This window comes from Oncorhynchus nerka, linkage group LG9a, assembly GCF_034236695.1.
Source record: "Oncorhynchus nerka isolate Pitt River linkage group LG9a, Oner_Uvic_2.0, whole genome shotgun sequence".
NCBI classification, from domain to species: domain Eukaryota; kingdom Metazoa; phylum Chordata; class Actinopteri; order Salmoniformes; family Salmonidae; genus Oncorhynchus; species Oncorhynchus nerka.
Window position 1 is genome coordinate 35379964 of NC_088404.1, and position 144179 is coordinate 35524142.

Consider the following 144179-nt stretch of genomic DNA (forward strand, 5'->3'; position numbering starts at 1 on the left):
GTTTTGTCCGAGTTTAATAGTAGAAAGTTTGCAGCCATCCACTTCCTTATGTCTGAAACACATGCTTCTAGCGAGGGCTATGTTTCATTGAAATGTACAGCTGTGTGTCATCCGCATAGCAGTGAAAGTTTACATTATGTTTTCGAATAACATCCCCAAGAGGTAAAATATATAGTGAAAACAATAGTGGTCCTAAAACAGAACCTTGAGGAACACCGAAATTTACAGTTGATTTGTCAGAGGACAAACCATTCACAGAGACAAACTGATATCTTTCCGACAGATAAGATCTAAACCAGGCCAGAACATGTCCGTGTAGACCAATTTGGGTTTCCAATCTCTCCAAAAGAATGTGGTGATCGATGGTATCAAAAGCAGCACTAAGGTCTAGGAGCACGAGGACAGATGCAGAGCCTCGGTCCGTTGCCATTAAAATGTCATTTACCACCTTCACAAGTGCCGTCTCAGTGCTATGATGGGGTCTAAAACCAGACTGAAGCATTTCGTATACATTGTTTGTCTTCAGGAAGGCAGTGAGTTGCTGCGCAACAGCCTTCTCTAAAATTTTTGAGAGGAATGGAAGATTCGATATAGGCCGATAGTTTTTATATTTTCTGGGTCAAGGTTTGGCTTTTTCAAGAGAGGCTTTATTACTGCCACTTTTAGTGAGTTTGGTACACATCCAGTGGATAGAGAGCCGTTTATTATGTTCAACATAGGAGGGCCAAGCACAGGAAGCAGCTCTTTCAGTAGTTTAGTTGGAATAGGGTCCAGTATGCAGCTTGAAGGTTTAGAGGCCATGATTATTTTCATCATTGTGTCAAGAGATATAGTACTAAAAGACTTGAGCGTCTCTCTTGATCCTAGGTCCTGGCAGAGTTGTGCAGACTCAGGACAACTGAGGTTTGGAGGAATACGCAGGTTTAAAGAGGAGTCCGTAATTTGCTTTCTAATAATCATAATCTTTTCCTCAAAGAAGTTCATGAATTTATCACTGCTAAAGTGAAAGTCATCCTCTCTTGGGGAATGCTGCTTTTTAGTTAACTTTGCGACAGTATCAAAAAGGAATTTCGGATTGTTCTTATTTTCCTCAATTAAGTTAGAAAAATAGGATGATCGAGCAGCAGTAAGGGCTCTTCGGTACTGCACGGTACCGTCCTTCCAAGCTAGTCGGAAGACTTCCAGTTTGGTGTGGCGCCATTTCCGTTCCAATTTTCTGGAAGCTTGCTTCAGAGCTCGGGTATTTTCTGTGTACCAGGGAGCTAGTTTCTTATGAGACATTGTTTTAGTTTTTAGGGGTGCAACTGCATTTAGGGTATTGCGCAAGGTTAAATTGAGATACTCAGTTAGGTGGTTAACGGATTTTTGTCCTCTGGCGTCCTTGGGTAGGCAGAGGGAGTCTGGAAGGGCATCAAGGAATCTTTGTGTTGTCTGTGAATTTATAGCACGACTTTTGATGTTCCTTGGTTGGGGTCTGAGCAGATTATTTGTTGCAATTGCAAACGTAATAAAATGGTGGTCCGATAGTCCAGGATTATGAGGAAAAACATTAAGATCCACAACATTTATTCCATGGGACAAAACTAGGTCCAGCGTATGACTGTGACAGTGAGTGGGTCCAGAGACATGTTGGACAAAACCCACTCAGTCGATGATGGCTCCGAAAGCCTTTTGGAGTGGGTCTGTGGACTTTTCCATGTGAATATTAAAGTCACCAAAGATTAGAATATTATCTGCAATGACTACAAGGTCCGATAGGAATTCAGGGAACTCAGTGAGAAACGCTGTATATGGCCCAGGAGGCCTGTAAACAGTAGCTATAAAAAGTGATTGAGTAGGCTGCATAGATTTCATGACTAGAAGCTCAAAAGACGAAAACGTCATTTTTTTTTTTTGTAAATTGAAATTTGCTATCGTAAATGTTAGCAACACCTCCGCCTTTGCGGGATGCACGGGGATATGGTCACTAGTGTAGCCAGGAGGTGAGGCCTCATTTAACACAGTAAATTCATCAGGCTTAAGCCATGTTTCAGTCAGGCCAATCACATCAAGATTATGATCAGTGATTAGTTCATTGACTATAATTGCCTTTGAAGTAAGGGATCTAACATTAAGTAGCCCTATTTTGAGAAGTGAGGTATCATGATCTCTTTCAGTAATGACAGGAATGGAGGTGGTCTTTATCCTAGTGAGATTGCTAAGGCGAACACCGCCATGTTTAGTTTTGCCCAACCTAGGTCGAGGCACAGACACGGTCTCAATGGTGATAGCTGAGCTGACTACACTGACTATGCTAGTGGCAGACTCCACTATGCTGGCAGGCTGGCTAATAGCCTGCTGCCTGGCCTGCACCCTATTTCATTGTGGAGCTAGAGGAGTTAGAGCCCTGTCTATGTTGGTAGATAAGATGAGAGCACCCCTCCAGCTAGGATGGAGTCCGTCACTCCTCATCAGGTCAGGCTTGGTCCTGTTTGTGGGTGAGTCCCAGAAAGAGGGCCAATTATCTACAAATTCTATCTTTTGGGAGGGGCAGAAAACAGTTTTCAAGTCAAGGGGTCTGAATACTTTCCGAATGCACAGTATGTTTGTATTAAAAGGGCTGTAAAATGAGGTGATGTCTGTTTCCAGGTAGATACAATGTAGTTACTTGTAAAATACTACCACATTGGATGACTCCATCTGATAAAGACGACAGAAAATCTGTCCGTGATCTTACCCTGTTGTCTCATGGTACACCTTCACACTTACAGGGTAGGTTAAAAGTAGACAGGCTGTAAAATGAAGCTGTTGCTAATACATGTAAATACCAGATACTTGTAAGTCAACTAACGCTCTATGGTTTAGTCTAATTATTGTGTAGACATAATGTACCAAGTAATTTTCCTTACATGATACTACTTTACCACTTACAGGGAAGGTACATTTTACATTGACAATTTAGTCACTTAGCAGACAATCTTATCCAGAGTGACTTACAATTAGTGCATTCATCTTAAGATAGCTAAGTGAGACAACACATCACAATCTTATCAAGTACAGTTTCCCTCAATGTATTTATCAGCTAAGTCAGTGCTCATGGGAAAAGAGAAGCGCTGTGAGAGTAATATAAGATACTCTTTAAAGAGGTAGGGTTTCAGATGTTTTTAAATATGGGCAGGGACTCCGCTGTCCTGACTAGAGTGAAGCTTGTTTCACCATTGGGGTGCCAGGACAGAGAACAGCTTATTTTTTCACTGCAACTCCTCAACTGGCTCGGGAGATTCTAAGGTCGAGTCATGCGTCCTCCGAAACATGACCTGCCAAACCAAGCTCCTTAACACCCACCCGCTTAAGCCAGCTGCACCAATGTGCCAGAGGAAACACGGTTCAACTGACAACCATATTCAGCATGCAGGCGCCCAGCCCGCCAGAAGGAGTCGCTAGAGCGCGATGAGTCAAGTAAAGCCCCCCCGGCCAAACCCTCCCCTTACCCAGACAACGCTGGGTCAATTGTATGCCGCCTTATGGGACTACCGATCACAGCCGGTTGAAACACAGCTTGGGATCAAACCTGGGTCTGTATTGACATTTCAAGCACTGCGATGCAGTGCCTTAGACCGCTGCGTCACTCAGGAGGCCAGACAGAGAACAGATTTGACTGGGCTGAGCGGGATCTGAACTCCTGTAGGGGTGGGAAGGCCAAGAGACCAGAGGTGGCGGAAAGGAGTGCTCAGTTTGGGCTGTATGGTTTGAGCATAGCCTGAAGTTATAGAGGGGCAGTTCCCCTTGCTGCTCCACAGGCAAGCACCAGAGTATTGAAGATGATGCGAGCTTCAACTGGAAGCTAGTGGAGTATACAGAGACGTGAGGTTGGTATGGGAGAATGTAGGAAAGTTGAACGTCAGGCGGGCTGCGGCATTCTGTATAAGTTCATTGGGTTTGATGGCACAAGCGGGGAGCCCAGCCAACAGAGACTTGCAGTAGTCTAGACGGGTGATGACACGTGCATGGATTAGGACCTGCACTGCTTCCTGTTTGAGAAAAGGTTGTACTCTACGGATGTTGAAGAGCATGAACCTACAGGAGCGAGTCACTGCTTTGATGTTTGCAGAGAATGACAGGATGTTGTCCAGGGACATACAAAAGTTCTTTGCACTTTCTTTTCAAAACACTTGAGCGTGCTCTCTCTGACCAACTCTATCGTTATCTCTTTCAGATCAGCCAAACTATTCAGGGTTCAAACCAGTCAGGGTTCAAGGCGGCTTACTCAACTGACACCACTCTTCTCTGTGTCACAGAAGCTCCAGAAGGAGGTCCAGATGGAACTGGCATGTCGGGGCGACATGTCCAGTGTCCAAGGAGAGGTTGTCGTCTCGACATGTTAGTTCCGTCTGGACCTCCTCGCGCAGTCCTCTTCTGAATAGCGTACGGAGCGCCGGCTCATTCCATCCACTGGAGGCTGCTACTGTCCGTAAGGTGAGCGTGTACTTGGCAGCCGTAGTTGGAGTAGGCGCTCACCCCCCTCTCTGCCCTCCGGTGGATGATTGAAGATACCTCTGAACAAAGCCATGAACCCCTCATACAAAGCCAGCTTCTCCTCTCTTCTCTCCCAGACGGCCATAGCCCACTCCAACACCCGCCCAGTCAGCAGAGAAATAACCATGGCAACCTTGGACTTCTTGGTGGTGGGGCTCCCATCTGGTGAGCAAAATAGAGGGAGCACTGGAGTAGGAAGCCACGGCATTTAGATGAGGTTCCGTCATATTTGTCCGGGAGGGACAAACGGGCATCGCTGATCTGGGCGGACTGCTGAATGGACTGGTGTGCTGGCTCGCTGAGTCGACTGGTTGTAGAGTATCCTCTGCTAGTTGAAGGCAATGCCGCTCGGGTATGTTTGAGATGTTGAAGAACCAAGGACCTCATCCACAGCCATCCCCAGTTGCGCCAGCTGGTTGTGGTGTTGATGAAGTAGGTTAACCTGTTCGTGGACCGTCTGGGAGATGTCCTGATTCCCTGCTTCTTCCATTTGTTGAGGCAGTACTCTATAACGGAGATGCTGGGACTTGAGAACAGGTGCAGGTGGTGAGTTTAATAAAGCAATAAACATGGAACAATACAAAACAGGAAACAAATAACCCATACTGCCTGAACGAAGGGAGTGACAGATATAGGGGAGGTAAGAGCGGGAGCAGACGTGACACTGCCCTTCTTTATGAGGCTTCGAAAAGCTCTCTGGTCTTTGTAGTTGAATCTGTACTTGAAATGCAATACTTGACTTAGGGACCTTACATATATTGGCATGGGGGACAGAGGAAGAGGGTATTTGTCACATCTCCATCTCCGGCCTCTAGGTCACCAGGCTGCTCGTTTATGGCGCACACCTGTCACCAGCGTTACGCGCATTTGCGCATAATGACACTCACATGGACTCCATCACGTCCTTGATTACCTGCCCTTTATATGTCACTCCCTTTGGTTTCTTCCCGTCGTCATTGTTTCTCTTCCTGTTTCATGTCGGTGAGCTGTTTGTGTTTCTTGTTTTGTTAATTGATTAATTAAATGTATTCACTCCCTGAACTTGCTTCCCAACTCTCTGCGTACATCGTTACAGTAGTCCTTAAAAATCATGTCTATCCCTATTATTTTACACAGTGAGTCCATGTAACTTATTATGTGAAAAAAAATGAAATTCAACATTTTGTCTTTCCTTAACAAAGGGGGTGCATACTTACAGTACCAGTCAAACGTTTGGACAAACCTACTCATTCCAGGGTTTTTCTTTATTTTTACTATTTTCTACATTGTAGAAAATTATGAAATAACACATATCGAATCATGCAGTAACCAAAAAGGTGTTAAACAGATACAAAAAAAGGTATATTTGAGATTCTTCAAAGTAGCCACCCTTTGCCTTGATGACAGCTTTGCACGCTCTTGGCATTCTCTCAACCAGCTTCATGAGGTAGTCACCTGGAATGCAAATTTCAGCCCAAATAAATGCTTCACAGATTTCAAGTAACATTAATTGATCAGAAGAGACTGCGTGAATCAGGCTTTCATGGTCGAATTGCTACAAAGAAACCACTACTAAAGGACACCAGCAAGAAAATATGTTTTGGGCCAAGAAACACGAGCAATGGACATTAGACCAGTGGAAATCTGTCTTTCGGTCTGATGAGTCCAAATTTTTGATCTTTGGTTCCAACCGCTGTGTCTTTGTGAGACGCAGAGTAGGTGAACGGATAATCTCTACATGTGTGGTTCCCACCATGAATCATGGAGGAGGAGGTGTGATGGTGTGGGGGTGCTTTGCTGGTGACACTGTCTGTGATTTATTTAGAATTCAAGGCACACTTAACCAGCATGGCTACCACAGCATTCTGCAGCGATACACCATCCCATCTGGTTTGCGCTTTAGTGGGACTGTCATTTGTTTTTCAACAGGACAATGACCCAACATACCTCCAGGCTGTGTAAGGAATATTTAAGTGATGGATCAGATGACCTGGCCTCCACAATCACCCAACCTCAACCCAATTGAGATGGCTTGGGATGAGATGGACAGCAGAGTGATGGAAAAGCAGCCAACAAGTGCTCAGCATATGTAGGAACTCCTTCAAGACTGTTGGAAAAGCATTCCAGGTGAAGCTGGTTGAGAGAATGCCAAGAGTGTGCAAAGCTGTCATCAAAGCAAAGGGTGGCTACTTTGAAGAATCTCAAATATAAAATGTATTTTGATTTGTTTAACACTTTTTTGGTTACTACATGATTCCATGTGTTATTTCATAGTTTTGATGTCTTCGCTATTATTCTACCATGTAGAAAATAGTAAAAATTAAGAAAAACCTGTGAATGAGTAGCTGTGTCCAAACTTCTACCTGGTACTGTATGCAATATTTTATTTCTAAAAATTATATTCATTTGTAAAAATGTGTAGTATTTTCTTTTCACTTTGACATTATGGATTATTTTGTCTAGATAAATGACACAAAATCACAATAAAATGTATTTTATTCCACTTTGTAAGACAAGAAAATGTGAAGAAATACTTATGATACCCACTGTATGTGGAGTGGATGATAAAGGGGTGGAGGGTATATTGACATAATGGAAGGTAGGGGGGTTAAGAATGAGTGGGCTAGGGTTAGGAATGAGGGGGCTGCTACAGGTGAGTGTGAGGGGGACTGAGTGATTAGGGGGTGGTATGGAGGGGAGGGGGAGGAGGCGGTCAGAGGTGAGGACAGAATATACCCTAGAGTAGAAACACCTGCCACTACAAGTCTGTGACCTCAACCTTTTAAACTTTCATCACACACTTTAACGTTTATAGTCACAAGTGACTGGGCATGACACAGCAGAAAACACATCACTCGTCACTGTCACCAGTTGACTCAGCACTCCCAGCCAGTGACACACATAATGACTGAGTACAAGTTTATATTTTATCTGAACTATGCATTACAACAGGTGACCATCATGAAACAAGTCTGAAGTCATTATGATACAAGGTCACCATAGGATTAAACCATTTTGTTCTGAGCTTACAATAAATGAGAGTAGGAGAATGTCAGTTAAAATGGGACTGGGTAAGAGGCCATTTATTGCACAAATCAAACATCATAACATAAATATACAAGGGAAATGTTATCCTGTGATTTTAATGCCTACCAAAGAACATCTACATGCTAAAGTACAGTACATTTAGTCCTTGAGTGCTTTTTCGTCTTTAGTCTATACACATGTCAAATGACTGAATAAAAATGATACTTCTGATTTTAATTAATTTTGTTCAAAGGGTGATACTATATAACCTGATAAAAAAACAAACACTGAATGTGTACAAATGATAGCTTGCTATGGTTACTAGCTATATTGCTTGCTATATTGTACACAATCACTGACAGTTGCTCTAGCTATCTACTGGAAAGAGTGAAATCCCCAACACCATAAGGAAGCGCTTCATAAACCATATTCCATTAATCAAATCAATCAATCAAACGATGGTCATTGTCATGTCATGTTGTTCTCTGGCCCATCTGGCTCTACAACTCATCAAAATAATCACCTCATTCTCTCTTCTTACTGAAATAGCATTGTACTAAAAAATGAATATATCATTGAAGATTCTTCTAAATAACACTAACAAAAATGGTGCTACAGAAATCACATTCAAACGCACGTTTTGAGGTCCAGGAAAATTCTGAATTGCAAATGGTGTCTTCTGACATACCACTTAACGTAGCATTTTATGTAGAATACCAGGTGAACTCTGTGATTAAAGGTGTTGTTCCAGTCTCTTCAGTGGTGAGGTGGGAACAGTATCTTCCAGTAGTGGATCAATAGGCTAACGTTGCGCAATAATTTGGGGCATGTAGCCTATTTGAATCATTATGGAAGTCAGACCACACATAGCAGGTTAACCCTGGAGCCTGGCGCACAGTTCACAATGACTGGACCGTTGTCATTACAGTTCAATTATTAGTAAGGATTATGGTTGATTTATCGGACTAGCCTATTGTTCAACCCCTATTGCACACTTTTTTCACCTTCCAATATTTTATGGATTGAATTTGAATATGGCAACTTTCAGGATGAATCAAAGCACTGTATTTTTGATTCATTTCTGTTGTGTTATAGACTGCATGTTTGTTTATTCCATGTGTAACTCTGGGTTGTTGTTTGTGTCGCACTGCTTTGCTTTATCTTGTCCAGGTCGGAGTTGTTAATGAGAACTTGTTCTCAACTGGCCTATCTGGTTAAATAAAGGTTAAATAAAAAAATCTATATTATATTTTGTGCGGAAAGGCTCACCAAACCAGTTCATGTCATACATACCTTCCTAACCCTAATATTTGCCTAAATAATCTACCAGAATATTTTTTAACCAGTTGGTGCTGAAACTGTAACAAATATGCATATATTTAGATGGCTTCCTTCAATTGATCTCTAATACTCTGAAGCGTTTCTCTCTATGTATTCTAGTGAGTCTGTCGACCAAATTCGAATTAAAGGTACACCGTATTTAAAGGGATGGTTTAAGATGAATGTACAGAAAACTTTATTGAATGAAAATTCGATGAGAAAGTCTGTTGGCCAGCAAGCGGGAGGATTTTCAGCTGTTACTATGAAATGTATTTATCAATTTACAAGGAAACCACGCCTGCAAAGCCCGTTACACACCTGCATAAGGAAAGTCTGAATACCAACTACTGAGAAGTGCATAGGAAAGACGTGTGTAGGAAAGGCATATATTTCCTGAGTCTGAATCGACCCCTACGTCCATAGTACACCATTGTCTTGCTTCCGGACAACCATCCCAGTGGGAGTAGTAGAATGAAGTTATCCCAAGATGCTGATCTGAGGTCAGTGTTAAATTGCTTCCCTCTGTGGTAAAGGTTAGTATTTGAGGAGAGTAAACTGTTTCTGTGCCAGAGGTAGAATTCCACCATAGCAGCTTCTCTAGAGTCTAGAGGCATAGCAGCTTCTCTAGAGTCAGGAGTTAGAGGTTATAAGGGTCCAAGCGGCCCCCTCAGTGATTCGTCAAAGAAGGGCAGAGGGGCGTCTTGGCTGAGAAGGGGCATCCTCTCTCCGAGCACAGCGTCTCTGAAGTTCGGTCGTCTCCAGGCATAGACCACACTGTTCAGACAGCCCTGCAGAGACAACGTCATCGCCTGCAGAGACACCGGGATGGAAATGGAAGGGGGCACCTAGTCAGTTGCACAACTGAATGCATTCAACTGAAATGTGCCTTCCGCATTTAACCCAACCCCTCTGAATCAGGATGGTGTATAGTGGGTAAGGATAAAGCATTATGGGTGCTTACAGTGCCTTGCGAAAGTATTCGGCCACCTTGAACTTTGCGACCTTTTGCCACATTTCAGGCTTCAAACATAAAGATATAAAACTGTATTTTTTTGTGAAGAATCAACAACAAATGGGACACAATCATGAAGTGGAACGACATTTATTGGATATTTCAAACTTTTTTAACAAATCAAAAACTGAAAAATTGGGCGTGCAAAATTATTCAGCCCCCTTAAGTTAATACTTTGTAGCGCCACATTTTGCTGTGATTACAGCTGTAAGTCGCTTGGGGTATGTCTCTATCAGTTTTGCACATCGAGAGACTGAAATTTTTTCCCATTCCTCCTTGCAAAACAGCTCGAGCTCAGTGAGGTTGGATGGAGAGCATTTGTGAACAGCAGTTTTCAGTTCTTTCCACAGATTCTCGATTGGATTCAGGTCTGGACTTTGACTTGGCCATTCTAACACCTGGATATGTTTATTTTTTAACCATTCCATTGTAGATTTTGCTTTATGTTTTGGATCATTGTCTTGTTGGAAGACAAATCTCCGTCCCAGTCTCAGGTCTTTTGCAGACTCCATCAGGTTTTCTTCCAGAATGGTCCTGTATTTGGCTCCATCCATCTTCCCATCAATTTTAACCATCTTCCCTGTCCCTGCTGAAGAAAAGCAGGCCCAAACCATGATGCTGCCACCACCATGTTTGACAGTGGGGATGGTGTGTTCAGGGTGATGTGCTGTGTTGCTTTTACGCCAAACATAACGTTTTGCATTGTTGCCAAAAAGTTTAATTTTGGTTTCATCTGACCAGAGCACCTTCTTCCACATGTTTGGTGTGTCTTCCAGGTGGCTTGTGGCAAACTTTAAACAACACTTTTTATGGATATCTTTAAGAAATGGCTTTCTTCTTGCCACTCTTCCATAAAGGCCAGATTTGTGCAATATACGACTGATTGTTGTCCTATGGACAGAGTCTCCCACCTCAGCTGTAGATCTCTGCAGTTCATCCAGAGTGATCATGGGCCTCTTGGCTGCAGCTCTGATCAGTCTTCTCCTTGTATGAGCTGAACGTTTAGAGGGACGGCCAGGTCTTGGTAGATTTGCAGTGGTCTGATACTCCTTCCATTTCAATATTATCGCTTGCACAGTGCTCCTTGGGATGTTTAAAGCTTGGGAAATATTTTTGTATCCAAATCCGGCTTTAAACTTCTTCACAACAGTATCTCGGACCTGCCTGGTGTGTTCCTTGTTCTTCATGATGCTCTCTGCGCTTTTAACGGACCTCTGAGACTATCACAGTGCAGGTGCATTTATACGGAGACGTGATTACACACAGGGGGATTGTATTTATCATCATTAGTCATTTAGGTCAACATTGGATCATTCAGAGATCCTCACTGAACTTCTGGAGAGAGTTTGCTGCACTGAAAGTAAAGGGGCTGAATAATTTTGCACGCCCAATTTTTCAGTTTTTGATTTGTTAAAAAAGTTTGAAATATCCAATAAATGTCGTTCTACTTCATGATTGTGTCCCACTTGTTGTTGATTCTTCACAAAAAAATACAGTTTTATATCTTTATGTTTGAAGCCTGAAATGTGGCAAAAGGTCGCAAAGTTCAAGGGGGCCGAATACTTTCGCAAGGCACTGTATCTTAGTGTCATTATTAATTTTACATAGCTAAAGAAGGCTCTCTTCTTGACAGAATAGATGATATTAGTCCTAAGGTTGGAGTTACAGAGTTACACACATACAGGGTGTGTGTGTCTGTGTGTGTGTGTGTGTGTGTGTGCGTGCATGTGTGCGTGGGGAGATGAACACAGTGTAGAACAGTTCAGCCAACACAAATTCTGTCTGATTTACACACAAAAAATGCTATTACAATTGGATCACGCTGAAGCAGTCAAAGACAGATTGTATGTATATCTATACCTTATGTATTCCTTAGTCTAGAGGTGCGCACACAAGCTTTTTTATAGCGGAAAATGGCAATTCATTCTGGGTGATGGTATCTTGGAAGAGGAATGTCTGCAATCATCAGTGAGATAGTTGAAATACTGACCTGTATAATATACAGGGGGAAGAGATTTACTTGAGGTATGTCTGGTATCACAGACAGGACAACCAGAACAAGAGCTGGGGGCGGGACAAAATAGATGATATTAGTCCTAAGGTTGGAGTTACAGAGTTACACACATACAGGGTGTGTGTGTCTGTGTCTGTGCGTGCATGTGTGCGTGGGGAGATGAATTTGTGTACCTGGGGTCCAGCAGAAGATGATGACCACCATCATGTAGCGAGCAGTGGAGAACATACCCCTCAGCCGTTTCCTGGAACGTGCATCTCCCTCCACAGGAAATAGTCCCTCCTCCTCATACCTGCGATACCAGCTGCCCACCTTGTAGTAAACCACCTGTACAGGTACATCATCATCATCATCATCATCACCTTAGCTCCTAATTTTCATGATCACCATTCTTCATTCTATCGGCTGTAAACTACTGTAAACTAACCCATGTTTATGAGATAACTATGGTGATTATTGTACTGTATGCTAGACTAGTGAAGATTTATGGTACTTACTGTGCAGCACACCAAAACTGGTATCACACTGACAAAGAGGAAACATTGTATGAAGATATCATGGATATGTTCCTGGAAAACGAAACAAACAAGGTCTCATTCATTATGCTGTCCAATCCCTTTATGAACAGACAACATGCGTGGAAGCAGGTATTTACTCACTATATCTGAGCAGTTGTCCCTCCAGATATGCAGGAAGAGGATACAGCTAAGAGGAACACACAATCACAGAGAGATGTGAGACACTCATAAGAAATGTTTTGCTAGAGTATGTACATTTTCTCTCATTAAAGTGTCATAAGCGTTATGCAAATGCACTAGGACGAACCCTGGCCTGTGCAGCACACAAAGAGACATACACACCTGTTGCAGTATGTGCTAGCTTCAGCGTTGTTTGCCGTCATGTGGCTGGGTGGTACCAGGACTAAAGTCATCACGTACACAAAGTACATCACCAACGGTATAAACCTGTAGGGGCATCACACTCACTCAGTCAGGGACATACTGTATGTTGCTTTTAAGCCACTACACAGAACAGTTTGGTTAAAAGCAGGGATGTTTCTATTTGAAAATGAAATAATTTGACTCACCACACACAAGCATATACAGGCACAACCCCCATCCTTTGTCGACACTGGGACTGGGGGGAGAGAGGGATACTTGATTTTATAATAAATCAAACAAAGTTGAGGTGTGTGCGCATGCGTGTGTGCATGCGCGTGTAGGAGCCCTTGGTGGATGCTTGGGTCCTCACCTCTTCCTCTCTTGGTCTCTCCCTCCATCCCTCGACTGCGTGCTTTGACTCCCAGGCATACACTACCATCAGGAGGAACGACACAAAGTAAAACATCTGGAACAGAGCACGCACACACACACACACACACACACACACACACACACACACACACACACACACACACACACAGAGATAAATTATTATAATAGCAAATGGCACACAGTAGTGTCAAGAGCACTTCAGTTAAAGGTCTATAATAGAAAGGACAAGCAGTAAAACTTTGCATCGTCACACTATCTCTAAAAATGACATCGCATAATGTCATGCTCCATGACATAACACAGTGTAGAACAGTTCAGCCAACACAAATTCTGTCTGATTTACACACAAAAAATGCTATTACAATTGGATCACGCTGAAGCAGTCAAAGACAGATTGTATGTATATCTATACCTTATGTATTCCTTAGTCTAGAGGTGCGCACACAAGCTTTTTTATAAATTTGTCATCAAAGCTATAGAGTGTATTTGAGGGAATAAGGACAAAATTCAACTGTTTAACATACTCTTTTGCATTTACAGAATGTTCATTCTAAGATTAGGATCATTATAGTGCATTATCCCTACATATAGTATAATAGCCACAGAAGACTGGCTCACCAGTGACAGAGGCAGTAGTTTTTCACAGATTAACACACTGGGGGTGAAGGTGTGTGTTTCATTCATTGTGCTGGTGAACATCAGGGTGACTGCTGCCAACAGATCAGCTAGAGCCAGCTGGACCAGGGGATTCACCTAAAGAGACAAAGGCATTTGTGTGTTTGCAAAACTATGAGAACGTGACAATAACATTGTACATCTCTAGCCATAGAATATCTATCTGTCTAATGTGCTTGACGCAGGTGGGAATAAACCTGATATAATTCATAGCCTTGGTGTTACAGCTTCAATACACGACAGGATGTTTTTGTGCTGGTCAACGGCAGTCAAGTCAGGAGTGAACCACAGGCTATATCTGTTCTTAGTTCTACATTTTTTGAACGAGGCATGCTTATCTAAGATGGTGAGGAAAGCACTTTTGAAGAGCAACCATGCATCCTCTTCTGACGGGATGAGGTCAATATACTTCCAGGTTACCCGGGCCAGGTCGATTTAGAAAGGCCTGCTCGCTAAAGTGGGGCGGCAGGGTAGCCTAGTGGTTAGAGTGTTGGACTAGTAACCGGAAGGTTGCAAGTTCAAACCCCTGAGCTGACAAGTTACAAATCTGTCGTTCTGCCCCTAAACAGGCAGTTAACCCACTGTTCCTAGGCCATCATTGAAAATAAGAACTTATTCTTAACTGACTTGCCTAGTTAAATAAAGGTTAAAAAAAATCAATTTGAAAAGTGTTTTAGGTAGCATATGACAGTGATGAGGGGTGATTGTTTGACTACGCACGCATGCAATGAGGCAGTGATCGCTGAAATCCTGGTTGAAGACAGCAGAGGTGTATTTAGAGGGCAGGTTGGTCAGGATGATATCTAAGAGGGTGCCAATGGTTACAGATTTGGGGTTGTACATGGTAGGTTCCTTGATAATTTGTGTGAGATTGAGGGCATCTAGCTTAGATTGTAGGATGGCCGGGGTGTTGAGCATGTCCCAGTATAGGTCACCTAACAGTACGAACTCTGAAGATAGATGGGGGCGATCAATTCACATATGGTGTCCAGGGCACAGCTGTGGGCTGAAGGGGGTCTATAGCAAGCGGAAACGGTGAGACTTGTTTCTGGAAAGGTGGATTTTTTTAAATAGAAGCTTGAATTTTTGGGGCACAGACCTGGATAGTATGACAGAACGCTGCAGGCTATCTCTGCAGTAGATTGCAACTCCGCCCCCTTTGGCAGTTCTATCCTGTCAGAAAATGTTGTAGATAGGGATGGAAATTTCAGGATTTTTGGTGGCCTCCCTAAGCCAGGATTCAGACACGGCTAGGACATCTGGGTTGGCGGAGTGTGCTTAAGCAGTGAATTAAACAAACTTAGGGAAGAGGCTTCTAATGTTAATATGCATGAAACTAAGGCTTTTGCAGTTACAGAAGTCCACAAATGAGAGCGCCTGGGGAATAGGAGTGGAGCTAGGCACTGCAGGGCCTGGATTCACATCTACATCACCAGAGGAGGAGTAGGAAAAGGGTACGGCTAAAAGCTATGAGAGTTGGTCGTCTTGAACGTCTGGAACAATACCTAAAGTTGTATTACAAAAGTAGTTTGAAATATTTTGGCAAAGTTTATAGGTACATTTTGAAACATTTTGTAGTGATGTTGCGCATTTTGGAAGCTGTTTTTTTTCTGGATCAAACGCGCCAAATAAATGGACATTTTGGATATATATGGACGGAATTAATCGAACAAAAGGACCAATTGTGATGTTTATAGGACATATTGGAGTGCCAACAAAAGAAGCTTGTCAAAGGTAAGGCATGTTTTACATTTTATTTCTGCGTTTTGTGTAGCGCCTGCAGGGTTGAAATATGCTACTCTATTTGTTTACTGTTGTGCTATCATCAGATAATAGCTTCTTATGCTTTCGCTGAAAAGCTTTTTTAAAATCTGACATGTTGGCTGGATTCACAACGAGTGTAGCTTTAATTGAGTATCTTACATGTGTGATTTAATGAAAGTTTGATGTTTATATCAATTTATTTGAATTTGCCGCACTGCATTTTCCCTGGTTTTTGGCCTATACCATAAGAAGTTAGTGAAGCTGCCAGTTGAGGACTTGTGAAGCATCTGTTTCTCAATCTAGACATTCTAATGTACTTGTCTTCTTGCTCAGATGTGCACCGGGGCCTCCCACTCCTCTTTCTATTCTGGTTAGGGCCACTTTGCGCTGTTCTGTGAAGGGAGTAATACACAGCATTGTACGAGATCTTCAGTTTCTTGGCAATTTCTCGCATGGAATAGCCTTCATTTCCCAGAAGAAGAATAGACTGACGAGTTTCAGAATAAAGGTCTTTGTTTCTGCCCATTTTGAGCCTGTAGTCGAACCCACACATGTTGATGCTCCAGATACTCAACTAGTCTAAAGAAGGACAGTTTTATTGCTTCTTTAACAGTTTTCAGCTGTGCTAAAATAATTGCAAAAGGGTTTTCTAATGATCAATTAACCTATCCCTCACCCTCCGATCCAACAGGTCCCAGACATGCTTAATGGGATTGAGATCCGGGCTCGTCGCTGGCCATGGCAGAACACTGACATTCCTGTCTTGCAGGAAATCACGCACAGAACAAGCAGTATGGCTGGTGGCATTGTCATAATGGTAGGTCATGTCAGGAGGGAGGAGGATGTTTTCCCTGTAATGCACAGCATTGAGATTGCCTGCAATGACAACAAGCTCAGTCCGATGATGCTGTGACACACCGCCCCAGACCATGACGGACCCACAACCTCCAAATCGATCCCGCTCCAGAGTAGAGGCCTCGGTGTAATGCTCATTCCTTCGACGATAAACGCGAATCCGACCATCACCCCTGGTGAGTCAAAACCACAACTCGTCAGTGAAGAGCACTTTTTGCCAGTCCTGTCTGGTTCAGCAACGGCGGGTTTGTGCCCATAGGCGACATTGCTGCCGGTGATGTCTGGAGAGGACCTGCCTTACAACAGGCCTACAAGCCCTCAGCCCAGCCTCTCTCAGCCTATTGCAGACAGTCTGAGTACTGATGGAGGGATTGTGCATTCCTGGTGTAACTCGGGCAGTTGTTGTTGCCATCCTGTACCTGTCCCGCAGGTGTGATGTTCGGATGTACCGATCCTGTGCAGCTATTGTTATACGTGGTCTGTCACTGTGAGGACGATCAGCTGTCCGTCCTGTCTCCCTGTAGTGCTGTTTTAGGCGTCTCACAGTACAGACATTGCGATTTATTGCCCATGCCACATCTGCAGTCCTCATGCCTCCTTGCAGCATGCCTAAGGCACATTCACACAGATGAGCAGGGACACTGGGCATCTTTCTTTTGGTGTTTTTCAGAGTCAGTAGAAAGGCCTATTTAGTGTCCTAAGTTTTCATAACTGACCATAACTTAATTGCCTACCGTCTGTAAGCTGTTAGTGTCTTATCGACCGTTCCACAGGTCCATGTTTATTAATTGATTATGGTGCATTGAACAAGCATGGAAAACAGTGTTTAAACCCTTTACAATGAAGATCTGTGAAGTTATTTGGATTTTTACAAATTATCTTTGAAAGACAGGGTCCTGAAAAGGGATGTTTCTTTTTTTCTGAGTTTATATACTGCACTCTATACTATACCACTGTATCTTAGTCCAATGCCGCTCTGGCATATATGTATACAGTGGGCTCCAAAATGACTGGCACCCCTGACTGGCAATGCACAAACAATACTTAAACAAATATAAACAATATAATTATAGAGACAAACTCAAAATACCAACATGTGAAAAATACTGTACTTTATTAATGTTTCAATGGAACCCAACATAATAATTGATTGATTTAATTAAAAATCAATGTCTTCCAAATCAAGGTTTCACAATTAATGGCACCCCTAAATATTACTGTAAATAACATCTACCAAAATTAAACCAGGAATTAAATTCCACTTATTTAAGTTATCTAAGTGTTAAGGAACTATTTTGAGCCATTATATCACTTCCTTTTTCACTAGTGTATAAAAATGAGGTAACACACATGCAATATCCTTTTGTCATCCAACACCATGAAGAAAACAAAAGAACTGGCAGTTCAAAAGAGACAGATGGTCATAGACCTTCATAAATCTGGTAATGGCTACAAGAAGATCCACAAATGATTGAATATACCACTGAGTACTGTCAGGGCAATTATAAAAAAATTCAAAAGATATGGAACAGTTGAAAACCACACGGGTAGAGGACGCAAATGCATTTTGCCCCCCAGGATAGGGAGGAGGATCGTGAGAGAAGCAACAAAAACCCAGAATCACTGTGAAAGAATTGCAGGCCTTGGTGGCATCTTGAGGTCACCAAGTTTATAAAAGCACCATCAGACGCCACCTCCACAACCACAGGCTCTTTAGAAGGGTTGCCAGATGAAAGCCCTTAATGACCCAAAGACACAGACGCAAACACTTGGAGTTTGCCAAATGTCATTTAAATTATGATTGGAAAAAGGTGCTCTGGTCAGATGAGACCAAAATGTTACGTTTAGGTCAGATACAGCATCGGCATGTTTGGCGTCAAAACAGAGATGCATACAAGGAGAGGCACCTCATACCCACGGTGAAATATGGTAGTGGGTCAGTGATGTTTTGGGGCTGTTTTAATTCCAGAGGTCCAGAGGCACTGGTTACGATTGATGGCATAATGAATTCCACCAAGTACCAGGTAATTTTGGCTGACAATCTGGTTGCCTCTGCCAGAAGGCTGGGACTTGGCCGTATGTGGACTTTCCAACAATACAATGACCCAAAACATACCTCAAGATCCACACAGAAATGGTTCTGTAACAACAAAATCAATGTTCTGCCATGGCCATCTCAGTCGCTGGACCTCAATCCAATGGAAAACCTGTGGGCTGAGTTGAAGAGGGCAGTTGATAAGCGCAAACCCAAGAATGTGAAGGATATTGAAAGGATCTGCATAGAGGAATGGTCCAAAATCCCTCCAAATGTGTTCCTTAACCTTGTCAAACATTACAGGAAAAGACTCCATGCTGTTTTCCTTGCTACTTAATATAATGTTTACATACCCTACATTACTCATCTCATATGTATATGTATATACTGTACTCTATATCATCTACTGCATCTTTATGTAATACATGTATCACTAGCCACTTTAAACTATGCCATTTTGTTTACATACCCTACATTACTCATCTCATATGTATATACTGTACTCGATACCATCTACTGCATCTTGCCTATGCCGTTCTGTACCATCACTCATTCATATAACTTTATCTACATACTCTTCATCCCTTTACACTTGTGTGTGTATAAGGTAGTAGTTTTGGAATTGTTAGGTTAGATTACTCGTTGGTTATTACTGCATTGTCGGAACTAGAAGCACAAGTGTTACGGATACAGTTATCCTGTGTGTGTGTATCCTGTGTGTGTTTCTTTTCTCTCCTTCTCCCCTCACAGGTGAAAACCATCACTCCCCAATCAGTCAACAATCAATCATCAATCAGAAGACACACCTCCTCCTATTTCCTACCCTATCACAATTCCTTCCCCATGGTTTAAAAACCCCATCATTTGTTTGCTCTGGAGCAATCTCTAGCTCAATCTCTAGCTCAATCTCTAGCTCAATCTCAATCTCAATCTCTAGCTCAATCTCTCTGTAAATGCCATGTCTGTAGGTCTCTGTGTTTCACTCTCGCTTTTTGTCTTAACCTCTCTTTTGTTTAAGCACCTCCATAGCACTTTGTCATCACCTGTGAGTATTGTTTTTGGTTATGGTGTTTGTGTTTGTTTGCTGGTGGGAAAAGGGGAAACCAAGACAAGTCGCCCATGGGCATACACTACCCGTAGGTGAACTTTGTTAAATACACTAGTTAGAACTGGGCGGACCACCAACTGTATTTTTGGTTAGTTAGTTAGCTGTTGTTAAAGTAGGCTAGTCTAGCTTAGGGGTGTTTTTGAATACTTATTGTTTCTTTTCTTGGGTCCAGCTCAGCCCCTTTTCCTGCTCCCCCCATTACCGTGTGTTTATAAATAAACCTAGAGTTTGACGGTAGATTTCTGTTGTCGTGGTTATTTCGTGCACACTTTTACTTTGTCACAATAATAATTTGCATGAGTTATGTTACGGGTCTCATTACCATCCCCCCTAGACTGTCGGGCCAAAAGGGATTCGTAACAACAAGCATTTCGCTACACTGGCATTAACATCTGCTAACCATGTGTATGTGACAAATACATTTGATTTGATTTGAGATGGTTGCACTAAGTACTAAATGAGGAGTGCCAATAATTATGAAACCTTGATTTTGGTGAAATGTATTTTGTATTAAATAATTGTATGATTTGGTGGGTTCCATTGACACATTAATAAAGTACAGTATTTCTTTCATGTTGGTATTTTGAGTTTATCTCTATAATTAATATTTTTAATATTTTCTTAAGTATTGTTTGTGCATTGCCAATCAGGGGTGCCAGTAATTTTGGAGCCAACTGTATATATTCTTAATCCATTTCTTACTTAGATTTATGTGTATTTTGGGAATATGTTGTGAAAATGTTAGATATCACTTGTTAGATATTACTGCACTTTCGGGGCTAGAAGCACAGTCATTTCATTTCTCGCAATAATATCTGCCTAACACATGTATGTGACCAATAAAATTTGTTTTGAATCTTTCTCCATCCCCTGTGAACTCACTAGAACGGCCTCTACAAATTTTTCTAGAGTAGATAGAGCAGTCCTATAGCTCTGACTCAATGAAGAAGTATAGGCACAGGCAGACAGCAAGGGAGTAGCCTGGGCCATGTTCAGTAGGCCACAACGATTCGGAAGATAATGATTATGTTATGTAGAACAGACATGCCTCTATCTGACAAGGAGAGTAAGGAATAATGTCAGCTCTCAATTCATGACTATTCTACAGATGTATGATCTTAATTTGAGCCTGTTTGCTACAGCAGAATATTAATCCTGCAGCAACAGAAAATTAAAATTATTATGTGCCTTATAATTCATGGAGATTTTTGTCAAGGTTGATCAATTTTTTGTAAGTGAACATCAAGTCTGAAATGTCAAAGTGGAAATTACAAACTTCAGAAGCCTTTTTAAACCTCAAATACACTACAAAGTTCTCCTGCAACTGGGTGATCAAATTAAGATCATACATCTGTATCTGTAATGTTTATGTAGTTACATCCTAATGAGAGTGACCCTGGTAAACACATACTGTATTTTGCTAAGAGACAGCCTTGGAAATAATTATATCAAACTCACAATCACAGAAAGGTACAGGCACGCACACACACACACACACATAGTCAAAGATACTCTTCCTCTCATCCACCCACCTGTTCTTGTAGGTGGCTCCTCTTTACAATGGAAACCACCAGCACTGAAAAACTCCCAATCAAACTGGAAATAGAAAGTAAAATACCTAAATACTGATAGTACACAATTATAGCACCATTAAATAACAGTCAATCATGTCATTCTGAATGTTCACAAAGATTGTGTTGGAAAATAAATACAATCAAATTACAACAGAAAGACATTGTATGCTAGTCTGGGTACAAGTATTTTTTAGCTAACATTCCACTCCTTGCCACTCCTGGTAAGGAGTGGAACATAATAGCTGAATAGAGATGGCAACCAGGCTAATATAATTAAATTAAGGAATATCAAATAATAAAATGTAATGTAGGCCTACACCATGTCCTATAAACCATCAGAATAACTAGCAGGTAATATATGCCTGACCTAGACACACACACTGAGGAGGCTGCTTGGTTGAGGGTATGTAGTAAAAGGGGGGAGCTGTCCAAGTGGACTGGGTGCTGAAATGGGAGGCAGGGGCTTGGGTGGGTGTGGGGCCGTGTCCTGATCAACTGGAAGCTTACAACTCAAGAATCACTCACTGATCAAGACCTCTGCATTCAGATGTAGGCTACATGCATTCAAATTAAGATTTTATTTCTAAAGCGCTATATCCACCTCTATATATGGGGAGACAGGTAGCCTAGCGGTTAATATTGGTGGGCTAGTAACTGAAAGGTTGCTAGTTCAAATCCCAGAGGCGACAAGGTGGAAAAAACTGCAGTTCTGCCCTTGAGCAAGGCAGTTAACCCTGAACAACAGCTGGTCCCCGGGCGCCGTGTATGTCAATTAAAGCAGCCCCCGCACCTCTCTGATTCAGAGGGGTTGGGTTAAATGAGGAAAACGCATTTTGTTGTGCAACTGACTTGGTATCACCCTTCCCTATATCCCCAAATGTGTTTTTTCACTAGAATTGATTGCTTTTGGGCACCTTCATGTGTGTGTAAAATATTACTGTTCATCGATTTTAGATGTGTGCAAAATTTTAATATATATATTTTTTTCAAACCTATATATCAATTTTTAGCTGGAATGGAATGTTAATTTGCTGTAAATTTGACTGTGATATGTGGTTGTCTCACCTTGCTATCTTAAGATGAATACACTAACTGTAAGTCACTCTGGATGAGGGAATCTGCTAAATGACTCAAATGTAAACGATTCATAAAAAATAATAATATTGATGTCACTAATGTATCATAAAAAAATACATTTGACTGTGTAAAACCTCCCACTGGGCACAGACATCAATTCAATGTCTTTTCCACGTTGGTTCAAAGTAATTTCATTGAAATTATGTGGAAACAACGTTGATTCAACCAGTGTGTGCCCAGTGGGCTAGCAGTACAACTTGTTTCTCTGAGTGAGGCAGATAGCATTTAGCAAAAACATGATTATCTGTCTCTCTAAAATGAAACCATCAAGTGACAGATTTAACAACCCCATGCCATGATTTGATAGTGAAAACACACACCAATCTATTTCATAAGTTCTTTAAACAATAAAAGCTAATTGGCCAACATTTCTGAAAATGTATATATAGCATTTTGGAATGAAACCCTTGAAATATAATACGTCGAGAAAAATAACATTTTGGAATGAAACCCTTGAAATATAATACGTCGAGAAAAATAACATTTTGGAATGAAACCCTTGAAATATAATACGTCGAGAAAAATAACATTTTGGAATGAAACCCTTGAAATATAATACGTCGAGAAAAATAACATTTTGGAATGAAACTCTTGAAATATAATACGTCGAGAAAAATAACATTTTGGAATGAAACCCTTGAAATATAATACGTCGAGAAAAATAACATTTTGGAATGAAACCCTTGAAATATAATACGTCGAGAAAAATAACAAAGTTGTCTCCAAAATGACACATATCAAACTTGACCCTAAATAAACAAAACACATCAAGCGGTTCTTTGCAGCCAAACAACAAACTCCTCATCTACTATGCAGGATTAAAAGACAGCGTAGTAGTGCTGTAAAGAGCTAGAGTTGGGCATGGAAAACACAGCGCTTTATATATTAAGTTATGATAAGTTATGATAAATTACTTTCGTCACATGCATGTCAAGTTGCTCAATTGGTCTGACTGGCAACACTGCAGAAATAAAATATCAAATGACTGGATGCCAACCATGTTATTATGAGATGACACGTGTGTGACGTCAACTTCTCGGCTGTGTAATTTACTAGTCTACATTTTCATCAACAAACAAAACAAACTCAAATATTTTATGGACTAGCCTGCTATAAATGGGTTTGATTTGAAAACGCATAGCGTAGGTAAGACTATTTGCACAACACAGAACAGTTACATTTAGAAACACTAACACTTAGACCTAAACGTTCTCAAATCTTAGCTGACATGCAACACTTCACATCCATGTGTCACAGATAGCCTATGAGTGTGGGAAGTCAGTTTTGCTTACCTTATAGATAGAGATACCAGGTACACAGTCGAGAGACCAGTGATCTACATAAAAAAAACAATGCAGAATCAATTCAACAGTGTGCTGAAATAGCCCTAAAACAGAATGAGCCTGGGCTTATTATAGCTAACTCCATTGTAGCTCTGTGAGATTTTTCAATGGGGCTTTTATAGCTATACCTACAATGTACATAGGGTTAGACTACACATCAATGTACTTGCACTAATGATTGAAAAAAATAGTTATTACCTGGTCATTGCTTAAAAATCGATTCAAACTCATTGTGAATGAGCCGCACAATTGCCACCTAGGCAAAGTTATCCAAAGCGCACCCGTCCTTTGTCTGAAATAAATAAATCGTTATCCATGTAGTCCACAGCACAAAAAATATGATTCTTTCTATACACCTGACTGGGTTATTAACAGGCGGCCCGCCCACGGCACCAAGACGCCTGCGCCTTGGACCTGTCTGTCACATGTCGATTTACCTTTGCAGCAAAAAATCCCCACACGGGACAGGTGTAGGAATTTCCCTTCGGAAATGCCGTGCATGGCGGACAGTCGATGAGCCAGGTCTCATACTGGTTTGGAGAAGACCAGAGCGAGTTGGCTATAGATAACCCTATACATCCTATAATAATAACTGTGTAGCCTATAAGTTATTTATTTGTTTGGCATAGGCTACATTATGCATGTACCAGCTTTTAATGGGACACGCAAGTTGCAAAGGAGAAACTAACATGCAGTCAAAACATTGTTTACTCTAAACACCGGGTTAACACGTTTCTCAGTGATAGTAGTTGCCCTATTTAGCCAAGCAGCACACTCCTGATAACACACAAGTCTCACGTTTTGCTCAACTGTTGCACAGAACGTGTGTGTGCTTGCGTGTTTATGTTTAATTAGAATCTCTATAAAGTGTGTCATTGGTCACTGCCCATTGCAGAAACAAACACATGACATCCCTCACACTTCACCAGAATGTAATGGCATGCATGATGAGGAGGATTAACAAATTAATTATACCCTGTGAAGTTCAATATGGCAGTCAGAAGATATGGTGCGCTGAGAAATACTGACCAAAGAGGGTCTTATCTATCTAATGTGACATCATTAGTTCGCGTTGCAATAACAGCGAACCCGTGTTGTAATCTGACATCTGCTGGCACACAATGTGACTGCAAATAATCAGTGTGAACAACAAGTGACATTTTTACCTCAAAACATTATGTGACACAAATGGGTAGTGATGGATCGGTCGAACCTGTATATGCAGAGTCGTTTTACTTACGATCATGTCTGCTCAAGACAATTGTCTCTGCATTAGTTTAATATTGCTGTTGTCCATCACCACGTTGGCCCAAATGCTAATAAAGTTGAGTCAAATCGATGACGTCTGGAGTTCCACGTTGGCCCGGACGTGGCAGCATCAGAGGACAGAAACGGTTCTTGCTTGGGAGTCACAAACAGAAAGATTCAGACCAATTGTCTCAAGAACGACAAGAATTTAGAAAAGCTTTCTGTAATAATTTGAGACATTCACGCACAACATGGGGCTCCTAATCTCGTCAGTTTTTACCAGACTGTTCGGCAAGAAACAGATGAGAATACTTATGGGTAAGTGTCGGATGTTCGCTGGCTAACTGTGGCTTTCAAATGAACGCTAACGTTACAGGAGAACATCACGGGAGTCTTTAGTGAGTATGGAACATATAACGTTGTGTATATAAAACAAAGATGATTTGTTGGACCCAAATGGTGTAGGTAGAATAGTAACCGTGACCAGTTAGCTAACAGTAGCCAACGTTAGTTCATAGTTATCCAAAAAGTGTTGCTAGCTGCTACGTAGCTAACTTTTTGGTGGTTGATTTGTGTCAACAAACTCGGCAGAAAGTTCAAAAATGTTAACTAGCTAGGTAGCCCGCGGGTATAGAAAAATGGAAAGCTAACCGGCTAACCCTAGTTACAAAAAAATGTGTTTCTTGGTCTGTCGTCGTGAGTGACGAGCTAGTTCTAGCTCACGTTTAGTAAGCCATCTGTTTAGCTAATGATAGCTATCCGTCATTTGCTGGTGGGTTTTGTATTTTCATGCAGCTGTCGACACCGATAAGATACAACGTTAATAACTACAATAAAAGTGTCCATAAAAAAAAAATATATGAACGTTCTTGCTTGCAGTTGTATGTGAGAATGAGAGATAATGTTCAAAATAAATGTTTGTTTTCTCAGTGGGTTTGGATGCGGCAGGGAAAACTACTATCTTGTACAAACTGAAGCTGGGAGAAATAGTGACCACCATTCCAACTATCGGTAAAACAAACACACACACAGTTTCACCCTCCAGTCTCAAATCACTGTATTGGTCACATAAACATGTTTAGCAGATGTTATTGCTGGTGTAGTGAAATGCTTGTCTTTCTAGCTCCAACAGTGCAGATCTATCTAACAAGTAATATCTAACAATTTCACAACAATACAGACATCTAAGTAAAGGAATTAAGAATATATAAATATATGGATGAGCAATGTCAGTGGCATAGATGAATATACAGTAGAAGAGAATAAAGTATATACAGATGAGTAATGCAACATATGTAAACATTATTCGTGACTAGTGTTCCATTTATTAGTGGCCAGTGATTTGAAGTCTATGTATATAGGCAGCAGCCTCTGTGCTAGTGATGGCTATTTAACAGTCTGATGGCCTTCAGATAGAAGCTGTTTTTCAGTCTCAACTGAAACTTAGCTTTAAATTGAGGTATAATTGACTTGGGTAGGATATTGGACTGTCACTAACCACATTCATGCACTTGTCTATAGATATAATAATATATTTCCGTCCATATATAATACATGGGATTGACATTTAGACCTAATGCATCTCTTTGGTGTGTGTGACAGGCTTTAACGTGGAGACGGTGGAGTATAAGAACATCTGCTTCACGGTATGGGATGTGGGTGGTCAGGACAAGATCAGACCCCTCTGGAGACACTACTTCCAGAACACACAGGTAAATGCACACCAAAAGGGAACCAGGGAGGCTACAGCCTACTCCTTTACTTCTCTCATGTAATGCCTCAGGGCATCCTCCTCCTCTCTGATTGTTCTGCTCTGACTGTGTTCATCCCTCACTCAGGGTCTGATCTTTGTAGTAGACAGCAACGACAGAGAGAGAGTGGCCGAGTCTGCAGAGGAGCTCTCTAAAATGGTAGGTATATTTACTCTGTATGATATGTAGTCGATGATGGGTATATTTAATGATGGGTCTATTTACTGTTGGTATGTAGTTAATGATGGGTATATTTACTGTTATGGTACGTAAAGGCCTATAGACTTGCCAAGTGTCTTGGCTGGGTCTATTTATAATTGACTGGACATTGAACCTGAAACTTATTGTGAAACAAATTATTTAATCACAGAGCACAGTGTTGACTTTCTGAGCAAGAGCTCATTATCTCAACTAGTGATCTAATCCCCCCCCCCCAGCTCCAGGAGGATGAGTTGAGAGAAGCAGTGTTGCTGGTGTTTGCTAACAAGCAGGACCTTCCCAATGCTATGGCCGTCAGCGACCTTACAGACAAACTGGGACTGCAAAGCCTCCGCAGCAGAGTGGTGAGTATGTGAGACATAGGCATGCAGGCACGCTTTTTCTCAATGTTGACCTTTTCTCTCTTGCTCTCTTACTTCTCAGTGGCACGTGCAGGCGACCTGTGCGACCCAGGGCACTGGACTGTATGAAGGACTGGACTGGCTTTCCAACGAGCTGTCCAAGCAATAACACCGGACATCACACGAGAAAAGGAGAGGGAGAACCACAGATAGGCTGACACCTTCAATCAAGACAAGTTTGGTCTTGAATAACTTGTGCACCTAGAATGGACAGGACTTGTGGACAATGCAATCAATACATATAGGAACATCTTATTTTACTACTATTTTTACTTTGCTTTCTTTGACCATTATCCCTTTATATACTCTAATCTTCACTTTTCCCCCCACCTCATATCTTGCAGTAGATAAACTGATGCTTTCAGTTGCATGTTTAACAAATGGCTGCTCTGAGACACCATGGAGACGCCCCTTCTCTAAAGTGGGTTGACGTTACCCCCAACCACTGATCCTGGGTCAGACCTTTAAATCTGCCTATGGTTAAGCATCAGGATTGAGGGTGTTGTAATCTGATCCTAGATCTGTGGTTAAGGGAAACTTCTACTGCAACCTGTTCAGCTACACTCGACCTCATGGACATTTTCACTGAAACAACCCTGGTCCTATACCTCTCACCCCTGTGACTTCACTCCCATGCGTATTCACTTATGTAAGGGACCGAAGCTTCTAGAATGAGATGAAGAATAAAATGACAATGAAGTCATAAATATCCAGATGTTTGAGGAAGTCTTTCTGCACTGGGAGCCAAATGGAACTCCTACCAGTGAATGGAACACAATGGAACCACTGGAAACAGTTTGCTCCTGGTACTACTGGTTTTCGCCATCTCTTTGTAGGGTTGCTTTGCTCTGGGCTCGCCACATAGAAAAGAGATGCTTGACTAATGTCTTTTTTAAATGGGCCACAATTATGTAATAACCCATTTCCTTATGTGCTACGATGTAAGCTGTGGGAAGCTGAAATTAGTAGGTAGAAGTTGCCACTAAACATTGAAACAGGCGTTTGATACTTTTCCATCCCCCTAATGATTCAGGTTAGGATGGTTAATCTGATCCAGGATCTGTGTATAGTATAACTTCTACCACTAATGAGCTGAAACCACATTTTTTTTTGTCTAGTCTAGTGAGAATGTGCACCTCCTAACCAAGACTGTGGCCCTGTTCTAATACTTAGGTGCGTTCTTCCCTCTCGGCCATCTTTGAAGTTATTACATATCTGAAGTATTGGCTTTAAATAATGGTGTCAATGAAGGAAGGATGGAAAGGGAAGAAGGCTGAAGGATGTGTTTTCTAAGCATTGGAACCGGGACAATATTAGTGTTGTATTGTTCAGTGGCATGCTTTGGCTCAGCAGTGCTTGCTTGTGGCTGGGCACACTCTTCTGATATTTGATGGCTGTTGTGTGCTTAATCTGACCCTCCCCCACACCCTGCTGTATCTCCCGGAGCTGTGCATACATTCCAACTGCCGGATGCTTCTTGAAACTGCATAAAGCTGCCACAACTTTTGAATGATGTGATAACTAATTGTTTTACAAAACATGTATAAATAAATTCACCTGTTAAATTATCTTTTTCTGAGGATTTAACTTTAAATTGACAGAGCTTGTCTTTTTTCATGTGTTTTGAATGTGATGACATGGCTATTTCAGTTTGTATGTAATTATCTTTGAAGATTGTGTTTAGGAATGTGTAATGTACACATACATGCTCCATGTTCAGCAGCACAAAGCTTTAGGTCTCTCCGGCTGAAGTGAATCCGCTCCTCCCTTCTGGCATAGTTCCAAAGCCAACACTAGAGAAACTTGAAGGGTGACTGCATGTTCACCTACACCCTGGCTGAGTGGAAACCTGGAATTAGATGAAATGGACTTGTCTAATGTGCTTGACCTCCCACAGAGTGCCTGACTTAGATTTTACCTGAAGTATAGAGGGGGTGTGACACTATAATACATCCTGCCACGTCTTGGTATAGGTTGAAGTTGCCCCTAGTTGTAATATTGGGTGAGGTTTGTATCTACCCCACTAATGGTTAGGATTTGGGAGGGAAAGCTGATCCTAGATCTGTATCTAGGGGAAACCTCCTCAGAGCCCAGATCTCTTAGGCCTTAGTTCTTTTAGTTGTGGTACTGTACATAAACAAATCTTTTTTTGTATTTGTGATATGTACTTTCAGTGACAATGATAACACAACAGCTGTCTTCGTTTCTAGTGGAAAACTTGATCAGGGAAATGTGCTCAGAGTATTTTTCAGACAGATCATGACATTGAAGTTGAAGTCCAAGGGGGGGGTAATTATCTTGGTTACACATTTAGTATTTTGTGGTATGTGCAGTGTCATCTCAGATTATTTCTGTTGGGAGGAATTGGGTACATTGTGTGTTTGTGTGGGAGCAGGCAGTATCAATATGAAATGTGAGAATGCTGTGTCTTTCAGTACATTATTTGTTAAAGTGGATTAGTCAAATGCTACAGTAATCCTCACAGTATTCAGTTTCCTTTTATTTGTGTAACTGCAAATACATACTTTTTGAATAGGCCATGTTACTCATTACGTCAATAAGCATCAGCAAAAGAATACATTCAATTTAGGGTAAGGCCATAGGAACTGACTTACGTCCTGGGCACACACTGGTTGAATCAACGTTGTTTTCACGTAATTTCAATGAAATTACATTGAATTGAGGTCTGTGCCCAGTAGGTCTACTTAATTTTAGGACGTTTGTTAGTGTTTTCCACAGATAAAGCTTGGAACGAAATGTCCATTTGAATTGGAAGGTTGCTGATGTGAAAGTTAAAGTATGAAAAGAAAGAGCTTGATGTAATGATTTTCCTCCTCCTCCGAAGAGGAGAGGCGAAACGGATCTGAGGACCAATATGCGTCGTGGTAAGTGTCCATGGTTCTTTTTAATGCGTTAAGGTACACATGAACAACTGACTACAAAAAAACAAGAAATGTGCAAACTCAAAACAGTCCTATCTGGTGCAAACACGGAGACAGGAACAATCACCCACAAACACACAGTGAAACCCAGGCTACCTAAGTATGATTCTCAATCAGAGACAACTAATGACACCTGCCTCTGATTGAGAACCATACTAGGCCGAAACATAGAAATACTCAAATCATAGAAAAACAAACAGACTGCCCACCCAACTCACGCCCTGACCATACTAACTAATTACAAAACACAGGAAATAAAGGTCAGAACTTGACACTTGATGTCAGGAGCTTTGTATTGTATTGCCTTCTAGAAAGAACAGGTGTACTTGTTCTGAGAACCATATGTTTCTTAGAGCTTGGTGATAGCGTGGTTGTCCTATGGTTTGCATACCTTCCCACAACTTTCTGGTTATGGTGCAGAATAGTTGTTTTGGAACATTCTCAGCACATTTAAGGAACTTGACAAAAATACGTTACATTTTGGTAATGATCTCCAACTGATTTGACATTGGGAATGTTCTCAAATAGTTCATATAACGTTAAGAAACAGTTTCCTGTGGGAATTTCAGTTCTTCAGCATAACGTTTCCTACAGGTTTCGTAATGATTTTATTTAAAAGAAACAGTTGATGTCCGTGCCCACGCGTACATCTAATTAGCATAATATAAAAATCTGTTTAATCTAGAGATATCTTTTTGCATGGGCTGCGTATTCCTCAGCTGCGGTGGAAGCTGGCAGAGCTACATCCTGAAAATAGGTCTTCTCACGAAAACGTCTGTAGCGTCCGAACCATTTGGGGATTGCTCTATGACCCTCACAAGACTCCCTGCAACCTAAAAAATAAATGTTCCCAGAACAGGCAAAGTTTTCACTTCCGTTCTCAGAACGTAACTTATGGCTATGTTCCCAGAACCAATGGGAAATCCAAAACGTATGTTCCCACAACTACCAAGGAACCAAATGTGCTAGCTGGGTAGAAGCCTAGAAACCAAATAAACATTATCTGGGAAGAGGAGTGGCAGCAGAGAAACGAAACTTGGACAGACTGCTGAAAACAAAACTGAAGGGAAAGAAGAAACGTTGTGTGGCACAGAGCCACTGTGCTCAGCCCGATCACGCCCACACACACAATGCAGGCTGAGGGTGTTAAGCTGCTTTCCTGTGGCTCTCAGCATTGCAATGACAGATGAGGAGGGGAGGGTTTTTTCAAGGTATAAAAGGAGGTTACAGTGTTTGATCTGTCCTTTTTATCCTGCGGAGCCCTCCGCTTAAGGATTTGGGTGAGTTTCCTTTCCATCGAGATTTAAGAGCTTGTATAGAGACTGATTTGTTTTATGTGCTTTGTCATTCCGTTTGTATACATTTCAATATCATCAAACCCAAATATTGTGTTTGTTTTGTTGTAAATTTACAGTTACAGGAATAGGTTACTGTTTTTTCAAATGTCTATAGTACAAGATAACTTTGACAAGACTATAATACATGGTAAGAGCATTTGTTAAACATCAATGCTGTACCAGGGGGATATATCACTGTCGCCTGCATCACTCACATCAATTTGTGCATCCTTCCTTGTGTTGCAGGACTGGTGACCCTCTGTCAGGTCACTATGGAGTTCCCACTCTGTTTGCTTGCTGTGTATTTTCTTGTAAGTATCTCACAACGACAGCATGCATGTGTTGGTGATGAATAACCCTTTATGGACAATTAAGATGTATAGAATTTAAATGAAACTCTAAACATACTACATTGTAGCGTCAGAGTTGTCTTGTGGACCGACTGTGACTAAAACAAAGTCTTGTCCCACAGTGAAGAGGAGGGGAGGAGGAGGAGGAAAGGAGATGAAAAGCCTGCTCCCAAGGGCAGGTCACTGGGTCCCTGGCCATATCCTGGTAGGGGGTGTTGGGAGTCTGTCCCCTAGCAGGTTCTGACCCTCAGCATGACCTCGCAGGACCAGGTCAGTCGGGCCTGGTGAGCAGAGCCAGGAGCTGCAGATCAGCTGATCCGCAGCGACCTTGACGCACCGACGAACCCAAGCACCAGACACCTGAAGACACCTGAGACGACTAGATGAAGCTCATCCAAAGCACAAAGCTTATATTACTTACCTGAATACTTAAACGAAATGTACCCTAGAATGCCGCCAGATGAAGAACCATTCTTTTCTTTTTTTGGTTGGCTTCTGGTTGTCTGCGTTGCTTGGTTTCGGCGGCTCATGGGGGGCCTGCTGAAGAAAACGCATTCCCAAATACACTGCAATGCTGAACGCATAATTTCCATGAAAATGTAAAATTTTAAATAAAAATTGAAAAAAACATTGCAACATGAACAAACTTATCTGTGCCGTTTGTTCTGTAGTTGTCATTTTGGGTATTTATACACTCTGATATTGATGCCACATTGCAGAGAACAGCTGCAAAGTTTTAACATCGCAAATAATACTTACAGTTAGTAGTGTAGTGCAAGTAAATAATATCCAAGCCACTTGAAACATCTTTAAACTCATACATACTGTCAATTTAATATCCGTCTCAGAGCATTATTTTATTTGACTTTTTTCTACTTCGCTTTATGTAGGCCTAGATTAGCATGTCGTTTAGCTTCCCCTGTTTGTTAGGTAAATACAGTACTTCCTTGAACAGGACGGCCCTCGCTCCAGACGCATGCACACACACACACATGCCCAAGCGCACACACGTCATAGTTTGGTTTTGTCTTCGTTCAGTACATAGTAACCAAAGAACATACACTCTGTCTGAGAAAAGCAGAGGCAATGCAGAATTTAAACTAAACAATGGACTTTGATGGAAACGAAAGTAAAGCTTGCAGACTGTTAGGGTTGCGTAAATTCGAATCTGGTATCAGGATAAATATAACAATGAGTCACCGATTGTATACTATGTATTTTATTTATTAAAACTATATTTTACAAAAAAGGTCTATAATAGCCTCAACAGCACTCTGTAGGGTAGCACCATGGTGTAGCCGGAGTACAGCTAGCTTCCATCCTCCTCTGGGTATATTGACTTCATTACAAAACCTAGGAGGCTCATGGTTCTCACCCACTACCAGTAATTATGACAACTTCCGGATGCCGTCCTCCAACCTATCAGAGCTCTTGCAGCATGAACTGACATGTTACCCACCCAATCAAAGGATCAGAGAATGAATATAGTACTGAAAGCATAAGCTACAGCTAGCTAGCACTGCATAAAATGTGGTGAGTAGTTGACTCAAAGAGAAAGGCAATAGTTGAACAGTTTACTTTTTTTTATTTTTTTATAATCCAAAATGAAGGAGAAGCAAGAGAGAAATAGACAGACATTTCATTTTTGGGGGTTTAGTTTCAGTTTCATTTACTTAGCTAGCAAATGTAGCTAGCTAGTTTAGCCTAATGAAACAGCCTGCTCAAACAGAGGGATGCTATCTTAGCTAGCTGGCTATGACTATCCGAAGCAACACCGGAACTCTTCAAAGGTCGAGGTAAGCTTTTAGTTTGACTAATTTATTGCCTCCGGGGCCACCGGTGTAACTGCTTACTGACTGTACACTGTAAAGTTACTGCATTATTGTAGCGAGTTCACTAACACGCTTGTTCTATTAGCTATTACATTTACATTACATTTAAGTCATTTAGCAGACACTCTTATCCAGAGCGACTTACAAATTGGTGCATTCACCTTATGACATCCAGTGGAACAGCCACTTTACAATAGTGCATCTAAATCTTTTAAGGGGGGGGGGGGGGTGAGAAGGATTGCTTTATCCTATCCTAGGTATTCCTTAAAGAGGTGGGGTTTCAGGTGTCTCCGGAAGGTGGTGATTGACTCCGCTGTCCTGGCGTCGTGAGGGAGTTTGTTCCACCATTGGGGGGCCAGAGCAGCGAACAGTTTTGACTGGGCTGAGCGGGAACTGTACTTCCTCAGTGGTAGGGAGGCGAGCAGGCCAGAGGTGGATGAACGCAGTGCCCTATTCTGACTATGATGTTACTTTAGCTAATATGGTGGCAGCTACGTAGGCTGTGTGAAGCGATTTGGCTTGGAAAGGTTTTTTCGCCTGGTCACATACAACACATGCTGATATGTTGTGCACTGAAGTCCACAAGCGAAGGTGAGAGGAGGAGAGCACATAGATGAGAGATGGAATACAACGTGGCTGCTATGAAAGTAATCTATGTTTTTATGCGTGATCAGGTGAGTATTCATTCCACCGATTCTGTTGAAAAACCTTTCTTAAACGGCAGCAAATGGAACAAGACGGAGATAAACATACCTGAATTTGTCCAATAGAAACTCTCATTTGCAACTGTTGGACTAAAGTTTACACCCTGTATCAGCTAGATACAGGCATGTGTGTGTAAGGAGGTTTTGAATGTCATTGTCTGTCCATGTGTCACTGTCTGTCACATCAAATTTGTCTCTTGACCTGTGTGCACCTATGCTGTAAACTTGTAATTCATAGACTAGGTTGTAGCAACCTCATGATGTGTATAGGGAACATTTGAGTATCATGTAGTAGCCTAAACCTATCGCTGTTACACTGAGCTGGGTGAATGGAATATGAATGACAGTCATCCAATATGATGTAATAGAAATAAGGCCATGCTCATGACAAACAAATAATCATCCTCCCTCATCTTAAATGGCACCAACCGCCACTGGAAGAGGATGGGTTGAACTGTATTGTATTTAATACGAGCAGTACAAGCAGAAGTCTAAGGTGATGTATAATGTCATTATCGTATGAAAACTTCTTGTTATTTTGTTTAGTCAGAGAATATCAGATCAATTGAGAAAATATTAACAATAATTCAATGAATAGCTTTTGAATTATTGATCAAATTAATCATATATTCAATTCAGAATCAGAATAAGAGACTGTGTAATTATTGACTGTGTCACATCTAAGTCTGTCCTGCACTGTGTTTCAGGACTGGTGACCTAAACACTTTCACAGGTCACACATGGAGTCCCATTCTGTCTGCTTGCTAGGAATCATGTCTGTAAAACACTACACTACTATTCCGAGATTGGCAGAAAAATAACTTGACAAAATGAGGGGGGGAGGAGAGGAGGAACAATCCCGCTACCAAGGGCAGGGTCGCGCAGCCCCCTTGACCATCCCGTCATGAAGACACGACACATCGGGTGCTGCCTGCACTAGGGAGTAACGCAACGTCCACCCACATATATACATATGACAGTGAGTAGGATGATAGGACCACCTGTCATGTGGTGACCCCCCCCCCCCCCCCTGCTCCCAAGAGTGGGGGTCACCCAGTGCACGTGTGTTCTGTCAATCTCTCCAAACGTATGTGTGTGTGAGTGGTGACCCAGCCTGCGGACCCAAATACGGTGTGCTGATGCATTTTGGGGGTTTGTGCAGAGCCAGTGCTGCTGAAATGCAGTGACTTCAAAACAATGACCCAAAGCACCAGACTGCAGTAGTAATCGAAACCACAAAAGCCAATCAAACATCCACATCCCTTTTTCACTTTGGTCGGCTTCTGGTGGTCTGTGTTACTTGGTTTGGCGGCGCGAGGTAAAAACGCATTCCCCATTTAATTCCACAACCAAGGCTGTACGCATAATTTCCTGAAAAAACCCATAAAACTGTAAAACTAAAAACTGTAAAGACATGCAACTTCAAGTGTTCTACTTTGCTAGCCTGCACCTTTCCTAGACAGGTGTGCGTTTCTTTCGCCTCAAGACATGCAACTTTAACATGTCTTGTCCCAGTTGTCTGATGATTTTATGTGTTGTTTATTTCGTTTTCTGATTGGTGGAGTGCTACAGAGATGGTTGTCCTTCTGGAAGGTTCTCCCATCTCCACAGAGGACCTCTGGAGCTCTGTCAGAGTGAACATCACCTCCGTGACCAAGGCCCTTCTCCCCCGATTGCTCAGTTTGGCTCAGCAGCCAGCTCAAGGAAGAGTCCTGGTGGTTCCAAACTTCTTTCATTCAAGAATGAGGGAGGCCACTGTGTTCTTGAAGACCTACAATGCTGCAGAATGTCATTGGTACAGTTCCCCAGATCTGTGCTTCAACACAATCCTTTCTTGGAGCTCTTACGACAATTCCTTCGACCTCATGGCTTGGTTTTTGCTCTGACATGCACTGCCAACTGTGGGACCTTATATAGACAGGTGTGTGTCTTTCCAAATCATGTCCATTCAATTGAATTTACCACAGGTGGACTCCAATCAAGTTGTAGAAACATCTCAAGGAGGATCAATGGAAACAGGATGCACCTGAGCTCAATTCAAGTCTCATAGGAAAGGGTCTGAATACTTATGTAAATAAGGTATTTATGTTGTTTATATTTAATACATTTGCAAAAAAACTGTTTTCACTTTGTCATTATGTCATTATTGTGTGTAGATTGATGAAGATTTTTATTTGTTTAATCCATTTTAGAATAAGGCTGTAACGTCGCAAAATGTGGAAAAAGGGAAGGGGTTTGAACACTTTTCGAATGCACTGTATGTGCAGATATGTGCATCACGTCACGACACCTGGAGGGGGGTGGAGACAATCATAAGGACAGGTGAAACAGATCAGAGTGTGACACAAGTAAAAGTAGAAGTCACCCAGTAAAATACTACTTGAGTAGAAGTCTAAAAGTATTTGGTTTTAAAAATACTTAAGTATCAAATGTAAATGGAACTGCTAACCAGACGGCACAATTTTCTAATTTTTTATTGACTGATAGCAGGGGCACACTCCAACACTCAGACATAATTAACAAACGAAGCATTTGTGTTTAGTGAGTCTGCCAGATCAGAGGCGATAGGGATCACCATGTTTTCTTGATAAGTGTGTGAATTGGACTATTTTCCTGTCCAAATGTAACGAGTACTTTTGGGCGTCAGGGAATATGGCGTAATGGCGTAAAGTATGGCGTAAAAATGACATTATTTTCTCTAGGAATGTAGTGAAGAAAAAGTAATATAAATAGTAAAGCAAAGTACAGATACCCCCAAAAACGACTTAAGTAGTACTTTAAAGTGTTTTTTCTTAAGTACTTTACACCACTGTTGGTTACATATGTGTAAGATTGGTGATTACTGCAAAGAAAGGAAAGGATTTTTGTTGACACTATTGGTTGAAACCGGTAGTATTCGAAATGGCCACTTGCCAAACTCACCTGTCCATCTGCAAAACCCTCTGTACTGATGTAACGGTTGTCGTAGGTGGAAGAAGGTGAAGAGGACCAAGGTGCAGCGTGGTACTTGTTCATGGTCAATTTAATAAAGAAACTGAACACTAGAACAAAAAAACAACAACGCAGAACAAACGAAACAGTTCTGTTTGGGGCAGACACACAAAGACAGAAAACAACTACCCACAAACACCAGGTGGGAACAGGCTACCTAAGTATGGTTCTCCATCAGAGACAACGATTGACAGCTGCCTCTGATTGAGAACCATACCAGGCCAAACACATAGAAATACAAACCTAGAACAAAACATAGAATACCCACCCACATCACACCCTGACCAAACAAAAATATAGAAACATAAAAAGCAATCTACGGTCAGGGCGTGACAGTACCCCAGTACCCAAAGGTGCGGACTCCGACCGCAAAACCTAAACCCATAGGGGAGGGTCTGGGTGGGCATCTGTCCGCGGTGGACCCCACTCCACCATAGTCTTGGCCCACTTAAGTGGCGCCATTGGAGCGGCGACCCTCGCCGCCGACCTCGGACTGGGGACCCTTGCAGCGGGCCCCAAATAGACGGGAGACTCCTGCGGCGCGGGGGTGAAGGGCGGCTCCAGGAGCTCCTAACTGACGGGCGGCTCCGGCAGCTCCTGACTGATCGGCGGCTCCGGCAGCTCCTGACTGACGGGCGGGGCACCAGCAAGCAAGCAGCATAGAGCTCCCCGAAAAGGTCAGGGACAAAGTTGTGGATAAGTACAGATCAGGGTTGGGTTATAAAAAAGTATCTGAAACTTTTGAACACCATTAAATCCATTATTAAAACATGGAAAGAATATGGCACCACAACAAACATGCCAAGAGAGGGCCACCCACCAAAAATCACAGATCAGTATAGGAGGGCATTAATCAGAGAGGCAACAAAGAGACCAAAGATAACCCTGAAGGAGCTGCAAAGCTCCACAGCGGATATTGGAGTATCTGTCCATAGGACCACTTTAAGCTGTACACTTTAGGCTTTACGGAAGAGTGGCCAGGAAAAAGCCACTGCTTAAAGAATAAAATAGGAAAACGTTTGGTGTTTGCCAAAAGGCATGTGGGAGACTCCCCAAACATATGGAAGAAGGTACTCTGGTCAGATGAGACTAAAATTGAGCATTTTGGCCATCAAGGAAAATGCTATTTCTGGCGCAAACCCAACACCTCTCATCACCCCGAGAATTCCATCAGTATCATGCTGTGGGGAAGTTTTTCATCAGCAGGGACTGGAAAACTGGTCAGAATTGAAGGAACGATGGCACTAAATACAGCAAATTTCTTGAGGGGAACCTGTTTCAGTCTTCCAGAGATTTGAGACTAGGACGGAGGTTCACCTTCCAGCAGAACAATGACCCTAAGCATACTGCTAAAGCAACACTCGAATGGTTTAAGGGGAAACATTTAAATGTCTTGGAATGGCCTAGTCAAAGCCCAGACCTCAATCCAATTGAGAATCTGTGGTAAGACAAAGATTGCTGTACACCAGCAGAACCCATCCAACTTGAAGGAGCAGGAGCAGTTTTGCCTTGTAGAATGTGCAAAAATCCCAGTGGCTAGATGTGCCAAGCTTATAGAGACATACCCCAAGAGACCTGCAGCTGTAATTGCTGCAAAAGGTGGCTCTACAAAGTATTGACTTTGGGGGGGAATTGTTTGCAACAATTCTGCAATTAAAGAGTTTGTTGTCAAACTGCAGAGTCTGGTGTCCAACATGAGTTCTGGAAGGAAATGTGAGTTTGTACAGCCTTCCCCACCAACAACTACTGCACTCTCCAGGGACATACTGTAACTAACTAACCGGTTGAACAAGCGTTTTTGAAACAAGAAGTAGGCTAATTATTATTGGAAAGAGGCTCTCTAGTCTACCAATAATGTTTAGTTCAACAATATGTCAAATGTAGCCTAATTGATAACTGTCTTCATTCATGAGCATGTGCTGAATTCTGTCTTTGCTCTTTGTTTCAGTGTTCAGATTGGGGAACACTGTGAACTCCATTGACGAAGCCAGGCAGACCTTGTAGCTCTCTGACCCTGTGCTGCGTTTCTGCCTTACTGTGGCCAACCTCCAACGGCCCTTTGCTTTATCTGCAACAATTTGCTCTGGGACAGAAATGTTGGCATTGTCTATGATATCAACAAGGAGCAGTGGAGCTTGAATGCCTCTCGTTGTTACTTCTTGCCAAGAAGTTAAGAGTCTAACCAAAGATGTTTACGTTATTACCCAGATTATGGTTCAGAGAACCAAAAATAGGCTGTTTCAACAGAAAATGGATCAGCACCTCAAAGACAGACCCGATCATGCTTTTCTGCTCCTGCTTATTGAGAGTCTTAAAAGACATCCCTCGGTTGCCCTCAACACACTGAAAAACATTTGATATTTCCATTTCACTGGACAGGTTGGGCGTTTACCGGTCAAACCCAGGGGTGGTGGGCTTTTGTGGGATAATGTCACCCCAGTTTGAAAATTATACCATAACCTAGAGTTAACGGTAAATGAATGGAGCTAGAGTTAGTAAATGAAGAGAAGCTATATACAGTATGATGAGCAGATGCCGGTACTAAGGTTTGTAGTCAAACACTGGTCAGAGAGAATTTAGCACGGGTTCCTTACTTTGAATATCACTACAGGTGAAGCTTCGTCTTGGCAGAAGTTCACTGTTGACCCCTTCAGATAGTTAAACTGTTTGGAGCTTAAAGGGCAAATACTTTTATGTGTATTTTATGAGTAGCTTTCATTTTTTAAATCACCTCATTTTTGTATGATTACTGTTGGGACCAGAAACAGTTCATTGATTGACACATCGGTATCATTAGACATCTTTAAATTAGTAGATTATAAAGGGAACTTTGCAGTAGTTTAGGAATCACAAAGACAGAGACTGGACAGGGATCTTAGTAAACGTTATTGTTTACTAGTGTATGATTGAACTTAGTGCACTGTAGTTGGGTGCCATAATGCTTTATTTTACAGAAATTTGACGGATCAAGGGTTGCATGGAGAGTTGCACCTGTATGGCCTTATCATTAGTTATAGATCATTTCTGTTCATTGTGAGGAAAATATAGTTAAGTTCAAATGTCTATGCAAATCATGTATTCCATAATAGAAAAGCATTATTAATACAGTAGATTTCTATGCATAATGCAATGTATGCAACAAAATGGGTTGAATTTTTTTTTTAACTGTTCAATAAGAAAATAAAGAGATCCGATGGACTTTTATGCAATTATTCACAATGCTGATGTAAAGGTACACTTATTTGAAGTCCTGAGTTGAACAAAGTAAAAAAAAAAATAACATGGTTAATTACCAAGCAGTTTGATAAATGTGGCCCCTTGGGACTGAAACATATTGAGAAACACTCAAATGTAGATGACTAATTTGGGGTTGAAATCTTTCATTTGGAGAAAATATTTGTCCTTCTTTGCTTAATTGATTTTTATCTAAAGTATTGTAGGGAATTGTGTGATGCACATTCGCTATTCAATATGATGATCAGTTTGTGGTGCAAGGATTCCCCGAAAAGTGCTGAAACACTGCCACCTTAAGGAAATATATAGCAATTTATAAAACAGACAATTATTGATGAAAAGAGCTTTATTTATTTTTTCAGAGACATTAATACATTTTGTAGTATTTTTCTAGAGGAAAAGTTGGTGATAAAGCATCCCCCACAGACAATTGCAAATATATATATATATTACATTTACCTTTCGCCAAGTAGAGGCTTCTTGTCTGTCTTGAATAGACTGAGGAAATTGGGCAAAGAAGGAAGCAAAAAAAGGAATAGTTACAAATTTGTTCTCAAAAGTCGACAATCTGTAGTGATTTATACTAGACAAGAGATTTTATTTCACATTTCTATTGAGACATTTAATTTACCAATATCAACAAAGTAAATGCACCAGCAACAGCGAGACAATAAACAAAAACATATTCTAGTTGTTTGATTTGTAAGCAATATGCACATTAAACGGCATTTTGCATTTCAAGAGCACATTGTGGATGTCTTAACAGTTTTCAAGGACCTTTAGCCACAAAGCTGTAGTCCTACACATGAAAAATAAAATTTAGGGACCAATAATTTGAGTACATATATTTTGTTTCACCTGCGTGTCATGCAATCAAATCAATTATGAAAGATAACATTATGTTAAAGCCAATGTGACTCAGATTTTCCTATTAGAAGGCACCTCGCTAACTCCTGTGTATATCACAATTGGCACTTATTCAGATGAATATGGCTCAGTCCAATACTGCACACAGAGACAGTGGTCTGTACTAGTCTCACATCTGGTCATGTGCTTTCCAGAATACCACAGTCAGTAGCATATATTTAATTTATTACATTTAGAATTCAACAATAAAAAAAGAACCCAAACTGTGACAGAAGAACTTCCACTATGTGTACATGTCAGGGATGAATCTAACCCAGTCAAGCACTTCTGAGAGACCTTTCGGACATGTTTCTATACGGAGCTCTGAAACCATGTGGTTTGTGACAGTGGTGAAGAATGGTAATGGATGGGGAAAAAAGGCCCTTAACATAGTCACAATTCATTTTCTATACTCCATTCATCATTATCAAACAGATATCCACAGAGCACTCGAGGGAAACGAACAGAAATGAATCTATCACAAACACAAAATAATTAAGGCCTAGATTCAATCGGATCAAGCGTTAAGCGGTGACAGCAGACACCCGCATAGCGGATGTTGTGGCCCTCAGAGGTGGAACTGCATAGGAACCTTCAAATCGGTGAGCAGCTGCTCTTGCAACCATTGTCACAAAGCCACAAACGTCCCACTCGCGTTAGATGTTCAGAAGGAGAAAGTGTAGGTTATACAGGAATAATGACGCTCAACTTGAAAAATCGTTAAACTAAATAATGAGGGTTTCTATCATCATAATCGAGGTGCACATTACATCACACGTTACACTGTTCCATAGTGTAAACAAGACGGCATGAGATTTCTGTTAATGCGACTCCGTGTAGTCAATTGCAATGTTGGCTTTATCTATAATGCAGGGAGCCACTTGTGGATTTGACAGCTCTAACAGCTCCACCTCATAGACTGTCAAAACAAACGCTATGCGGATGTTCGCTAAAGCAGATCTGATTGAATCGAGCCCCAACTCACATGGTAGAGGAATAGATCAACAATGTAAAAAGACGTGCAGACATATAAGACACAGTATTGAAAGCATTACACATTAACATAAATTATGCATTTCCTTCAACCCCAAAAAATGTGAACTAAAATACATGATCCTAAAACATTATATTAAATTGAGCAGATTAAAAAAAGAGAGATTACATTACATTTCAGAAAGTCCATATCAGAGACATGAAAATGTGTTCATGGTGTGTTAAGGCAAAATGAACTATCTTCCCTTTACATTTAAGACAGCAATTAAGTAGCAAGATAGTGTACACAGACACTCACATTGATTTCATTACTGCTTACGAGTAGTCGCTGTATTTGAAAAAATATATATCTTCAAGCCACAGATAATCAAAGTGAACTGTATGAAATCCCAGGTGATGACGACAGGTACACCCAGAGAGGTTCAGTTAATGTGGTCCAGTTTGTGTAAATGCATCTACTGTAGACAAACACATCCAGTAGCCAAATGTTATAATGGAACATTAACTGATTCAAACTGAAAATAAACTGTCCCATCTTGCTGAGGTGAAATCTAGTAGACTGCTACAGCAGCATTAAGAAATAAAATGTTACCAATGGTTACCACAGCATTTTCCTACAAAGCAGTTTCAACAGCAAGAGTGAAGAAGTTCACACAAGTCAGAAAATAGGTTTCTGAAATCTCATCTTTGAACTATGATTCATCTCTGATCTATCTAACCTAAACCAGGTTGAAATCCAAAGACACCAAAAGCTTCAAAATATTGCATTTCATCACTGCATGGGAGCAATCCTGTTTCTTGCTGGGCTGATAGAATACATCACACAGGCACAAGCTTTGTACTTTAAAAATGGCTTTTGGAAGTACTGTTAAATGCTCCGGCATTGGACTATTGATCAAGGTAATAAAATATTCATTAATATTGTATGAACTGTATTACTATCATCAAAAGGTCAGAGAATACTGGCTCAAACAATGAGAATAATTTATCCAGAAGGATAAGAAGGTAATAGAATGCCATAACAATCCAAAAATATTACTTTGGCGTTTGATTGCAGTTCTTATTCAGATTAGTGTTCTTTCAGTAATGATGTAGTGGTTTAAACAGAAACATGGGAGTATACTGTATGACTAAGATGGCATTTGACTATATCATACAAATATCAAGATTCATACACATTTTCTTCAGCATAGAGGGGGCGGTTGTTTCCAATCCCATGGCCCATATTTGATGAAGCAGAATGGCTCAATTACTGCAAACGGGAACTACAGACTGAACGTGAAATGTGGGTCAGAGGCGAATGTATAGGAGTGGCATGTCTGATTTTGACTGGCATGTCTGATTAATGACATGTACTGTATCATCAACTTTAACAAATAGAGAAATGATCAACTCAAACAGTTCACTTCTTGTTCATAGAGGTCTGAGATATTTCCACATAACATTGCATATCTTCCAGCGTCCCCTAATCTTAATCCAGTGATTACAACCCTCTCTATAGAAATCAAGATCTTATATCACTATTTTACATCTATACATTCAGTGAAACAACAAACCGCAAATTGTACTGGGTACTTAAATATAGCATGGATAGAAGACTGGGTGTGAAGAGCATTTATTCTCATCTGTCCTTATGATTGTACCATCAAACTAAGTCTTTCTGTGTAGTCATGGCAATAGACCAAACGTTAAAAGCATTGGGCAGGAGAGTTCATGTACATTAACATTATGGGTAGAAAAAGGAATTTGGCTTAAATTGCCAGCCATTACAACAACACTCGTCCTCAAAAATGATTCATTTGATCACGTGTCGCTGGTCTTGGCCCACTTCATATAAGAGAACCTCTCTCCTCTCTTCCATCAACACTTGGAGGAATAAAGTGAATGTGTGATTCATATGTGATTAAAGTCCTTAACACTCCAGACCCAGGCTCGGCTGGTCAGTCTTTTGGTCCTGGGGAGTCTTTTGGTCCGTTGATAAAATAGCACCCTGTGGCAGCAGGGTGCAGGCCAGTCACTATGAAAGGGCCTGGATACAGTCATAGTCCAGGATCAGACCTTTGATGTGAGACAGTTTCTGATGCAGATACTCACATCGCTTCTTCTCTTCCCGGTAACCAGGAAACTTCTGCAAAGACAAGGCAGAGGGCCGTCAGAGAGCTGGCATTATGGTGACATTGACAAAGTAGAGGGGCGTGTAGCGTATGGGAAAATATTATCCTCAGAGGTGTAAGGAATTAAGTAAAAATACTTTAAAGTACTACTTCAGTAGTTTTTGGGGTGGTATCTATACTTTACTATTCATATTTTGGACTATTTTTACTTCAATACATTCCTAAAGACAGTAGTGTACTGTACTTTTTACTCTATACATTTTCCCTGACACCCAAAAGTACTCATTACATTTTGCTTAGCAGGACAGGAAAATGGTTCAATTGCCACACTTATCAAGATAACATCCCTGGTCACCCCTACTGCCTCTGATCTGGCAGACTCACTAAACACACATCTTCATTTGTAAATTATGTCTGAGTGTTGGAGTGTGCCCCTGGCTATCCGTAAAATAAAATAAGATGAAGAAAATAGTGCCATCTGGTTTGCTTAATATAAGGAATTTGAAATGATTTATACTTTCACATTTGATACATCAGTATATTTTAGCAATTATATTTATATTAGAATAATTAAGCATATTTAAAACCAAATACTTTTAGCCTTTTACTCAAGTAGTATTTTATTGGATGACTTACAATTTTACTTGAGTCATTTTCTATTAAGGTATCTTTAGTTTTACTCAAGTATGACAGTTGGGTACTTTTTCCTACACTGTTGATCCTAATAACAACATTAATATCACTGGTATGAGTCAAAGTTCTTTGTGACAACCATACAGGCTATAGTAGATAAGACAGGCTAGGCTATAAAATAATTCAACAATACTCCCTGCTCATGCATTACTTACCTTCTTATATTTTCTGTATTTCTGCAGTATTTGGTCCTCCATGAGCTGTAACGGAAGAAAAATACAAGACATTTAGTAAGCCCTTGAAAGTTCATCAAGCCAGGTCTTTAAATGTTTAAACAGAAGTGTTTTGTTTTGTGTATGGAAGTGACGTCAGTTCCTTGCTCATACCTTGTATTCCTGTGTACCGGGGGAGAGAGTGTTGATCTTTGAGCCCAGCTGAACAAACATCTCTGTGATTGTACCGATCCGGTGATGCAGGGCCCTGTACTCATCATACTCCGCACAGAAATCCTCCTTGTACTGTTTCCGTTGCTCTGAGGCTGTGATGATGTTGTACTTTCTGGAAAGAGAGACATTAACATCTTGTGAGCTGTCATTTCAACAACCACAGGCCCATGGCATCCATCCACTATGGTCTGGTCTAGTCTGGCCAGCTGTGACAGGCAACGTGGAATGGCCACATCAGGAGGTAGAAATAGACAGGTTAGCTGACAACGTCACGAAAACGATGCGCACACTTCGACGGGGCAGAAGGCTGTGTATTGTTGTGATTCTGGATGGCCAGATACAGTAGTTAGCAATAATGACAAAAAGCTGCCATGTGGGAAGCGTAGGTGGCTTGTTTCAGGTCATTGTATCTTGTTACCATGTCTTGTTTTGAGGTGTTTTGACTGATACCATGTCTATGCTAATATAGCAAAAATGTGCTAGCTAGCTAACCAACAACTGTAATGATGTATTTTCATTTAATTTAATTTCACCTTTATTAAACCAGGTAGGCCAGTTGAGAACAAGTTCTCAATTACAACTGCGACCTGGCCAAGATAGAGCAAAGCAGTGTGACACAGACATCACAGAGTTACACGTGGGATAAACAAATGTACAGTCAATAACACAATAAAAAAAGTATATATACATTGTGTGCAAATGTAGTAAGATTAGGGAGGTAAGGCAATAAATAGGCCATAGTGGCAAAATAATGACAATTTAGCAATTAAACACTGGAGTGAAAGACGTGCAGAAGATGAATGTGCAAGTAGAGATACTGGGGTGCAAAGGAGCAAATAACAACATGGGGATGAGGTAGTTGGGTGGGCTATTTACAGATGGGCTGTGTACAGGTGCAATGATCTGTAAGATGCTCTGACAGCTGATGCTTAAAGTTAGAGAGGGAGATATGAGTCTCCAGCTTCAGCGATTTTTGCAATTCGTTCCAGTAATTGACAGCAGAGAACTGGAAGGAAAGGTGGCCAAAGAGGAATTGGCTTTGGGGGTGACCAGTGAAATATACGTGCTACGGGTGGGTGCTGCTTTGGTGACCAGTGAGCTGAGATAAGGCGGGGCTTTACCTAGCAGAGACTTGTAGATGACCTTTAGCCAGTGGGTTTGACGACAAATATGAAGTGAGGGCCAGCCAACGAGAGCATACAGGTCGCAGTGGTGGGTAGTATATGGGGCTTTGGTGACAAAATGGATGGCACTGTGATAGACTACATCCAATTTGCTGAGTAGAGTGTTGGAAGCTATTTTGTAAATGACATCGCCGAAGTCAAGGATCGGTAGGATACTCAGTTTTACGAGGGTATGTTTGGTAGCATGACTGAAGGCAGCTTTGTTGCGAAATAGGAAGCTGATTCTAGATTTAATTTTGGAGCTGCTTAATGTGAGTCTGGAAGGAGAGTTTACAGTCTAACCAGACACCTAGGTATTTTTAGTTGTCCACATATTCTAAGTCAGAACCGTCCCGAGTAGGGATACTAGACGGGCAGGCGGGTGCGGGCAGCGATCGGTTGAAGAGCATGCATTTAGTTTTGCTTGCATTTAAGAGCAGTTGGAGGCCACGGAAGGAGTGTTGTATGGCATTGGTGCTCGTCTGGAGGTTTGTTAACACAGTGTCCAAAGAAGGGCCAGAAATATACAGAATATACAGTATTTGAGAGAAAACAAGTGCTCATTGTGGACACATTTATATTATGTTTTCAATAAACATTGGAGATTAAATATAGTTTCCATATAATAATCTAAACCATCCCTGCATGTTTTATACCACGTAGCAGGCGTAAAATAAACACCTTAAACTAGATCCCCCTACATAATGATCTTGATTAGAAGATCAGGGGAGGTTCAACCAAATCAGTAAATGTGGAGGAGTTAAGATGGCGTGTCGCCTTGTTAACGTCCAAAGTGGAAGTTGTGCCACAGGCTCTCTTTCCATTTCCCCTGAAAACCAGAACATCCAGGACTCAGAGGCTACTAATCAACCAACCCATCTATAGAAACATGCATTCATCTCTCCAGCAGGTGGCACTGCAGATTAGCAGAATGATTGGCCTTTGACTCAGCAATGATTTCACAGAGATGTGTTCTCAAGATGTGGAAATGTAAGACATTAGATCATTTGTTTTCTAAGTCATTCTCTGTGAAGCTCTGTTATTACTGAACATGTGACAGACCATTTAAACGTTCACATTTTCCACTATTTATGTGAATATTTTCAACCTGAATCCAGACCTTTTTGAACAAATCACATTCCTTTCACAACAAAAGTGGTTAAAGTAGTCATACCATTAAAGAAAACATTGAAGCAACAGATGGTAGTAACAGAACCTGAGACTTTGAAAGCACATACTGGCTTCACTTCTGCCATGTTTACAGTTTGAATGGGCTTCAAATAACAGATTAACCTAGCAGCACCACTCAGCAACCCAGGGCGATTCTGGAGGACTTATGAATGAAGCAGTGTGTTTGAACTTACATGAAATAGTCGGGCAGCTCTTCCGGTGACGTACGAGTGACAGGTGTTTTAGCCCCCTCATGGTCTGGAGATAAACACAAGCAGAGGAAAAAAAGGTTAATGTAATCTGCCAATGCAAACGTGACAAAGCTCATATCATACTAAGGCTGATGGAGTCGTTTATCAGTGCTACTGATAAGAGACCTGCTCCAAGGCAGGCGGTGACGCCAGCAGCGCCCCAGATTGGGAGGCAGAGCAGCCTGCTGACTCGATGGACCGTGGGTCACCCAGCTGTTCCACAGTCAATCATGTACACACTAGCCAGGGAACGGAATGGGGGTTGCTCGTGGAAAGGGAAAGGGGATACCTAGCCAGTTGTACAACTCAATGCCTTCAACTGAAATGTGTCTTCCTCATTTAACCCAACCCGTCTGAATCAGAGAGGGGGGGGGGCTGCCTTAATCGACATCCACGTCTTCGGTGCTGAAGCTACATACACAGCACCCTTTCCACTGGAAATGTGTCTTCCTCATTTAACCCAACCCGTCTGAATCAGAGAGGTGTGTGTGTGGGGGGCTGCCTTAATCGACATCCACGTCTTCGGTGCTGAAGCTACATTCACAGCACCCTTTCCACTGGAAATGTGTCTTCCTCATTTAACCCAACCCGTCTGAATCAGAGAGGTGTGGGGGGGGGGGCTGCCTTAATCGACATCCACGTCTTCGGTGCTGAAGCTACATACACAGCACCCTTTCCACTGGAAATGTGTCTTCAGCTCACTGATTTAGTGTCACTCTGTTGAAAACCTACAGCATTTCACCATGAGCCTTCTAGATAAGTCACTTAACCTATTTGGGATAGGTTCCTTTGAAGTTTCATAATACTTTTCCAAATGAGGTAGTAGTTTTACTACTGCAATAAATATGGGTAATAAAAACATACATTTTGACTGTGATCTTTGCTATTTTGTATATGCAGAGAGTGTTTGACAATATTTATGTATATATGGAAAGTGTTTATTCGTATGTATACAAATACCGGGCAGTCTATGCTGTAATCTTGTTGGCTCAAATAATCGGAGTAGGTGCTTCTTCTAATGATTAAACTGCTCTGATTTCCATGTGTGCATAGGCCAGAAGTAGTGTACATCAGGGATCCCGTTAGGAGAACAGATATTTGACCGGCAGCGTTTTAATTTACCGGACATTTGAGAGATTTACCGGACCCATGTGCATTGGTATACGTAACCTGATTAGGGCGTCCACCCACAATGCTTAGAATGACAGAAATCACATTTAGATTATAGTCATTCCTATTAACAAAACATGCAAGTCAAGGATGCAACGTAGTCGAAGTCTGATGTGCACTTTGTAGATGTTAGAATAACTGTCCACATTTACTTTCCTCGGACAACAAGACGAGTAACGAGAAGCAAAATCACTAGTCTATGTCAATCTACTATCCCCCATAGTAGAAATGTTTACCTATTCTATTGGTCAGCTTGTATAGAAAAAAATGCCTATTCCAAACAAACTCTGGGACAGCTGTGGGACGATAGGTCCCAAATTCATACGGCCTAGGTTATATATGTATATATATTTAAAAGCAATGATTATTTTGCAAAAGATCAGAACGTTTAGCTATAAATGTTGATGAATGATTATTACTTCACATTATAAGCGCAGCAATGTGCACAAGGTAGTAGGCTACGCACGAATGTTCGCTCCATAATACAATTAGCTGTTGCCAAAATGACATCTCACATGCAAGCGGTTTCATGTGACAGTGATGAAAATATCAAATCAAATGAACCAGCAATGCAGTTTTAAGAAAGAATAATTAAGAAAATAATTAAGAAAATAATAAAATAAATAAAACTAACACAATAAAGTAACAATAACAAGGCTATATACAGGGGGTACCGGTACCGAGTCAATGTACAGTTTAGTCTAGATAATTGAGGTAATATGTACATGTAGGTTGGGGTAGAAATTTATAAAGAGGGGAGATGCAACAACTAGCATGGGTTGCTAATATGACTAAGATTGTGCCTTTGTCTACTGGACAATGAAAAAAAGTTTCTATAAAATAATTGCCTCCACAGATAGGGTCTGATTGTGGCTAGGCTACTTTGAAGCAAGGTAAGACATCCCTCATAATATGTTTTACATTTTCAGGTTTCAAACAATTAAGTATGTTTTCAAAATGCATACTGCCTCCAGCTCATTGCAAGGTGGTTTGTGATGCTGTACGTGTGTGATGAATAAGATACATAACAAATATGCTGTACACAAGTGCCAATTTAATTCCGTTCAATTATGCAAATTTACCTATAGACCGATAAGCATGACCAGTTAAATGTATTTACATTGACTGGTATTTACATCAATGAATAGGCTAAAAGCATTATTTGCAATAGGATTTATTTTTCTCCCGGACAATTGACCAGCGGCAATTTTATTTATTGGCTTTTAAAAAGAAATTATCAGCTACTACCGGCTATCAGAAATTCTGCTGTAAATATACCCTTGGATATGATTACTGTATCATTATCAACATGTTTGTTTCTGTTATCATTCTAGTCAACAAGGTCTCAAAATTATATGATTTAGTTGAAAATTACATTGGGAATGAGAGGGTGCTTTTCTTACCATTGAAATGTTCCTGGTTCTGCTTCAGGTCGGGACTGTTCTCTATCCAGTCTTGTTTTAAGTGCTCCCGTTCCTTGTCTTTGTGCTTCTTGGACTTCTTCTTTTTGTGCTGGCCGTTGGCTAGCTGCTGGTCAGTGCAGATGGAGGGCTCAGTTTGTGGGGCCTTGGGGCTTGGTACGGCTGGGACCGGCTCGGTCCTCTCCAGCTTGGGAATGCTGGAGGAACCATCCAGTTTGTGCCGTGTGTAGAGACCATTAGGGCTTCCCTGGCTGTGATTGTTGGTTCTCTCAAACTCTGTTTTGGTCTGTACACTGGTGTTTCCTGGACCAGATGAGCTACAGGCTCCAATGGGACCAAGGTGTCCATTGGAAAGGGACTGCAGGGGTAAACTGTGGTCTAATAGTCTTTGCTTCTTGGGGGTCTGACAATCAGATAGCTCAGAGGGAAATGGGCGTTTCTATGTGAAGGGGTAGAGAAGAGGTTTTACCTGTAAGACTTTTTGGCAAAGACTAACCATTAAAACATCCCAACTGGCTCCTGAAAACGGCAGTGACTGAACTGCCTCCAGCACTCCCATAAATAAAAAGCAGATGCTGCCACACCAAGAAACGTTCCTCTCATTTCTTCCGTACTCAATCTTATTCTGCAGTATGTCTTGTCAAAAGGCACTAATCAAACAGAAATAATTTAAGCCTTGAAATTAATCTCTGCATTCTCTGTAATTTCTAATGAATATCAAGAAAATAAACCGTGAGAAAGGGCAGGACATAGAAATGATTTTAGAGTTATAGGAAGGTGGGTATTTACCACAGAGGGAGTTTTGACCGGGCTGAGTTGTGACGGAGAATCCCCAGGGGTTTTGTGGAATGAATGGTTTGACTGGAAACTCTTCAACTGGCTACTGCTGCTCAGTGGCTGCAGTTTCCTGCAACATTAGAAGGGGAAGGCATTTTTACTTTGCTATTCCGTCTATATTAGGGAAGATAATTTAAGCTTTAAACTTGACTTTGGACAGACGTATTAGTTTGTAAATAATGGTTCAAACTCCAACTGCAATTGTATGGTCTCCAGTGAAGTGAAAGAGTTGGGGCATGTTAACAGATGAAAACATAACACAACAAAACAGAAAGAACCATTTGGTTACTGTAACTTCAGGATCAAGATACATAAATTACAAGCAAAGTATGCCTTAGATGTGGCTGTTTATATTAATATTTGCAAAAGAACAAATAGAACCACGCTGTCAGACAGAAATTACACTCCAAAATATTTTACAACACACCAGTTTTCTACACTTGACCTCAAAGTGAAACTGACAAGTTTGCCAGCATGTTTCAAAGTGTTAGGCTATCTGTAGATTACATCTGTAAGAGACAGGCACTAAGGCGGAGCAGTGTCCAGTCATCTCAGTGAGGAGAACAATGGTGCCAGATGCAGGCTATGTTAGGCTAAACACTCCTCTCTCCACTGGCAATCTGCTTCCTCCAGCTCCTTCCTCACAGAAATCTCACTGGAATCAGAGTTCCATCATACCTCCCACAGCAGCCACATTACCTTTTTAACTAGATGATCAATGGAATCTGCTGGAAGCACCACTGGCTTTCAGGACATTCCAGACATGAGATCCTCTGACAGACTAGGCTGCCAGCCTGGTTGGATTCTGATACTAATCACATCCAAATTAAGTTTCTCTCTGAGATAAACTATAGAAAAAGGCTCTTCATTATGATTCAAGAACGGTCATATAGTTCTGAGCCAAGCCAACAGCACCCGTATCCTGTACATTCAAAAGGCTCTCTCTAACATGTGAGTCAGTATTGTAAACAGAAGGGCAACAGCCAGTTGCACAATAAGCAGGCAGGACGTGGACATCCATCCAAAATGATGTCCACTCTCTCATTCTGAAAAGCTCAGCCAGGCTACTGTGCTCCACATTAATGCTATTTGGCAACACCATGCAGAGAATATTCCCCCCCCCCCACCCCCACCCCATTAAGACATTATCTGTGCCGAGATATAGTCATTTAGAGTCTCTCCTTTCAACATGATCACAGCAGCCTGCCACAGTAATCCAGTGGGCCTGCAGTCTTAGTGCCAGCACGTTGTCAAAAAGCATCAGAACACCACCCGCTACTGAGGAGAGGTAATCATCCAAGTACTGAAGCTTACAATGTTACATTAAAATGAACTACAGACAAGGGTGGCTCTCCACCACGACACCAACATCATGTTGATATAGAGGGAAATATTAAAATATTCACTGGTGAGAATGAGAAGGAGAGTATGATGGTAGAGAAGACAGGTGAGTAGAAGTACAAGCCACACTCACCTGGCCAGGAGCCTATGGATGAGCTGCTTCTCTTCCTCTAGGTAACCGGGCCAATCCTTCTGGACATGACTGTAGAACTCATCCTTCAGTGTAAAGCTGTGGTCTTTGGGATTCAGTTTAGCAACCTGTAAATCAATGACAAACACATTTTAACCGTCTGTCTCTAAAGCATTAGTTGCAGTTTTGACACTGGTTAAAAAAAGGATCCAGTGGCAGGCTGTCAAAGTTCAATAACACATTGTTCACTATTAACAAGTAATTAATAGTAAACACAGCACTTACACCAGCACTGTGTTCAGTTAGAGTCACAAATAGAATGGCTCCATGACAAAGAGAGCGAGAAAGAGGCGAGAGAGAGAGGCTCCTTTGCAGTGTCTACATTTGGAACCCCTAGAGAGGTTTAGAATTGCTTATAAATGCACCTGAATCCCAAAGGCACATTTAAAGTTGCTGTGATGTTTTACATGTGTTTCATTTACCTAAATAGATGAGGTTTATTGATTTCAAATGTATTACAATTGGACCACAATATGCAAAAGTTGTGCGTTATTGAGTTTGATCTCTACTCAGTGAAACCAGCGCCTACCATGCACCTGCAGCCTAGTGCCAGAGTACAGTTTTAGTGTCGTGTTGTGTTCTAGAGGTCTCACATCGTCCAGTACTGCTCCCAGGTCAGCCTTGTCCTTAGGACTGGCCCTCTCCCTCTCCAGCCACAGCAGCAGCTCAGGCTTCCTGTAGGCCTTCAAGGCCAAGACGTGGATGATGCGGTCTCTTAGGGGCCGGAGGGCCACTGGGCTGGGGGCCCCGCTCCTCTTGTTGCTGGGGGAGTGCTTGTTGCTGCTGCTGTCCATGCTTGACGACAGGCCCTGCTTCCTCTGGATCTTCACACATTTACCTGACAGAGAAAAGTAGATACACAGAGAGGTGCCATTGGTCACTCATAGTGGTCACTCAACCCCTATAGACATAAAATCTACCTTCTTACACATCTAAGCTACTGTTACCAAGTAAAGAGTAGTGGTTTTGTGCTCTTGTCAGTCGGTGAAAGTTTCAGCAATTACCACAATTATCACTTGGATGATCTAAAGCGCTCATAGAAAGCCAAGCAGTACACTGGACAAGCGGGATGGGAGGATTATGTTCTAACTGCCTCTGGACAGGTTTCAAATAGACTGACACTTCTCTGAGCCCAGCAACTCAACATCCGGCCAATCCTCAGGCCAGTTATGCAAAAAAAGGCCTGGTATAATGTGTGAGACAAGGGCCAGAAGCAAAACCTGATGTGCTTTGTCTTGACAGATGTCTGTCATAAATACAGTATGCAAACACTGCACACAGGAATAGCACCTTGCATCCATAGCAGGAAATAGCATCTGAACAAACATGTTTAGCCAGAACTCAAACAGCCTCATGTACACATACAGTGTTGGTGCACAGCGCCAGGCTTGGAGTTCAGTGAAAGAGTTGCCAGTGAAGTTAACCGGCTCCTGTGCAAGCAGAGGAGCATGGAAAGTTAAACACCTCACTGCTCACTCATACACAAAGGCCTTTTCTTCCTGTTGCAGCACTAATTCTCCTGGCTCCAAGCCAGCAGGACGTGGCGGTGCTTATAGATATATCTCCCAACCCTGATCTCATTAAAAAAGTTTAAGCTCTGCTTTGAAGGTTGCTATAGGACGGAAAGCACAGCATCTTCATGGAAGCAGAGTGGTTCTGGTACAACTGGTATCTACTATATTAAGTCAAGCTGGGGCCCAGCTGCACTGTACAGTGCGTGAAAGAGTTGATTTACTCTATGACATATGGACCTAGATGATTTACATACTCTGTTAAATAATGTCTGGCACCATGCACTCAATTTGACATTTCTAAAAGTCTACAGTTGTTTGTACAACTGGAATGTAATAATGTTAAAGCTAGAATCTGCAGTTGCTACATCAATTTTTGGACTTCTAAATTAATAATATGTACCCATTGATTCTTGAAGAATATAACTTATAAATGACTTATGAGCTTAGTTCAACTGTTATAGAACTCAAAATAAAAACTTGTTTCACTCCAATGTTTGGAAACAATGTACAGCTGAAGTCGGAAGTTTACATACACTTAGGTTGGAGTCATCGTTTATCAACCACTCCACACATTTCTTGTTTACAAACTATAGTTTGGCAAGTCGGTTAGGACATTTACTTTGTGCATGACACAAGTAATTTTTCCAACAATTGTTTACAGACAGATTACTTCACTTATAATTCACTGTATCACAATTCCAGTGGGTCAGAAATGTACATACACTCAGTTGGCTGTGCTTTTAAACTGCTTGGAAAATTCCAGAAAATCATGTCATGGCTTTAGAAGCTTCTGATAGGCTAATTGACATAATTTGAGTCAATTGGAGGTGTACCTGTGGATGTATTTCAAGGCCTACCTTCAAACTCAGCGCCTCTTTTCTTGACATCATGGGAAAATCAAAAGAAATCAGCCAAATCCTCCTAAAAATAATTGTAGACCACCACAAGTCTGGTTCATCCTTGGGAGCAATTCCAAACACCTGATGGTACCATGTTCATCTATACAAACAATAGTATGCAAGTATAAACACCATGGGACCACGCAGCCGTCATACCGCTCAGGAAGGAGACGCGTTCTGTCTCCTAGAGATGAACGTACCTTGGTGTGAAAAGTGCAAATCAATCCCAGAACAACAGCAAAGGACCTTTTGAAGATGCTGGAGGAAACCGGTACAAAAGTATCTATAGCCACAGTAAAACGAGTCCTATATCTTCCTGAGTAAGGAATGGCTTAAGGACAACAAAGTCAAGGTATTGGAGTGGCCATCACAAAGCCCTGACCTCAATCCTATAGAAAATTTGTGGGCAGAACTGAAAATGCTTGTGCGAGCAAGGAGGCCTACAAAGCGGACTCAGTTACACCAGCTCTGTCATGAGGAATGGGCCAAAATTCCCCCAACTTACAGTGGGAAGCTTGTGGAAGGCTACCCGAAACGTTTGACCCAAGTTAAACAATTTAAAGGCAATGATACCAAATACTAATTGAGTGTATGTAAACTTCTGACCCACTGGGAATGTGATGAAAGAAATAAAAGCTTAAATAAATAATTCTCTCTACTATTATTCTGACATTTCACATTCTTAAAATAAAGTGGTGATCATAACTGACCTAAGACAGGGAATTTGTACTAGGATTAAATGTCAGGAATTGTGAAAAACTGAGTTTAACTTCAGTTAGTCAGTGTGCAACAGATGGAAAATACATTCATGGGTAACAAAACATACCAGAATTCTCAGCAACACAAGTAAACTGTATTTGTGTCATACTTCCACTATGAAAGTACTCCTGTGCAAGACAAATACTACTTATAGACTTCAACTGTAATTGTAAACAAACACCGTATAGCCTTTAAAGCATGGTTAAAATGATCATTTTGATATCATAGATGGTCAGTCCTTGCATCCATAGCTCTGTTTATGAGAGTGGTTTCATTTCTCAAGGCCAATCACTCAGTATTTTACCTAAACAGAGGTGGGGGAAATGCTTTGTTATTGTTTCAGCTAAGGATTCTAGCTTGAAAACCATATTGGTTAACAAGTCTTCAAAATGTCTATTCTTCAAGGCGCCTATATGAAATGCTTTGCATAACAGTTACACAAAACTTCCTGACATTTTCATAATGTGAGAAATGAGGATATCATCAACATATACTATGCACCCCAGTAAGATTAAAGGGTGTAATTTTAATCAACTCTGGGCCTGAGGGTAAATCTCTGCTTTTGCCAAATGCAATGCAGTTTCCAGAGCTTGTCGTAACAGCTACTGTGGTTCAAGACACGTACAATTTACAGTCCAATATCTTCCTGTAGTGTAGTGAAATAGCCTGTGTTGCCACATTTTAAACATGCAGCGACTAGACGCTAACAACAATAAATTCAATATGCTTGTCATGTAGTTGGTTATGGGAAGATTTGCAAAGCGCCATTCTGTCTACTGTATAGCTTTTACACGAAACCAGCAGAACACTGAACATGCTTGACTAAAACATACTTAACTTATTAGAAATAGGATATGGGTTGGTTCCTTTGTTGCTGAAAAATATTGTGTGAAAAATGCTCAAAAAAAAATCTAAAGCAGTAACTAGATACAGTAGTTGTACGGTTCTGTATATATTTTCTTTGTCAAACTTGTTCTGTGTTCTGTTTGGTTGTGTTCTTGAACGTAGCCCTGTTTCTTTGTGTTCTTGAACACATTTAATTTTTGTTCATTGTTTTCACCTGTGTTAGTTACTCACCTGGTCTCATCAGCTCCTGATTTAGTTCAGTTCATTCTGTTTGTGCCTTTGTGAGGTATTGTTTGTTTTGACTCTATTAAGCCTTTTCCTAGCTTGTTTGTGAGAACCAGTTATAGCCATCAGTCTTAGTTTTGATTCACCTGCTTGTTTGCCTACCTGTGTATGACCATTGCCTGTCTGTGACCACGATTCCTAACTTCTGTGAAAGGTGTAATAAACACCTGTCGTGCTCTGCGTGTGAATCTACACCTTTTTCTTCCTGAGTATTCATTACAGTAGTCACATGTTTGGACACAACCATGTTGATAACATTGAAACCAAAACAGTAGCATTCACCCAAAATGTACGGTTACACCAAAGACTATATAATGGCTCAGCTTGATATTGTATGGGTGTTCCTCATCCCATCTGTCACCAAGGTGTAGTGTATCACAACCATGAGTAATGTACGTCAGACTGACACCAGACCCAGCAGAGAAGTGATGATGATTGACTGAGCCTATAACAGGCTAAGGAGAAGTTCTTCATGGTTCCATGTTGGGAGTCTATCCAGGACGGTGGGGTTAAGTCCTACTCTAGCAATAAGTGCCATGGGATCTTCAGTGATCACAGAGTTAGGATCTTGGCTTATCATCTTAACTGAAAGAGCGTACACAGTGTGTGGTATTCCTCACTCCTATAGACTCCTATAGAGGGAGGAGCGCTGTAGCATGTTTTACTGGTACCTGGTGTTCTCAGGCCGTCTCCTAACAAGATTACATTATTTTAACGAGACCCAACACTAACTGGACTAACCAGACCCAACACTAACTGGACTAACCAGACCCAAGACTAACTGGACTAACCAGACCCAAGACTAACTGGACTAACCAGACCCAAGACTAACTGGACTAACCAGACCCAACACTAACTGGACTAACCAGACCCAACACTAACTGGACTAACCAGACCCAACACTAACTGGACTAACCAGACCCAACACTAACTGGACTAACCAGGCCCAACACTAACTGGACTAACCAGACCCAACACTAACTGGACTAACCAGACCCAACACTAACTGGACTAACCAGACCTAACACTAACTGGACTAACCAGACCCAACACTAACTGGACTAACCAGGCCCAACACTAACTGGACTAACCAGACCCAACACTAACTGGACTAACCAGACCCAACACTAACTGGACTAACCAGACCTAACACTAACTGGGCTAACCAGACCCAACACTAACTGGATTAACCAGACCTAACACTAACTGGACTAACCAGGCCCAACACTAACTGGACTAACCAGGCCCAACACTAACTGGACTAACCAGGCCCAACACTAACTGGACTAACCAGGCCCAACACTAACTGGACTAACCAGGCCCAACACTAACTGGACTAACCAGGCCCAACACTAACTGGACTAACCAGGCCCAACACTAACTGGACTAACCAGGCCCAACACTAACTGGACTAACCAGGCCTAACCCTTCTGACCCTCAATACTAGCAAACATGTGGTGGGGGATTCACTATACATCCATCTCCACTGAATATGTTCAACTAAAACACATTCCCTTTATAAGACTGTTTTGTACAGTTACAGTAATGGTCAGAGATGACCTTAACATGCCTTTTACAGAATTTCTTCAATCTTTTCACTGGGAAAGTATTCAAACCATACATTAAAACTAAATGATATGCATTTTCCTGCAAACTATCATTTGTATGTAGAAACATGAGGAGATAGCCATAGAATTACTGTACCACAAAAATACTGCTGGCTGCCACAGGAGGTTTGTGTGCACAGTAGCGCAAATGACATATAGTTTATGACCCTTTAATTTCAGTTGCCTTTGAATGGGTGCCTTACTGTCCTGTCCATGCTGTGGGAAAGTGAGTCCAGTTGTGTGCCTTAAACCTTATGAAACCAATGTCAATGTTCCCAGGCTGAGGTTGCAAGTGGACGTCCTCCTTTTCACTTGACTAACTTTAATTTAAAATGCATTATTTGGATTAGAATTCAGTCGTTGCTTTGAACCCATTCAGCAAAGACATTACACTGCAATCTCAACATGACAGCTACCTTTAACAGGATTGTGCAACAGCCCTCAAGGAGCCTATTTCAACAGTATGGCATGTCATGTGTTCTGCCACCTCTGGTCTCTTGGCCCTCCCACCCCTACGGGAAGGCAGCTCAGCCCAGTCCAGTCCAAGCTCTTCTCTCTTCTGGCACCCCAATGGTAAAGCCAGCTTCCCCTGAAGCCAGGACAGCAGAGTCCCTGCCCATCTACCAAAAACATCTGAAACCCTACCTCTTTAAAGAGTATCTGAAATAGTCCCACAGCACCCCCCCCCCCTACTTTATTGAGGAAAAATGTCATTACTATGACTGAGATATGTGGTTGTCTCACCTAGCCATCTTAATATGAATGCACTAACTGTAAGTCGCTCTGGATAAGAGTGTCTGCTAAATGACTACAATTTAAAATGTTAAAATGTGTTGCGTGCTTCATCAGTGGTAGAACATGGATTGTGCAGTATGTTCTATTTATGTTTTAGACAATATGTGTAAAACTGTCAGTGTCTGCAAAGAAGAGCTCTATGTGCCTTAAATCCACAAATGCATATTATGTCATAAAGACAGCATAGTTCTACACGTCTGTTCAGGTTATAATACACAGCATCGGTAACATGTCCATTTAGTATCACACTGCATCTCAGTGCTAGAGGTTTGATACCGGGCTGTATCACACTGAATCTCAGTGCTAGAGGTTTGATACCGGGCTGTATCACACTGCATCTCAGTGCTAGAGGTTCGATACCGTGCTGTATCACACTGCATCTCAGTGCTAGAGGTTTGATACCGGGCTGTATCACACTGCATCGCAGTGCTAGAGGTTTGATACCGGGCTGTATCACACTGCATCGCAGTGCTAGAGGTTTGATACCGGGCTGTATCACACTGCATCGCAGTGCTAGAGGTTTGATACCGGGCTGTATCACAACCAGCCATGATTGGGAGTCCCATAGGGTGGCGCACAATTGGCCCAGCGTCATCCGGGTTAAGGGAGGGTTTGGCCGGGGTAGGCCCTCATTGTAAAATAAGAATTTGTTCTTAACTGGCTTGCCTAGTTAAATAAAGGTTCAATAAAAAAGTATGCTCCCACAATAATATATTTACATAGTGGCACAAACAGGTTTTTGATTCTGATTTTCGTCAGTTCTTAACTACTTATGGTAAATTATGGCCTTTGCTTCAGAGAATCTGCAAACAATAATTCCGTATTTCAGCTGATGAAAACTAATTGAATCGCAGCCACTGTAATTAAACTCTTAGGCAGAACTTCATCCACTCAGCATGAGACTTGTTAGTGCATACTTCTGGCAAACTCAATCACATGAATGGAGCTGGCAGGCAGGTTGGCAGTGTGCCTGAGCAATCTGGTCTAAATGAAGGGAGAAGAAGAAGAAAAAGAGGCCTCCCCTGTCGCATGAATAATTGCAACCCAGTACTTTGATCAACTATGCGATAACTTCCACACCATATGGCAATTATCAGCAGGACAAGATGGTAAAAGGCGATGGATTAGAAGCTTTCAGAGAACATTAAAACACCTCAATTTTTTTGCCCTTGATCCCCAAAGGTAAAGGGCTCGGTGTGAAGCTGGTTTGGACATAGCTCAGCCAGCAGAGGAAAAAGCAGCCTGTGACTGCAGACTTACCACGAGTGGAGCCTGGCTTGATCTCGATGGCCGACCTGCTCATGATGTCCTTCTCCACCTGAGACATGCGCTCCCGGGTCATCTGGTATGAGTCATCAGTGGCACACACAGTGATCTTGTCCTGAATACTGCCCTGGCCCTCCAGGTGCTCCCTGCCCTCCCTGAGGCGAGTAGAAGATCAGGCTCACATAGCAGCAAAAAGTCTCACACTACTTCCAAATCAATACAGCATTTCTTGAAAATGTGTTTTGTGTGATTCTGTCTACATATGACATGTGTCTCACTCCCATGGCTGGTTCTGTGACTTCTGTCCTCATGCTTGTTCCTCACATCCTATGCTAAGGCATTAAGCTGCAGAACAAGTGAAGTATTGTAAAAGCCACAAGACTTTGAGCTGCAGGGCAAACAGAGCGTCACAGCTCTACCCCTCCAACTAACCCTACATGGTTCCAAACACTGTGATCTCACTGTCCTCAGACATGTGTAGGTCAAAGGTCTAGAGACAACCAACCTCAACTGTCAAACTTTAGCAACACAGTATGCTAAATAGGTGCTTACAGTAACTCAAAAGACAAAACAAAAAGCTCAACAGAAAGTACTTAAATCAAAAGGACAGAGTTTATGAGTAGTTCTAAAATAAGACTGAACTGTATTATACATGCAATGGTAAGAACAATTGTCTGAGGATAAGCTGTAATTTGAAGCAGTCACATTGTGACAAGGATTACTTAGGTTGGCAATGGGAGAGAGAGTGTAAGAGAGAGCCGTGTCTCAGAAGTCCTGTGGTCACAATCTGACTGAACTGGCTGTGGTTGACTGTGAAAACAGTGGTGTGTGCTTACCTTGAGACATACTGGTGGGTGCAGTCGAAGCTGGCCTGAGGTTTGTCCTTGCTATCACTGGACAGGTAGAAGGAGAAGACCCGTAGTGCGTCCGAGGCATCTGGGGACGGGGCGGGGATCTTGATGTACTGTTGTCAGGGGACACAGAGAGATCGTTAGAACACTGAGGGGACCTTGTGTAAAATGATAAATGTTTATCATGTTTAGCTGTGCCATCGGACTGCATATTCTAAACATGCTAAATGAAATGCCTTGCGTTTGTGTCATATAATCCGAAAGGTTTTGGAATCTAACGTATACAGGACTGTAAAGAAGGAAGTCATCAATTAGGTTACACATTTAATTGGATAGCAAAACGTGCTAAATAGGAAGACTGAGGTTATTGACATTACATATGATTTAACTGCTCAGGGTGGCAGCCAGGCAGCCTCTGGCTTAATGTGATATAAAATGAAGCCACATCTGAAGCATTTGAAAGTCAACTAGGCATATCATATCACTTCTCCAATCTAATTCCAAACGTCAACACACATCTTTGAAAGCCGTGCTGTAGTTCTGCTCTTCGATGGTACACTATATATACAAAGGTATGTGGACACCCGTTCAAATAAGTGGATTTGACTATTTAAGCCACACCCGTTGCTGACAGGTGTATAAAATTGAGCACACTGCCATGCAATCTCTATAGACAAACATTGGCAGTAGAATGCCCTTACTGAAGAGCTCAGTGACTTTCAATGTGGCACCGTCATAGAATGCCCCCTTTCCAACAAGTGAGTTCGTCAAGTTTCTCCCTGCTAGAGCTGTCCCGATCAATTGTAAGTGCTGTTATTGTGAACTGGAAATGACTAGGAGCAACAACGGTTAAGCCTCGAAGTGGTAGGCCACACAAGCTCACAGAACGGGACCGCCGAGTTCTGAAGGGCATAAAAATCATCTGTCCTTTGTTGCAACACATACTGCTGAGGTCCAATCTGCCTCTGGAAGCATTAACTATTCGTCAGGAGCTTAATTAAATGGGTCTCCATGGCTGAGCAGATGCACACAAGTCTAAGGTCACCATGTGCAATGCCAAGTGTTGGCTGGATTGGTGTAAAGCTCACCCCATTGGACTCTGGAGCAGTGGAAATGTGTTCTCTGGAGTGATGAATCACGCTTCACAATCTGGCAGTCCGACGGTCAAATCTGGGTTTGGCGGATGCCAAGAAATGCAGAGTGCCAACTATAAAGTTTGGTGGAGGAGAAATAATGGTCTGGGGATGTTTTTCATGGTTCGGGCTAGGCCCCTTAGTTCCAGTGAAGGGAAATCTTAATGCTACAGCATACAATGACATTCTAGATGATTCTGTGCCTCCAACTTTGGGGAAGGCCCTTTCCTGTTCAGCATGACAATGCCCCAGTGCACAAAGCGAGGTTCATGCATAAATGGTTTGTTGAGATCGGAGTGGAAGAACCGAACCTCAACCCCATTGAACACCTTTGGGATGAATTGGAACGCCGACTGCGAGCCAGGCCTAATCGCCCAACATCAGTGCCTGACCTCACTAATGTTCTCGTGGCTGAATGGAAGCAAGTCCCCGCAGCAATGTTCCAACATCTAGCGGAAAGCCTTCCCAGAAGAGTGGAGGCTGTTATAGCCATATTAATGCCCATGATTTTGGAATGAGATGTTTGACGAACAGGTGTCCATATACATGTAGTGTAATATCGATTACAGTGTTCCTCTGTAGTTGCTAACTGAATGTTGTGTCCATACAGAGCAAATCAGTTACTCAATTTTCAATCGCTGTTCCTAGCCCACTCCTGGTATAGAGAACAGTGTAGACGGTAGTTTCTACAAAACATTTTTTACAGATTCTTTCTATTCATACTATTAAATGGTAAGTCTTAAACAAGTCTTTAAAAAACACTTTCCCTTCTTCTGTCTAAAAGTTATTGTGTGCTTGGTACATCCATATAAAACCATCTTCTCTCCAAACTAACATTCTCTGCTATCCTCAAACAACCCAAGATAAAAATGTAAGCACAGCGCACAAAAACACCAATTATAGATGTATAAATACAGTCTTAAAACAGGCTAAATGTAAAAGGTGTCCATCTGTAGAGCACCATGTTAATCATCTACCTATACCAGTTTTACTGTATTCTGCATGTTACACTCTGTGACACACTTGTATCAAGCTTGCAGCATTGCTGCTTTGATGTTCCTGCTTTGGAACAACACTGTTATTTAATGAGTACAGTTTATCTCACCAGGGGGTGATTGGAGTAAATGTAATCTAGAAGTTTATTCGCTAGTGGACCAAAGTAGATTTTAATGTATTGATATGAGAGCGGCTTGACCCCCCGCTGTTTTCAAGCCATAAAACTGACCTAAATAAGCAACTGTCTAAGACAATAAGGTCAGTTTTATGGCTTGGTAACGCCAGGATATCAGCCTCCCCAGTCCAATGGGACATACTAGGTGACCTCTTGTCAGCCATTGGACCGGGGTGGCTGATATCCTGGCATTACCAATAGGAACTCATGACCCTCCCACCTGGATAATAGTGTCCAGTGTCATATACAGTACTGTCCAGGGCTCCCCTGGCGACCAACAGAGCTATGGGGCCACCATCAGTTACATTAAATGGCCTAAAAACCTACTTTCACTAAATGGCCAATTCAACAAAGAATGTTATTAACCAAGAGGTATTGTAATGTACTTAAAAACATTGGGCACTGACTGTCCATTTATTCAAGTTGAAATGGACAGTTTTGTTGATGCTGAGCCTGTGCCCTAGGGTCTCTTCTCACTACGAGAGATTGCCCAGAGGTTTCGAGAAAATACCCTCGGCTAGACCTTTAACTGTAATACACCACCTCTGGAGGTTGCGGGTGAGAAGAATTGTCTTCTAAATACACCACCTCTGGAGGTTGCGGGTGAGAAGAATTGTCTTCTAAATACACCACCTCCGGAGGTTGCGGGTGAGAAGAATTGTCTTCTAAATACATCACCTCCGGAGGTTGCGGGTGAGAAGAATTGTCTTCTAAATACACCACCTCCGGAGGTTGCGGGTGAGAAGAATTGTCTTCTAAATACACCACCTCCGGAGGTTGCGGGTGAGAAGAATTGTCTTCTAAATACACCACCTCCGGAGGTTGCGGGTGAGAAGAATTGTCTTCTAAATACACCACCTCGGAGGTTGCGGGTGAGAAGAATTGTCTTCTAAATACACCACCTCTGGAGGTTGCGGGTGAGAAGAATTGTCTTCTAAATACACCACCTCTGGAGGTTGCGGGTGAGAAGAATTGTCTTCTAAATACACCACCTCCGGAGGTTGTGGGTGAGAAGAATTGTCTTCTAAATACACCACCTCCGGAGGTTGCGGGTGAGCCTTGCTCACCCCCCCTCCGAGCATTGCAGAATTGTCTTCTAGAGTGAAATGCTTCTACAGTAAAATTCTAAATAGCAGAGCAATGTTTTTTAAACAGCTGAAATGTATCGGCATTTTCCTTATATTTGAGACTCGTTTACTCCGAAATTGACACCGTAGCTTTGAGGGAATCTCAGAACACTGTCATTTATTTCAAAGCAAAAAGCTAACAAGAATGCAAGTAGCTGAATTTCTCAACTCCAAGATGTACAAGTACAATAAAGTTGAGTGGTGACGAGTGTGGGTGTACTGCACCTCCGACTAGATCGAGTTGCTGTCAGTTGATACTTGTAAAAATGTCCATTATTGAATGATTTCCTTGTACCCATGTTTGTCCTGTGTAAATGCAAGCTTTTCTTTGGGTGCTAAAATCCATAGTTTTTTAAATGAAAATTGCATTTTATGTGAGCAATCTAGCTATGGTTCAGATAGCTGAATGCTAACGTCAGCCAATGTTAACTAACGAAGCTAACTAGCTAGCTAGTAATATGCAAGGGTGAAAGTAAGGCAGGCTGGTATGGCATCCTGGCAAAATACACCATACAGGTAAAATATGAGCCTCTCTCAATAAATAAAACAAAATGTAAAGAAAATTGTAGGCTATTACACCACTATTTATCATTACTGCATGTCAGAGGCATGACCATCTTGCAAATGGACTTATAAATGAGCGTCAGGAGCCTACGCTCCAAAATGTGATGTGGTACGAAGAGAACATTTAAATCAGAACATGATTGACATTTTGCCAAGGCAGAGATAAGTGACCGAGACGGGCACGGACAGCAGTGGCTGCATAAATTCTGGCGTAATGACAATCGTCAAATGTCATACATTTTGTTAGGGTGTTTTGTGTAACAGATGTCTCTTTCCATTCACCACTGTTTGGAGGCTGGAAATATGTGGATGAACATGCACGGGTAGCCTAGTAAAGGAGCCATTTGAAGTGACGGTTTGACAAGTGTGTACACACATAGGCGGTCCCGTACCGGGAACAAATTAATTAAACTTCCACCCCTGGTAATATGCGAGGAGGATGCATACATTTTGCTTAGCTTGCTAGCTACTTATCACTGTATAATATTAATGACCCTGTATGATAATGTTACTGTACTTTTATATTTGTATGAGAGGGGTAAAGGTACATTTTTGCTTTTTTAAAGTTACTTGATGAAGCAGATGTTGTTGGCTAACGTTAGCTAGCAGCTGTGCCACTTTGGGTGTGATATTGTTTTGGTCCTAAATTAATGAGTGGATGGACGAGAAAATAAACCATTTTGACGTCTGCACATGCTTGTGAATTGTTGCATTATTTAAAGAGTGTAATATGGTTTTCTTGCATTAATCAAGAGTGCAATATGGTAGATTAAAAGTTGCTCGCATAGCTGGCTAGCGGGTACTGTGATAATTACGGTAAATTTGAGCTGCGAAGCAAGAACGTCATCCGCTCTCTCAGCATGGGACATTCCATTGCTAATGTAAATTGAGAAGTTTATGTACATATTATGTAAATAGACATTTTTGTCCCGATGCCTCTCTTTCAACCTTCGTCAATCTGAATTAGCAGAGGAAATTTGAGAACAAGATCTAATTAAATGACATTTTATTCATCACATGCTCTTAAACAACAGGTGTAGACTAACAGTGAAATGCTTACTTTCGGGCCCTTCACAACAATGCAGAGAAAGAAAAAAGAGGAATAGAAAAGTAAAACACGTAATAATAAAAGTGATAATAAATACACAGTGAGTGACGATAAATTGGCTATATACACAGGGTACCAGTACAGATGTGCAGGAGTACAAGGTAATTGAGGTAGATATGTACATATAACTAGGAATAAAGTGACTAGGCAACAGGATTGAAAGTAAACAGTAGCAGCAGTGTATGTTACGAATCAAACAAAGTTTGTGCAAAAAGGGTTAATGCAGATAGTTCAGGTAGCTATTTGGTTAACTAATTAATTAACTTATGGCTTGGGGGTAGAAGCTGTTCAGGGTCCTGTTGGTTCCAGACTTTGTGCATCAGTACCGCTTGCAGTGCAGTAGCAGAGAGAACAGTCTATGACTTGAGAGGCTTGAGTCTTTGATCATTTTTAGGTCCTTCCTCTGACACCGCCTGAAAGGGGCAGAGAGATGGGCCACAGAATGATTACTTCTTTTGACCCAGCATGATTACTGACTGACTGACAATGTGCACAGCCATACAGTACTCAGAAATTGTTGGCAAATCATCTGAAAGTAAGTCACTTTCACTTCTCTAATGGTGTCAGACTAGCTTGACACGGCTAACAACACAAAGGACCAAAACATAACGTCATATTTTCATCTTATTAGGAGCCATAAGAAAAACAGAGGACAGACAGTGGCCTTGAAACAGTATGTTTCGTTATATTTGTGAAGTGATTGATTCCAGGCTGGCTGGCAGAAAGCACAGTGCCTGGGGTAGATGTGGCAGGCAGGACTCTGGCTGCCACAAATGCCTAGTTATGCAGTACAGCAATAAGCAGCTTCTGTAGCTTGTAGCCAATAAACAGTTCCTCTTTCAACCCCCCCCCCATCTCTCTCCCCCTCCGAACCCCACAGCGAGCTATGCACCCTACCCCCATCACCGAGCCTCAGCTCTCTTTATAGCACACAACATGCAAGCCACACTGCGGAACACAAAATGCAAGGCAGCCCACAAAGCCATGGACACTTGTGATATCCAACTGACCATTAGTTATGTTGACCTATATCTGTCCAGCCCTTTGTGAAGTGGGGTACGATTCCACTAATGGCTGCTTAAGGTTTCTGCTAATTAACTGCCATCAACCAAAAAAAGAGTCAAAGTAAACAGAAGAGCCATATCGTCAGGACCTATTACCTCAAGACTTGGTCTTGACCAAAATTACAAGCAACAAGTCATAGAAAGAGAGGCTCCAGAAGTAGGTCAAGGCAGACAGCATTGCAATGGAGAATGACTTGTTTCAAATGGAGACGCTGATAAACAAAAGCCTGCCTGCCCCTAGGGAGAGCACAGCTCAGGGTTTACGGTCTTAGCTGTGCAATCCCCCGCACCCCCTAGAACCCCAACCCCCATAACGCCAGCACTTCCCTCGGTTTCTATGCCCTTAGTGCGAGGCAAGCATCGAGCACCCCCCCTCCAGCCAAGCGTTAGAGTTGCTTGTCACCTAATCAATGTTACTCAGGTCAGTCCATTTTGAGGGCGCCCCCATTTTATTCACAGCTTTCTTCTTCATCTTCATAACCATATGTAATTTAACCCATTAGTTCCCAGCTCTGCACTCCTGGCTCCTGGGGGAGAAACCATCTCCCCTGGCAGCTTTTAGCCCCGACAGTACCTGGTGTGAAGTTTAAGGGCCCTAAAGCATGAGGCACTACCGTTAAAAGCTCTGTCTGAGCACACAGGGGCCATCATCAACTGGCTACCTGCCACTTTCTCCTGTCTTCAGATTACATTTCCCAGGACAGTTAATCATGCTAGAGGGTTTCGAATAAACACTTAATAGAAAAGGTACACGAAAAAGCTTAGGCCTACATTTGTGTGCTTTGTGTATTTAAAAGAAATCTATACAAATGTTCATCACAACAAAACTCTTGAAATATTGATAATTTGTTTTAAACTAAATAAAAAATAATCAATATTTTGTGTGTTCCCATTTTCCAAACTGATGGAAATCTAACATGACTTTTACCTTGGTCCCTTTCTGTTCCAGAACCACCACCCACATTGACAGGTAAGTTTAATATCAGCGTGAGTAACAGAGATGTGTATTTCCATAAAGCAGACTCACACAGGGCAGGCAGGTTGCACCATAAAGCTGTCCTTGCCCTGGGCCCCCAGGCCTCAGGGGCCCCTGTCTTCCCCAGGCAGTGTGAGCCTTCCCTTTCCATCTCTGGTTAGGCGGGGGAGCCCCACACTCCCGCAGGTCACATGGAAGGACTAAGATCAAACATCTCCTAAGCTACGCTGCAGCTGAGGCCGTATGCCACACCTCAACATCAGCGGTCAATGCCTCCAACTAACTACTTAGGCCTACATAGGAAACAAATCAATATTTAGTGTTCGCTAACCACAGGAATTAGGCATCACACTTCTGTCTGTACTCTTTATTTTATCTGATCATTCCAAGGGACATTTAAAATAGTAAGCTATGCCATATTACACAACATGTATTTTGTTCAAATCCTGGTACAATACTCTCAAGACAAGGTACAGGACAATTATAACAAATTGTGAGAAAGAATGGATAACATACGCAAATTATTCTAAAAACGCCCCAACAGAACAAATGGGAGTCAGTGAGCAGTGAACTGTCAGAGGACTGAGTCAGTCAGCTTTGTCCAATAGTGTCCATCCTGTGAGCTGAACTTGGCAGTTGGACAGTCATCCCAGCAAAATGGCATCAGATTGACAATCCTCAGCACCTTGTCAGAACAGTTTCTCAATGGGGCGCGGGGGAAGACACAATAACCCCCACTGTGGCCCAGGCACATATGCTGCAGCCTTACTCCCGGCTGGCTGGCCGGCCCTGTGTGTTTAGAGATGTCAAATACTTTCAGGCTGTTGTAAGGTGTGAACTGGACTGGAACAGAACAACTTGGTGGGGGCTCTGCTGTTAGAGCAGGACAAAGGGCACCCCTCATTGGTGTCCATGGAAAACTCCTCCTCTGACACACAGACAGCATTAACACTATTCATCATCTCTGATCATGCTGCTCTTCTTCTGCCTTAAATTTGGTGGCGGATGAGATCATTATTCTGGTAAAGATATATACTTTCTTTCCTCCTGCTAACCACCCATCTGCCAGGAAAGATAAGTATTTCTTTGGTGATGTTCTTTTCTTCTTCTTGGGTCTGTAGACATTACCGAGCAGGTAGAGATCCTAGCTCTGGTATTTAGCATGGCAGCACAGTGATGGGAGCAGGTGCCTAGATATATGAATGTGATTTACTCTAGTCTGTGCCCCTGCCCTTGTCTGTACTGACACTACTGGCCATTGTCCTCTTATCCCAGTCTGCACAGTCATAGCTGCTGCTGTGAGCTGCCTGTCTTTTGTTCTTGCATCTTCCCCCACAGAGCTGAGAGCAATGGACCGTCGGCCAGCCTGGATTATTCATGAACAGCAGGGACGTGTGGCGGGCGGCTGGAGAGGGCTAGGACAACAGCACCGTCACAGCGTGACTCCCAGCTCAGCTCGTGCATGAGGAACGGTACTCCACAGTCCTCTCTTTCCCTGTCTCTCTGGTATGTGGTGATCACCAAAGCATCCCAAATGAGAGGACAAACAGAACAGAGAGAACTACTCTGGGAGGAGGAGGAGGGGTGGATTAGAGCTGATGACAACAGCATTCCCTCCCTCTGCCACGCTGCCTCTCCTCACAAACAGCAATACACACACGCTGGATCCATGTGTACTATGAGGACACACTGCTAAAACACTCACAATGTTCCACACAGAACTATTGGTCAAAAAGGAAAAGGAAGCTTACAAGTGGCGTTTAAAAAGGAAGGCATTATTCCAATGACACATGCAGACAACCATAGAAGGCAACACAGGCAGACGATGCCACAGGGAAATCTGGGGCACATATTCATTCCGGCTCTCCACAATCCTCCCGCTGTTTACCGTATGATCAATGACTCATAGATCATGAACACAATGCATGAGATCACCTCTCTTTTAAATCATGCTTTTAGTGAGGCTGTCTTTTTGTTCCTGTGCTTCAAGTCAGCCCTACCGTTGATAAAGACTTGCCGATCCACAGAGAGGAGGATTGGGGGTTTTAAGGGGGTGGGCAATTGGCCTGGCTACAGCATCCCCCAAGGTATCGACTCTTATGCCAAGCAAAATGTGCCTTCTCCAAGAGAGGCTGGGCTAATCTGTCAACCTCAGCAAACATATGGTTCAATAACTCACTCCCTTCATTCCTGTACAGTATATCACCCATTCTAAATCTGGTAAACAACGAGGTTGTTATTCTTCTTTAGGTTAAACAATAGCTCAGTCTGTAGTACTCTAGTGATTTGAACCCTAAAGAACACAAGCACTACAGACTTCAGACAGAAACTCTCCCCTCTGACTATTCCACTTCCGTAACCATCTTTGTTTACAGAGGCAGTGTTGCTTGTATCCTGTTGTGCTGCATTTTTAAAATGCTGGAAAAATAATGGATGTGGGAAGAGTTGAGGAAAAGTGACCATTGCTGATAGCCGAACAACCAACCAGACAAACTGAAAGATCGGAGGAACAGAGGATTGCTCTTTCTAACATCACATACTGCTTTTCACTCTCGCTGATGTCTGTTTTGTTGCACTGGTGCTTTCAGAGAAGAAGAAAAAATATATATTTCAAAGTGATGTTATTACCCTCCTAGGTAGCTTCTGGGTCAGTGCTTACTGGTGTACAGATGGATTTAGTTCCAACAGGATCTCCTTGGTTTAGCCTATTCCTGTGATGTGATATAAATAGCTGCCATGATGTTCCTATCACTGTTGATGTAATGAAAGTAGAACACTACAACTGTACATGTATAAACAGTGGGGGCTGGGTATGTCAATCAATATTCCTAATAGTTTTTTGACATGTGCTAATAAATAAACACATATTGGTTGAGCTATTATGTGAGCAGCACTACAACATCCTGGATCTATTAGTCATCCTGGATAGGTGACCACACACTCTCTGAGTGGGTGCCCGGCCAGATAGATCAGTGCTGCTGGGAATCAACATGTTCTCAGTCCAACGACCAAACAATCAAAACATCAGAACTCCGTACCTCCAGTTCCATATCTGTGTTAAGTTACATGCTTAATTACTGCACAAAAACATGCAAATATGTTTTAACAAAACATTGTAACTTGGAATAATATCCTCCTCGAATCCCTACTTCAGAGCTACACGAGCTTTCTCAATATCAGAGCTGCTTGCTAAAGAAAGAGAGCCGGGCTTCCCTGGACTGGGAGATGTCTCATTAGGCTTGTCCCTCAGATACTGTGATCCCAAAATACTGGGGCCAACAGCTTTGCCAGTCAAAACAGTGGGCCTCAGATGCGCAGGGCACACAGAGCCTTTTTCCTAGCTTGACACATCTGGATGAGTAGAGCGACGTGTGCCTGAAGGACGACTCCCCCCACCTTCTAGTTGTGCCACTGGGAAAGGACCTCTCTCTGACTGCATTCCTCTTATTGTTATTCTAATTAGCTTTCGGGAAAATACCTGACGGGCATGCACACACCGACACACACACACACACCGACACACACACCGACACGAAGCTAAAGCTAATTTGCAGTGAGATGGAGAGGCGGAGCGCTCTGGGTGGGGGTAGGGTCGGGGCAGCCGCATGTGAGATGGAGGCCCTGATGTCGCCCAAGGCTTCAGCCAAGGCAGAGGGTGAAACGGCACAATAATCAGGGAGGTAGACGGGAGGGACCGGGGGGGTCCTAGCTGAGCCACACACAGTTGTCATTAGATGATCCCTGGGAAGAATAGTCCCTAATGCCTCCTCTACTCTCCTCTCAGCACCAGACAGCATTTAGGATCTATACTCATTGAGGGGGATTAAGGAGAATTTTGAGAGATTGTCGGGAGGTATCAATTCTCATGAGACATTACAGTAATGTAAATTTCTGTATTTCTCACATCTCTAACACTACCTTTGGAGGTCGCACACGACACTCACCCGACAGTTTCCCCCTCTAAGCAGTGCAGTGTCTCTAAGCAGTGCAGTGTCTCTAAGCAGTGCAGTGTAAACAGAATTGTCTCGTTCAACCCAACATTCATACAGCAAAAATACAACTGAAATGTGTAGACATTTTCAATATATTTGAGACTTTTATTAAGTTTTCACCTGTTACTTTCTGAAATTGTCGCCTTAGCTTTAAAAAAGGGAAGCTCAGTGTTTTCCCCCTTGAATGCTCTGAGCCACCTTCCTGGTAAGAAGAATGTAGCAAGAAGCTAATCAATTCACCAAATCAAAACCAATTTTATTTGTCACATACACGTGTTTAGCAGATGTTATTGTGGGGGTAGCGAAATGCTCGTCTTCCTAGCTCCAACAGTGCAGTAATATCTAACAAGTAATATCTAACAATTTCACAACAATACACACAGTATACACAAATCTAAAGTAAAGGAATGGAATTAAGAATATATAAATATTTGGATGAGCATGTCCAGGAAAATGATCAACGTTTTCAGTCACAATTTTGCGTTTACCTCCTATAATGCCTATAATTCCATGATATTGATCAAATGAAGCCTAGTTTGTTATAAGGTAACTTTAATAGGCTGAAGCTGATATTTTCTGTCCGTATGAGAGGAGTAAACATTCATGTTTGATATGCTAACGTTACTAGCTATCTAGCTGTGGTCTTGAAAGCTACATTTAATATGTGTACAAACGAGAAAATAAACCCTTTATTTGTCTGCACTGGCTTGTCAATTGTCACATTATTCAAGAGTGTAATATGGTTTAGTTGCATTATTCAAAATTGTAGCTAATCTGTTTTAGAGGAAAAGTTGCTTGTTTTGTTAAATAATTGCAAGCTTACTGGCTAGACGGTGGCTACTGGCTAAGTTACTGTGATAGTGATATTTATGGTAAATTTGGAGCTGCCAAGCAAGAATGTCACGTTACCAGCCACAACAAAAGGTAAGGCAAGGATGGCATGTAAATTGAAATGTTTACATACATATTATGTCAGGTGTAATCTCTTTACACTTATTTGTTGTTATTATTATTATTATTTCACCTTTATTTAAGCAGAGTGACACAAACAACACAGAGTTACACATGGAATAAACAAACGTACAGTCAATAACGCAATAGAAAAATCTATATACAGTGTGTGCACATGCAGTAAGATTAGAGAGGTAAGGCAATAAATAGGCCAGTGGCGAATTTACAATTTAGCAATTAAACACTGGAGTGATAGATCTGCAGAAGATGAACGTGCAAGTAGAGATACTGGGGTGCAAAAGAGCAAAAAAATAAATAACAATATGGGGATGAGTTAGTTGGGTGGGCTATTTACAGATGGGCTGTGTACAGGTGCAATGATCGGTAAGCAGCTCTGACAGCTGATGCTTAAAGTTAGTGAGGGAGATATAAGACTCCAGATTCAGTGATTTTTGCAATTTGTTCCAGTCATTGGCAGCAGAGAACTGGAAGGAAAGGTGGCCTAAGGAGGAGTTGGCTTTGGGGATGACGAGAGAAATATACATTCTGGAGCGCGTGCTATGGGAGGGTGCTGCTATGGTGACCAGTGAGCTGAGACAAGGAGGGGCTTTACCTAGCAAAGACTTATAGATGACCTTGAGCCAGTGGGTTTGGCGACAAATATGAAGCGAGGGCCAGCCAACGAGAGAGCATACAGGTCGCAGTGGTGGGTAGTATATGGGGCTTTGGTGACAAAACGGATGGCACTGTGATAGACTACATCCAATTTTCTTTGTAGAGTGTTGGAGGCTATTTTGTAAATGACATCGCCGAAGTCAAGGATCGGTAGGATAGTCAGTTTCACGAGGGTATGTTTGGCAGCATGAGTGAAGGATGCTTTGTTGCGAAACAGGGAGCCGATTCTAGATTTAATTTTGGATTGGAGATGCATAATGTGAGTCTGGAAGGAGAGTTTACAGTCTAACCAGACATCACCTCAGTTCCTGCCATCCAGGACATCTATACCAGGCGGTGTCAAAGGAAGGCCCTTAACATTGCCAAAGACTCCAGCCACCCTAGTGATCATGTCCTCTTTGCTACCGCACGGCAAGTGGTACTGCGCCAAGTCTAGGACCAAGAGGCTTCTAAACAGCTTCTACCCTCAAGCCATAAAACCCCTGAACATCTAATCAAATCGCTACCCAGACTACTTACATTGCCTCCCCCCTCTTATGCAGCTGTACTCTCTGTTATTATATAGGCATAGTCACTTGAATAACTCTACCTACATGTACATATTACCTCAATTAACCGGTGCCCCAGCATATTGACTCTGTACCGGTACCCCCTGTATATAGCCTCCACATTGACTCTGTACCGGTACCCCCTGTATATAGCCTCCACATTGACTCTGTACCGGTACCCCCTGTATATAGCCTCCACATTGACTCTGTACCGGTACCCCCTGTATATAGCCTCCACATTGACTCTGTACCGGTACCCCTGTATATAGCCTCCACATTGACTCTGTACCGGTACCCCTGTATATAGTCTCCACATTGACTCTGTACCGGTACCCCCTGTATATAGCCTCCACATTGACTCTGTACCGGTACCCCCTGTATATAGCCTCACTATTGTTATTTTACTGCTTCCCTTTAATTATTTGTTACTTTTATTTCTTTTTTGGGGGTCTTTAAAAAAAACTGCATTGTTGGTTAAGGGCTTGTAAGTAAGCATTTCACTGTAAGGTCTGTTGTATTCGGCGCATGTGACAAATAAAATTGGATTTGATTTTTGATTTGATCATTTGAGTGTCACACGGATTTCCGTTTACTACGTTACATCTAGTCTATTGGACCAGCAGGGCACGTCTGAGAGAACAATGCCGTCTATCACTGGTCACAAGCATCACCCCTCTCATCACATACCCACTCCTCATCCACTAGTCTACATTCACATCTCTTTTGGGCTGGGGGTGATGTCACCAGCTCAAGAGTACAGGAAAATGATATCACTCAACACTGTTTTTGAAATGTTAAGAGCTGCTGTAGATATGATGGGTAAGGACACTGTTTACCGTGACTGTACTGTTAGGAACCTTAGAGCCCATTGGTCCCCCTCTGTCTGGTGTACCCCAATCTGCCACATTCACCACCATCCTCCCCCCATTAACAGCTTAATCTGCTCTCCCTCCAACGGCAGATAGCTCATTAATGCCCAACCGGCTAGCACAGGGGGCCGCTGTCAGAGGGGGAGGGAGCCTATGCTTGAATTCCGCCAAAGCAATTTGAATATATAATGTGCCAACAAAGATATAATCACAAAATCCTACTCAGTGATTAAAGCATACTTTAATTGCACACACTTAAAAAAGCTAAACAGAAGGACTGATGTCGCCTATCTGTATTCATCGCTTCGATTTTGCATATGTTCAATTACAACACTCGCTGGCTTGCATATGTTTCTGTTTACTTAAGCTACATTCTGTATCAGAGTACTTTATTATTTTCTGATGAAGCGCCATAAAGAACAGTGCAGACAGAGGGAGAACAACTCCACGGCTGCCATAGCATCCCCCTTTCCTCATCTCGGCTCTTTCATGTCTACACAGAGACAACAGGCGTGGAGACATGGGGCTCCCTGGGGTTCACCAACTCCCCAACCTCCTCCCCCTCTCCAAACAAAGCCTTTTCAGTTGCCAGCCTGACCCAGTAACCTGGCTAGCAGCCTGGGGGTATAGTGTACCCTCTCTTAGGGTCTGTGTGAGCACACAGGCCAGCATTTGTGTACAGAGCAAAGTCACTTTGGTCAATGCAGGGATTAGAGCAGCTCCTTTTAGACAGGGCTGAATGTGTGGTAAATGTGCAGTAGGCAGCGCTGGGGAGAAGGCTTTAGTGCCCCGGCTAATCTGGTTGGACACAGGCATCTTTCTTTACTGCTGCTTCACAGGAATGTCTTCTCCCTTTCACTGCCAAGTGTTTCTGTACATTATGTGCTAGGTCTGACTACACTCAGCATCAAGGATAACATGACACATAGCTACAATTAAACAAACTTGGTTTGCAGTATTTATGCATTAGCATATTATCACATATTTTCCCCTGTAGTCAGATAAAAATCACAAACATGGTCCTGGAATACTGTGAGAATAGCAGCTATATGCTTCCAGTTTTCAGAATAACTGGCAGTACTGTAGTTGTGTAAATAAAGACTCTGTATAAACATTGCTGTAGCATGTCTGATTGAATCCAGTTCTAAATCGAACATGGAAAGCTGAAGCATAACAACCCTAAACTCACACATGCCACAAATGCAAAGGAGGTCACATTAAATACTGATAGTCCCTTTGCAAGGCAGTCAAGCTATTATTGTATTTATAACAACAAATGTGAGAACAGCTCCATTCTACTGTATATCTCTGTAAGGCAACAATAACCACCAGCTGAAGAATAGAAGAATAGAACAACATGTGCAATCTAATCAGGCAGGCCTTCAGGGTTTAGTCAGTGGATGCATGCAACTGAACTGCCCTCTTGTTTCAAGACATGTTTTTGAATCTCATAAGAAAATGCAGTGGAGGAACTGTTACGAATGTGTTGCCTGTACAGCAAATCAGAACTAATTCAAGCATTTCATTTGTGAAGCATTAGAAAGGAGGTGAAAACACATTCATCTCACCCCCTGGCTCCCCTTGAAGCAAATTGCTGGCTGATTTGGTAAGGATCCCTGGGGAGAGACAAAAAGAGGAAAGTGGTTATCATGTAATATAACAGACTCAAGCATTGCAGGTAAATACAATACGATTGAACCTAAAATACATCAGGTAAAATTAAATATTGAAATGAAATATTGTTATTTAATAATAAATATTACAAATCTGGTCAAGCTCTGCTAGTAGATATATTTGCTGCAATTACACTGAATACCAGCAATTTCTCCCACAGCAATAATGACTTATTCATCAAGATGAGAATGTATTAAAACAGTGCTACTTAGTTCAGTGGGGCAAATTATACCATTAGCTAACCATCACAATAATTATAGTTTCCCATCCCTTATTTGCCCCCAATGACCGAAGTACAACCTCTTAAATGTTCATTCAATAATAAAACAACCCAGAGATCAATGTTGCTTCACCAATAATCTGCACTGGAATGTCTCTGATTAATCAATCTAGAGCACAGAAAACTTGTTTCACTCAACCAGTTCTCATAGTCAATTGGAAATTGGGGAGGGAGGAAAGGCGATAGAGAGCAAGTGAGAGAGAAAGAGAGAGAGAGAGGGGAGAGAGATTGAGAGAGAGGGGAGAGAGTGTGAGAGAGGGGAGATACAGAGCAAGTGAGAGAGAACAAGGGAGTGAGAGAGAGGGGAAAGATAGCAAGAGAGGAGAGAGAGAGGGAAGTACAGAGCAAGTGAGAGAGAACAAGAGAGTGAGAGAGGGGAGAGAGTGAGAGGGGAGATAGAGAGAATCAAGGAAAAATCCTCATCACAAAGCCTTTAGAGTAGAATCCCTAATCATTTTCTCAGCTGATTTCTCATCAAAATGACTCTACCTTTGTTTACAAGTGAGATACATTTTTATCAGCCCTCCGTACTGTGACCTGCACAAACATGCCCTCCATGTACAACGCTGTCCTCCATGTACAACGCTCTCCTCCAAATAAGCCTTTATGTAACTGTAACCACACTGCATGTTTCAAGTGTTCCTGAACAGTCAAGAAGGATCAGAACCTGTATATGACTAGTATGTAACATGGGAGAGAACAAAAACTGTTATCTCTGAGGTACTCCTAGCGATGATACAGGGTCAAGAGATAAGAGCCATTATCTGAAAGGTACAGCTGCAGCCATGGTCAACAGGCCTGTTTATCTATTGTAGACGGTTTTGGGAGAGGTCATCCTGCTGCTCTCTTTCCCTCTGGTCATTGCTCAATAGGCCTACAGCTCGTGTTGTATTTTAAACGGTAGGCTTATTAGGAATCAATTTGTTTTATGGGTCAGTTGCATGATGAACATTACGGGCTCTTCATTTACTCATACAGAGTGAAACCCACAGAAACTGATAATGACCTGACTTAACAACCTTGTGAAGAAGCATGATGAACTAAATCCCACACTGTAGTTATACATGAGCTATACATATTTGGTTAAAAACTTGACCCATAAAAAAGCCTATTGAAAAGAGAGCAGACCCCTGTATATATACACTTTGTATCTGATTACATTCATGACACTACAGCAGATGTGGGAGTTGCCATGCATTTTCATTGGGAAATGGAACCCATAGTTTAACACCACCTGATGGACCGATGATCTCTGGAATTGGGCGGGCTTCTAAACGTTTAAAGGGCAAAACAATGCACAAGAGCACAGCAACAAAACTTCAAACAACAACGGACTCGGGGGTTGGGGGGAAATTGACAGGGCCCCATCCAACTGCTGTCCAGATTTACAGCAATTGACTGTAGAGGTCTCCAAGTTGTCCCTACTTTTCATAGTTACTACACAACTGCCTGTTGTAGGCTAAGTAAAATACTTAGTACTACCTAAGTCGTTTTTTGGGGGGGTATCTGTAAAGAAAATATGTACTTTTTACTCCATACATTTTCCCTGACACCCACAACTACTCATTATATTTCAAATGCTCAGGCAGGAGAGCAATAGGGTTCAATTCATACACTTATCAATATAACACATTGTCACCCTTACTGCCTCTGATCTGGCAGCCTCACTAAACACAAATGCTGCGTTTGTAAATTGTGTCTGAGTGTTGGAGTGTGCCCCTGGCTGTCCGTAAATTTAATAAAAATAAAGAAAAGTGTGCCATCTGGTTTGCTTAATATAAGGAATTTGATTGACAGCATTTACTTTTACTCAAGTATGACAATGTAGTACTTTTTCCACCACTGTACTTAAGTACATTTAAAACCAGATACTTTAACTTTTACTTGAGTAACTTCTATTAAGGTATCTTTACTTTTACTCAAGTATGACAGTTGAGTACTTTTTCTACCACTGACAACAGGCATCAAAGGAATTTTTAATCTCCAAAAAAACACATAGGCTAGGCTACAGTTACTTAGAAATGCTTACTGCATATTATCCATGTCACATAGGCATACGGTTATTAGGCTACACATTTTTCAAACTGATAAACTGCAACATTATCAGAAACCATAACAGCTTATGTAGGCTATTTTACTTTTAACGTAACACGATTGGTGGATAGATTTACAATTTACAATGAATGTTGAGTTCCATTATTCGCAGATAGGTTAAAGCGCTGATGAGAGCATAAATATGGTCTTGCGCTATTTATTTTCAAATTCTAAGCATTATTTATTTGGGTTTCTAAATGACGAATAGATGTTTGGACTATTAAGTCACATAAAATATATTACTTCGAAACATCAATGATCAGAGACCATGCACCACACGAATGAAAGTTAAAGCAATCGGAGGACATTTTCAAAGCAATTTAAAACAACCTCAAATTGTGTATTGGGTGCTGTGGCATAACTTCTATGGTCCCATATAATCAAACAACCATAGACTACTAAAACTGTAAACTATGCCATCGATCAATAAACTATACATAGCCTAGTGTTCACAGTGTACAACAAGCACAATAAACGATAGGCTACTAGGTCGCTGACACTTTCAGTACTTGATGGAACTTTTTACCCAGTGGTCTACCTGTTTTCATTCCGATTAGACTATAGTCGGGAGTATCCAATTAAACAAACACCCAAGCAAGAGCAAATTAAATCGGATGGGACTTACCTTAAGATTTTGGTAGGCTTCAAGCGTTCGAATGGCGGTATCAGTTAGCTTGACGTGATACAGAGTTTTATTTTGAACGTTTTTGTTGATTTTTGCACAGGAGAGCCCATACCGATGCTCCTGTCTCAGCGCTGCCATGTCTACAACTGAGGTAAATTGGCGACATTCTCTGTGAAACGTCACTTGGACCGAGGCGGAGTTAACGTTGCATGCGTCGCCGTGGTCACGTCACACACACACACACACACACACACACACACACACACACACACACACACACACACACACACACACACACACACACACACACACACTTCATGAACATGTCTTTGTATGTTTTTGTTTTGATATTATAATAGCAATGTCATACTGTAGGTTAATTTAGAAGAATATGCTATCTTTTCTTCGTACTGAATGAGAAGGAAAAGGAGGAAAAGCTCTCTGTTAAAATTATACCCCCATCTAGAGAACCTTTCTCTAATAGACTGAAAGCAATTTGAGGTAGACCTATCACAGAAAAAATGCTGAATATATAGTATAGGCCTACTGGCTCTATGTCACCACAATTTTGGGAAGATTGCTTGTGTGACACAAATGCTATGTTTTGGTATGCTTCTATTGTAAATAATAATGAATCATAATCATTGTTATTACTATATTTCATGTGATGATTATTATAATATCATCTCCCTATTGGGTAATAAAAAACAAATGTGTTTATAACCTAGGATCCAATGTATTCTTACAGCCCTGAAGTCATAATAATCGCCACATTGAAAACCATGGAAATATGAAATCTAGAAAAAAATATTTAAAAAAACAATTTTATTCTGAACTAGATTAAAAATACAAAAATATACTCTGTTGATCTGGAGGGCCAATCCCGTGCTCGCAGATAGATGATGTGAAACGGACAGTGATGAAAAACGAGGGAATTTGGGTTAATTAAAGGCATAATCCCTAACAGTCAAGATGCTTGGGCCTTGGATTAATAAGGAGCTCTCTCACAGTCACAAATGGAGTCTTTAATTGCATATGGCTGTCTGAGGTTCTCTATGACTATCTGAACCAGACTATATCAACACTTATCACAGCAAATATATAGTGTACAGTGCAGTATGCTGTCTATTGACAATAATGTAAGAGGAAATACTGAATTCAGACCCTAAAGATTATCACTGTGAATGTTCTTGTCGGTTGTAGCTACTATGTGGGACAATATACCTCAGGAGATTTAACAACCCAAATCCAAACTCTCAAGTGACGGTATTAAGGATTCATAGTGATGGTATTAAGGATTCATAGTGATGGTATCATAGAATGCAAGTGTGGCTCTTGCACAGGTGTATGTTAGTCTCATGTTCAGGGTCCTTTCAGTGAATTGCTCTAAGATGTTTTGCAGTGCAACAGTGTTAAGGAGGTTGGGGCTAAACAGAGGGGGTCATAAAAACATATATACTGTAGGTACTATTAAAAAGCTTTCCTCATGTTGAGCTTCCACACAAACTACCAAAATACATAGTATGCACACATTATTTTATCATTTTAATTTATTTGAATACAGCAAAAAGTAGATACTTGGCATTGGAATTGGCCTTCTTTAGTGCATTTAGTTTAACTCAGATAACAATTTCCCCATTGAGCGGTCAATTAAATCATTCATCTAACATTATTTTGAGATTTTCCATCCAGATAGTTTGCATATTTTTTAAATCAGTCCATACAGTATTGGTACAACAAGACATCCAGCTATATGTGTAAACCTGTCTATCTCAATACCCATTTCAGGTAAATAACCATAGCAAGCTGGAGTCTTTTATCTCCCTCACTAACTTTAAGCATCAGCTGTCAGAGCAGCTTATCGATCATTGCACCTGTACACAGCCCATATGTAAATAGCCCACCCAACTACCTCATCCCCATATTGTTATTTAAATTGTGTTCCTTTGCACCCCAGTATCTCTACTTGCACGTTCATCTTCTGCACATCTATCACTCCAGTGTTTAATTGCTAAATTGTAATTATTTCGCCACTATGGCCTATTTATTGCCTTACCTCCCTAATCTTACTACATTTACATTTACATTTAAGTCATTTAGCAGACGCTCTTATCCAGAGAGACTTACAAATTGGTGCATTCACCTTATGACATCCAGTGGAGCAGCAGCCACTTTACAATAGTGCATCTAAATCTTTTAAGGGGGGGGGGGGGTTGAGAAGGATTACTTTATCCTATCCTAGGTATTCCTTAAAGAGGTGGGGTTTCAGGTGTCTCCGGAAGGTGGTGATTGACTCCGCTGTCCTGGCGTCGTGAGGGAGTTTGTTCCACCATTGGGGGGCCAGAGCAGCGAACAGTTTTGACTGGGCTGAGCGGGAACTGTACTTCCTCAGTGGTAGGGAGGCGAGCAGGCCAGAGGTGGATGAACGCAGTGCCCTTGTTTGGGTGTAGGGCCTGATCAGAGCCTGGAGGTACTGAGGTGCCGTTCCCCTCACAGCTCCGTAGGCAAGCACCATGGTCTTGTAGCGGATGCGATCTTCAACTGGAAGCCAGTGGAGAGAGCGGAGGAGCGGGGTGACGTGAGAGAACTTGGGAAGGTTGAACACCAGACGGGCTGCGGCGTTCTGGATGAGTTGTAGGGGTTTAATGGGAGCCCAGCCAACAGCGAGTTGCAGTAATCCAGACGGGAGATGACAAGTGCCTGGATTAGGACCTGCGCCGCTTCCTGTGTGAGGCAGGGTCGTACTCTGCGGATGTTGTAGAGCATGAACCTACAGGAACGGGCCACCGCCTTGATGTTAGTTGAGAACGACAGGGTGTTGTCCAGGATCACGCCAAGGTTCTTAGCGCTCTGGGAGGAGGACACAGTGGAGTTGTCAACCGTGATGGCGAGATCATGGAACGGGCAGTCCTTCCCCGGGAGGAAGAGCAGCTCCGTCTTGCCGAGGTTCAGCTTGAGGTGGTGATCCGTCATCCACACTGATATGTCTGCCAGACATGCAGAGATGCGATTCGCCACCTGGTCATCAGAAGGGGGAAAGGAGAAGATTAATTGTGTGTCGTCTGCATAGCAATGATAGGAGAGACCATGTGAGGTTATGACAGAGCCAAGTGACTTGGTGTATAGCGAGAATAGGAGAGGGCCTAGAACAGAGCCCTGGGGACACCAGTGGTGAGAGCACGTGGTGAGGAGACGGATTCTCGCCACGCCACCTGGTAGGAGCGACCTGTCAGGTAGGACGCAATCCAAGCGTGGGCCGCGCCGGAGATGCCCAACTCGGAGAGGGTGGAGAGGAGGATCTGATGGTTCACAGTATCGAAGGCAGCCGATAGGTCTAGAAGGATGAGAGCAGAGGAGAGAGAGTTAGCTTTAGCAGTGCGGAGCGCCTCCGTGATACAGAGAAGAGCAGTCTCAGTTGAATGACTAGTCTTGAAACCTGACTGATTTGGATCAAGAAGGTCATTCTGAGAGAGATAGCGGGAGAGCTGGCCAAGGACGGCACGTTCAAGGGTTTTGGAGAGAAAAGAAAGAAGGGATACTGGTCTGTAGTTGTTGACATCGGAGGGATCGAGTGTAGGTTTTTTCAGAAGGGGTGCAACTCTCGCTCTCTTGAAGACGGAAGGGACGTAGCCAGCGGTCAGGGATGAGTTGATGAGCGAGGTGAGGTAAGGGAGAAGGTCTCCGGAAATGGTCTGGAGAAGAGAGGAGGGGATAGGGTCAAGCGGGCAGGTTGTTGGGCGGCCGGCCGTCACAAGACATGAGATTTCATCTGGAGAGAGAGGGGAGAAAGAGGTCAGAGCACAGGGTACTACATTTGCACACACTGTATATAGATTTTTCTATTGTGTTATTGACTGTACATTTGTTTATCCCACGTGTAACTCTGTGTTGTTTGTGTCGCACTGCTTTGCTTTATCTTGGCCAGGTCGCAGTTGTAAATGAGAACTTGTTCTCAACTGTCCTACCTGGTTAAGTAAATGTGAAATATATATACATGTATTTTTATTCACTGAATGGCTCATTTTACCTTCAGTCAAATTGGGAAAGTGATCTTAAGTTTAGGCAAGACAGTCTGAATATTTTTGTTTCACTTTTCCTATTGCGACATGACCAGAAACAGCAATGACACACACTCAAAAAAGCAGCTTTTAATAACTTTATACAATTACTGCAATCTCTCAGTAACTTTATCCGAATGAATAAAACAAAGATGTTATATTATGTTGACACAGTGCCAGGGGATATCTAACAGACACTCCAAATAATGCACACAACAAACATTTGTCATTGTTTCAAAACAAAAGCTGCTTTCATTGAAATTGTGAGTGCGTTTTGAATTGAGGGCTGTGTATACTGATATTGGTTGAAGGCTGCCATGCCATCAGTTATTAAGATAATACACTCTAGTCACTAAAGGACCGAGCCCGGTCTTGTCTTGAAAGTGTTGTTTACTGGTTCCTCTTCCACAGAAGGTATGTGGCAACCCTAGAAAAACCTGTTCTGTTTGTAGAAATATACTATCCCCAGATCCTATAGTACTATCTAGATTGTGCCACTCAAAATGTTCCTGTTTGATTGATTTTCCCTTCAAACGTATTAGACGATTAAATCAGTGAAAGAAAGTGCTTACATTGTTGCTGATAAGTATATTAAGGGAAATCCACTCAACTCAATAAAAAAAGCACCCATCGTCTCATACAGGTCATCAGGGCCATTCTAGGTCTCCCTCTTAACACTTGTCTACTTAAAAAGGGAAAATAAGATATTGTGCCACATAGTAAAACAAAACTGAACCCAAGACGGCAGAGTCCCTGAGATCTTATTGGTGGAAAGCATGTATGGAAACGGCATGATGGAGCAGCACGATGAAGTCATTAAGAAGCTTACAGACTTTCAAGAAGATTAGATTTTACTCTTCTAATCCTACAGATTACAGCCGTGCAAGCCTGCTGACCGAATGTGCTTCATTTGTTGTACAATTTCTTTCCATTGATAATTTCTTGTTGCTCCTAACTCTCTGGAATATGTAGGCTAACAAGGAGTAGCAGGATTGATAGGAGATTGAGGTGAGACTGTGTATAGCTCTAGTTGGTAAAACAAAGTTCTGGAAAACAATTGATGCAACCGGGATTTGGGGCTGGTTATGTATGTTTTTAAATTGGATTTAACAGGAATTTAAATGACTTAAATGTAAATGTAAATTTCGGTTTTCATAAAAACTACAGACCATCGCTAATGGATGAAGGCACCTCTCAGCCGTAGCTAGACCGAACGACTGCTTCCACACTACAGAATCAACTGGCCAGGAAGGCATCGTGGGGATAGATAGGCTGGAGGAAGATCATCTCTCTTGGAGGCCTTTACAGATGGTGTCCATTGCTCCCTGTAGTGAGATGGAGACAGAGCCCTGCTCTGGAGAGCAAGAGAAGCGGGTTGTGGAGACCAATGAGCCAGAGTTGAAGCAGGCCTACACAGGTCCTGGTGACAAGGACAGTCAGAAAGAGAAGGAACTGTCCCATGGGCCTCAGCAAGAAGATACGGAGCACCATGGGGAGGGAGACCCCAGGATAGAATGCCAGGGTGGAGGTAATGCTGGCACTACATTAAACACCTTCCCTGTCCCAGAGAAGACAGAGACCCCCTGTGTGGAAGAGAGGAAGCTGAAGAAGACCCTCAGTTTTGTAAAAACAGTGAGGTTCTGCGAGACAGAGTCTGTGGAGGACAGGGAGAGCTCAGAGGAGAGTCTCTTCCCAGACCATGAGATGGTGCAGTGGATCTCCTCCAGCTTTGAGGAGCTGTTCCTGGCTGAGGACTGGGAGGACATCACAGGTATGTTACTCAATTCAATGCAGTCATCATCATAAAACGTTTAAGCAATTATGTTGGAATATTGAAATGCTTTGTTGAAGCAATATTGCACTCATGGCAAACTTTGTTGTTCTATTGTAAACACATTTGTTTGTCAATTGTTGTGGCACTGCCTGTAATTAGCATGCAAACAAATTCTACTGAATTTTTTTTGAGTCATGTTTCTTCGTGGTCATGGCAATTTAATTAATGAAATTATGTTTCATTTAAACTGTATTACATGACAATATGCCCTTTCCTATTTTTATTTTTCTCCAAGTGCCTCTTTGATCAACAACAAGCAGATTAACCCTCTGCCACCTCTTTCACCCTCCTCCTTCTCTCTGTCCGTCCCTTGATCCTTCCTTCTCCCAGATGACCGCCTGTTGAGGAAGAAGGTGCTGGCGCCTGGCCCCCAGAAAGCTGAGCACCCAGTCTGGGGTCAGGAGGTCACAGTCAAAATGCAGGGAGTGCTGGAGGATCGGAGTGTGGTGGAGAAAGACCGTAAACTGGTGTTCGTCATCGGAGAGGGAGATGTCAACCAGGTGGGATCTAAAGACATTCTGATTGACAGGACAGGTTCCAACACACCTATCCTGCACCCTGTCACACACAACTGCATTTGCTAAGCATAACACAGGGTTGGACTTATTCTTCAGAGAATGTACATGTGATATCTATAGGTCTCAGTGTAGCCATAACACAACAGAACTAGAAATTGTCCATTGGTATTCTATATTTCTATAGTGTTTCAATGTATGCGAGGTAAATGAATAACTCTTCATATGTGTGAAAATAAACCATTAACAGTGAGGGAGCTGTGGGTAACACAATGCTTTTTGACACACAGGCCCTGGAGGAGTGTGCTATAGCCATGCAACAGGACGAGATCACATTACTGCTGGCAGATTCACAGTACACCTATGGACTTCTGGGAAGGTAAACACCGCTGGGAGTATCATGATCAACAGCACCACTTTAGGGAAAAGACACAATTACAACAATAATATATACAGTTCAAGTCCAAGTTTGGACACACCTACTCATTCCAAGGTTTTTCTTAATTCTTTTATATTTTCTACATTGTAGAATAATAGTGTAGACATCAAAACAATGAAATAACACATATAGAATCATGTAATAAGGAAAAAAAAGTGTTAAACAAATCAAAATATATTTTATATTTGAGATTCTTCAAAGTAGCCAGCCTTTGCCTTGATGACAGCTTTGCACACTCTTAGCATTCTCTCAACCAGCTTCATGAGGTAGTCACCTGGAATTCATTTCAATTAACAGCTGTGCTTTGTTAAAAGTTCATTTGTTCAATTTCTTTCCTTCTTAATGGTAAAAGACCAAGTCCATATTACGGCAAGAGCAGCTCAAATATATATATTTAACTAGGCAAGACAGTTAAGAACAACTTCTTATTTACAATGACTGCCTACCCCAGCCAAACCCAAATGACGCTGGGCCAATTGTGCACTGCCCTATATGACTCCCAATCACGGACAGATGTGATACAGCCTGGATTTGAACCAGGGACTGTGCAAAGGTCCCTGAATCCCTGGATTTGAACCAGGGACCTCTATGCACTGAATTGCAGTGCCTTAGACCACTGTGCCACGTGGGAGTCCAAATAAGCAAAGAGAAACGACAGACCATCATTACTTTAAGACATGAAGGACAGTCAATCCGGAACATTTCAAGAACTTTGAAAGTCTCTTCAAAGTGCAGTCGCAAAAACCATCAAGCTCTATGATGAAACTGGCTCTCATGTGGACCGCCACAGGAAAGGAAGACACAGAGTTACCTTCCACATCTCAACATCAACTGTTTTTTTTATTCATATTTTTTTATTTCACCTTTATTTAACCAGGTAGGCTAGTTGAGAACAAGTTCTCATTTGCAACTGCGACCTGGCCAAGATAAAGTTGGAGGAGACTGAGGAGACTGAGTGAATCAAGCCTTCATGGTCGAATTGCTGCAAGGAAACCACTACTAAAGGACACCAAGAAGAAGAGACTTGCTTGAGCCAAAAAATACGAGCAATGGACATTAGACCAGTGGAAATCTGTCCTTTGGTCTGCGATTTTTGGTTCCAATCGCTGTGTCTTTGTTCAGACGCAGAGTATGTGAACGGATGATCTCTGCATGTCTGGTTCCCACCGTGAAGAATGGAGGAGGTGTGATGGTGTGGGGGTGCTTTGCTAATGACACTGTCTGTGATTTATTTACAATTCAAGGCACACTTATTATGGCTAACACAGCATCCTGCAGCGATACATCATCCCATCTGGTTTGCGCTTAGTGGGACTATCATTTGTTGTAAAAACTCAAACATAGACTTGGCCATCCATCAACCCTCATTTTAATAAGGAATGTAACATATATTATCACACTAAGGGGCAGTCCTAGTGTACCTGCTGATCAGAGGGCAGCCTGACTAATGAACCATTAACGGGAGCAGATGGCTTCCTCCACACACCCTTCACACTCGGCCAGAGTCCTCTACCCTCCCTCACGCTCTATGGGATGACACCACTAAAATTGCAGCCAATGGCTTGGGTTTACAACCCACGCCCCAGTAATAAGCCATTGCATGTATAGAACGTAACACATTGACACTTGTGGAGCCGAAACAAACTCATATCATACTTCACATCCAATTCTTACTTCAACATTGTAACCTGATCATTATTTTTCAAATTACCGCTTGAGTTGTAAAAGAAAACTAACTGAACGAAATGGCATAAATTCAGTTATTTGCTGGCAAATGTCATGCTACCTTCATAAAAAGTGTAAAATAATGTTCATCCACAGCCATATAACTGCGTGTTTCTAACAGGTAAACAAAATAGGTTAAAGCTAATGAACAGTGTGCCACGCAACATGTGTAATCTCCCACATAGATTACCCAATCATCAGGTTGTTTAGGATCTTCCTCTTGATATTTACATACAACTGAATGTAGCTAATTGAGACGAGACAAACAATTTGTGGACAAAGCAGTATAAAGATAAAACAGCTGTCCTATATGTAGAGATTTGTTGTTTGCACTCTACTTTCTAGAATATAGCCATTTCTGAGGATCCATGGGCAAGGGTTCCCTTAGACTGTGTCATGCCTCTGTGTGGTTTTGTATTTCTTGCCAGAGCCTGATGCAGTGTAAAGCGTGCATTGCAAGTCTTCCGCTCTGTTACGTGTGGTACTATGCTATGTGTGAGGTCTTGTTTGTATTGAGTTTGTGGAGCTCTAGAGGTCCAGAGTAGTTGATCAATTCTATTTTAGAAAAATAAGGGTGAGAGGAGGGTGATCCTCTGAGGTGAATCTCTCCCTCTGTCCCTGAAGTGAGTCCCTTGGTCTGTCTGTTTCTGAGGTGAATCTCTCCCTCTGTCCCTGAGGGGAGTCCCCTGGTATGTCTGTCTGTCCCTGAGGTGCGTCCCCTGGTCTGCCTGTCCCTGAGGTGAGTGCCCTGGTCTGTCTGTCCCTGAGGTGAGTCCCCTGGTCTGTCTGTCCCTGAGGTGAGTCCCCTGGTCTGTCTGTCTCTGAGGTGAGTCCCCTGGTCTGTCTGTCCCTGAGGTGAGTCCCCTGGTCTGTCTGTCCCTGAGGTGAGTCCCCTGGTCTGTCTGTCCCTGAGGTGAGTCCCCTGGTCTGTCTGTTCCTGACTTGAGTCCCCTGGTCTGTCTGTTCCTGACGTGAGTCCCCTGGTCTGTCTGTCCCTGAGGCGATTCCGTGGTCTGTGAGTAGACAGAGAGAGATAGAGAGGCAGGTAGACAGGCAGGCTGGAGCTCAGTTAATGATTGTTTTGATGCAGCTGATTAGGACTGTGTACTGTGGAGTCAAATTTAGCCCTTCCCCTGAGGTAGTCCTCCTGGGCCCCGTGCCAGCTCCTAAAAGGGTGGTGACTAAGCTGTTTGAGTAAATTCTCCCTGCTGTGATGTCAATCAATGAAATACAGCTAGTCGTGTCTCAGAGGCTTGAAGCTTGAATGAGATCTTTTTAGAATATGTAACAGAGAGTTACATAAATGAATGAAACAAGCCATATTGCTTTTTGCCATGATGTGATTCAAAGTTGAAGGATGGTAAAATAATTGGAACTAAAATGTCAAGATAAAAGCTACTTTAAAAATAATACCATGCAGTGTATTCTATTTGCAGAAGAAATGTGACAGTCCCAGTGTGTAAAAGGCATAAAATGACAGAGACGAAGAGGGAGAATGTCATTACTCTCTACCCATTCTCTGATGGATACATTGATTGAACCCTGTCGGTCGCCTGTTGCAGACAGCGGCAATGTCTTTGTTGAGAGCACTTCACAGCTATTTGTCTGAATCAGACAGCCTGATTCACTGGTAGGGATGCACCTGGCGTATTGTGTGGGTGCTGCTGCCTGCTGCACCTGATCCTAAAAGACTTGGTCTGATGGATTACTACAGTGATGGTTTTACAGTATGTTAGGATATGGCCAAGGAAATCCCTGGAACAGTCTTCATGAGCAGCAATTTACCTGCTTCCATACGACAGATAGGCTGGCGAGAGGTTTATGGGGTAAATTGAGTGGAAAGCACACTGACATTTGTGCTGCCAGATCTGGCAGGAATGAGCCATGGAACATAGCAATAAAGGATTGACTCCATCATCACAGCCGTCTCTGACACAAGTATCTTATGTCAAAAGCATCCTGAAACAGGGTCAGAGCATTTCCGGAGAGATACAGACTGGACTCTGTCATTTGCCACATCATAATCATAAACCCATGGAGAGCAACATCTGTGGATCTGCACTCAGGACAAAGACCAACACCGTTAAAATGTCCTGGGGGCACGAGGAGTCTGCCCCCCCTCAGCTCCTTACAGACCCAAAGTCAACAACACAAACATGTGCACTGACAGCTGTTGTGATTGCATTAGGTTTATTCAGGATAAAGATCATCTTTGCAAATATTAGGAAAGGTAATCAATTCCAGTTGTAGTCCTCAGTTGACACTCTTTTTATTTGACATCTGTTCAAAACACTGAATTCATATCTTTGATTCATTTTGTAATAGAAAAAGGGCTACACACTATAACAGGATTGCAAGGGGAAGTTGCATGAGAAAGTTCTATTCAACAGAACAGCATTTTTGGCAGAGGTTTGTTTTCTTGGCAGAGATGAAAGCCATGTTAATGATGCATGATAGAGAGAGCAGTTGCTATTTACTATGATACAGGGACATGTCAAACAGTCTAATGAACACACCTAACAGGGCTTTGTAGAGTCAACCCAAGGTCTATCCACTATTTGATGTGCTGTGTAATAGTCAAAGGGTGAGGAATACTATCCATTTAACTCATGCAGAAGGATTAGCACATTCCAAACATGTGAGACCGGCAAAGAAAAATTGGATACACAATGGCTATCAGATGGCTGTCATGCTCAGATTTCTGCATGGAGCAAAGCAAACAAGTTTGTCCAAAGAAAGAGGTGAGGAATATCTCCTGCATTGATCTCAGATGTACTGGGCCTGCTGGCCACTGGAGCCTGGGGATGAAAATTGCAATGACCAGCTAGTACTGGTGGGGCTGGAGCTTGTCTTCAGTTTAGTGGTGTCCTCTTCATCTAAAGGTTGAATGTTTACCCACCCACACCACACACACACACACACACACACACACACACACACACACACACACACACACACACACACACACACACACACACACACACACACACACACACACACACACACACACACACACACACACACACACACACACACACACACACTTAGTGGATTTGGATAGGGTGGCAGCCAGGCAGCCTCTGGCTTAATGTGATATCAAATGAAGCCACATCTGAAGCATTTGAAAGTCAACTAGGCATATCATATCACTTCTCCAATCTAATTCCAAACATCAACACACATCTTGAAAGCCATGCTGTAGTTCTGCTCTTCGATGGTACACTATATATACAAAAGTATGTGGACACCCGTTCAAATAAGTGGATTTGACTATTTAAGCCACACCCGTTGCTGACAGGTGTATAAAATTGAGCACACAGCCATGCATTTCCATAGACAAACAATGGCAGCATAATGGCCTTACTGAAGAGCTCAGTGACTTTAATTGTGGCACCGTCATAGAATGCCACCTTTCTAACAAGTCAGTTCGTCAAATATCTGCCCTGATAGTGCTGCCCCGGTCAACTGTAAGTACTGTTATTGTGAAGTGGAAGCATCTAGGAGCAACAATGGCTCAGCTGTGAAGTGGTAGGCCACACAAGCTCACAAAACGGGACTGCCGAGTGCTGAAGCGCATAACGTGCAAAAAGTGTCTTTCCTCAGTTGCAACACTCACTACCGAAATCCAAACTGCCTCTGGAAGCAACGTCAGCAAAAGAACTGCACGTCGGGAGCTTCATGAAATGGGTTTCCATGGCCGAGCAGCCAAACACAAGCCTAAGATCACCATGTGCAATCCCAAGCGTCGGCTGAAGTGGTGTAAAACTTGCCGCCATTGGACTCTGGAGCAGTGGAAACGCGTTTTCTGGAGTGATGACTCACACTTCACCATCTGGCAGTCCGACGGACAAATGCATAGTGCCAACTGTAAAGTTTGGTGGAGGAGGAATATAATGGTCTGGGGATGTTTTTCATGGTTCGGGCTAGGCCCCTTAGTTCCAGTGAAGGGAAATCTTAATGCTACAGCATACAATGACATTCTAGACGATGCTGTGCTTCCAACTTTGTGGCAACAGTTTTGGGGAAGGCCCTTTCCTGTTTCAGCATGACAAAGAGGTCCTACAGAAATGGTTTGTTGAGATTGGCGTGGAAGAACTTGACTGGCCTGCACAGAACCCTGGCCTCAACCCCATCAAACATCTTTGGGATGAAATTGGAACGCTGACTGCGAGCCAGGCCTAATTGCACACCATCAGTGCCCTTTCCTTACTAATGCTCTTGAGACTGAATGGAAGCAAGTCCCAGCAGCAATGTTTCAACATCTAGTGGAAAGCCTTCCCAGAAGAGTGGAGGCTGTTATAGCAGTAAAGGGGGGACCAACTTCATATTAAAGCCCATGATTTTGGAATGAGATGTTCTACGAGCAGGTGTCCACATACTGTACATAAGGTCATGGAGTGTACCTTGAGGCATGGTTAATAGCATTGATTGGTCCATTAGTTGTTTAAAGAGACTCCCACAATGGTTTGATAGTGTCTCGTACGGTCAAAAAAAAATCTGTTGTTAAATCAGATTAGAAGTTATGGATCAGTTTCTTTATTTACCCAGAACACGCAGGAAACGTGTGATGATCAGGTAGCACCTTTTCACCTTCCTGGGAATGTACTGTACTTAAGAGTGACTTGGTAAACACTTCTCAGGACTCAAGTCTTTTCTCATCTCCTTAGAGACACACCCATATCCAGCGGGGAATGTAGCTGCTTAACGTAACAGTGACATTCTTAGAAGAAAGGAGAGCATGCAGACAAAGTGAGCCACAAACCAGACCACCACCATGTTGTGAACTAGGTTGTGAACTATGGGTTCTGATAAATGACTTGTCTGGTGAGTGAGGGTACATGTGGGTGTTTGCTATTCTCAATGAAAATGTATCATTTGCAATGACATGACACATAAGACAAATATACCCACACATGCACGTACGCACACACACTGTACACTCACACATACACTTTGTGTGAAAGTCTATTTACAACAGGGATATGAATCAACACATCCAGCCCTGGTAACTCCCAACCTTTTCCAAGCTTTGAGAAAGACCAGAACAACAACAGAAAAGAACTGGCTGCAACTTGTTCTCTGGCATTAATAACAAGACTCAGCCATCCAATTGTGTTTGGTCCAAAGATATGAATGGTGGTAGTATTTTAAATCCATAGCCACCAGTACAGTCAGTAATAGTCACTTTGGAAAGTTTTGGTAAAACATGAACTCCTACGAAACTGCTTCTTACCTCTGGTACTTACACTGTAATAGGGCATTTCCACGTAAAAAGACCCATGAACACTAACATGTGATGATCATATTATGAGTACATCAAATTTGATGTCAAATGAGCTAAGAGTCAATACATTTTTTTTAAATTAAGGCATACAGTGCATTGGGAAAGTATTCAGACCCCTTGACTTTTTCCAAATGTTGTTATGTTACGGCCTTATTCTAAAATTGATTAAATGAATGAATCTCCACAATGACAAAGCAAAAACAGTTTAGAAATTCTAGCAATTTTATTAAAACCAAAAAATCCAAATACCTTATTTATATAAGTATTCAGACCCTTAGCTATGAGACTCGAAATTGAGCTCAGGTGCATCCTGTTTATATCGATCATCCTTGATGTTTCCACAACTTGATTGGAGTCCACCTGTGGTAAATTCAATTAATTGTCATTATTTGGAAAGGCACACACCTAAGGTCCCGCAGTTGACAGCATGTCAGAGCAAAAACCCAGCCATGAGGTCAAAGGAATTGTCAGTAGTGAGCCGAGACAGGATTGTGTCGAAGCACAGATATGGGGAAATGTACCAAAACAATTCTGCAACATTGAAGGTCCCCAAGAACACAGTGGCCTCCATCATTCTTAAATGGAAGAAGTTTGGAACCACCAAGACACTCCCTAGAGCTGGCCGCCAGGCCAAACTAAGCAATCGGTGGAGAAGGCCCTTGGTCAGGGAGGTGACCAAAAACCCGATGGTCACTCTGACAGAGCTCCATAGTTCCTCTGTGTAGTCAGTAGCTAGGTTTCCATCCAATTGGCAACAGATTAAAACATATATTTTAAAAAATGTGCATAAAGAAAATATGCACATTTTCCCACCATTTGATGTGTTCCCACCAAACGGACGTGTTGCGACTAAAAATCATTGTGTGATGACGTAGTGCATACAAAATGTACTTTTTCACTCAAGTTTTCATAAACCAAATTAAAAATCTGTTTCCATCACATTTTCAACTACTGATAGTTTTGTCACAAAATTTTTGTATTTGTCAAACGGCAGTCAAGCATCGATCATCATCGATAATCATGTCACCAGAATATTTATTGCAAAGGAGCATAAAGATCAGTGCACTTTCACCACCCTGTAATAAACTACACGGTTTCCCGAATTGTAGTGGGATTTGGACCACACACCATATCATCACGTGACTCCAAGTTTACTTCAATATAATGGTTATTATATCAATATTTGCGCAAAAAGGCATTTTCATCGCTATTTCTCACATAATGAATTGTATAAATCTGTCAGGATTTAGACAATTGTACAGAAACTTCCTGTTCCCATCACAGCTGTCATGATTTTTCTTTTTACATGATGACTTTACTTTACATGATGACTTTAAAAACTGTGGATGGAAACGTGGTTAGTTTGTAGAATAATACCAAAACATAATAATACCAAAACATGCAAAGGAGGATATTTTTTGTTTACATCGTTCTGTTACCGGGTGTTAATCCACTTCACTTACTGTAGTTTAATTAATAACCAAAATAGATGTCTCAAGGTGTCTTCCTTTAGACTTCTTTGAAACTTCATTCGGATAAGATTTTTAACAGAGTTTTTGCAAAACATGATCACATAAAAAAAGTGCGGGAGATTTTACCGTCATTTCCAAAACTTTACATCTGTTCTTTGAGTAAATGTGTTTATGTTACATTTTCAGTGGAAATTGTTCAAGGTAGTCCTTGTACATAGAGATGAATGGTTTGTGTAACTTTGCAATCAATTGTGTTTGTTTGGCATATACAGTACCAGTCAAAAGTTTGAACACACCTACTCATTCAAGGGTTTTTCTTAATTTTGACTATTTTCTACATTGTAGAATAATAGTGAAGACATCGAGACTGTGAAATAACACATATGGAATCATATAGTAAGCAAAAAAGTGTTAAACAAATCAACATATATTTTATATTTGAGAATCTGCGAAGTAGCCACCTTTTGCCTTGATGACAGCTTTGCACACTCTTGGCATTCTCTCAACCAGCTTCATGAGGTAGTCACCTGGAATGCATTAAAATTAACAGGTGTGCCTAATTAAAAGTTAATTTGTGGAATTTCTTTCCTTCTTAATGCATTTGAGCCAATCAGTTGTGTTGTGACAAGGTAGGGGTGGTATAAAAAAAGATAGCCCTATTAGGTAAAAGTCCATATTATGGCAAGAACAGATCAAATAATTAAATAGAAATGACAGTACATCATTACTTTAAGTTTCTTCAAGTGCAGTCACAAAAACCATCAAGTGCTATGATGGAACTGGCTTTCATTAGGACCGCCAAAGGAAAGGAAGACCCAGAGTTACCTCTGCTGCAGAGGATAAGTTCATTAGAGAGTTACCAGCCTCAGAAAATGCTTCACAGAGTTCAAGTAACAGACCCATCTCAAAATCAACTGTTCAAAGGAGACTGAGTGAATCAGGCATTTATGGTCGAATTGCTGCAAAAAAAAACACAACTAAAGGACACCAATAAGAAGAAGAGACTTGCTTGGACCAAGAAACACGAGCAACGGACATTAGACCGGTGGAAATCTGTCCTTTGGTCAGATGTGTCAAAATGTGAGATTTTTGGTTCCATGGTTCCCGCATGTGTAGTTCCCACCGTGAAGCATGGAGAAGGGGTGTGATGGTGTGAGGGTGCTTTGCTGGTTACACTGTCTGATTATTTAGAATTCAAGGTACACTTAACACAGCATCCTGCAGCGATACGCCATCCCATCTGGTTTGCGCTTAGTCAGACAACCGTTTGTTTTTCAACAAGACAATGACCCAATACATACCTCCAGGCTGTGTAAGGGCTATTTGGCCAAGAAGGAGAGTGATGGAGTGCTGCATCAGATGACCTGGCCTCCACAATCACCCAACCGACACCCAATTGAGATGGTTTGGGATGAGTTGGACTGCAGAGTGAAGGAAAAGCCGCCAACAAGTGCTAGGCATTTGTGGGATCTCCTTCAAGATTGTTGGAAAAGCATTCCAGGTGAAGCTGGTTGAGAGAATGCCAAGAAATGTGCAAAGCTGTTATCAAGGCAAAGGGTGGCTACTTTGCATAATCTCAAATTTAAAATATATTTTAATTTGTTTAACACTTTTTTGGTTACTACATGATTCCATGTGTGTTATTTCATAATGTTGATGTCTTCCCTATTATTCTACAATGTAGAAAATAGTCAAAATAAAGAAAAACCCTTGAATGAGTAGGTGTGGCCAAACTTTTGATTGGTACTGTATTTAAAGTGATAAATCTGAGTCTCTCAGCGTCATTCTGTCACTGTGAAACACACTGTCTGTCTGTGTGTGTGTGTGTGTGTGTGTGTGTGTGTGTGTGTGTGTGTGTGTGTGTGTGTGTGTGTGTGTGTGTGTGTGTGCGTGCCTGCGTGTGAGTGTGTGCGCATGTGTTGGTATCTTATGCTTATCTCTTATCAACCCAGTCTCATTGTAAAATGATACAGCCCAGAAAATGTACTTCTGCTTTATGTTTGGAACACTGGTAAGAGGATATTTATTGGAAATCTTTCACAGAAAGAGTTTGCTTGTGAAAGTTCCTGCATGCGTGCGTATGCGTGTTCATGTGCATGTGTGTGTGTGGGTTGGTGTCTGGCTGAAAGGCCCACCAGATGAAATAAGCTGCTGTGACGCATCATCCCAGATATGTGTAAGCAGGACTGAACACTGAGGGGAACATGTGATCGAGGTGTGGCTCTCTGAACCCAAGGTAGAGTGTGACTCCCTCCCCATCGTGACATCAACAACTACCTTACCAGGGTCAAAATCAAGTTTTGACTCTTCCTGAGCCATCATGGATGACTAAAAATAATGTCTCATAAACCAGGTTTACAACAGAATCAAACATGCTCCGAAGGGTTTAGCAGGCTAAACCCTGGTCAGTGGGGGCAAAAATATAAGGAGTAGGGATTCATCATTTTCTGCAGAAAAATTCCTTGTATGAGGTGTTGTCATTCATTGACAGTTTGGAAATATTGTGTTTCCTTCAATTGAACTATTTTGTGTGTGTGTGTGTGTGTGTGTGTGTGTGTGTGTGTGTGTGTGTGTGTGTGTGTGTGTGTGTGTGTGTGTGTGTGTGCGTGTAGTCACGTGATTGAGAAGTTAGAATTTTTGGACTGTGTTTGTAGCTTTCCTGGCACGCTAGTAGCAGGCTGACAAGAGGCCACACCCAGCTCTCACCCAGCAGGAGCAGGCCGTCTAGCACAGACAACTACAGCACACAAGGTTAGATCTGCTGATTTTCAGGTCAGCAGCAAGAGTAAAATATAAACAGGTTTAGGGAGATGACTATTAGAATGAATAAACTATACAATTTGAAAGTGTGCTTGTAATTCTTTAGTTTTATTCAAGACTAGTAGTTTGGTTGGCCTGTATGTATTGCAACAACAACTGTCTTCTCTCAGGATGTGTGTGACGTGTGCTTGTGCTCATCCAGCCTGGCCTCAACAGCAGCCGCTCACTGAATGTTTATCTTTTGGACTTCTTGCTAGCAGCAAATCCCACACTTATCTCTCCCATCGACACACCCCTCGTTGTAATATGATACTGCCTTGGAACTGCTCTACTTCTGCTTTTAATTTTTTGTATCTGTGGTGAGAGGATATTTCCTGGGGGGTGGACTCCCTCAATGTAGTTAAGGTTCTGTGAGAAGAGTTTAATGTAGTTCGCGAGGGTTCTACATTTAGCTATTTGTAATCTACTGACCAATAATTATTCAATTTTGCCTGCATAAACACAGTTTAATTGCTACCTTGATGTTTTGATGATTTCTTTAGACCATGCATTTTCAGCCACAAATGTTTTGATAGTATGTCACATGAATCATTCACAGTACCACTAAAGACATGCTCCGGTACTTTGGCGACTAAGAAAGTATTTTGTAAACCTCCCGCTCTGGGCTGGATGTGTCAATGTATTGTTCATACATGCATAATCTATTAGCAGAATTACTGTTACCTCAATTAGCCACAAAATCCTTAATTTGAAAGCGACTTTTCTTGAAGCTGTGCCGTGCAATTTTGCCTTCATATCCTCCCATGTGGGCCAGCCCCCTAGTAATAAGTGTTCTAGCCAATGAGATTCAGCCCCTCGCATTTCAGTGACAGCTAGCAAGAGACCTGCCAGGCGTTATCCAATGAGGTTGCAGGGCAGGCCCAACAGCTCATGTGGACACAGCAGAGAGAGAGAGAGCAATGACGTGGTGCACATATCTGTACATATATGACATAGTACTCAATTTCCGGGGACCACTTTCAAGCCGAAAGTGAGTGCTACTTTCAGAACTACTGGCTAAAAAGTATACAAAAGTAGCTGAGAATCTCTTTAAAAGAATTGCTTGTTCCATTGTAATGCAAACATAATCTGCTATTAAGCTGTTTTACATTGTGAAAGTATACAGTTTGTTCCAAAGAAGATATTTATATTGTGTGGATGGGTGCCAGATCAAAGAGATAGACATTATGCTCTCCTGCTGACAGACTCTCTGTTCAACACCCTCCCTTATATCTTCACAGTCTAAAAGCCAGTCAGAGAAAGGTAGTCCATGGTATCAAAATGAGATGTTTGAACTGGGGCATAAAGAGAAGAAAAGACAATCGACCATTGTAACACTCACCCCAGCACGTTGGCTTGACACAGCCATGTGGAGGCGCATCATTGAGAACGTGACATGCATACCCTCAGAGGACCCCACGTGAGGTAGCACTCCAGCTCTAATCAGGCCGAGCTACATGCTCCTCCTCGCCGCTGTGTGCCATTCTCTCCCCACCACATCCTCCATGCCTGCTGTGCACAGCGCATAGCCAATACGAGAAGGAGATTACTGGTGCATGGCAGAGAATAGAGGAGCCCATGAGGCTCCAGGATGAAATCTGCCACATCCACAGGAAGCTGATGTCTTCTCCAGGCACAGATGAATATGTGTCAGGACCCCAGATACAGCTCTGGGCTCTGGGGTGTACACATATGATTTGAAACATGAGGGTGTTATTGTAGGTTCATCTATTCCCTTCCCTGGTTACTCATGAACTGTTTGCTCAATAGCAAAAAAATACTCTTGCACAAATGTGAAGTAAGATGAATAAGTCAGAGTGCGATACACACAGACTAGCTAGCCCTGAAGTGCTACTTGAAAAGTAATTGAGATATTTGTCTGTTTTGATGAAGGCCAAGACACCTCAAGCGTGTAATAAGAGTACATGTATGCTCTCCCGTTCCTCTGTGTTCATAGCTGGTTTCCATCCACCTTGTTATTCTTCATACACAGTAAGTGTTTAACAGACTTGGTTACTGGGACTCTTTCACTCCAGGGCCACCCTGCTTCTCTCCTAATTTGGGGTCCACACAGGTCAACTCCTATTATACTCATAATTTAAGGCACGGCCATCAACCCCTCCAGAACACTCCCTTCTCATAATCTGACCTAAGTCAGACCCTTTTATGTTAACAGACACGTACTTGCTGGGCAACTCAAACACAACCACTACATGAATTTGCTGATTGTAGCACCATTATAATGAAAGCAGATGGGAAAGTGTGTGACCAGCAGTTGTTAGCATGAAAGAGCAACACAGAAAAACACGCAAACACACAGAGACAGACGTAGTCGAAGCTCTGGTCGAGTCCTGGCCCTCTGGTTTGTATTTAGGAGCTTTGGCGTGTTGACTGCATCACACACTAGAGTCTATATGCAGGGAATGACCCGGTGATTTGAGCTGTCTGTGTTTCTCTGGCAGTATGGTGCTACAGTGTGGAGTGGGAGGCCCAGAGGCAGGGAGCCAGGGAGGCAGACTCGTGGCAGAGCAGGCAGTACAATGGGGGGCCCCCTCCGTCAGTGAGGACGTGGAGTGGGGGTGACTCATCATTTGAGACGTCAGCACTTCGTCATCAGCTGTCTGCATCAGCACAGCAGTCCATCACTGAAGCTCTGTGCTCCTACTAACAATATGTCTTCAAAGGGCTTAATTAATCACCAACAGGCTCCCTCAGACTGAATTAACTTGAACAAGTCTTATTATAACACTAAACCCAGGGGTATTAGCGTTTTGCGATTAGTTCAGTGATTAATAAAATTCATATTTAAAAAATATGCGTTTGTATTTTGTGAAACACCTGAGTGAATATGGTAAAGCATATAATTACCCTCTTTTGTATGCTCAGATAAATGGCTACACATTCCTCCTAATTGCCTGTGGCTGTCTGTATCTGATGAGTGTAACCCAAGGCCATTGCCGTCTCTGGTCAAGTCAAGTAAAGTCCTTCCTCCTCAGACGTGGTTTTGTGTCTAATGAGTGGTGCTCTGGGTCTCATCCTTCCTCATGGCGATGATTTGAGGGAGAGAGTGTGAAGGGTCATGCTAATAGCACCGCTATATTAAGCCCCCCCAGATATGTAGAGCTCTGCCATGACAACCTGAGACACAACTGCCTAATTAGTAAGAAAGTGTGCTGCACTGGGCCCCGTATCCACAGAGAGACTGGGCCTGGCGGGGGGAGAAAGACAGAGGGAGCATCATCATGGTTTAAGATGAGCTCATGCACACTTAACTAGCATTCTGAACTCTGGAGTTCAATGACAAGTTATATCAGTTTATCCAAATAAATGTTTCTGCCACTGTTTGTAATGCTATTTCATCTACAATGGCTTGATTTACAAAGCAATAATATCAACCATTTCAACTGTAAATCAGTCCGTCACGGCAGGTAAGCACCCTGGTGTGAGATGCGTGATGACCACTTGCTATGTGATGTGCACAATCCACTGGGTGATATTCTAGACATGGTGACATTTCTTTGATCACATTTTTTCTCCGGTCCTTATCTTGTTTTCAATACATGCACCGGTAGCGACTCAGACTTTGACAGAAAGGAAATTAATTTTTTGATGAATATCTATTTTCATGACATTTATTTCATTCTCAGAATGTCACACATAAATGACTAAGCTGCACGTGGTCAAAAACATTTCTGTCATCAGCATTTACAGAAATCTATTAGGAGGGGATGGAATATTAAGTGTATGTCTGTCTCCCAGGCATAGCTAAAAGGTGTGGCAGTAGTGTGAGGGAGGCAATCTGAAACCTTGTTGGATGAGGATGATTTATTTAATTCATTAATATAATGTTCTGCAGTTCCTGTTTCACTCACTACACTCTCTCAGATACATACACAGTAAATCAAGGAGTGTTGAAATTATAGACTAAAACATTTTAGAGTTAATTTGATTCTCCTGGAGTTATTTAAGCCCTCAACATAGTGATACGCTCCCTGGAGTTGATTGGGAACGAGTACTTTTAACTCCATTAAGAGTAACCAGAGACAGGGAGTTAAAACTTTGGTGTATCCACAGATGTGGGAGGGGCGTGATTGTCATATTTCCCAGCATGCTCTGTTGCTGTTCTAATCCCTGAGCCGACAAGGTGAAGAATCTGTCGATGTGCCCTTGAGCAAGGCACTTAACCCTAATTGCTCCAGGGTCGCCTGGCTGACCCTGACCGTAACCCCACTCTCCGAGGGTGTCTGAGGGGGAGTGGGATATGCAACAAACACATTTCCAATTCACATATGCGTATTAAACCTGTACATGTGTGAAATGGGAAAAATATAAGCACCCACCCAATTATATTTATTATAGATTGATTGTTAGAATTGTATGTTTATTATCTGTTTTCGTATGTACATTGATTGTTTTTCCTCTCATGATACGTAACATACATTTTCCTAAACTAATCTAATCTGTAAATGGTTGGATTTATTTCAACCGTTACTGAGAAGGCTGTTCCATTTTACATAATGTAGGAAGTCTAACAACAGCATCGTCTTCCCTGCTCCGAAATGCATTCTGAATGTAAGTTGGGTGATGTAAAATGGCTGGACATCCTCCCTCTTAAATGGTTACCCCTGGAGATTGGAGGTCATAATATAATGCAAGCCACAATGACACATTAAGGCACATGTAAGTGAGACTTTACACACTTGCACCTCGAGCTGGTCATGGGTGTACCTCAGCCACGCTCAAGGTCCTAAACGATATCATAACCACCATCGATAAAAGACAATACTGTGCAGCTGTATTCATCGACCTGGCCAAGGCTTTTGACTCAATCACCACATTCTTATCGGCAGACTCAACAGCCTTGGTCTCTCAAATGACTGCCTCGCCTGGTTCACCAACTACTTCTCAGACAGAGTTCAGTGTGTAAATCAGAGGGCCTGTTGTCCGGACCTCTGGCAGTCTCTATGGGGGTGCCACAGGGTTCAATCCTCAGGCCGACTCTTTTCTCTGTATACATCAATGATGTCACTCTTGCTGCTGGTGATTCTCTGAGCCACCTCTATGCAGACCACACCATTCTGTATACCTCTGGAACTTCTTTGGACTCTGTGTTAACTAACCTCCAGGCGAACATCAATGCCATACAACTCTCCTTCCGTGGCCTCCAAATTAAATCTAGAATCGGCTTCCTATTTCGCAACAAAGCATCCTTCACTCATGCTGCCAAACATACCCTTGTAAAACTGACCATCCTACCGATCCTAGACTTCGGAAATGTCATTTACAAAATAGCCTCCAACACTCTAGTCAGCAAACTGGATGCAGTCTATCACAGTGCCATCCGTTTTGTCACCAAAGCCCCATATACTACCCACCAGCCCGACCTGTATTTTCTCGTTGGCTGGCCCTTGCTTCATAGTCGTCGACAAACCCACTGGCTCCAGGTCATCTATAAGTATTTGCTAGGTAAAGCCCCGCCTTACCTCATCTCACTGGTCACCATAGCAGCACCCACCCGTAGCACGCGCTACAGCAGGTATATTTCACTGGTCACCCCCAAAGCCAATTCCTCATTTGGCCGCCTTTCCTTCCAGTTCCCTGCTGCCAACAACTGGAATGAACTGCAAAAATCACTGAAGCTGGAGACTCATATCTCCCTCACTAACTATAAACACCAGCTGTCAGAGCAGCTCACAGATCCCTGCACCTGTACATAGCCCATCTGTAAATAGCCCATCCAACTACCTCATCCCCATACTGTTATTTATTTTATTTATTTTGCTCCTTTGCACCCAGTATCTCTACTTGCACACTCATCTTCTGCACATCTATCACTCCATTGTTTAATTGCTATATTGTAATTATTTTGACACTATGCCACCTATTTATTGCCTTACCTCCCTTATCCTACCTCATTTGCACACACTGTATATAGACTTTTTCTATTGTATTATAGACTGTATGTTTGTTTATTCCATGTGTAATTATGTGTTGTTGTTTGTGTCGCACTGCTTTGCTTTATCTTGGCCAGGTCACAGTTGTAAATGAGAACTTGTTCTCAACTAGCCTACCTGGTTAAATAAAGGTTAAATAAAAATATATATATATTATTAAATGTGTCCATATAAACCTGAAAATAGTGTTGAGCTTAACCCCATAGGAGAGTAAACATTACTTGAAATAATTAGCTCTAGAATACTGAACAACACTACAGAGAGATAAAAAAAAGTAACAGAGTAATTTTCAATTAATACTGTACAGAGTGAAACAAAATTACGCAAAGTTAAATATTAACACTACATTTAGCTTATGCAACTCTGAAAAAATAACTCTGTTGCCCGAGTATGTTTTACTCTTTTTAGACTGGGACCAAATGTTAGCAGAGTTACATTTTCTTCAATTAGAGTTAAATTTACTCTGGTGCCAGTCTAAGAGGAAAACCTAAGTACGTAGTTGAACTAACCTACACTTCCTGTGAATAGACAGCTGTTTGACAATTTTTTTAAACACCCATCACATGTTTAGTACTTCCTTGAATCTTGCAATCTTGAGAGTTGAGAGTAGGCCTAACTCAATCTGTTTAAAATAGCACATTATTTGAACCTAAATAACAATGGAAATGATTGAGTTTCAAAGATTTTGTTTCAGTTATGTGACTCTGGTGTTGTGCAATGACCAAAAACACTTTGAAATTTTCAATTTCAAATTTGCACTAAAATGGTCTATGCATGTGAAGTTAGACACAGTGTCTGTGCAAAAAGAGAGCAGATCTGTCATTGCTTTTAACTGTGGCTTAGCCATTTACTTCACTAAGGAATCCACAGAGCCAAAGGTTCCCTTGGGCTGAAAGTAAAATTCCTCCCTTACTGCACACAAACTAACATATCTGCCTCTCCGAAAGTCTTCAAATCTAGTCCTAATCATGTAGCCAAATCTATTGAAAAAAAGTATCAACCAAAAATGACAATTTAATATCCCTGAAATTGGATAATAGACTGAATTCCCCTCCAGAATACTAGGTAGACTTTCCACACTACCTTCACTGAACAGCCCATAACAAGGTTTACATTTGTGTGTTCCCATCAGTATAAATAACAGTGAAATAACAGGAAGTGCTGTTAACCTGTAGTCACACCTTCCTTCACGACATATCAGTGACAGTCCAGTGATTATATATTATATGGTCGATGACAAATGTGTTGAAATGTTTATTCTGTTATGGAGCAGTTGTTACACTTGTACTTGTGGATCAATTTTTAAATGTTTTATGTATCATTGGCTCATATTTCATATAGAACATGCAGCCTAAAAAAAGCCATAAATTGTTCAGTGATAAACATGTCGACAACAATATCACAACTTCATAGTGTGGGTGATAATCATGAGTTGAAAACAACTGATATGAGTCTGCTTCACAGTGGTGTAGCACAGATTCGCTGGGCCCCTCCGTAAGTTTCGAGCAAGGCCCCATTTATGGGACAGAGAGAAAAATATGCAATATTACAGTTAATCTCATGCTATTTTACACATTTTGACATAAGGCTGAGAAAAAAAATGAGCTGTTTCTTGAAAGATGGGACAATATGACCTTTCTTTCACAAATATTTGTCTTAACATGAACATTTTAAATACACTGCTCAAAAAAATAAAGGGAACACTAAAATAACACATCCTAGATCCTTTTCTTTACATAGTTGAATGTGCTGATAACAAAATCACACAAAAATCATAATTGGAAATCAAATTGATCAACCCATGGAGGTCTGGATTTGGAGTGACACTCAAAATTAAAGTGGAAAACCACACTACAGGCTGATCCAACTTTGATGTAATGTCCTAAAAACAAGTCAAAATGAGGCTCAGTAGTGTGTGTGGCCTCCACGTACCTTTATGACCTCGCTACAACGCCTGGGCATGCTCTGATGAGGTGGCGGATGGTCTCCTGAGGGATCTCCTCCCAGACCTGGACTAAAGCATCCGCCAACTCCTGGACAGTCTGTGGTGCAACGTGGAGTTGGTGGATGGAGCGAGACATGATGTCCCAGATGTGCTCAATTGGATTCAGGTCTGGGGAACGGGCGGGCCATTCCATAGCATCAATGCCTTCCTCTTGCAGGAACTGCTGACACACTCCAGCCACATAAGGTCTAGCATTGTCTTGCATTAGGAGGAACCCAGAGCCAACCGCACCAGCATATGGTCTCACAAGGGGTCTGAGGATCTCATCTCGATACCTAATGGCAGTCAGGCTACCTCTGGCGAGCACATGGAGGGCTGTGCAGCCCCCCAAAGAAATGCCACCCCACACCATGACTGACCCACCGCCAAACCGGTCATGCTGGAGGATGTTGCAGGCAGCAGAACGTTCTCCACGGCGTCTCTAGACTCTGTCACGTCTGTCACGTGCTCAGTGTGAACCTGCTTTCATCTGTGAAGAGCACAGGGAGCCAGTGGCGAACTTGCCAATCTTAGGGGTTCTCTGGCAAATGCCAAACGTCTTGCACGGTGTTGGGCTGTAAGCACAACCCCCACCTGTGGACGTCGGGCCCTCATACCACCCTCATGGAGTCTGTTTCTGACCGTTTGAGCAGACACATGCACATTAGTGGCCTGCTGGAGGTAATTTTGCAGGGCTCTGGCAGTCCTCCTCCTGCTCCTCCTTGCACAAAGGCGGAGGTAGCGGTCCTGCTGCTGGGTTGTTGCCCTCCTACGGCTGTCTCCTGGTAGCGCCTCCATGCTCTGGACACTTCGCTGACAGACACAGCAAACCTTCTTGCCACAGCTCGCATTGATGTTCCATCCTGGATGAGCTGCACCACCTGAGCCACTTGTGTGGGTTGTAGACTCCGTCTCATGCTACCACTAGAGTGAAAGCATTGCCAGCATTCAAAAGTGACCAAAACATCAGCCAGGAAGCATAGGAACTGAGAAGTGGTCTGTGGTCACCACCTGCAGAACCACTCCTTTATTGGGGGTGTCTTGCTAATTGCCTATAATTTCCACCTGTTGTCTATTCCATTTGCACAACAGCATGTGAAATTTATTGTCAATCAGTGTTGCTTCAGTTTGATTTCACAGAAGTGTGATTGACTTGGATTGACTTGGAGTTACATTGTGTTGTTTAAGTGTTCCCTTTATTTTTTTGAGCAGTGTATATATTTTGATAGACCAAAGTATCACACCATGGAAAGGAGCGGAGATGTATTTGAGATCTTAGAATGAAGCAATAAAGCCAGACGAGGTGTTGTGTATTGCCAAACTACCACGGCCAAAGGCTGTTCTCATTTCTGTTTTTCTTCATACAATGCAACTAACTGGATCTGTCAACTCCATCAGGCAACATAAAAGGCATTTCATTTGAACAATTATTGTTCAACAAGTGTTTAAAGGCCTTGATTGTTTCATTCTAACAGTAGATTATTCAAATATATTTTTGTTTTACAGCACCATTAAATCCCCCAGGGCTAATTTAATTAGCATTTTGGCATGTTTTTCTAGATTTACAACATTAACATTATCCCTTGGGTCTAGCACAGCAAATATTTAAATTGTTTAAGCATATGTTGCAGAACAGTGATTCAAATATTATTTGACAGCGTTAACAAGCCACTGGCAGAGTTGACAACAGATACTCAAAACAGACATATTTTTTATTTTCTAAAAATAAAAGTTCAATACAAACATTTGTAAAATATGGAAAATTATTCATTTAAAAATCCCCAAATTGTCAAGTTCTGACCGTAGTTCTTTTTGTTATGTCGTTGTTTTATTATGGTCAGGGCGTGAGTTGGGTGGGTTGTCTATGTTCTTTTTTCTATAATTTGGGATTTTTGTGTTTGGCCTGGTATGGTTCTCAATCAGAGGCAGCTGTCAATCGTTGTCCCTGATTGAGAACCATATTTAGGTTGCCTGGTTTCACTATTGAGTTGTGGGTGATTATTTTCCGTGTCAGTGTTTGTTCCACACAGGACTGTTTCGTTTGTTTAATTTATTCACGTTGTTATTTTGTACTTTTCAGTGTTCTATTAAAAGTAAGCAATATGAACACGTACCACGCTGCGCATTGGTCCTCCGATCCTTCCTACTACTCCTCCTCCTCGTCAGACTGGCCATGACTGACCCAGCAGACCCGAACCAGTTCCGCAACGACATCTCCTCCCAAGGAGCCACCATTGGAAGGCACGTGGAATTGCTTCATGGTCTTATGGAAGTGTTCCAGACCTTGGCCGAATACCACGACAGAGTGTTGAACACAATGCTGGAGCAATTCCGCGGGTTTTCTGTTAGGCAGCCTACCACAACGGTAACTTCCCAGCCCCTCAGTAACCTGGCTGTTAGCAGCGCCACCTCCCCGGGCACCTCGGTTTCCCAGGAACCCTGCTTACCTCCCCCGGAATGCTTCGATGGAGAGTCGGTCACCTGTCGGGCGTTTCTCGATTCAGTGTTCCCTCATCATTGAGCTGGAGCCCTCCTCTTTCCCCTCGGACCACTCTAAGATAGTGCACCTCATCACACTGATGTCCGGGAGGGCTCTCGCCTGGGCTACGGCAATATGGGAACAACAGTTGGCCACATGCTTCAGTCTGGAGATGAAGAAGGTTTTCGATGCTCCAGGAAAGAGGCTGCCTGGAAGTTACTCCAGCTTTGGCAAGACTCCCACAGTGTGGCAGACTATGTGGTGGATTTCCACACGCTGGCAGCTGAGAGTGCCTGGAACCCGGAAGCACTTTTCGTCATGTTCCTGCACGGAGTATCGGAGGAAGTAAAGGATGAGCTTGCAGCCCGAGAACTACCGACGGATCTCATCGCCCTGACCATTCTGATCGATGGCCGATTAGGGGAGCGAAGGAATGAGAGGAGGTTCGATTTCACTCGCCCACCCAAGGCTTCCACTTCGCCTCCTAGGCATCCCGGAAGTCCTCGATGGCTCTGTTGCTGAGAGAACCCGAGGCTACCCGAGTTCCCCAGAGAGTCTCCAAAGTCTGCCGATTCACCTCTTCCCAAGCCGATGCAACTAGTCAGAGCTAGGCTGTCCCCAGACGAATGGCTATACAGGCTTCACACTAAGAGTTGCCTGTATTGCGGGACTTCTGGTCATTTGTTATCTGCCTGTCCACTAAAAGACCAGGCTCACCGGTAGGAGCAAGTACTCTGGTGGGCCATGCGGATAACTTTTCCTCTACCCTTACCTGCACCCCTTTTCATGCCAACTTGCTATGGGGGAACCAGTCCAAATCTCTCCGGGTACTCATTGACTCTGGGGCCGATGAGAGCTTTATGGACCCTACCCTGGTGTCCTAGCTGGGCATCACCACTCAGCCCCTCTCCATTCCCATGGACGTTAGAGTGCTGGACGGGCGCTCTATAGGCTGAGTCACCCACGACACCACTCCCATCAACCTACGTATGTCAGGACGCCCTAGCTGCATGGTTCGTCCGTCCTTCTGCCTCCCCCGCCGGCGCATGGTTCTTCTTTGTGGAGAAGAAGGACAAAACCCTGTGCCCGTGCAATGACTCCGGGGCCTCAACAACATCACGGTGAAGAACCGCTACCCGCTACCACTCATCTCCTCGGCCTTCGAGCCACTCCAGGGGGCCACCATGTTCTCCAAGCTGAACCTACAGAACGCCTACCACCTGATGCGGATACGGGAAAGGGACAAGTGGAAGACTGCCTTCAACACGGTCAGCAGTCACTATGAGTATCTGGTCATGCCATTTAGCCTTACCAATGCCCCAGCTGTGTTCCAGGCTCTAGTTAATGATGTTCTCTGCGACATGTTGAACTGGTTTGTATTCGACTACCTCGACAACATCCTCGTTTTCTCCCACTCCACCCAAGAACACGTGCCCCACGTCCGACAGGTTCTCCAACGCCTCCTGGAGAGCCAGCTTTTTGTGAAAGCAGAGAAGTGCGAATTTCATTGCTCCACCATCTCCTTCCTGGGTTACATCATCGCTACAGGGAGTGTACAGATGGATCCAGGGAAGGTGAGAGCGATGGTGGATTGGCCCCAGTCTACGTCCAGAGTGCAACTGCAATGTTTCCTGGGATTTGTCAACTTTTATATCCACTTTATCCGGGGTTACAGCACCCTGGCTTCCCCCGTCTGCACTCACCTCTCCCAAGGTTCTGTTCACGTGGTCCCAAGCTGCTGACCCAAGCTGTGGCTTTCCTGGTAGCCTGTTGGCTGTTTTTTCCTGGTAGCCTGTTGGTTTTCGGGGTTGTAAATTGAACTGTACGTATTCAAAATGTGTTTATGGTAGGTTGGCATTTCTTGATTGATTATGTGGGTCAAATTTGATTCATGGAAGTGTATTATTCCATATCACAACGTACTGCTGAACTCTTCAGTGGCATGGTTTGCCATGTTTGAAGCGGGCCTATAGACCTATTTTTTTGGCAAGACAGCTGTAATAGTTTGTAGGCTATGTTTTGTTTATTTAGATCTCTATTAATCTTTTCTTTACTATTAATGTAACTAGCCTAAATATAGATTGTGTCACGCCTTTATCGATCTGATATTTTGGTACCACTGTTTTTTCTGTTCGCGTTAATTTGTTTGCATTTGCAGTTGTGTCGGTATTCTAAGCCAAACTGCTATTCAGTATTTTTGTTTGCATGCATGAATACTGTAACTAGGCTACTAGGCTTTCAGCATTTAGTTTGCATTATTTTGGTAAAACCGATGTGTGTATGGCTGCATTCACATAGGGTAATTCACCTATTTTAAACAGCCTATCAATCTTGTAGCCTATATTCATTACTGAAATGGACTTTACTGGGTAAGGAGCTCTTCATTGTTCTGATACAGCCCAGCGGAGAAAGGCTGCAGATTTCTCGCCAACCTGTCACTTCTAAAGCATTTAATGATCTCGGAGTCTCGGCATTTGAACTTTATGTTTATTATGGTATATTGTGATATCAATATAGTTCTGTAGCGACCCGCACAGACAGCTGTGTGTTATGTGCTAGGCTAGGAGGTGGTTGTGTTGTACTGACCAGTACCCGGTGTTCGCGGGGTCCGACATGTCAATCAACCTGCTATCTGCCAATCACGGGAATGCCTGGAATGTTCTGATGCCGGGCATCCTGGTGGTTGGCGGAGTGGCGTGGAGGGGGGGTTGGGCATTGGAAGTTAAGACCAGGTTCAGCCTTTGTTCTCTCTCTCTTACATCTGGGCTTCACAAGAGAAGGTCACGGTTGGATTGTGGGTTATCTATTTGGCGTGTGCTACGGCCCAAACAGTAGCCTGTGTAAAGTTGGTTCAATAAACCGTCAATTCGCAAGCTCAGGCCTCTGTCTGGACAATTGTTCATTTATGATCTAGTCAGGTCATTACAGTTCCAATGCAAGAACCCCAAGAAATTGTGCTGATTTGAACTGCCCCATTATACCTGGTGTACACTACACGACTTTCAAAATCCTAACATCGCTGATCCTCTCACATTTAGTGACCGTCTTTCATGTAGTGTTTTGTCTTGCCAATGTAGTGCTGCGCACACGAAATGATCTGGCACAGACGGGGTGTCACACACTACAAGATTCTGATGTGATGATGTGATTAGATTGTTAACATAGCTAAAATGACCTGTGGCTCAAAGCAGCCTCATACAAGTTCAGTCAGACATTCAATCGTGCCATACAGAGTTGAAATTTCTAGCCAACATTTTGAATTGAAAAACATTACTTGTGAACTTCAGAGCTGTAATGATTTGACACTTTGGCTTTGGTTAAAGGCAAGTACAGACGCATACTAGTAGTCATCGCTCTTACTCGAGAGTCTACTCATTCTGGGTCAAGCGAAACAACATCATCATCTCACTGGCTTCTTCTCTGGCGAGCTCTCATTGGCTATTGCTGATCACCATTCTCCAAAACTTGTCGTAACACATCTCACACTACAAGAGCATTGCAGATTTTGTGTCGATAGATTCAAACATGTTTGAAAATATTGGGGCGTCTGGGACTGCTCAAAGACAGGATCGGTAGCCGTCAGATTTAGCCTTTGGCTCGGTCACATTAAACGAGCATCGGTGATGGCCATGTGGCAACGACATGGGGATTTTGTCTCCGATCTCAATAACTTGTCTGGGACAGCTAAATTATGGCCAAAATCGTGGTGTGTACACCCAGCTTAGTCACTTCATCCTGGCGCCGGGTCTGTGGCTTTATGACGTGTAAATACGCTTTCTGCGGGACCCGACCTCCAGATATAAAAAGGGTGATCATCACATTGCATCACACAATTTCATTTAATTCTGCGGTTTGAGACGCACCCTAAAATCAGTCTTGTCTCAAAATAGTCCCCTTTAGTCACAGTGTTGACCCATGTCTCTCTAAACCCCAGACAGAGGAGTCATAATATCGCTGTGGTTTTAGCAATCTGCCTCCACCAGCTCTTCTCAGATGCACACAAAATGCCTATAAAAAGCTACTGTAAGCACTGCAGCTAGCCCCAGGCCTGAGATTGGATTCATTTTAACAGGCTGAGGAGGCCTGCTGCAGATTATATGAGGACTTTTGAAGAGCTCACCCCCAGGCGGTGGGCAGGACCTACCCTTGATCCCTGCTGTTTCCTCCCTCATTGGATTTTGTGGAAGTGGGAATAAAATGACAGAATATAGTAAAAACACACAGAGGCAGCAGCCCAGTTCGAGGTACACAGTTGACAGAATAAACGTTGTCCTTGTATCGTAGACAGTAGCAGAGGACTGTTTAGCAGTAAATGAACTGCTGAGGCAGAAAAACAGCTGTGACGTTTCACTGAGGGCAGGATTAGAGATAAGCACCTTTGTGTGGTTGTTTTGGTGTTATGTCCAGAGCTGCACAAGTCTCTCTAAAATGCAAAACAGAAGCAAATTAATGTCTGGTGACCAATCCAATTGAGGTGTTTTTTACAACATTAGAGTGCCTCATAAATCCTCCACTGAGTATTATTAGAACACATCTATTTTTATTAACAGCATACTATTGTAGGTTATCTACATAGCAACCACGGTGAGGTCATTTCTGGGCATTTCCATCATTTAAAAACGGAATTTAAAAGTGCCTGACGTCAAATGGACTTCTGTTTTCCCCCACAGATCTTTTTCCTTTATTCAGACTGATAAGGTTTGCATTGCAGCTCTCTGTGAGTCAAACGGATCAGTCATGGATGCATGCATCCCATAGAGATGACACGGGGAGAGAGGAAATCAAAACAAAGCCTTCATAAGTGAGGAACATTATCCAAACAAACACTATGGCTTGGCAGGGGTTACACACATTCTAGTGACTACTGTATATGAAAACATTACTCTGCCTTGATTATCAGTACATGTCACTTATACTACTGCACGTGTTTTAAGAAAACATGCTGAGTGTTTACTGTAAATGTTGCTTATCCTTACACGCCTATACTTTGATGGAGAGAGAAAATGCCTGAACAGCCCCAGGCCAGATGAGCCTGTCAATGTGACTCCCTCAACCCTTCTCTCTCTCAGCACCACTAGCAGACTTGCTGCTTCAGCTAAATATTTTGCCAACACCTCTTATAATTTCGACCCCACCCTCACTCAGGTCAGTCAGTGTCGGTTCAGATGTTGACCGGCAGAATAGGGTCAGTCCTAAAGGTTAACTCTACCCGTCGAGTTAAACTCTTCTAGGGCTTAAGTTACTGTGTTCTTCTTTGCTGCTTGGCTCTTTATGACCCCATCACATCTCAAGGCTTGCCAACTCCAATCAGCCTGTAGAAAGGTTATATAGGCTATATACCCTAGTTTCTCTGAACTCTGCCAATAACAACCCCTAACAAACTCTCAACTACACATATACTCTTGTTGTGGCTAACTGTGGGTGGGTGGCTTACTTTGCTGGGCTTTGGACTTCAAAACAATTTCAGTATATGTGTGAGGGGGATCTAATGGCATCTTTAGGCTACAACAGCGATCGGTTGTGTGCAAGGCTCTGCTAAGCCTAGCCTCAAAGGAGTGTGTAGAGTTGCCTTCACCCCAGTAGGTTCCAGGTTCAGATTTCATTACGAGGCCAGAGCCTGGGTTAGTTCAGATGAGTTTGTTCCACTGACCAGCCTGTGTTTCCTGTCTTGTACTAATCAGGCCCCGGGGGATCATTCACTGAGCCGGCTACGGGGCAAATCACTAGTGCCCTGTGTGACACTGTTAACCCAGTGGAGATTTAACAATGTTGGGATCTCAAATGACATCTGACAAGTTTCTGGCACTGCCTGTTTGTTTGAGGATAGTAGGTGCAGTTCACAGCCATTTTGGGGTAATAAAACATTTGGTTGATGGAACTTTAGCTCTCTGTAGGCTACACAATAGGTAGTGCCTACAGATCTGCTATAATTCTGCACCACCGAGTAAATGGTAGTGATCACACCTTTAAGAGGAAAACCTTTGGCAACTGTGTTTAATTATATTTTGTTCCAAAGGTCAATCCTGCACGAGGATGATAACCCTTTTTCTGAGAAACCTCTTTGAAACAGCATATGGCTTCAATTTCAGACCCAAATACCTTGCAACGGATGCAAGTGTGCATGCATGTGTGTAGGTTACAGTGTGTGAGTAGTGCATGCCTGTATTTGGATACATGTGTTAGGGATGTCATCTGAGTTCGCATCCTCATCGTGAGGCTGATGAGAGGCAGCTACCTGCATTGATAAAACATGACTCATCCTCCAGCAAAGTGGTTGTATTAGCTGTCCCTCTACGGAAACCAAGAAATGCAGTCATCTACTCCAGGATCACGATGGCAGGGGAGGTATTATTTATTATTTCCAATGACTCACAGTTCAGACTCAATTAAATTCACTCTCCTTGTGCCTTTGTGTGATCCTGTAAAACCTTCCATGACCTGATATGGCTTACTTCCTCTCCAAATGTCAGCAGAGAAATAACAAGGCTGTGCTGTGGCTGAGACTGGCCTGCTGATCATGGTGTTGTGATTGGATTGTTTGGATTGGATTGTTTAAAGGCTATTCATCTTGATCCCACCAAGATAAAACCGATGTCTCCCTTAATGCACTGTGTAAGCTTCATTACCAGTTTAGATATCAAGTGTTCTACTTATCTATACACAGTACTGACAGGCTGCTGCAGTAGCTAGTTAGCTACATTCTTTACACCCAGTGTAATAAGAAGTAACTGGAAAGTTAAAGTAACAATGCAGCTTTCTCCTGACATGACTGACAGGGCTCATTGATTTTAGGCCTATGATACACTTTATTTTATATTTTTGTTCACTTTTCACCCCCATTTCTCTCCCCTGTTTCGTGATATCCAATTGGTAGTTACAATCTTGTCCCATCGCCCGTACGGACTCGGGAGAGGCAAAGGTCGAGAGCCATGCCTCCTCCGAAACACGACCTTGACATACTGCTCGCTTAACCCAGAAGCCAACTGCACCAATGTGTCGGAGGAAACACCGTACAGCTGGTGACTGAAGTCAGCGTGCATGCTCCCTGGCCCGCCACAAGGAGTCGCTAGAGAGCGATGGGACAAGGACATCCCGGCCAACCCTCCCCTAACCTGGACGATGCTGGGCCAATTGTGAGCTGCCTCATGGGTCTCCCGGTCACGGCCGGCTGCGACAGCCTGTAGTGACGCCTCTAGCACTGTGATGCAGTGTCTTAGACCACTGCGCCACTCGGGAGACCCTGTGATGCAATTTTGATAGCAGTACAAAAGATAGTTCCTAGCTTCCCTACGAAACAAAATTAAAATGGAAAGGAAACAGTTGCTGTGAAATTCTCTGAAACAAAGATGCACAAAGGCCACAGTAACAAAGGGGACATGTTGTTAAACAGGCCAATTTTTCTCTGAGGAATTCCCCAGTAAACTATCCTCTATTACAATTTACACACAACCACCTTTAGCAAGTTTATCTCAACCAGTGAAATTACCCTAACTGGACCCCTTTGGCACAGTGACCTTCTTGTCTTAGCCTCCAGCCAGCCAGTTTGAGTAGCTTTTTGTTTTTCAATAAAGGTGGTGTATTGAACAGCTTGTAATGTAGGCTAGCCTTTGAACTGTTGTGAAATGGAGTGAGTTAAGAGCAGAAAGGCAAAACTACACGGCACATAGAATCAAATCACTGTTCTAGTTTGTCTATTTATACATTCTCAGTGATTGTTATATATCCTGGTCAATGGATTTTCATGGAATGTGTGACCAGGATGAGAAGAAAATCCCATATGAAGGTGGAATGTGTGACCAGGATGAGAAGAAAATCCCATATGAAGGTGGAATGTGTGACCAGGATGCGAAGAAAATCCCATATGAAGGTGGAATGTGTGACCAGGATGCGAAGAAAATCCCATATGAAGGTGGAATGTGTGACCAGGATGAGAAGAAAATCCCATATGAAGGTGGAATGTGTGACCAGGATGCGAAGAAAATCCCATATGAAGGTGGAATGTGTGACCAGGATGAGAAGAAAATCCCATATGAAGGTGGAATGTGTGACCAGGATAAGAAAATCCCATATGAAGGTGGAATGTGTGACCAGGATGCGAAGAAAATCCCATATGAAGGTGGAATGTCTGACCAGGATGCGAAGAAAATCCCATATGAAGGTGGAATGTGTGACCAGGATGAGAAGAAAATCCCATATGAAGGTGGAATGTGTGACCAGGATGCGAAGAAAATCCCATATGAAGGTGGAATGTGTGACCAGGATGCGAAGAAAATCCCATATGAAGGTGGAATGTGTGACCAGGATGCGAAGAAAATCCCATATGAAGGTGGAATGTGTGACCAGGATAAGAAAATCCCATATGAAGGTGGAATGTGTGACCAGGATGCGAAGAAAATCCCATATGAAGGTGGAATGTGTGACCAGGATAAGAAAATCCCATATGAAGGTGGAATGTGTGACCAGGATGCGAAGAAAATCCCATATGAAGGTGGAATGTGTGACCAGGATGAGAAGAAAATCCCATATGAAGGTGGAATGTGTGACCAGGATGAGAAGAAAATCCCATATGAAGGTGGAATGTGTGACCAGGATAAGAAAATCCCATATGAAGGTGGAATGTGTGACCAGGATGCGAAGAAAATCCCATATGAAGGTGGAATGTGTGACCAGGATGCGAAGAAAATCCCATATGAAGGTGGAATGTGTGACCAGGATAAGAAAATCCCATATGAAGGTGGAATGTGTGACCAGGATGAGAAGAAAATCCCATATGAAGGTGGAATGTGTGACCAGGATGAGAAGAAAATCCCATATGAAGGTGGAATGTGTGACCAGGATGCGAAGAAAATCCCATATGAAGGTGGAATGTGTGACCAGGATAAGAAAATCCCATATGAAGGTGGAATGTGTGACCAGGATGAGAAGAAAATCCCATATGAAGTTGTGCTCTTTTAAAAATAAATCAACTATTCACATTTGCATTAAATAAATATAATGCCTGTGAGGACTTGTCAAGAAAGGTGGTGGACAGATTGATGACAGATCATGAAAGGATACTTCCTCTGTAGTACGCAACAAAAAGGACAAACAACAATACAGTATATCCAACCTATCAAAGCCATTTGGGATGTATTACAGTTTCCAGTAATAGCCCAATTAACTTTGAATGTTTCAAAACCACAGGCAGAACATAAACACATTCACTTTGTGAATACATTCCATCGCACATCTGTGCTTATGGACACTTGCCCAAGACACCGAAAGGGAGATTAACTCTTCGAAGGGTCCTGTCCGATAAATATTGCATGGACCTAGGCTCTGTGGGTTCACCTACAGTAAGCATGGCTGTGATCAAATTCAGCTATACATCTACATATACTAAATCTGAATATTCTACGAGCAGTAGCGGTCAGTACCGTTCAAGATGAGGGAGGACAATTATTTTCTATTACAGCATATTGGATGACTGTGATTCATATTCCATTCACCCAGTTTAATGTAACATTGATATGTTTAGGCTACTACATGACACACAAATGTTCCCTATACGCATCATGAGATTGCTACAACCTGGCATATGAATGAACGTTTAAAATGTACAGTAGGTGCACACAGGTCGAGAGACAACTTTGAGGTGACAGACAGTGACATTCAATACCGCCTCGGACTGTTACCTGCATCTAGCTGATATTGGGTGTAATCATTAGTCCAACAGTTGCAATAGAGAGTTTCTATTGGACAAATTCAGGTATATTTATCCACGTTTTTGTTCCCTTTGCTTCCGTTTAAGAATTGTAAAAAAAAAAAAAAAAAACAGAATAGGTGGAATGAATACACCCCTGCTCACGCGTGAACACAGTTCACTTTCATAGCAGCCACGTTGTATTCTGTCTTGTGCCTATGCACTCTCCTCCTCTCACCTCTTCCCTTCGCTTGTGGACTTCAATACACAACACATCAGCTGTATATGACCAGGTGAAAAAACCTTTCCAAACCAAACCGCTAGACACAACCTACATCGTTCTCATCATATTAGCGAAAGTAACGTCATAGTTAGCATAACTTATAGAATTAATGAGTTAGTAAACCCATTACAATCAAGCAGTAAGGTTACAGTGTGCAGTCAGTAAGCAGTTACACTGGCGGGCCCCGGTGGCAATAAATTAGTCAAACGAAAAAGCTTACCTTGACTTGGAAGAGTTCCAGTGTTGTGTTGGAAAATCATAGCCAGCTAGCTAGCATAGCATCCCTCTGTTTGAGCAGGGTGTTTCAGTAGGCTAAACTAGCTAGCTGCATTTGCTAGCTAAGTAAGTTAAAAAAATTGCTCTCTATTTCTCTCTTGCTTCTTCATTTTGAAAGAAAGAAATTTGATCAAAACTGTTCTGTCTTTTTCTCTCTTATGGTCAGCAACTCACCACATTTTATGCACTGCAGTGCTAGCTAGCTGTAGTTTATGCGTTCAGTACTAGATTCAATCTCTGATCCTTTTATTGGGTGGCAACATGTCAGTTCATGCTGCAAAAGCTCTGATAGGTTGGATGACATCCTCCGGAAGTTGTCATAATTACTGTGTAAGTTTATGGAAGGGGTTGAGAAACATGAGCCAATGTACCCAGAGGAGGATGGAAACTAGCTGTCTTCCGGCTACACCATGGTGCTACCCTACAGAGTGCTGTTGAGGCTACAGTAGACCTTCTTTGCAAAATAGTGTGTTTTAATAAATTATTTGGTGACGTGATTATATTTAGTATAGTTTTATCTATTAATGTTTTACCATTTTTATTTTTATGAAATTCAATGAGGAGGATGGTCCTCCACTTCCTCCTCTGAGGAGCCTCCACCATCTACGAGCTAGTCACATTGAAAAGGGTCAGCATCACTAATGGTAGAGTCTGAAATCTACACAAAGCTAGTGTAACGGTTTTCGTCTGGTGAAGGAGAAGAGGACCAAGGTGCAGCGTGTTAAGTGTTCATCTTAATAAACAAAATAAACTGAACACTGTAATGACAAAAATAATAAAGAGCGAGAACGAAAACGAAACAGTTCTGTAAGGAATACGCACAAACAGAAAACAATCACCCACAACCAAAATGGGGAAAACAGGCTGCCTAAGTATGATTCTCAATCAGAGACAACGATCAACAACTGCCTCTGATTGAGAACCATACCAGGCCAAACACAGAAATACAACATAGACAAAAGAACATAGACTACCCACCCCAACTCACGCCCTGACCAAACTAACACAAAGACATAATACAGGAACTAAGGTCAGAACGTGACAGCTAGTTCTTTTTTTGTCTACTCATCCAAAGCCCCTACTTCCTCCAGTCCCAAGCAAAGGGATCTATCTCATGTTTCCAAGGCCATACTGTAGCTCATCTGCTACATGCTCCTGCATCACATAACACAGGATGTTGTCCCTTGGGTGGAGAGGTGAAAAGGTAACCCGATTCCACCTCTTGATACAGCCACACAGTGACTGGAGCTATACTAATTCTGTTAGACAGACATACATTGTGTAATTGACACAACCTGTTTGAATAATTCATGATCTGACACACCACAGTGCTATCCCCTTGCAACAATGACAACTGGACTTATCAGTATCAGGCTTAGTTTCAGACCAATACTTTTTAGAACTGCATTTTAAAATATGATCCCCTACTTTTTTTATTTCTGTTTTTTTAAAGTGAAGTGAGTTATATTCATTTATTTTGGCATACAGTATGACCTTGATATACTTAGGAAGCTAATGAATCAGAATGGCACCTGATAATTATGTATTTAGATGGAATGCTGGACAATAATGAGAGGGGGTTTACCACTTGTCCTATAATTAAGCAAGGGCTGTGCAATGTACTGTACCTTCTAGATGTTCACATATGGTATGGGAATTGTGGAGCTTTCCATCAAAATAAGTTCCACTAAGTTCAACCTACTGCTCCCTCTGGTAAACATCACCAAATTAAGAGAGCCCATGTCATGCATGTGTGGACACATCGGAATCAGAGCCGTTACCCAGTTAATGATTATACTCTATTGTGTGCTATGAGGTCAAAGGGACCATATGATCAGCTGGAGAACCAAATTAACGTTCCTTCTGAGTGAATCTTGAGTAAGCTGAAGCAATCAGTAACTCACATGTGTAACTCACAGGTGGACCAGATTACATTTCTTGCCTGTTTTGAGGGATTGGAATACCCTCACAAGTTCACAAACCCAAGTACTCATGCTGACTTACATATTAGACTTTAATTCACTGTAGCAACACTGCCCTGGGAGAGAACAGCTGTCAAAACGAGTGTGAATGGACAGGAATATGAAAAAGAAGAGAGGCCCGCACACTGAATATGCTCCCAAATTGACCACCTTTACTGGACAACACTTCGATCCAATATGACCTGACGAAGATCCATGAAGGATCAAAACGTTGTCCATTAAAGGTGACAAACTGGAGCATATTCACCTCTCTCTTCTTTTTCAAGTATCCTTTATTAGCCAAACACCTTAGTTGTTTAAGGATGTGCGCATGACCATTAACTTTTCAACAAGACAGGAATATATCACATTTTAACAGTACCAGTTCCCTATTGACCAGATAGCAGAAATTGGGTGTCTACTAATATATATTGCAGGTGAAGTCACCGGTCAATATGCAGTCCAATCAATTAAGATGTAACCAAAACAACGTAAAACTTAGTTGTGATATTAGCAAATGAAGGCACGTGGAGAATGACTTCAGAACAAATGTTTTGTGATGTTTGCACGTCAACATACGAGCTATTACATGCACTGACCCAGCATATTTACACACAAGGATGTGTGACAATCAAAGATATTTAGACAATGCCCATTGTCTGAGGCTCTCCACATTGCTCCAGTCTGAGTGTGATTGAAGGTTTGTTTATGTGTGTGTGTATTTGTTTTTTTGTCAGGGAGCCTGATATTCCAGCCTGGGCCCCCTTACTCTACCAGCTACAACTCCTGAACATCAGAGAGAAGCCCGACCCCCTGATTCTCCCCATGTCTGACCGTATACGCATCGGCAACCAGAAACGAGAGCGGGGGAACTTCCATTTCCAGAGGGAGGAGTACAGCATGGCTACCAGGGCCTACTGGATGGCTCTGGATGTCCTTACTACACACACTAAAGGTAATCCCTACCTTCATCACGTGCATCCTGCTACATACACACGCTCACACACGCACAGCAGTAAACAGATTTTTTATAACTAGCACACTTCAGAAAAATACAGCTTCCACATTTCCAGCACCCAATTGCATGATAGTCTCCTCATGGCTTACTGCTAGTCCATCTCAGCACTAATCATACTATCGTAATGCGGAGGCACATCCACCAGAGGTGACTGTCAGGAGAAATGTTATTGTTAATTCTTATGGTAATCAAACCTAATAAACTTTCATGTTAATTCAAGGTCCTTAATCATTTTAATTGCTGGAAAGGCAGGGTGGACCCAAGAGAGACATTTGACAGAAATGAGTCAGTGAGGAGAAGAGCATGGGCTGCCTCTAAATGTATCAATGATGATGGGCCAATGGTTACATTTTCCTCAGCATTTAATAAGCAATGAATATATTCGATGCAACAAGACTGTGAATTTGCCGGATGCGATAACGCTAAAGAATATTCCGAAATTCAATAGGATGGCATATAACTCCATCATTGAATATCTGCATTAGAATTATCACTGCATATCCCAACAGATATATACACGTTTCTCTTGGGATTACCACAGATAGTCATTGCACTACGATGTATTGGCATAAGGCATTGTGTTTTTGTAAAGCAAAGTATCACATGCTGGGATGGTTTCTGTCAGATAAATAAATACAACATATAAATAACACTAGCATCAAAACACTGTTTTAGGTCTCTAGTCACCATTCACACGTGAATATACAATGGCATAACCACACTCCTGGAATCTAAGCGAGATGAATCAACCTTGTCTGTCTCTAGAATATCCTGTAAATCCTTGAATAGCTGCTCCATCCCCCTAATCTAGATCCTAACATAGCTCTGCTAACAACAATCCCTTAAATATCTTAAACTAATGGTAGGCCGTCATTGTACAGAAGAATTTGTTCTTTATTGACTTACCTAGTTAAATAAATGTTAAATAAAAAGTAAAAAATAATAATCAAATGTCAAAGGCATAAAAAATGAGCATATGGATTTGAAAACGGGTGGTATAGCCTATGCTCCAAAATGCGATATGGTTTGACAAGAAAACAGACATTTTTCCAAGGCAGAGATAAGTGGCCAACACCAAGCCAAATTTTTTGATTATATTAGCCCACACAGCTACAAGAATGCACTTTCATGCTAGGTTTAGAGAACCCAAATCATTTATAGAACAATCTTAAAAATATCTACTTTGGTTTAGATACAAGCATCATGAAACACAAATCTCTTAAATCTCATAACACAACAAATGAATTTGACTTGGTCAAAATGTTATTTGCCACTTTTTCAATAAGGTTTCTCAGACTCCAAGAAATGATAACCTCTTCCTAAATATTAGGTCCAATTATTATTATTTTTGTATTATTAATTAATTGTGTGTATAATTTCCTAGAAACAATGGGTTGTTCAACTTACCCCACTCTCCCATAAACTAAAAGAGCATTGTCATCATTTCCACAGTATTATTCCAAACTCATAGTGTAGCCATATACACTGAGTACACAAAACACTAACCCCTGTGTGGTGTCCGGGTCTGTGGGACCCATTTTCAAATTTTTACTGAAAGAAAAATTATACAATGAATAATTTATTAAACCTGAGAGTCATTGGCCTCAATGAAAACACATTTGTGCACCACCCTACAGATTTATATTACATATGTGCTGTTCGAGTCCACTGAGCCTGAGGGTAATACAAGTGTGGAAAATTGTGTGTGTAGGTGAAAACAAGTACAAATTAAACAACAAGGTTTGCTATGTACCTTCGGTCTTCCTCCTCCCTGGGCCTACTGATTCAACATAGCACCAATAACCGGTCTGTCTCCCTGCCTGTCTGCCTGTCTCCCGCTTTTCTTGCACTCTTTATCCTTTGTAGTGTGTGAAACTACACAATGTCTTGCGGGAACCTGCACAATGTTATTACAATACATTATTTTGATACGTTGTAACAAAAAAAATGCTGTATTTTCCTTCACTCTACTCCAGCCAGGTGCAAATTGGGGGAGGGACCCAACAAATAAATAGCTTTGCATGTGTGGCTCCTTACCACAATCAATCAGTAAGGCAGAAATAATCACTGCTCAGAGGGCCTTAGAAATAATTTTTGCAGAGAGGGAAGCTAGTGTGGAAGGAATGTCTTCCACTTTGGAAGATGAAGAATTTTCTGAATATGTGGATCATGTCTCTGTCAATTCGGAGTCTGACAGTGAGTTGGAAGAAGAGGAGGATATTGAACATCAGCCAGCCTCAGGACCAGCCCGTCAGCAACTAGCTCAACAGCAGCCTGCAGGAGGAGAAAATATGAATGTCAAAAAATTGTGGGCCTCCTGGGTGGCACAGTGGTTAAGGGCGCTGTACTGCAGCGCCAGCTGTGCCACCAGAGACTCTGGGTTCGCGCCCAGGCTCTGTCGTAACGGCCGCGACCGGGAGGTCCGTGGGGCGACGCACAATTGGCCTAGCGTCGTCCGGGTTAGGGAGGGCTTGGCCGGTAGGGATGTCCTTGTCTCATCGCGCACCAGCGACTCCTGTGGCGTGCCAGGCGCAGTGCGCGCTAACCAAGGTTGCCAGGTGCACGGTGTTTCATCCAACACATTGGTGCGGCTGGCTTCCGGGTTGGATGTGCGCTGTGTTAAGAAGAAGTGCGGCTTGGTTGGGTTGTGTATTGGAGGACGCATGACTTTCAACCTTCATCTCCCGAGAGCGTACGGGAGTTGTAGCGATGAGACAAGATAGTAGCTACTAAAAAACAATTGGATACCACGTAATTGGGGTAAAAAAATGTTTTTTAAATTACAAAAAAATTGTGAAATTGAAAGGTGGCTGGCTGAGGTCAAACGGTGAAAATTGAATGGTGAAATTGCCCAAGGAATGAGCCACCCCGCATGGCTGCCAATATGACAAGGATGCAACTAGGGCTGACACGGATGGCGGTTACAGATGTGCAGGACATAAAGTCTTCTTTTGAACTGTTCAACCCAGACACCATCCAGAAAATCATTCTGGACTGGACTAATTTGGAGGGAAGGCATGTTTTTGGAGAGAGATGGAAGGAGATGGACCAAACTCATTTACATCCATACTTTGGGGTTCTTATCCTTGCTGGTGTTTTCAGATCCAATGGGAAATCCACAGAATCCCTGTGGGATGCAGGAACTTGCAGATAACTTTTCCGTGCAACAGAACTTCCACATAATTTCCAGGATTCTCCACAGAGAGACAAGCTAGCTGCAATCAGGTCAGTATGGGACAAGTTTTACAACCCTGGGCCCAACATTATTATTGATGAGCAGCTTGTCATTTAGAGGCCGCTGCCCCTTCAGGCAGTACATACCATATAAAATGGAATCAAGATCTGGGCTGCCTGTGATGCTACTTCATCATATGTGTGGAACTTGCAAGTGTATATGGGGAAGCCAGATGGAGGAGCCCCTGAGAAGAACCAAGGGATGCAGGTTGTCCTGGATGTGACACAGGGACTCTGTGTCCACAACATCACATGCAATAACTTTTTTACTTTGCACAAACTGGGACAGGAGCTCCTCAAGAGGAAGCTGACTATGGTAAGAACAGTACTAAAAAACAAGCTATACTGTAGCTCCCAACTCAGCTGTTGAATACACGGAACAGGTATATGAATTCCTCAGAGTTTGTGTTCACTGCCTACACACATACCTAGTGTCCTATGTGCCAAAGAAAGGAGAAAATGTGGTACTCATGAGTATGCTGCATAGGGATGGGAGAATCTGTGGCCAGGACCATAAAAAAATAGAAATCATGATGGATTACAATGCCACAAAAGGAGGTGTGGACAATTTAGACAAGCTGGTGACTGGCTACATATGTCAAATAAGAACCCTACACTGGCCACTTGTGATATTCTCCAACATATTGGACATCTCAGCGTACAACACATTTGTCATCTAGATGGCGTTGAACCCAGATTGGAAAAGAGGGAAGCTCCAGAGGAGACAGTTCTTTCTCGAGGATCTGGGCAAGGCATTGGTAAGACCTCAAATCCAGAGGAGGCAACATATCCCAAGGATCCCAGCTTCTGCAGCCATCGTGAGGAGGATTCAGGAGGATGCTAGTGCCCCATCCGCCCGACCCACAGAACCAACAACTCCAATACCGGAAGGGTGAGTGATGTTCTTCCCTGTGTGTGTCCAACTCTCCTACCTTGGCCTGCTATAACTATATATGTGAGTGAGTGAGTGAGTGAAATGTTAGTACAATTCCTGAACTAAGTGTTTTCATCATTCTAGATTGCAGCTGGTAGCAACAAGAAGAAGCGCTGCAATGTGTGTGGACCCAAGAAGGACAGGAAGACACAGTACACATGCATCAAGTGCAAGAAATACATTTGGAACACACACACAGTAAACCTCTGTCCCTCATGTGGTGTGTAGACCGGCCTTAAAATGTTTTTTAATAATTTCCATAAAATACTGTCTTTAAATTTGTCCTTGCAATTTGTTCACTTCAAAGCAATAAACATCAATAGTGATGAAAACCTTGTTTCATTTATATTTGTTCAAGATAAACATGATTTATTCCACCCATGTCTTGATTATAATTTAATTTTGTTTTCAAAAATCACATTTTATGAAAACAAACTAATAGCGCTTTTATTGATAAATGTGATCTAGCAGAGGTAAATGGCAAATATTAACCATGTATGCTGTCTATATTGCTTGTAATTGATATGTCAACATCTACGTTTGAAGTATTTTTACATTAATTGTTATGGCTGTATTGTTTTAAAAACCCTTATAATTTTGTGGGTCCATCAGACCCGCGAACATTGGGTGAATAACAAAAACATGAACACCACAAAAGGTTTAAGAACATGACATTGACTGACCAGGTGAATCCAGGTGAAAGCTATGATCCCTTATTGATGTCACTTGTTAAATCCACTTCAAATCAATGTAGATGAAAGGGAGGAGACAGGTTAAATAAGGATTTTTAAACATTGAGACAATTGAGATCGTGTATATGTGTGCCATTCGGAGGGTGATTGGGCAAGACAAAAGATTGAATTGCCTTTGAACGGGGTATGGTAGTAGGTGTCAAGTGCACCGGTTTGTGTCAAGAACTGCAACGCTGCTGGGTTTTTCACACTCAATAGTTTCCTGTGTCTATCAAGAATGGTATACCACCCAAACGACATCCAGCCAACTTGACACAACTGTGGGAGGTATTAGAGTCAACATGGGCCAGCAATTTGCATACCGCCCCAACAGATCCACAGATGACGCAATCTCTATTGCACTCAAACACTGCCCTTTCCCACCTGGACAAAAGGAACACCTACGTGAGAATGTTGTTCATTGACTATAGCTCAGCGTTCAACACTATAGAGACTTTAAAGCTCAGCACTAAGCTATGCACCCTGGGACTAAACACCTCCCTCTGCAACTGGATCCTGGACTTCCTGATGGGCCGCCCCAGGTGAAAAGGGTAGACAACAACACATCTGCCCACTTCATGTTCCTTGGTGTCCACATCACCAACAAAATATAATGGTGCAAAAACACCAAGACAGTTGTGAAGAGTGCACGACAACACCTATTCTCCCCCAGGAGACTGAAAAGATTTAGCATGGGTCCTCAGATCCTCAAAATATTCTACAGCTGCACCATTGAGAGCATGTTGGTTGCATCATTGCCTGGTATGGCAATTGCTCGGCCTCTGACCGCAAGGCGCTACAGAGGGTAGTGCGTACAGCCCAGTACATCACTGGGGCCAAGCTTCCTGCCATCCAGGACCTCTATACCAGGCGGTGTCAGAGGAAGGCCCTGAAAATTGCCAAAGACTCCAGCCACCCAACTCATAGACTGTTCTCTCTGCTACTTCATGGCAGGCGGTACTGGAGCACCAAATCTAGGTCTAAAAGGCTTCTGAACAGCCTCTACCCCCAAGCCATAAGACTGCTGAACAGCTAAGCAAATGGCTATTTGCATTACACCTCCCCTTTTTTTTTTACACTGCTGCTACTCGCTGTTTATTATCTATGCATAGTCACTTTACCCCTACCTACATGGACATATTACCTCAATTACCCCCTGTATATACAGTTGAAGTCGGAAGTTTACATATACCTTAGCCAAATACATTTAAAAACTCGGTTTTTCACAATTCCTGAAATGTAATACTAGTAAAAATTCCCTGTCTTAGGACAGTTAGGATCACCACTTTATTTTAAGAATGTGAAATGTCGGAATAATAGTAGAGAGAATGATTTATTTCAGCTTTTATTTCTTTCATCGTATTCCCTGTGGGTCAGAAGTTTACATACTCTCAATTAGTATTTGGTAGCATTGCCTTCAAATTGTTTAACTTGGGTCAAATGTTTCATGTAGCCTTCCACAAGCTTCCCACAAGAAGTTGGGTGAATGTTTGCCCATTCCACATGACAGAGCTGGTTTAACTGAGTCAGGTTTGTAGGCCTTCTTGCTTGCACACGCGTTTTCAGTTCTGCCCACAAATTTTCTATAGAATTGAGGTCCGGTCTTGTGATAGCCACTCCAATACCTTTACTTTGTTGTCCTTAAGCCATTTTGGCACAACTTTGGAAGTATGCTTGGGGTCATTGTCCATTTGGAAGACCCATTTGCGACCAAGACTGATGTCTTGAGATGTTGCTTCAATATATCCACATAATTTTCTTTCCTCATGATGCCATCTATTTTGTGAAGTGCACCAGTCCCTCCTGCAGCAAAGCACCACCACAACGTGATGCTGCCACCCCCGTGCTTCACGGTTGGGATGGTGTTCTTTGGTTTGCAAGCGTCCCCTTTTCCCTCCAAACATAACAATGGTCATTATGGCCAAACAGTTCTATTTTTATTTCATCAGACCAGAGGACATTTCTCCAAAAAGTACAATCTTTGTCCCCATGTGCAGTTGCAAACCGTAGTGTGGCGTTTTCATGGCGGTTTTTGAGCAGTGGTTTCTTCCTTGCTGAGCGGACTTTCAGGTTGTGTCGACATGAGACTCGTTTTACTATGAAGATACTTTTGTACCTGTGTCCTCCAGCATCTTCACAGGATCCTTTGCGGTTGTTCTGGGATTGATTTGCACTTCGCACCAAAGTACGTTCATCTCTAGGAGACAGAATGTGTCTCCTTCCTGAGCGGTATGACGGCTGCGTGGTCCCATGGTGTTTATACTTGCGTACTATTGTTTGTACAGATGAACGCGGTACCTTCAGGCATTTGGAAATTGCTACCAAGGACGAACCAGACTTGTGGAGGTCTACATTGTTTTTTTGAGGTCTTGGCTGATTTATTTTGATTTTCTCATGATGTCAAGCAAAGAGGCACTGAGTTTGAAGGTAGGCCTTGAAATACATCCACAGGTACACCTCCAATTGACTCAAATTAAGTAAATTAGCCTATCAGAAGCTGGAATTTTCCAAGCTGTTTAAAGGCACAGTCAACTTAGTGTGTTAACTTCTGACCCACTGGAATTGTGATACAGTGAATTATTTTTGAAATAATCTGTCTAACCAACTTGCCAAACTACAGTTTGTTAACAAGAAATATGTGGAATGGTTGAAAAATGAGTTTAAATGACTCCAACCTAAGTGTATGTAAACTTCTGACTAAAACTGTAGCCTTGTTATTGTTATTTTATTGTAGCTGTTTTATTTTTTACTTTAGTTTATCTGGTAAATATTTTTCCTTCACTCACTTCATTTTTCTTAAAACTGCATTGTTGGTTAAGGGCTTGTAAGTATGCATTTCACGTAAGGTGACACCTGTTGTATTCGTCGCATGTGATAAATGAAATTTGATTTGATTTGATCCCTGTGGTATGCTTTCTCAAGCATTTCACTACACCCACAATAATATCTGCTAAATATGTGTATGTGACCAATAACATATTATTTGATACCTTGTAGAGTTCATGCCCGACGAATTGAGGCTGTTCTGAGGGCAAGGGGGGGGCCTTGCAACTCAATACTAAGGTGTTTCTAATGTTTGGTATACTCAGTGTATATAAAATACAGGACCATCACGTTTTTGACTGCACTAGGCCTTTAACAGTGGATTTTTATAACTGTGGCAAACAAACATACAGATGTCCTTAGTACATCAAATACCCAGTCTCTCCTCCGTTCAATTCCTTTGTAAGTATATAATTCTCCCTGAAACCTAGAAAGACTGGGGCTCCCAATACATATACATAACAATAGCCCAGGTGTGAGAGGCTGTGTGGCCTGTTTCCCCTAGATGGTGGAAGTGCTGTGCTGGAGGAGGGGGAGGAGGTGCAGGACTACCGGGTGAAGTGTCTCAACAACCTGGCAGCGGCTCAGCTGAAACTGGAGCAGTACGACGATGCACTACACACCAGCCGGGATGTTTTGTCCCTGGACCCACAAAATGTCAAAGCCCTCTTCAGAACAGGAAAGGTGAGGGACACACTAACATCACATTACCTCACCTTCAATCCACTGTCATTAGTCTACAGTGCCTGGGTGCATGAATAATTCTGTTACATAACCCTATTCAGATATTTTAGATGAGTGTAAAGATTTACTGCAAATCAACATGTACAACTGAAACATGTACAGTATACTACTGAAGGATGATGTTGATTTAGCTGTTCAGAGATATTGCAATCTGTTTGCAGCTTCTGTCAGACAAGAGCGAATACGGGGAGGCCATGGAGATACTGAAGAAGGCTCTGAAACTGGAGCCGTCCACCAAGGTGAGATAGAAAGACTATCTAAATGAGCACATCTCTAGGTTCTCACCACCTCCACCTCTCCCTAGCCTGCTAGTGAAATCCAACCCCCCACAAACAGATCAAGGATCCATGTCCACTACAGGTCCCTGAAATTATTTCCCAATCAAAAAGACAGCTGACACTAGGCAAGAGATGTGATGGAAATAAAATGATACAGTACAATACTCAACAAGTTCTTAAATCATGTCTGGAGTAGTGTGTGACTCACAGTTCACCCTTAGTTAACAGCGTTGTTGGGCTATAGTATGTACTATAGCCCAATACTGCCAAAGTCAAAGTAATGCCAAAAAAGAAGCTGTTGGGCATCGGTTTGTGTTGTATTTTACAGCACTTAAAGTAGTGAACTTGAATTGGAAACTACATTCCCAGTTGTCACTCTACTTTGTTACACAGCATGTTTACTTGACAAGAGCTAAGAATCTGAGAATATGAAGACCCAGTCATGGAAAATTCCACCAAAATGTATAATGGGTGTGTGCTTCAAAAACAATTATGGTGGATTTTGCCTCTGTATTGGTTTAGACTAGAACATGTGGAATTAAATGTTTTTCCATTACCAGAAAAAACTGCAGACTGAAAACTCACCTCAGATTTTGCTCATGGGCACAATATCGTTTAGCAAAGAAAAGTCAACCAAAGGTAGTAGAGCCCAGACACTTTGCAAAGATCATTGTGTAGTGTTAGTTCTATAGCCACAGTGAAGACCTGTTATGTCTTGCTCCTATTGCTGTCTGCAACATTCTCTACTCAGCCACAAAGATGTCCGGAAACACTGATGTCACACTAATAAAGCAAATCAACATTCTCATTCATTTAACACCTTTAAGTCCTCCATTAGAATTAAAGTTGCAATGAGGGCCTACAGTTAGTTAATAATATCATTATGCCCCCCCAAAAAAACTCAGTGTTACTTTTTTGTATATAGAAATGTTTGCCCTTGTCGGTATAATTCTGAGTGTTGTGTGTTTGTTTTTTGTTTTTAAACCATGCTCTGAATGTGCTTTTCTGTGGCCATCGCCCTATTTGGCTTGACCTGAAGTGTGCACTGGTGGTGGTGAGACACTGTTGTCTAGACAAAACTCAAATATCTGCTGCCTTGGTAATTACACCCTTGCCTTGATGGTGGATAAAACAATCTTTACCCCCAGAGACCTCATTTAGCTGCTATACACACAAATGTTGCAAGTAGCTCAAGTACCCTGACTAAGGTATGAGAAACGGAGCTGGGAAAAGGCTCAGAAATCCAAAACTGTACAAAGGCTATGCTCAAGGCAAGCCGACTGTTCACCTGCAACAAGGTGCAAGAGATGCAATATACCAATATGCAAAGGGTTCATAGGACTCCCATTATATGTAATAAAAATGAATGCAGAATTCTCTGATACCTGCTGTAAGTGTAGGCAGGGAAATGACACCCATGTCCACATGGGAAGATTTCTGGGAAAATGTAGAAATGGAGCTGGATGGCATGTTCAGATGTCCTATAAGAATGGACTCATGGCTATTTGTACTGGGTGTCGTCAGAAACAGGTCCTCACTTACCTTACCTTAGCACAGCTCAATCTTCTTAACTCTTTATGGCCCACAAATGCATTCTCCTTAACTGGATGAAAGACATGCCATCCACAATAAAACAGTGGTACTGTGAGATCTTTAAAGTGCTGCCACAGGAGAAAATGTGTGCTATATTTAGGAACAAGGAAGGAGACCCTAAATATATAGTGACCCCTTTAACTATCTCTTCACCCTAATCTCGCAGATACCCTGAGAAGTGTTATTATAAAAAAGGCTGTGAGTCTACGGGTCTTCTGTTGATGCAACTGAACTCTTTGATATACTACCGCCACACACACCAGTCAAATGAATAAAGGCATGTAATGAAAGCTGACTCCAGGTTGAATGAAAAGAAAGATTGTTAAGGGTAATGGAAGATTTTAAGAGAGCAGAGAACTGAAAGTGAATGTTTAAATCTTGTTTTTTTGTGTGTGTTTTTGTTTACTGTCACTGTTTTATGTTACCTTATATCTACATATATACAATTTGTTTGTGATGTTGACCTGAAACAAGGAAAATTAAATAATAAAAATATGTTTTTAAAAAGACAACTTTGGTGAGGGCTTAACAAGAAACTGCCATATATTTGTTGTATAATATTGGTTGACAATTACATTTTATGTTAGAAAGATAAACAAAATGTGAGTGTCAAGAATGTCAACATTAGGGGATCTAATTCAAGCTGATCAAGTCCAACTATGACTTGGACTGAGATTGTTGCATTTAATATGATCTATGCTACCATCTACTGGTCAACTCCTATACTACAACCTCATTCTCAATGACAATCCACCTAGCATAGTTCACTGCTAAAATACTAAATTGTATAAGATTGTCCTTTATGAGTACACACCTGAAATATGTGAATTTTGTTTCACATTGAGGTTAAAGGTAAGTGACTACAGTCTGTCTCTTTCCCTTCCCAGGCCATCCATGTTGAGCTGTCAAAGCTAGTGAAAAGGCAATCAGGAGGCAAAAACACCCAGAAGTGGCAAGCCAAACCTGCCCAGCTCCTTGGAGACAATATTGCCCCATTTCTGACTCCTAACAAGAAGCCACCTGTAAGCCACTGAGAACTTTCCCTGAGTGAAATGTTTCAGTTGAATTCAGTTCACAAGTAGGAAAAAAACATGAGTGTTTTTTGACATTGCGTCACTTGGTGTTTCAGGGAATTTCATGGAAGTTCCTGCTTGGTGCTCTGGTGGTGGCCTTGGGCAGTTTAGTGATGTCAGTGGTTCTGACTGCAAGAAACTGACGTCTTCTGCAAAGGAACTGTCCAGCTCATGAATAGTAAACTGACTTGTGTCTGCTGTGAATAATAAATAAAACACTGCACTGAACTATGGATTAAACCTGTATCAACGTTCACTGACATACTGTAGCAGCACCAACATTTGCACCACAGATTGTGTTTATTTGAGTGTAACAGAGTAAACTAATGGAGCTTCTTCCGAAGAATGTATGCAATGTCTTTTTTTTCTTTCTTTTTTTAACAAAACAGCTTTGTGATAGAATCCATTTTAGTACAAAACTCAGACTGGAATAGTCACATGGTCAATGTCTTGAATGAATGAGGGGCTTCTGTAATAACAGGATATATGTGTCCCAATAAACTGTATCTATGTCAATGGAAAATCTAATAAATGAAAGTGTACTGTCTGTTGATACAGAAACAACATCAGTTAAGCTGCATACTTTAATAGCTATATTCCAGTCATTGCAAAGCAATCACTATCCTGCTATTCAGTGAAGTGGATGTGTGGTCCCAAATCTGGGATTAAGGGGTTAATGATGAACATTCAAAATTGGCCATGCTGTCAATGATGCATGACTTGTGCAGCGCTCAAAACAACTGTTAACTCGGAACTACGAAAACTTGACTTCAGTGAGTTCAAATCAACTGGGTAAATCGGGAATAAATGAGTCAACCTCGGAATTGTAAATCCGGCCTCTTTCTAGAACTACGACCTGAAGATTAATGACGTCATCATGATTCAACCTTGTTTTTTCCCGAGTTCCCATGAATCCAAAGAATGCCAGATTTTGATGACAACATTTGCCCATGAAGGACTGCAGCACCACCTTCCTGTTCAAGTGAGCACAGCACAACAAGGTGAGTCCAAAATGTATTGTATGCCGCTGCATAAATTATGTAATATGCCAGGGAGATATGTATACTGTAGTTAAGAAAGTAATACTAAATGTATGTTGTGTAGTAAGATGTTAGTATCCCATGTGCCTCACCTGAAAGATTTGGTATATGTATCTCTTAATTTCATCTACTATTCAGACTTGGTGGTGCAAATGTAACCTATAACCTGTTTTAGAGAAATGTAATCATCGAATATTGTAAGAGCTTCATTGTCTGCTTAAATGCTCCCTTTATTTAACGAACGGTTCTGACTTGGTGTACAGGTAAGAACGGCCCATGTTCTGAATTCTGCCGCTGTACGTTTCAAAAGTGCTAAACAAATCGTTAGATTGACTACGTCCATCCTAACTCGCACATTAATGTCTTAATCGAAATTACAGATCGCCTCTTATCCGCTTGTCGTCCCCTTATGGCATAGTTTGTACATCTCAATTGTCAATAGAAACCACATTTGTTTAAGCAAGTCAGCCATATCAGCTATGTTTTTTTAAAGGCAGTAAATGAGTCTGAATGAACTGTTTCGCTGCCAGAGAAGGCTCAACTGATAGCAAGGTGTAGTGGTGGTAAGATGTTGGGACTGATGTTGGGACAGGTCTATGTAGGCCCTAACAGTTTGTGGGCACCGTTTGTCACTGTTATAGTGCAATTAATGTAATGTTTAGTGTTGTGTTGTGGCGTTGCTGGCATGCATCCCACATTAGTTTTTTTGCCCCGCCAAGATTTACATGGTAAAATCACCACTGCTCTCGACCGGTGTGCACCTACATTAGAAACTGTCATTCATGGGCTAGGTTGTAGCAACCTCATGATGGGTATAGGGAAAATTTGAGTATCATGTAGTAGCCTAAACCTATCACTGTTACATTGAACTGGGTGAATGAAATATGAATGACAGTCATCCGATATGCTGTAATAGAAATAAGGCCATGCTCATTAAAAAAAATGGTCCTCACTCTTCTTAAACGGCACTGACCCCCACTGCTGTAGCTATAAATTCTACACTGAAAGCCAAGTGCACCTCGCAAAGTGGCCAATCAGAAACGAGGGTTTAGCAGCGCTGTAAACTGACCAATCAGTGACGTGGAGTAGCAGACTGTTCCGAGAATAGTTTTCGTTTTCAATAACGCAATTCAGCTGCAAAAACTGGCTTTTGAGCTGCTCTTGCAGTGAGACAGTGTGTGGTGGTTGGAAGAGCGGGCTTGTTTTGAAATGGAAAAGCGTTGCAGTAGCTTTTGATAAAGAAGAACATCAAGACAAAGCAGCTCCTTTAATTAAAAGTGAGATGGGCTGTTGAGCGCTATACCCCGAGGGGTTTGTGCTGGTTGTACAGAATTTGTGACAGACGGTTAAATGGCGTCCCTTGAGAAGGCAAGAACGAGATGCATGTCAGGAGAAGTCCAGTATTGTCAACATCAACAAAACAAAGGAGATGATTGTGGACTTCAGGAAACAGCAGAGGAAGCACCCCCTATCCACATTGAAGGGACCGCAGTGGAGAAGGTGGAAAGCTTCAAGTTCCTCGGAGTACACATCACTGACAAACTGAAATGGTCCACCCACACAGGAGGCTGAAGAAATGTGTCTTGGCACCTAAAACCCTCAAACTTTTACAGATCCTGTCAGGCAGCATCCTGTCAGGCTGTATCACCACCTGGTACTGCAACTGCACCGCCCACAACTGCAGGGCTCTCCAGACGCATCACCAGAAGCAAACTACCTGCCCTCCAGGACACCTACAGCACCCGATGTCACAGGAAGGCCAAAAAGACCATCAAGGACAACAACCACCCGAGCCACTGCCTGTTCACCTCGCTATCATCCAGAAGGCAAGGTCAGTACAGGTGCATCAAAGCTGGGACCGAGAGACTGAAAAACAGCTTCTATCGCAAGACCATCAGACTGTTATAGCCATCACTAGCACATTACAGGCTGCTGCCTATGTACATATACTTCAAATATCTGGCCACTTTAATAAATGGAACACTAGTGGCTTTAATAATGTTCACATATTTTGCATTACTCATCTCATATGTATATACTGTATTCTACTCTACTGTATCTTAGTCTATGCCACTCTGACATTGCTCGTCCATATATTCCTTTAATTAGATGTGTGTATTGTTGTGAAATTGTTAGATATTACTTGTTAGATATTACTGCACTGTTGGAGCTAGAAACACAAGCATTTTGCTACACCCACAATAACATCTGCTAAACATGTGAATGTGACCAATAAAATTTGATTTGGAATATGGAGGAGGAATGGAAGGGAAAAGAGAGGCAGAGGAGGTTTAAGAGAGATTGAAGAAGAGGGTGAGCTTAAGTTGGTTAAAAATGGCTGGAAAAGGGAGATAGTTTGAGAAGAAGAATGGTAGAAAGTATAAGCAGAGTGAGCTGAAGACAGAAGGAGAAATGGAAGTGAATGAGGGAGAAGTATTAAAGGTGGAAGCACCAATTTGATGTCATAAGGTGAAAGCACCAATTTGTAAGTCGCTCTGGATAAGAGCGTCTGCTAAATGACTTAAATGTAATGTAAATGTGGTAGGTGTGGTGAAGTTCTCAGAGCCGAAACTTGCACCGAGGGTCAGGATAAAGAGTCCGTGACAGTAGATTTTGGGAAAAGTGGACCCTTGCCTTTTGGCTGATCCATTTGTGGTTTCAGGGTGGGTTAAAACAGAGTTGGGTGCTGTGGAATTGGTGAGGGTAACCAGAAGTGGTCTTGTGGTTATTGTTTGTGCTTCTGCTGGTCAGAGGGAGAAGGCACAACGCGTTAAACTAATGGGGGCAAGAAATGTGAATCGTTTTGCTCTCAAGAAAAGGGCGCCATTGAAAGGAGTGATTACTTGGGTAGCAGTAAATGTAAAAGTTGACCAAGTGAAGAGTTGTGATGCTCGCTGTTTGGTGCGACGCAGACAGTGTGGCATGAGTGGTGAAACAGAAGAGTCATTGTCTGTTCTTCTGAATTTTGATGTTGATTCTTTGCCTGAAAAAGTGATGTTAGGATATATAAGTTATCATGTACGAGCTTTTGTGCCAAATACATTACCTTGTGACAGGTGTGGGCATGTGGCAGCAGTGTGTAGGAGGGAGGTTCCTTGGTGTGAGAAGTTTTGCCGAAGAGCATGAGACAAAGGAATGTGTAGCATTATGTAGGAATGTATGTTAATTGTAGGGGTGCCCCTGGGGCTGGGGATCAGAAATATCCTGTGTGAGAGAGCCAGGTTGAGGTTTCCATGGTTTGTGCAGAAGTTGTCATATGCTGAGGCAGTGAAGAAAGTAGAGGAAGATGGGTCAAGAGGGAGGGATCCTGAGAGGAGTGGTGTGAGTAGTAGATCTGTACCAGTACAGAGGGATCGGTCAACAAGTGATATATGTTTCAGTAAGATTGGATTTTTAGCATTCATAGCAATGGTTATGAACTGTACTGCAGGGATGGAACGTAAGTCGCAGAAAATGTAGTTTGTGGTGGCAGCTGCAGAGAGGTATTTGGGTGTGAGAGACTTGACATCAGAAGAGTTACAGGATTGTGCTAAGTGTTGGTGTCCCATCCTTTCAAGATGTGGACCCGAGGTAGGACTAAATACATTTAAATAGTGGAGTAGGGTGGTGTTATTTTTTTGTGAGTGTAGTGTTAGATGGTAGGGTATTTGTTCATATATATTATTTAAGCAAAGTATAAGGGAGTTGTACTCCAGTCTAATAGGTGGCAGTAATGAAACATTTATTAGATGCCAACCGCCGTTAAACCTCAAAGAAGTAGCTACTCTCGCGATGTCGCGTATCAACGCGTTCAATTGCCGTGACGAACATCAAATATTGTCGGTGCACAGCTGCCAGGCTTGGTTGATTGGTATCCTTCTCCACACCGTCAGCTAGAAACCATAAACAAAATGACAAGTGAGTATATCCGATGATTATTATATTTTTTTAATGATTGTGTTACTTGGCTAACGTTGTCTGTTGGTAGTTTGGCTAGCTAGCTACGCATCTCACTTTCTTGGCCTGTCAAGCAATGCCATCAGACAACGTGACTAACTAGCTATGTTTGAAATTTTTAAGTCAAACGTTAGCTAGTCTAACATGGTTTTGAAGTTAGCATACTTTTCCCATTTATTACCTGATAACAAGGCTCTAATTTGAGGGTGGGAATGTGAAACGTTCCAACAGGAATCGGTACCAAAAACGATGTAAATAACAAGGTTGCCAACAAACGCATACGTGTCGAGTTGATGCCTATTCGGCAGCTAGTTAGGTGAATTGATCATGCTTTGTTTGTTGGCAACCTTGTACTTTACGACGTTTTTGGAAACTATTCTTGTTGGAACGTTCCACAGATTTTACCCACCCCTGACGTGTAGGTAACAAGCTAACGTTAGCATGCTAGCTACACATACTGTAGCTAGTAGAATATGTATACAAATATTTGGTCGTTAGCTGCCTAGTAAGTTAAACCCTCCAATGCCAAGCACAATAACAAACATGTATTTATATGAACTATTAGGTTAGCTACCAAACCGTCAACGTACATAGTTGTAGGAGGCACTAGCTGGCCACTAAGAAATAAATGTACATGCTGTCCAGACTAGGCACGCGCCTGTCCGCATGTTGATTTTGTACATACACACCAGACGCGATCTAGACATGCAGGTTTAAATATCAAAACGAACTCTGAACCACAGCTATATTAGTTTGGGGACAGGTCGAAACGCATGAAACATTCAGCTAGCTTGCTGTTGCATTGCGTTATTTTACCTGAAAAGCACAAGGTCATTTTCCTGGATCTTTGGGTCACACAATCATGTTCTCTACTCCTATATATATAATCCAGATAAAATGGTTAAGTTTCTACAAACTGTATGAATGATTCATGTATTTCGACCTGTCACCAGAATATGTAAATTAGTTGGTTAAGAGTTGATATTTCAACCAGCATGTCCTGATTTGCATCTGGTGTGGATGGACAAAATAAGCATATGCTGGGCTTAGTGGGCATGTCATGCTTTGAGTTGCTGAGTAAACACCTTAGCCAAATACGTTTAAACTCAGTTTCACAATTCCTGACATTAAATCCTAGTAAAAATCCCTGTCTTAGGCCAGTTAGAATCACCACTATATTTTAAGAATGTGGAATGTCAGTGATTTATTTCAGCTTTTATTTCTTTCACCACATTCCCAGAAGTTTACATACACTCAATTAGTATTTGGTAGTATTGCCTTCAAATTGTTTAACTTGGGTCAAACGTGTCAGGTAGCCTTCCACAAGGTTCCCACAAGAAGTTGGGTGAATTTTGGCCCATTTCTATTGACAGAGCTGGTGTAACTGAGTCAGGTTTGTAGGCCTCCTTGCTCGCACACATTTTCTATAGGATTGAGGTCCGGGCTTTGTGATGGCCACTCCAATACCTCGAATTTGTTGTCCATAAGCCATTTTGCCATGACTTTGGAAGTATGCTTGGGGTCATTGTCCATTTGGAAGACCCATTTGCAACCAAGCTTTAACTTCCTGACTGATGTCTTGATGTTGCCATCTATTTTGTCTAGTGTACCAGTCCCTCCTGCAGCAAAGCACCCCCACAACATGCTGCCACCCCCATGCTTCACGGTTGGGATGGTGTTCTTCAGCTTGCAAGCATCCCGTTTCCCTCCAAATACAACAATGGTCATTATGGCCAAACAGTTCTATTTTTGTTCTATTGTCCCCATGTGCAGTTGCAAACTGTGGTCTGGCTTTTTTTTATGGTAATTTTGGCTTCCTTGCTGAGCGGCCTTTCAGGTTGTCGATTAGGACTCGTTTTACTGTGGATAGACACTTCTGTACCCATTTCCTCCAGCATCTTCACAAGGTCCTTTGCACTTTTCACACCAAAGTACGTTCATCTCTTGGAGACAGAACGTGTCTCCTTCCTGAGCGGTATGACGGCTGCATGGTGCCATGGTGTTTGTACAGATGAACGTGGTACCTTCAGGCATTTGGAAATTGCTCCCAAGGATGAACCAGACTTTATTTTTAATTTTTTTTATCCGTTATTTTACCAGGTAAGTTGACTGAGAACACGTTCTCATTTGCAGCAACGACCTGGGGAATAGTTACAGGGGAGAAGAGGGGGATTAATGAGCCAATTGTAAACTGGGGATTATTAGGTGACCATGATGGTTTGAGGGACAGATTGGGAATTTAGCCAGGACACCGGGGTCAACACCCCTACTCTTATGATAAGTGCCATGGGATCTTTAATGACCACAGAGAGTCAGGACACCCGTTTAACGTCCCATCCGAAAGACAGCACCCTACACAGGGTAGTGTCCCCAATCACTGCCCTGGGGCATTGGGATATTTTTTAGACCAGAGGAAAGAGTGCCTCCTACTGGCCCTCCAACACCACTTCCAGCAGCATCTGGTCTCCCATCCAGGAACTGACCAGGACCAACCCTGCTTAGCTTCAGAAGCAAGCCAGCAGTGGTATGCAGGGTGGTATGCTGCTGGCGAAGTGGTCAACAATTTTCTTGGATGATTACTTTTAATTTTCCCATGATGTCAAGCGTAGAGGTACTGAGTTTGAAGGTAGCCCTTGAAAAACATCCACCTCCAATTGACGCCTATCAAAGCTTCTAAAGCCATGATTGTTTTCTGGAATTTCCCAAGCTGTTTAAAAGGCACAGTCAACTTGGTGTCTGTAAACTTGACCCACTGGAATTGTGAGTGAAATCTCAATTGTTGGAAAAATTACATGTCATGCACGAAGTAGATGTCCGAACTGACTTTCCAAAACTATAGTTTAACAAGACATTTGTGGAGTGGTTGTAAAACGAGTTAAGGACTCCAACCAAGTTCCGCTACAAGACCATGGTGCTTGCCTACGGAGCTGTGAGGGGAACGGCACCTCAGTACCTCCAGGCTCTGATCAGGCCCTACACCCAAACAAGGGCACTGCGTTCATCCACCTCTGGCCTGCTCGCCTCCCTACCACTGAGGAAGTACAGTTCCCGCTCAGCCCAGTCAAAACTGTTCGCTGCTCTGGCCCCCCAATGGTGGAACAAACTCCCTCACGACGCCAGGACAGCGGAGTCAATCACCACCTTCCGGAGACACCTGAAACCCCACCTCTTTAAGGAATACCTAGGATAGGATAAAGTAATCCCTCTCACCCCCCCTCTCCCTGAAAAGATTTAGATGCACTACTGTTCCACTGGAGGTCATAAGGTGAATGCACCAATTTGTAAGTCGCTCTGGATAAGAGCGTCTGCTAAATGACTTACACTTTACATTTACATTTATGTAAACTTCAACTGTAGCTAGCTGTGTACTCACTACTCAGCAACTTAAATTGACAGTACACTCATTGATTTTCTCAGGGGGAAATCAGCGTGACCTTGCTCGTGCTAAAAATGCCAAAAAGCAAGGGAATGACAAGGGAAAGAAGGCAGATGATGGCATGTCTGCAGCTGCGAGGAAGTTGAGGTAAGTCATGCGCAATAAAGTCAATTCTAACTAGTTTGGCTATTAGGACGTTTTCCTGGTATAGTAAGGAGTTGTCCACAGTTAAGACAAGCCTGAAGACCAGATGTTGAATTGTCGGGCTGAAGTTAACGTTTGCATCAGTAAAGTTTAACCTTCACAAGCAAGAATGCTGAATAAAATCACTACCGGTTGTCTGTGCGGATGGTCCTTCTACAGGTTGGAATGTGAGACTATCCACAAGAAAGTATAATTACATCAACTTATCAAAGCGCTGGTAGTGCATTGATGTATCACCTGAAGCATGTGCACTAGACGCATGCATACTTGCACGTATTTACATGGTTCTGCACAGGCGTCAGGTGATATTAAACACTACTACTAGTACTTTAACTTTTCAATGTAATATTTTCCGGTGGATATGTCTTATCTGCAAAAGGACAAACTGCATGGACAACGAAGTAAAGTACATTAATCATTTTATTCAACATTGTCTTGTAGAGCTTGGACATTTTCCAAACATGACTGATACCTTCGGTTCAGTCTGACCACTCATTTCTTTTGTTTGTCTTCCTTAGGGATGCAGAGATAATGCAACAGAAGCAGAAAAAAGCCAGTGACCCAAAGCCAAGTGATGAGAAAGCCAAATAGCAGCAGGATACAGAACCCAAACTACGATTCTCAAATATCAAGATGTTACCTATTGATTAGGGTTTTTTTTTGTCCCATGCTCAGGGGTACAAAACCAGTTTAATTTTTGGTGGTTGTACTGTAGTTTGAGAAATTAATGGTTTTGAATGACTAATGCTTAAGCCTATTTCAAAAGGTCTAATGTTAAATCAGTATTTACAATGTAAAGAACAAGAAATTCAGACTCCACAAAAATCCAGTATTTTTGTATTCCCTCCTAGATTTTAAATAACGCAACTAATGGTTTTGTTTATTCTTTTTATATTAAGGATTGGCATATACAGTGCTGATGAAATAAATTAAATGATTTATTGTAACAAATTATAATTCACACCTGTACAGAAACTTTAATCAATACAATTAGCAAACATGAAATAAAACACCAATGTAAAATCATGATTGATTTCTGCATGTTTCTAACCACAGCATTCTTTAGACTGAGCTAAAACTTAACTGCTTTTCAATGTCAATTCCTGAGAGATGTACAACAGTCCCCTTTATAATACGTTCAGGTGAGTCCAGAACTAATTCAGGAGTTGACTATTGCTAAAGATCGGACTATGTAGATTCAAATACGAATTAGACATACATTTAGCTAACTTTACAGTCACCTCTGTTATACATATTTAGCTACACTGTGGTGCTAAAATAGAGCCCCTAGACTCCAGTCAGATGCATTTCCCTCTGGTGATGAATCTCCATGGTTATACTCTGCAGCAGTTAGCTTTCTTTGGACCACTTAAACTCAACTTCACCTGTGATTCTGATTGCCGTCTCAGTTGCACATTTTTCTTAACTTCTCTGTAGGGGGGAGAGGAAAGTTCTTAGTTAAAGTTTAGGTATTCACGGTAGGGAAGTGGATGGGAAGGGG

The 144179-nt window shown here is 42.2% G+C and overlaps 5 protein-coding genes, 1 long non-coding RNA gene and 2 pseudogenes across 14 annotated transcripts in view; 5 read left to right on the forward strand and 3 right to left on the reverse strand.

Moving 5' to 3' along the window:
• Positions 1-7546: 7546 nt before the first annotated feature.
• LOC115134217 (transmembrane protein 116-like) lies at positions 7547-24936 on the reverse strand. 5 transcript variants are annotated; one of them, XM_029667967.2, is made up of 13 exons: positions 24873-24936; positions 23831-23924; positions 23582-23625; positions 21111-21174; positions 13760-13894; positions 13119-13214; positions 12955-13004; positions 12728-12832; positions 12527-12572; positions 12365-12436; positions 12041-12194; positions 11844-11917; positions 7547-9650 (listed from the first exon to the last, which is right to left on the reverse strand). In XM_029667967.2, exons 2-13 carry the CDS (start codon positions 23861-23863, stop codon positions 9486-9488), a joined length of 1038 nt encoding a protein of 345 aa, XP_029523827.1. In that variant the 5' UTR covers positions 23864-23924; positions 24873-24936; the 3' UTR covers positions 7547-9485. The 5 variants fall into 5 exon arrangements, with proteins under 5 accessions (XP_029523827.1, XP_064878607.1, XP_029523828.1 ...); XM_065022535.1 differs by lacking the exon at positions 24873-24936 and having other exon boundaries at positions 23831-24007; XM_029667968.2 differs by lacking the exons at positions 11844-11917; positions 24873-24936 and having other exon boundaries at positions 23831-24008.
• A 70-nt stretch (positions 24937-25006) lies between these two features.
• LOC115134219 (ADP-ribosylation factor 4-like) lies at positions 25007-28849 on the forward strand. Its single transcript, XM_029667970.2, has 6 exons — positions 25007-25198; positions 25811-25891; positions 26483-26592; positions 26719-26790; positions 27069-27194; positions 27274-28849. The coding sequence occupies exons 1-6, from the start codon at positions 25132-25134 to the stop codon at positions 27358-27360; spliced, it is 543 nt and encodes a 180-aa protein (XP_029523830.1). The 5' UTR covers positions 25007-25131; the 3' UTR covers positions 27361-28849.
• A 2518-nt stretch (positions 28850-31367) lies between these two features.
• On the forward strand, positions 31368-32526 carry LOC115134220 (uncharacterized). Its single transcript, XR_003864316.2, has 3 exons — positions 31368-31473; positions 31777-31841; positions 32003-32526. It is a non-coding gene; the product is annotated as an uncharacterized LOC115134220 (long non-coding RNA).
• A 6575-nt stretch (positions 32527-39101) lies between these two features.
• Positions 39102-40596, forward strand: LOC115134875 (peroxisomal membrane protein 11A-like; annotated as a pseudogene).
• Positions 40597-40969: 373 nt separating this feature from the next.
• On the reverse strand, positions 40970-81087 carry LOC115134221 (RNA polymerase II elongation factor ELL2-like). 2 transcript variants are annotated; one of them, XM_029667971.2, is made up of 13 exons: positions 80950-81087; positions 77845-77892; positions 62084-62211; positions 61242-61402; positions 53870-54114; positions 53220-53344; positions 51698-51815; positions 50891-51347; positions 48261-48324; positions 45674-45845; positions 45503-45547; positions 44635-44668; positions 40970-41139 (listed from the first exon to the last, which is right to left on the reverse strand). In XM_029667971.2, the coding sequence occupies exons 1-13, from the start codon at positions 81085-81087 to the stop codon at positions 41009-41011; spliced, it is 1866 nt and encodes a 621-aa protein (XP_029523831.1). In that variant the 3' UTR covers positions 40970-41008. The 2 variants fall into 2 exon arrangements, with proteins under 2 accessions (XP_029523831.1, XP_029523833.1); XM_029667973.2 differs by having other exon boundaries at positions 40970-44668.
• Positions 81088-86149: 5062 nt separating this feature from the next.
• LOC115134222 (peptidyl-prolyl cis-trans isomerase FKBP8-like) lies at positions 86150-134681 on the forward strand. Its single transcript, XM_029667974.2, has 8 exons — positions 86150-86778; positions 87172-87341; positions 87647-87735; positions 122432-122649; positions 130940-131118; positions 131340-131417; positions 133937-134071; positions 134179-134681. The coding sequence occupies exons 1-8, from the start codon at positions 86316-86318 to the stop codon at positions 134263-134265; spliced, it is 1419 nt and encodes a 472-aa protein (XP_029523834.1). The 5' UTR covers positions 86150-86315; the 3' UTR covers positions 134266-134681.
• A 4237-nt stretch (positions 134682-138918) lies between these two features.
• Positions 138919-143704, forward strand: LOC115134224 (small EDRK-rich factor 2-like; annotated as a pseudogene).
• LOC115134223 (ras and EF-hand domain-containing protein-like) overlaps positions 143596-144179 on the reverse strand; it is an 11231-nt gene continuing 10647 nt past the window's right edge. For all 4 annotated transcript variants that reach the window (XM_029667977.2, XM_029667976.2, XM_065022538.1 and 1 more), the window contains one exon: positions 143596-144109. In XM_029667977.2, coding sequence (XP_029523837.1) covers positions 144013-144109 — 97 coding nt within the window. In that variant the 3' untranslated portion in view covers positions 143596-144012. The remainder of the gene's footprint in view (positions 144110-144179) is intronic.

Excerpts from the sequence above, each read along its gene's own strand:
- LOC115134221 (XM_029667971.2), bottom strand. The coding sequence starts at position 81,087 with ATGGCAGCGCTGAGACAGGAGCATCGGTATGGGCTCTCCTGTGCAAAA. Across the intron at positions 61,403-62,083 it reads ACCCACCAGTATGTCTCAAG|GGAGGGCAGGGAGCACCTGG; the intron begins GTAAGCACACAC and ends TACTCGCCTCAG. Across the intron at positions 54,115-61,241 it reads CAAGCCAGGCTCCACTCGTG|GTAAATGTGTGAAGATCCAG; the intron begins GTAAGTCTGCAG and ends TTTCTCTGTCAG.
- LOC115134219 (XM_029667970.2), top strand. The coding sequence starts at position 25,132 with ATGGGGCTCCTAATCTCGTCAGTTTTTACCAGACTGTTCGGCAAGAAA. Across the intron at positions 25,199-25,810 it reads ACAGATGAGAATACTTATGG|TGGGTTTGGATGCGGCAGGG; the intron begins GTAAGTGTCGGA and ends TTGTTTTCTCAG. Across the intron at positions 25,892-26,482 it reads GACCACCATTCCAACTATCG|GCTTTAACGTGGAGACGGTG; the intron begins GTAAAACAAACA and ends TGTGTGTGACAG.
- LOC115134217 (XM_029667967.2), bottom strand. The coding sequence starts at position 23,863 with ATGAGTTTGAATCGATTTTTAAGCAATGACCAG. Across the intron at positions 21,175-23,581 it reads CTGGTATCTCTATCTATAAG|TTTGATTGGGAGTTTTTCAG; the intron begins GTAAGCAAAACT and ends TTCTATTTCCAG. Across the intron at positions 13,895-21,110 it reads GGAGCCACCTACAAGAACAG|GTGAATCCCCTGGTCCAGCT; the intron begins GTGGGTGGATGA and ends TTGTCTCTTTAG.
- LOC115134222 (XM_029667974.2), top strand. The coding sequence starts at position 86,316 with ATGGTGTCCATTGCTCCCTGTAGTGAGATGGAGACAGAGCCCTGCTCT. Across the intron at positions 87,342-87,646 it reads GAGAGGGAGATGTCAACCAG|GCCCTGGAGGAGTGTGCTAT; the intron begins GTGGGATCTAAA and ends TTTGACACACAG. Across the intron at positions 134,072-134,178 it reads CTCCTAACAAGAAGCCACCT|GGAATTTCATGGAAGTTCCT; the intron begins GTAAGCCACTGA and ends TTGGTGTTTCAG.